The 106,848-nt window shown below is 45.3% G+C and overlaps 3 protein-coding genes and 1 long non-coding RNA gene across 6 annotated transcripts; 3 read left to right on the top strand and 1 right to left on the bottom strand.

Moving 5' to 3' along the window:
* Window positions 1–5,304: 5,304 nt before the first annotated feature.
* LOC140578744 (uncharacterized) lies at window positions 5,305–8,588 on the top strand. The gene is made up of 2 exons (XM_072700608.1): window positions 5,305–7,444; window positions 7,544–8,588. Exons 1-2 carry the CDS (start codon window positions 6,672–6,674, stop codon window positions 8,007–8,009), a joined length of 1,239 nt encoding a protein of 412 aa, XP_072556709.1. The 5' UTR covers window positions 5,305–6,671; the 3' UTR covers window positions 8,010–8,588.
* Window positions 8,589–31,667: 23,079 nt separating this feature from the next.
* LOC140578604 (uncharacterized) lies at window positions 31,668–33,313 on the top strand. The gene is made up of 3 exons (XR_011982854.1): window positions 31,668–31,778; window positions 31,883–32,009; window positions 33,117–33,313. It is a non-coding gene; the product is annotated as an uncharacterized lncRNA (long non-coding RNA).
* Window positions 33,314–33,452: 139 nt separating this feature from the next.
* LOC111833268 (uncharacterized) lies at window positions 33,453–35,082 on the top strand. The gene is made up of 6 exons (XM_072700091.1): window positions 33,453–33,602; window positions 33,893–34,066; window positions 34,153–34,287; window positions 34,373–34,477; window positions 34,637–34,728; window positions 35,004–35,082. Exons 2-6 carry the CDS (start codon window positions 33,908–33,910, stop codon window positions 35,080–35,082), a joined length of 570 nt encoding a protein of 189 aa, XP_072556192.1. The 5' UTR covers window positions 33,453–33,602; window positions 33,893–33,907.
* An 83-nt stretch (window positions 35,083–35,165) lies between these two features.
* LOC111833323 (A disintegrin and metalloproteinase with thrombospondin motifs 20-like) lies at window positions 35,166–100,164 on the bottom strand. 3 transcript variants are annotated; one of them, XM_072700538.1, is made up of 39 exons: window positions 99,739–100,164; window positions 99,086–99,444; window positions 96,038–96,203; window positions 88,502–88,755; window positions 87,258–87,341; window positions 86,920–87,044; window positions 86,517–86,557; window positions 85,880–85,985; window positions 80,738–80,884; window positions 77,087–77,231; window positions 76,506–76,610; window positions 70,351–70,496; window positions 69,787–69,968; window positions 69,041–69,177; window positions 68,389–68,506; window positions 66,632–66,727; window positions 66,071–66,237; window positions 65,851–65,980; window positions 65,090–65,216; window positions 64,777–64,987; window positions 63,187–63,351; window positions 62,933–63,097; window positions 62,027–62,146; window positions 60,750–60,857; window positions 60,411–60,575; window positions 60,039–60,311; window positions 59,798–59,959; window positions 58,180–58,356; window positions 47,069–47,236; window positions 43,412–43,585; window positions 42,344–42,514; window positions 41,610–41,810; window positions 41,307–41,436; window positions 40,684–40,778; window positions 40,492–40,586; window positions 40,033–40,166; window positions 38,655–38,746; window positions 38,248–38,352; window positions 35,166–37,797 (listed from the first exon to the last, which is right to left on the bottom strand). In XM_072700538.1, the coding sequence occupies exons 1-39, from the start codon at window positions 99,827–99,829 to the stop codon at window positions 37,708–37,710; spliced, it is 5,727 nt and encodes a 1,908-aa protein (XP_072556639.1). In that variant the 5' UTR covers window positions 99,830–100,164; the 3' UTR covers window positions 35,166–37,707. The 3 variants fall into 3 exon arrangements, with proteins under 3 accessions (XP_072556639.1, XP_072556655.1, XP_072556684.1); XM_072700554.1 differs by lacking the exons at window positions 96,038–96,203; window positions 99,086–99,444; window positions 99,739–100,164 and having other exon boundaries at window positions 86,920–87,000; window positions 88,502–88,564; XM_072700583.1 differs by lacking the exons at window positions 96,038–96,203; window positions 99,086–99,444; window positions 99,739–100,164 and having other exon boundaries at window positions 86,920–87,000; window positions 88,498–88,519.
* Between the last annotated feature and the right edge of the window lie 6,684 nt (window positions 100,165–106,848).

Genomic DNA, 106,848 nt, shown 5'->3' with positions numbered 1-106,848 from the left:
TCCCCATAAGGGAAAACTCTATTTTATAAAAATCGGTGACTGCTATGAAAAAACTAAAAATGCAAAAACTCTTATATTTTGTTAGGTTACTTATGGTTATGGTTAGAGCAGGGTAGGGGTTAAGGTTGTCATAGTTAGCGTTAGCATTTTTCCCATTGAAATGAATGAGCGGTCCCCATAAGGATATGTTTACCCTACATGCGCGCGCGTGTGTGTGTGTATGTGTGCGTGTGTGTATTTCCTTAGGCAGTTTCTTTGCTCATAGTTCCTGGTCACTGGCTTTGACCATCTATGGAAATCACTCTTCGACATTCTCCTGAAATTGCTGATGGCCAAACAGTGTGAAGCCCTTTATCCTCTCGGGCTGAGTCTCAGAGCCATGACAGCATAAAGGATTTATGACTGTGACGTTCACAGTCTCATACTTCACACATTCTGCTATTGCTTCTCCTGCTGGATGTACAGTAGGTGACATTTTTTGTTATTTTTGTCACCAAGACTTTCGCTCTTAGCCTGGGTGGTCTTCTGCCCCATATGACATGCTCTCTGTCTTTCAGAGAAACACCCTGTGCGTCTTGTTTGACAAATGCTCTTAATCTGTGTATCCTTTCAGTAAATATATATACCATTGTGCACAATCCCCGGTTTAGTCTTAGCTAAACAACTTCATACCAAAACCTGCTCACATCGGACTGCACATTGAACACAATCTGTCATCTCGGTATATGTATGGTGTTCTAATTTTGTTCTTTGACAAATCAGACTTCATTACCAATAAAGTTATCAAAAAATGGACCTCATTATTAATTATATGTTAAAATATTTAGATATGACAGTGTTCACTTGATGCTATTTCCATTTGTAATTAATTATCTTATGATGCTGGTGGTATGATGTTGCAGTGGTCAACACTGTCGCCTCACACCTCTGGGACCCGGGTTTGAGTCTCCGTCATGGCTCTGTGTGTGGAGTTTGCATGCTCTCCCCGTGTTTCCTCTGGGTACTTCGGTTTTCCCCTACAGTCGAAAAACATGCTAAACTGAATTGGCATTGCAAAAGTGAACAGTGTGTGTGCTCGATGATGGGCTGGTACCCCATCCTGGGTTGTTCCCTGCCTTGCACCCGTTGCTTCTGGGATAGGCTCTGGATGCCTGTGAGGCTGCATAGGATGGACAGTAGATGGATGGAGTTTAAGGTGGCAGAGTTAATGCACAGATACACCCATTGGTATTACGCAAAAAAGTATTAATTATATCAACCAAACATTATGCATCCAGACTTTTGACTCACTGAGCCATGGACATTATCCATTAAAATCTAACCTTAAAATCACCCCCTTACTTTAGCTAACAGAATAGCTGGAAGAATTACATCCATTCCCATCACGTAACATTTATTTCTGAAACATTTCAGTGCTCTAAAGCAGGGATGAGCAGTCTTTTCCACAAAGGGCCAGGGTGTTTGCTGGCTTTTGGGATGACCCAGGTGTGAGGACTCTTCAGCCAATCAGTTTACTAATTAGTAATGTAATTAGGGAACTGCAGGGGAAACCCGCAAACAGAAACCCGCACACAGAAACCCGCAAACAGAAACGCACAAACAGAAACCCGCACACAGAAATCCGCAAACAGAAACCCGCACACAGAAACCTGCATACCCAGCGGCCCTTTCTGGATAAGACTGGTCACTCCTGACCTAGATTAGTGTCATGCAAACGGTGTTTTCTTTTCCTCAGATTTTTGTTGTTATGTCTTGTGTTATTCAGGGTAATGTGAAAATCTTATTAAAAACCACAAAAAGGATTTTTGTTGATTCTTGCTTTTGGGTGGCTAAGCCTTAATTTCTGAGTTTGTGTTTTTTTAGGGAATTATATGAAAAATGAAAATGTCATGCGACAGAACAATGCATTCATCATCCAATTACACACGACATTAAGCAAAACTACTGTCCTGATGAATCTTTCTCTGTTGAATGCTCTGTCATTGAAATTTTGATTAATCATGTTTTTTCTCCAGAAATAAACAGTAAAACAGAGTCTTTTTTTTCTCAGACCTTGGTTGGCACATTTTGAGGTGAATCAAAATAAGTCAGTGTCTGTAAATATTCGTTTTTCTGGAAATGTGATTTACTGGATAAAGAGGAAGGAGAACATCCTTAATGCAGGAAGATGCTTGCTTCTGACGGGTTTGCCGCTTATATTTTGAGTGACGGCTGTTGAGCCTTGAATTGATTATAGAGATTACCTCTGTTCTATTGCGAGGTGTATGTTTAACCCAGTATGTCCAATAAGAAAGAAATAATAATAATAATAATAATTAGGACAAACAGGTATGGAAAATGGATGGATAATAATAGCCTAATAGATCATTTTCTTCTTGCATGAAAAAACAATAAAATTCTTCTAGTATCTGACCACGTAACCAGTCGTATCGCACACATAGACTAGTGGGATGCAGGTGCAGAGCCACAAAAGTTTATTCACAACAATAAAAGAAAAATATGGAAAAAACAGTCCCTGAACGCTTCAAACCAAAATAAAGGGAAGAGGAGAAGCGAACATGCAGGACGGAATGCGGCTTAGCTGGGGCGGCACCACAATGGCCACTTGCAGTACGGGTCTCTGCGGGCCGCAGTAGTGGGCATCTCGAAGCTTGCCGAAAGGTTTTGGGGCGTGTCAAAAGGTTAGGGGGTGTCTGGAAAGGTTAGTGGGTGTTTGGAAAGGTTTTGGGGCATGTCGAAAGGTTAGGGGGTGTGTCGAAAGGATTAGGGGCGTGTCAAAAAGTTAGGGGGTGCGTCAAATGGTTTTGAGACATGTCAAATGGTTAGTGGGCGTGTCAAAAGGTTAGTGGGTGTGTCAAAGGGTTTTGGGGCATGTCAGCAGGAAGAGAATATGGCAAAACTGAATGGAACCATGCACGCAGTTTTCATTTGCTCTTTCTGGAAGTATGGCAGTAAGTATAAAGAAGCGTAGGAAATGGTCTTGCACTTTATGAACAAATATGAATCAAAGAACCTCTGGTCACAAACGTTTCCGAAAATGTACAAATCGGGTTACGATCAAAAAGTTTGCCAAAATTTTGCCTCTGTTCACGACCACACGCTCTAGTGGTGAACAAAAACACTGGTGGCCAGTTTCCCTTCCAGCTAGTACACACCAATGACTTCCCATTCTCTGTTTCGCATTTTCTTTTGTTTGTGTATACATGGCCTAACAAAGGCGATGCACGTGTTCAGTCTCTCCCTGTACATCGTTCTCCTTCATCGTTAATTGACTATTACACTGTGCATTCAATGGTGTAATTAACTGTTTTTGCGCTTAAAAATCTTTAAAAAATATATTCACACAGTTTGTACGGTCTGGAACGGATTAATCGTATTTACATACAATCTTATGGGGAAATTACGTTCCGGTCGCGACCAAATTGGGTCGCGTCCAGACTTTTGGAACAAATTATGGTCGTGACCAGAGGTTCTACTGTATGTTAATCATAGTCATTGCCTGACATATTTTCCCAGGTAAATATCTGGTCTCTTTCTGAAATGACATTTTATGACATTTTTTGAGACACACCGAAAACTAAAACTAAACTAGATTTCAAATGAAGATAAACAATAATATAAAAACTATCGACATAAAAACATCCATGGTGTTTCAGTATAAACACATTTTATTTTAGCCTGTAGCCGTACAGGAGTTACTGACTAGTACTCCAGAGCGAGAGTGCAGGTGTGACACCAATAAAGGAGTTCAGCATGGAGAAAAAATACATTTCCATTTATATTACCCATTGTAGGCGGTTTAATCAACTATCTCTCAGAGCAGCATTAGGACTGTGGTACATTTACAGCCCACCAAGAGCGAGGAAACCTAAAATATGTGCATGGACCCGGGAGCTAAAACCTGATACGATTCACTGATTTTATATCCAGATTAATGTTGTAAGTATCCTTGTATAAAACTGTTAATTTTCTTGACTAATATTATGACAAAAATTATTTGGTCAACTACATATCCTGGAGTTTTTCTAAAAAAAACAAGAAAAATCAGATGATTGAAATATGACTGAAACTAAATTACTTTTTCATCAAAAGAATAAAATGAAACCTAAATCAAAATATGCTGTCAAAATTAACACTAGTATGAACACCCCTATTCGATTATCAGATATTTAGATTTCTAAATATTTTAAACGACCAATTGGGGGACAAATTAAATGAGGCAGGATATTTTACAGGCAAGGATAAATGTGACATTAAATGTGTTTAGCTTTTTAGTTATTTCTAATATCACTTAGACTGTGGCTGGGGGGGTGAAGGACTTCATAAATACAAATCAGATATCATTTTGGAAAATTCAGGCTTTTTAATGAAATAAGTGCTCTCCCCTAAGGGCACAGGGATTATGGGATTGTTTTTTTTTTATTTCAGCAGTACGAGTCCACATACTCGTACAGATCCAGCCGCTTAAAATTTCCCCACTTTCCATGACAGGTCCTTGACAGGACCTTGACTGGCTCTTGGCTGGTCCTTGACTGTAATGAGATCCCCCACGATGATGTAATGAAAAAGGGGGCCGGCATGATCCACCCCTCAACTCTCTGTGTGTAAAGTACTTGCAATGATCTATCCATCCACCAGGGAGAGCAGTAATCTGAAGTGACTTACCTGAAATCAGGTAAGATACCTGAATCAGGTATTGTAACTACACTGCAAAAAATGAAAATCTAAGCAAGTACAATTTTCCTATATTTAAACAAAATTCCAATTTCATTAATAAACTTACTACACTGCAATAAATGGCCTGTGAAATTTAGAAATAGTTTCTGTTGTGAGGCAAAGATGGCCTAAAACTGTCAAAATGTGTTTTTAGTCAGTTTATTGATGAAATTAGAATTTTATTTTACTTCCCTCTTTGGAGATGAGGCGGTCCCAAGATATGTCCAATACAATAATTACAGGTCTAAACAAAGTATTAAGACTGATATTGTCAAGCAATGAGAGGTATATGAAAATTAATCAGATTTGAAGCCCATTAAGCTTGTTTGGCACAAGATGAAAGATTTCATCCGCAAGGAGGCCAAGCCAGGTACAAAGCAGCAGCATGTCCAAGAGTTATTTTGGGAGAAGAGAGTGACCGAAGATGTTTGTGACAGACTAATTACAGGTCTAAACAAAGTAATAAGGTTTACTGTGGAGAATAAAGGTGTGTTCTTTCTTTCTGTCTGGCTAACAGCCGGATAGGCTGCTGGTGGCTGCGCATCCACTGGGGGGGGGGGGGGGGGGGGGGTGATGTGTGAATGTGTCATTAACTTCTCTGCTTGGCCACAATGAAACAATGAGACAGATGAGACAGATGTTTGAAGCGGTCAAGGTGAGGTTATTTTTTTAACATAAGAAACACTGCTTTCAGATCATAAGAACATAAGAACTATACAAACGAGAGGAGGCCATTCGGCCCATCAAGCTCGCTTAGGGAGAACTTAACTAATAGCTCAGAGTTGTTAAAATCTTATCTAGCTCTGATTTAAAGGAACTCAAGGATTCAGCTTGCACTATGTTATCAGGAAGACTATTCCATATTCTGACTATCAAGCCAGTCGGTTAAATAAACACTACTAAACAGTCATTACACACTACCAGTCAAAATTGTTGTTGGCATGTAAATTAGAAACCAGAAGACTATAGTGGAAAAAAAGTATGATCGTCTACCAAAAACATTTATACACTGTATAGTCATGACTGACATGCTGAGGCTGGGTTTGAACCAGTGATCCAGGGAACACAAGCACACAGGCTTAGCCCACTGAGCCACACAGGGACCCTGGAAGTGCATGAAAGTTCACCATAGCAAATACCCTGAGCAAGGAACTGCCCACAAGCACAAGAAAAGTGGTGGGGCTGGGGGCTGGGGGGTCAACTGAATGTGTGAAAGTCATTAACATCTCTTTTGACTGGTAGTATGTGTGTGTTTGTGTGTGGGTTTGCATAGATCACATTTGAGGACCAAATTGCCCCCAAAGTGTAGTAAAACCTGAAATTTTCCTACTTTTGGGGACATTTTTTGAGGTCCCTATTTGGATAAACACTTTTAAAGCCTCTGGTCACAAATTTTTCTGAACACATACAAATCGAATTTCAATGAAAAAGTTGGCCAAAATTTCACATCTGTTCACGACTATACGCTCGGGTGGTGAACAAAAGCACTGGCAAAGTCTTGCATTTCTGAAAAGTTTCAATACGCAGAAAAAGGCTAGTCACATTAGAGCGCTATTTCGTGAAGTCTGGTCCACCATCTAAACGGCTAAACACACCAGAAGCCCCTGAAATAGAAGAAATCACAAGACAGAAAACACTTTAACATCTCTCCATCACAGAGCCGGACTCGTCATCAAAACTGTAAGCTCCTCTAAACCCAGCTTATTGTACCTTGATACCTTGTACGTTGCTTTGGATAAGTCTGCTAAATGCTTTAAATGTAAATATAAATATTGTACAGTGTAAAGCCATGTAGCAGAAATGACTTGGGGTCAGTAATCCAGGAGACATGGAGGTGTACAGTAAATATCCATTGTCTTCCCAACATCAGTCACTGAATGGTATTAAAAAAGCACTGGAGAGTTCAAAGCATACAATTCTCACAGTCTATCAGCACCACCAACATTCAGATGTAAATGAGCTTCAGATGTAAATGCACGCTGGCCGACCAGATCACCCCCCCTGGAAAGAAAATATCCCTATTCCCTTTTATTGTCCTTGGTGATTTTAACAGAGTGAATCTACACCAGGAACTTCCTAAACACAGACAGCATATCGACTGCCCCACCAGGGACAACATCACACTGGACCACTGTTACACCATTTTAAAAGATGCCTATCGCTCTGTCCCCCGGGCAGCTTTAGGACATTCTGATCACTGTATGGTCCATCTTATTCCAATTTACAGGCAACAGCTTAAACGTGCCAAGCCTGTAGTCAAAACTGTGAAGAAGTGGACCAATGCAGCAAAGCAGGAACTGCAAGACTGTTTTGACTGCACTAATTGGACTGTCTTTGAAGCTGCATCTGATAATCTGGATGAGCTGACAGACACTGTGACATCATACATCAGTTTTTGTGAAGATGTGTGTGTCCCGACCAAGACCTTCTGCACATACAACAACAATAAACCATGGTTCACTCCCAAACTGCAACATCTTCACCAGGCCAAGGAGGATGCCTACAGAAGTGGTGACAGGGCCCTGTACAGGCAGGCCAGGAACACGCTGACCAGGGAGATCAAAGTGGCAAAAAGAAGCTACTCTGAGAAGCTGAAAGAACGGTTCTCAGCCAATGACCCTGCATCAGTGTGGAGAGGCCTGCGAGATATCACCAGCAACAGACGACCCCTACCCCCCGCTGAAGCAAACAAAGACCTGGCAGACGAGCTGAACAACTTCTACTGCAGGTTTGAGATAAACAGATTCACACCCCCCATCCACCCCACTCCAGAGACAATAACCCTCATCACACCTCTCACCCCCCTATCCTCCCCCCTGGAACTCAGAATACACGAAGCGGAAGTGAGCCGGCTGTTCCAGAAACAGAAAACCAAGAAGGCCCCGGGACCAAACGGTGTATCCCCCTCCTGCCTCAAAACCTGTGCTGATCAGCTGGCTCCCATCTTCACCCGCATCTTCAATAGATTTCTGGAGTTGTGTGTAGTTCCCTCCTGCTTCAAACGCTCCACCATTATCACGGTCCCCAAAAAACCCACCATTACAGGACTGAATGACTACAGACCTGTCGCCTTGACGTCTGTGGTCATGAAATCCTTTGAACGCCTGGTTTTAGCCCATCTAAAGGACATTACAGGACACCAGCTGTACCCCCTGCAGTTTGCCTATCGGGCAAACAGGTCGGTGGATGATGCAGTGAATATGGGGCTGCATTATATCCTGCAACATCTGGACCGTCCAGGAACTTATGCCAGGATCCTGTTTGTGGACTTTAGTTCGGCTAAACGAGCATAGATTTTAACGAGCAGTTAAAATCATTTCAGATCCGTCACATCCTGGACACAATCTTCTCCAGCTACCCCCCTCTGGCAGACGCTACAGATCTGTTTACAAAAACTGTTTACACTATACCTCGCACCTTAAAATTGCACAGTGTTACTCACCTGTGTATATTTATAATTTTTCACATTTGTATTGTATGTGTGTTGTATTGTACTGTATTTGTACAGTATTTCTTGTATAGGGTATTTTGTTTTTAAAGTGTCACTTATTGTAGAGCTGGGTGATATGGCCTAAAAATAAAATCTCCGATTTCCGATTTCAATCGATTCTCCCCTCCCCTACACAAAATCAAACTACTTTATTTAGCTTTTTTTACTTTAGACCACACCTTTAGGGGCAGTGTGTGGCTCAGTGGGCTAAGCTGTGTGCTTGTAATCAGAAGGTCACTGGTTCAAGCCTAGCCTCAGCATGTCTGCAGCTCCTTGAGCAAGGCCCCAACAGGTGGCCTTCACAGACAACTTATTCTTCAAAGATCAAGTTGAGGGAGGCATAAACACAATTTCCCCACGGGGATCAATAAAGTGTCAGTTATTATTGTGAACACTTTTAGAAAGGTTTCTCTATAGCTTATTTTAAAACTGGCAACAACACAATACACCCTCAAACTTATAAATAAAAGTAATAAGTAATATTGTAATAATAATAGAAAAAAAACACATAATTTTATCATGTCAGCTTAGTATTAAGTAAATACTTTATGCCATTGGGTTTGACATATTATATTACAATTCCATATTAAAGAAGTAGCAACACCTTTCTTTGGGCATGTGCCATCTTTTCCCCTGTCATTGCCATGTTGTTAGTGAATCTGCTACAGTGTTAATTTACCCATGAGGAATGGTGCATCGCATTAGTTCCGCATTTGGCGCTTGTGTGTAAAAAAAGTAATAAAATCGATTTCATGAAAACACATCGTCCTGAACTGTAAATTCGAATTAATCAATTAAATTGATTTATCGCCCAGCTCTAACTTATTGTTTGTGTATGAGAGAGTATCAAACTGTGGGAAACTAATTCCTTGTGTGCCCCAGCACACTTGGCGAATAAAAGCTGATTCTGATTCTGATTCTGATTGCTGCAGCAGGTGAGGATCATGAACTCCCAATCACCTACAAATTCTTTAATCAATCAACAGTTACAGTATCAACAATCAATGGCTGGACAGTTGATACAGGGACAATGATCACAACACACGTCAGAACAGCCTTCCCAAAGCCAACAAACTGAACCCTATTGAAAATTTGTGGACTATGCTTAAAATAAAGCACTTTAAAACAAATCAATATACTGTAGGACCAAAGTGCTGTACAAAGGATAAATAAGAATAGACAATAAACAAACCAATAAAGCATATTAAAATAAAATAAAATAAGTAAATAAAATAAATTAAAAAGAAAAATGAGCTTTTTTAAGTCATAGCAAAGACCATTCAATCATTTAACCCTGTAAAAAGAAAAGTAAAGTTTTTGTAAAGACAGCGCCATCTAATGGTATCACCCTGCAAGTGAATGAATGGGCGGGTTTATAGTCAAATATAGGCCCACCCCTAGAAGAAGGGGGGCTCTAGCTTCCGGCTGGTATTTGGAAGGAACTTGGCTGGGATTTGGCTGCCAGCCAGACTGGAGGGGAAATTTTAAGTGGCTGGATCTGTATACTCGTATACTCGTATACTCCTAGTTATATCTTTGCTGTGTGTGTGTTTTCGACCCACTCAAGGAAAAACATATAGTTGTCCCCCCAGTAAATTCAGTAATGTAAACTGAGTGAAGATAAATAGACTCCATCCACCCATCTCCCTTAGTGCCTATCCATTGCAGGGTCCAGGGTTGCCCTGGAGTCTATCCCAACAAGTACAGGGAACAAGACCCAGCTAAGTGCTGTCACTGCTGCTGATATCTCTGGAGGAACGCTGTTCTTCCAGTGTTAACCTGTATATGTATGATACGACAATACAGCCCACTTGACTATACAAATGTCCTTAAAAAGTAATCCTCCATTGTACAATCTAAATAGAAATGATTGTTACATTTATTTAGCTATTTTCAAGACAGCCAACACACTTTACAGAACCAATGAGGAGCCACTTCAACCCCCACCACTGTATAGCCCCCACCTGGATGATGCAACAGTAGCCATTCTGCACCAGTACGCTCACCACACAGTAGCTAAGGTGGTGAAGGGGAATTCACCAGTTAGATATAGGAGATGATTAGGTGGCCAGATTTGATAGGGCCACAGTGGGCAATTTTAGCCAGAGCATCAGGGTGCCACCCCTACTCTTTCGAAAGGTGCCCAAGAATCTTTTATGACGTCAGAGAGTCAGGACCTCAGTTTTATGTCTCATCCAACGGACAGCACCATTTTTACAGCACAGTGTCCCTGTCACTGCATTGGGTTATTGGGATCCACACAGACCACAGGATGGGCTCCCCCTGCTGGCCACACCAACACCTCTTCTAGCAGAAACACAGCTTTCCTAGTTGGTCTCCAATTCAAGTACTGGCCAGACCTGCTTAGCTTCAGAGGGGTTATCCAGTCTGAACTGCAAACAGACGATCGACTTAATAATGTAAAGGAGAAAAACCACAAAGCAGGCCGGTCTTGGAGAAACAACTAAATGAGATGTTTTCCTAATCCTGATAACCCTGATCGGAAGAAGCAGTCAGTTCCCAAGTGGAGCCTTAAGGACCACACCCTCCAACACCACTAAGAAAGCTTCAGCATCATGAATAAGATGGGTGACTCTTGACAGACGTGTGTAAAGACTGACTCACGGCCGTCACTTTTGCTAATAAAGTATTCAGCGGCGAAAGGCAAAGGAAGCACTCAGAGAGGCGTGTCCCTGGTAAATCACTTCGCCGGCGGCATTTAAGTGCCTTTTAGCGGAAACACCACAGCGAACCTGTTTCGCAACGAACGACCTCAGTTCACCAGAGTATTATAGATATTTTTACCATCTTTCGCAATCAAATTTGACTCATGTTGTATATCACGCCCCTCCCAGGACTTAGCTGGGATTAAACTGTGCCATCATAGAATTGACAATAACAAGTTTAATGTCAGTAGCACTGCACAGCAATAACAACATACAGTAATGCAAGTGGTATTATTCATTGTCATTGTTACTATTGTATTTATTTGCACTACAGTACAAAGGCACTCTATAGATATGACAATAGAAATGGGGCCAAAAAAATCTTGATACAAAGGCAGAGGAAACAGGAACTCCTATAAGGAACTATAGGATGAAGAAGACAGTGCCCCCCCCCCCCCCCCCCCCCACCCCAACATTTCTCCTGGTCGTGGTAACTTAGCACAAGACAGAAATAAATGCTGTCAGAAACAAACTTCAGGATGAAAATTCTCCCCTCTCCAGCCCCCTGTGAGAGTGGGGTGTCTCTGTGAGTTCAGGCCGCACTCCCTTTGATGTCTGATTATATCGAGCACAAGGTACCTGACAGTGACAGACAAACGAGGGTCAAGGTTTTACAATTACTTATAAGCGCGCCATTGACGGAAACCCCAATAAAGTTCACCTAATGTCAAGACAAACATCACTAAGCATGCCGACAAGGGAGCCGGGCTTAGGAGGTTTTTACCTGTTTCACATTTCACTTCCATTTACCACAAGCGTTTACTGTTGGCTTAACCTGAGAAGAATCTAATATGAAGACATTAGCTGTCATGATGTTGCTGTAACACCATGTCATGTGACATGTATTGTAGGACATATACTTATGATCAGAAACACGAAGGATGTCGTGAGCATATTGGAACAGGCCGTGACATTCTAAGAGGATTAACAAACCAAAACCTAATGATGTGTACATTTTGTGAGTAGGAGTGAACTGAAAAATAAAATGCCAATTGACTAACCAGGAAATACACAACTCTACTTTTCCTTAAATTATTATTTTTCTCCTGCTGAAAAAACAAGGTCCCCTCTCGACCTTTGTCTAATGTTTTTCGGTGTCAATCAAGATGGAACAAAAATTTATCTTTAGCTTGAATTTTGCTGAAAAGCAGAATCTGTCATTCCATCCCTTCAAGAAAGAGCTGAAATGTGGGAACATCATGCTCCCCGGCATGGGAACCACGGTTGTCTTGAGTTCATGAGGTCGTGGTTCAACCTGGAGCTGCTGATTGTTACTTAAGGTCTTGAATTTTGGTTTGGTGCTCGTTATTGCCCTGAGAAGATGGTCGATGTTGCCGTTGTTCCTCAGGTCACGGATTTTTCCGGGGATGTCCTGCAGGCGCTTAAACCTGATCTCCACCTTTCTGGAGGCAGGTGGCACTTTCTGTAAAATCCTATTATTCCTTTTAGCAAAGATCAAACGCTTTGGGCTTAGTGTAGAGACAGCATCATCGCACACAATTACCCATCAGATGTGAGCTCCGGTTGAGATCAGAGGGTCTCCTGAACACATTTTGAGTATTAGAGGAAGTGGGAGGGGGTCCATTTGCCCAGGAAAATAAAAGTCCTGACAGCATTGACCACAGGCTGAGACTTTCTCCTTGGCATGAGCAGCCACACAGGGCTGCCGGCTGTAGTCACTTCATTATTGCTGCCTGCTCACCCCTTGCTGTGATAATTGGCAGTTTGTTTTCAGCCACTCCAAACGGTTTAATTTTCTTTAATGCATTTGTGACTTTCAGAAGTGTCAGGTTTACGTTCCTCTCTATAAAAGCTTTTTTAATATCTGAGGAAAATGTGAGGATTCATTATTAAGTCTTTGCATTCAGGCTAGAGTATTATTTACACACATACATATGTGCATGCTCGCTTTACTCAGCTCAATGTTTGATGTAGCACAGAGCCAAATTCTTCTCACTGGGAGGATGTCTAAGCAAATTCCAGATGCTGACGGAGTTCACATGGCGTGTGAAAATAGACTGCTTTTGGCATTGCATCGGGGGACGAATCTCCGCCTCGGTGCTAATTTTCGCAAGATGATTGAAAGGGCCGGGAGTTAGGCAGGTCAGACGCCAGCTTCTCCATGATTTCTGATTTGATAGCAGCAATGCAGGAACAATGGATGAATCCAGAGCAGGCTGTGCGAGGCAGTGAGAGGTCAGGTGATCAGACTGACCATTGAAGAACTCATGGACAATTGAACCAAAGCACCTTAGAACTTAAAGGCATTTAAAATCAATACCCAACTATCTTACACTTGCAAATTAAAAATGGCTTTTTATCTGTTCAGCGAATAATAACCAATTGACAGAAAAAACTCTACTAGCGCAATCAGATTTGTCATATGAAACCAAAAATGAGTTTTTAGATTATATTTCAGCCTCGCGTAAAACGTGTTTGGAGTTTTCTCTCGTTTTTCAGGTGGTTTTACGAGGGAATTAATTTGCCGACAACGGCACGATATTCTGTTTCAGATGCTCTAATTTTCTATCCTCTGAGTTGATCTGATTGTGTATTTTAGGATTCTTCTCAGCTGGGTTATTACATTGAACAAAAATATAAACGCAGCACTTTCAGTTTTGCTCTCATTTTGCATGAGCTGAACTCAAAGATCTGAAACATTTTCTAGATACACAAAAGACCCATTACTCTCAAATATTGTTCACAAATCTGTCTAAATCTGTGTTAGTGAGCACTTCTCCTCTGCCGAGAGTATCCATCCCACCTCACAGGTGTGGCATATCAGGGTGCTGATTGGACAGCATGTCTATTGCACAGGTGTGCCTTAGACTGCCCACAATAAAAGGCCACTCTGAAATGTGCAGTTTGATCACACAGCACAATGCCACAAATGTTGCAACATTTGAGGGAGCGCACAATTGGCACGCTACTCCTTTACGGTGAATGCACATTTGCTTAGCATTCTCTATGAAAAAAAAAGTAAAAACAATTTAGACTATTTAGAAAGGAAAAATGAGCATAATAAAATCTTTAAAAAGAAGCATAGTGTATCGTGTGTGAAGGAGATGGAAACCAGATTCTGTTTGTTTTTCATGCTAAAGCCTGTCTAGGAAAATCAAGTTATTCCGCTATTCTGAAACACGCCGTGCCATCCAATTAAATCCACACCTCCCTCAGGATTGTCTGGACAACATTACGCGAGATTCGGTCTATGTTCTGCCACATATAAAGATCATTTAGAAATACTTTCACTGCATGAAAATGTCCCATTCCACTTTTCCCAAAAGAAACAGATTGAAAGTTATTTGATGTCTTTGCACAGAATTTGCGTATCATCTAACTAAATAAATCCATGTTTACTATGCTCTCGTCGCATTTATTTAATGTCAGACTTCAAACAGTGCTGAGTGACAGATACAAAGTGTTAACACTCATCAGGGGCATATCTGGAAATTTTGGGACCCCTGTCAAATATTCACATGCACCCCCTCCGTCTAATTTTAAGTAGAATTTTACATATTCAAGAGCCCCTCTAAAGTGCTGCCCCCTCTGAATCTGCCGGTGTATCCGTGCCCCTGCTGTGCCCCTGGGTAGGGCCCCTGTAAAGTGCTGGGCCCCCTGAATCTGCCGGGGTATCCGTGCCCCTACTGCGCCCCTGGGTAGGGCCCCTGTAACGTGCTGGGCCCCCTGAATTTGCCAGGGTATCCATGCCCCTACTGCGCCCCTGGGTGGGGCCCCTGTAAAGTGCTGGGCCCCCTGAATCTGCCAGGGTATCCGTGCCCCTACTGTACCCCTGGGTAGGGCCCCTGTAAAGTCCTGGGCCCCCCGAATCTGCCAGGGTATCTGTGCCCCTACTGCGCCCCCGATACTCATGACACATGGTATCAGTGCAGGAAAGACAGATGGAAGTGAAGTCTTCTACAGTGGTATTTCATTTCAAACCACATAATTTTAAACTATAGCACTATAATGATCTATAGCGCTATAATGATCAGAGCAGTATTGCATGTAAAATATTATACACCGAAATTCTTTCATTTACCAAGGCATTAACTTATTTTCACAGCTATTGTTAACATGCATTCTAATGAAGAGCTAGTACGCAATGTTTTTGTCTCATTTTGGCTGCTGCAGTCAGACCCAGGTAATTATGATATTATGTAATGTTCCTTAATGTCAGTTAGTTTGAGTTAATCTTCCTTGAGGCGAAGGGCTGGTGAGATTGGCATTAGTCACAGATGGAGGAACTGCAAACCAAGTGATACACAGAGACTTTGTAATGAAAACGTCAGCAGGGATTAGCTTAATAAGCTCCATGGTCTGGCTTCCAGGGGAATTTTGGGCAGCATTTGTCACCTGAAACTGGCACTCATGTGAAGATGAGCGCGATGCTGTACTTCTTCTCCTGTCTGGATAGGTAATTAATGTTAACAGGGCAAAATCTGTCTCCAGTTAGTATAAAGCGTCTGTATAATATTGTTATTTTATAATCAGCAGCACTGACTGTGGAACTGGGTGTCTCCTGGGTGAGTCCTGGTGACTATTGGAGTTAAACAAAACAACAACAGTAGCCCCCTTCAGTAACCATGGTTTCTGTTATCCATGGTTCACCACTGTCAGAAAAAAAATTGTAACAATAAGTTTTTTCATTGTTCCTTCATCCTTTGAGGGGAATAAAAATCATGATTTTAATTGCTGTCATCCCTTGATACATGATATTTTTTTTCGTCGCTCTGTCTTGAGAATTAGGCTAAAACGTCAGAATTCCGTTAATTCGAGAGAGAGTACAGTACTGTACAGCACTGTATAATTATGTATAATGTACTTTATTATTACCATATTTCATGTTAGTAATGTCTTTCTGTGGTTAATTTACCGTATGTATGTGCACTACAATCACAATGTATCTGATGTGGTCCACAGATGCTTTTATACATGGCTTCCGCCCTAGGCGGTAGGTCTTGGAACATGTGACCCGTGGATACAGGGGAACTACTGTACCCACAGATTAATTAATGGAAACCTGAGATGGGTTGGAGTTACCTGCCAGGCATGGGGGTTAGGGCTCTGAATCCCCTTGATTCTGCATAGATGGGGTGGGTGGAATTTAATGGAAACCTATAAAACTTTATTAATAAACGCCTGAATTATAACTGTTTTTTTTTTCAAAATAAAAGCTGATATCCAAGTTTTTCAAAAGCAAACAGACCTCTGGCTCTTGATGCTCTGCTGTCCATGAACAGAAGTATCTCATTTTCTGTGCTGAGGAATGGATGTTTCGTACTTTGGCCAATTTACTAATTAAGCTGCAGTTTATAATTGTATCCTGTTGATTAATTAATTAAATGTGTAATTGGCATGAGTGCGAAGGCATGAGTGCAAGGGGGTTTCTAGACTGTAATCAACCCCCTCCCCTCACATTTTTGAGACTCTTGACAGATCGGACCCCCAGGTTGCTTGCTTCTGTCCAGCGGGATCCAACGACGCAGTAAATACTCAGTGCCATTTGATTATTAACCTGCAGTTCCACTGACTTTCCCTCAGTGCTCTGTGATGTCAAGGAATGTCAAGAAGTGCTTTGTCCCTCCGCAGTCATGCACTTTACAATCGATCGATATAAAATTCACATTGTAACTGCTGTCCACTGGGAACATGGCTACAGACGTAGATCAGTATGGAATCTATACTGTGTATGATTGCTCAACAAAAAAACGCTTATTCAACAAGCTATAGTATTTTCATTATCCCCCCATAATATTAACACCAACATTCATCTTTGATAAGTCTGAAAAAGTACGTTATCCAAAAAATTGTAGCGGCAGCAAATGGAGAACAAGTCGGTTTATTTATTGCCTCATAACAAATTACATCCTGTAATTCAAATCACCCAGACAGACCTAACAGACAGGTCTTCTAGAACCTGTCTGGGATTAGAGGGGAATACTGCCCAAACAATGGCTGATATCACACTGACAAAACCCTTTCTGAACCGAACACCAGGGGGCGTCCATCAGTGAACTGCGGACATGGCTAACAATTCATCGGATCTGCAGCCCGCGTTTCACCAGCATTGAGAAGTTATTATTTGACTGGTAATCTCCCATTGCTTTACGTCGATTTCTTTGCAAATGGTCAGCGAGATGCGTGGATTCCTCAGCCACTGCCTAACGATGGTGCATGAAACGCAGCTGTTACAGCGTCTGCTATCCTGACTGATGTTAGCGTTGGGCGGCTATCAGCCTGAAGCTGGGGACCCCAGCACTGAGCATTGCTCGTTAGTGAGCGAGGCTGTGATCGCCTTAGGCAGGACTGCCCAGAAGCTACTAAAATGGCCTCTTCATTTGTGACTTCAGTAGGGACTCCAGTGTCACTCATACGCCGCCTTTCACTCAGCATGAGCTGCCTGGCCTGGGGCGGGACGCCTTTGCCCCCCCAGGCTGGCCCTCTGGGTGTCTTCACCGGCCCGCTGTCACACACGCAGGCCTGTGCAGACGACACTTTCATGCCAAACCGCTTTACAACCCAGTCTCCAAAACAATTGGGATGCTGTGTAAAATGTAAATAAAACCAGAATGCAATGATTTACAAATCATATTAACCTAAATTTTATTGAAAATAGAACAAAGACAACATATAAATTGTTGAAACTGAGAAATGTTATTGCTTTATGACAAATACATGCTCAATTTGAATTTGACGCCAGCAACACGTTTTTAAAAAGTTGAGACGGTTTTCCACTGTGTTGCATCACCTCTTTTGACAAAACTCTGTTTACGTTTGGGAACTGAGGAGATCAGCGGCTGGAGTTTTGAAAGTGAAACGTTGTCTCATTCATACCTGATAAAGGCTTTCAAATGCTCAGTTTGTGGTCTCTTTTGTTGTATTTATGAAGCCGTACTGTTCTAATATGCACAGAATATGGTTTGGCATTGTCCTGCTGAAATATATAAGACCTTCTCTCATAAAGACGTTGTCTGGATGGCAGCATCTGTTGCTCCAAAACTTGTATATATATATCATTCATTATTAATGGTGCCTTCCCAGATCTGCAGGCTGCCCAGGCCATGGGCACTAATACCCCCCCACACCAATACGGACACTGGCTTTTTAACTGTCCGCTGATAACACACTGGACGGTCCCTCTCCTCTTTAGCCCGGAGGATGCGGCATCCATGATTCCCAAAAAGACTTTTTGATTCATCAGACAACAGGACAGTTTTCCATTTTGCCTCAGTCCATCATGAATGAGCTCAGGCCCACAGAAGTCAGCGGTGTCTCTACATCATCTTTAGATCTGGTTTCTTCATTGCATGGCAGAGTTTCATTCTGCATTTGTGGAAGCAGCAACAAACTGTGTTCACAGACAATGTTTTTCAGAAGTGTTCCTGAACCCATGCAGTGATTTCCACTATAGAATCGTGTGTGTTTTTAATGAAGTGCGGCGTGAGCACCCGAAGATCACGACTCTCCAAAATTGGTTTTTGGCCTGGTCCCTTGCATACGGAGACTTCTTTCAATAATAATTTGTACCATAGATGATGAAATTCCCAATTTTTTCACAAAATTATGTTGAGGAACACGCGACCCAGAAGGATAAGCGGGTTGGAAAATGGATGGATGGATGTTGAAGAACATTATTCTTAAATTGCTGCACTATTTGCCCACACAGTCTTTCACAGAGGTGCTGAACCTCTCCCCATCTTCACTGCACAGAGGTGCTGAACCTCTCCCCATCTTCACTGCACAGAGGTGCTGAACCTCTCCCCATCTTCACTGCACAGAGTGCTGAACCTCTCCCCATCTTCACTGCACAGAGGTGCTGAACCTCTCCCCATCTTCACTGCACAGAGGCTTTGCTTCTCTGGGAGGCTCTTTTTATACCCAATCATCTTACTAACCTGTTGACAATTAACCTAATTAGTTGTGAGATATTCAACCAGATGTTACCCTTGTCCCAACTTTCTGGAAGCGTGTTGCTGACATCAACCTGAGCATATATTTGTTCATCCATCCATCCACCCATCCATCCATCCATCTTCTGTAACTGCTTATCCTATTCAGTGTTACAGGGGGTCCGGAGCCTCTCCCAGTGGCTACGAGTGCAAGGCAGGGATCATCCCAGGATGGGGCGCAATCCCATCAAAGGGCACACTCACACATCATAAACACACACACCAACAGGAAATTTGGTAACTCTGAATGTTTTTGGGCCAATATTTTCTGATATTTCTCACTATAAATATACACTCACCTAAAGGATTATTAGGAACACCTGTTCAATTTCTCATTAATGCAATTATCTAATCAACCAATCACATGGCAGTTCCTTCAACGCATTTAGGGGTGTGGTCCTGGTCAAGACAATCTCCTGAACTCCAAACTGAATGTCAGAATGGGAAAGAAAGGTGATTTAAGCAATTTTGAGTGTGGCATGGTTGTTGGTGCCAGACGGGCCGGTCTGAGTATTTCACAATCTGCTCAGTTACTGGGATTTTCACGCACAACCATTTCTAGGGTTTACAAAGAATGGTGTGCAAAGGGAAAAACATCCAGTATGCGGCAGTCCTGTGGGTGAAAATGCCTTGTTGATGCTAAAGGTCAGAGGAGAATGGGCCGACTGATTCAAGCTGATAGAAGAGCAACTTTGACTGAAATAACCATTCATTACAACCGAGGTATGCAGCAAAGCATTTGTGAAGCCACAACACGCACAACCTTGAGGCGCATGGGCTACAACAGCAGAAGACCCCACCGGGTACCACTCATCTCCACTACAAATAGGAAAAAGAGGCTACAATTTGCACGAGCTCACCAAAATTGGACAGTTGAAGACTGGAAAAATGTTGTCTGGTCTGATGAGTCTCGATTTCTGTTGAGACATTCAAATGGTAGAGTCAGAATTTGGCGTAAACAAAATGAGAACATGGATCCATCATGCCTTGTTACCTCTGTGCAGGCTGGTGGTGGTGGTGTAATGGTGTGGGGGATGTTTTCTTGGCACACTTTAGGCCCCTTAGTGCCAATTGGGCATCGTTTAAATGCCATGGCCTACCTGAGCATTGTTTCTGACCATGTCCATCCCTTTATGACCACCATGTACCCATCCTCTGATGGCTACTTCCAGCAGGATAATGCACCATGTCACAAAGCTCGAATCATTTCAAATTGGTTTCTTGAACATGACAATGAGTTCACTGTACTAAAATGCCCCCCACAGTCACCAGATCTCAACCCAATAGAGCATCTTTGGGATGTGGTGGAACGGGAGCTTCGTGCCCTGGATGTGCATCCCACAAATCTCCATCAACTGCAAGATGCTATCCTATCAATATGGGCCAACATTTCTAAAGAATGCTTTCAGCACCTTGTTGAATCAATGCCACGTAGAATTAAGGCAGTTCTGAAGGCGAAAGGGGGTCAAACACCGTAATAGTATGGTGTTCCTATAATCCTTTAGGTGAGTGTATATGTGCTGTGTTACAGTATTTAAATGGAGACAAACGGTGAAGGATAAGCCCATCACTTCCTTCTAATCTGGTTGCAAACTGAACCCAGCATTATGGTGAATAGTCATGGATTTATACACTGATATTTTGATATTTCATTTGGGGGGGGGGCGTCATTTCCTTAATTAAATTAAAAGTTAAATGTCATTCAATTTCAAGGTCCCTTTTTAGCTATTTAAATTAGCATGAATGATTCATGCACAAATATATTAGCATATTAACACAAACAAACAGCAACCCTTCACCCATCCATCCATCCATCCATCCATCTTCCAACCTCTTGTACTGGACAGCGGTGTGGGGGTTTCTCTTCTACAATTCTTCCTGAACTGTGAACAGATTTTAGGCATTGGTCTAAGCCTACGTGTTTAACATATGAAATGTTATGTTTAATTTCCCTAAACTCTTAATCCAGTTTAGTTGTTGTCGGTAGCTATGCATACAGACATTAGTCAGACTATTAATAACATTCATTAATGAAACACCAGCCCTCTCTCACTGAGGATCTGTGGGCAAAAGCAGAGCGTTAATCACCTCCAGACAGCTGACTCCTTCGTTAATGCGTTGTCATATGAAGAAGACTAACTAAACGCCTCTTAGAATCACCCTTTGACCTTTACAAATTGTACTGGAGTGTCGTCTGGAAATCAATCACCTCCATCACAGTCCATCTACACGACAAACCCATTAGGAGAGTTAACTGGCAAATTCCCACACCTCAGCGATGCCGCCGTTTGTTTGTTTGGATCACTCATCTCCATAAAGGGTTTTTAAAAATGTTTTTTTCCCCATTTTGGGAAAAGGTGAAAAGAAGCCAAGGGGAGAGAGTGAACAGTTGTGTTTTATTCTCATGGAGTGATTCATTTATGAGCTTCTGCTGTTGCGTTTATGGATTGGTGTTTATATAGTTGAGGTCTGGCTTACAGCAGCTTGGTCCCTATGCAGTGCATTACGCTCCTTATTTATGAGACAGCTGCCTGGTGCTGCTGTGCTTATCAGACTGGGAACTGCACTGCGATTCTGGGACACGTGTGATGATTCCGCTTTTATTCTGTCTGTCTTCTCTCATTTTTCAAATTCGGAACTGAATTAAACAGGTGTTTGTGTGTGCATGCAGTGCGTACCTGAATGAAAGGAATTCGCAGCAGCATTTCTTTGGGCTCATTTGGATATTTTCTCCCTGTTTTCTGGTGAATATTTTCTTCCCCAGTTCCTTTGCCCATTTCTTCGGCCGCCGCGTAAACAGCTTCTCGTGACCCGCTGACGCGTTAAGCTGGATTGCCCTGATACATTTAATGATGGTGTTAATGACCTGAAGGTGTTTTGGACGTGAGCTCCAGATCATCAAGCGTTTATCTGTCATTATTTTCAAGTGCCCAGGGCAGCAGTTTAGGGTGTGGACTTACAGCCTATTTTTATTGTATTATATTTACAGGAAGTCACTTAAACTGAATTAAACTTCACTGGAAAATTTGCGTGCATACATAAAACTGTGAATTGCTTTATATATAAGCTCAGAATACAAACTAAATAATAGTGTTACAGCTGTTCTTCTCTGCTGCATTTAGGTTCCACACAATCAGGCTCGTGTTTATAAAAATGGCACAGTGGCAGTCAAACCATGAGCCTTCACAGATGGAAAACCCCTTCTGTGGAAAGTAGGGACACTATTAACATTAATGTGGGTCTACTGGATGTTTCCTTTATGATGTAACAATGAATGTTTCTTTTATGATGTAACTTCAGTCTGGGTGTTTAGGTATGCATCAACATTTAGGAAGGTAATACACTGAAAATTTCATACCCCGTTCTGAATCTGATATAAAGCGGTCAGTTCCATTTTCTCTGTGACGAATCCCCTGCGATTTGCAGCTCAAAATATGCCAACCTAAGTCAGAGCTAAATACATACTCGCATATACGATGGTGTGTGACTTAATTAATGTATGCAGGAATATGCAATTATGAGCCATGTAGAAATATTGACTCTCCAGAAGGCTCATTTGATTGCTCTGGGAGAGTTATTAGAGATCTATTCATTTTCCATATCAATCATGAAAAGAAATAGAAAAAAAGCAACCAATATAATTTTAAATCTGATAAATAAACTTTACTCCCAAATGACAGTGACAAACTGAATAGTAAATGAACTTTTTGGAAATTATTTCATTTTCACATATTAGACACATCATGATGTTTTACAAGTCAATGTCCTCAAATGCAAAGCCTCAGCTTCCACTTTCCCATCCACATTTGGTACAAAATGATGCCACGTCTCACATCTAAACAACATCTGCCTAAATTAATTTCTCTCCCGAAAAACATATAAATATAGTTTGATGTATTATTTTCTTCTGTTTACCAGCTTTCACCAATATTGCTTGACGTTCGATGTCTGTATGTCATTCCAATGAAATACCATCACATACCAATAATGCCCTCTTGTGGTGCACAGTTCTGCATTTTTAATGGTTTTCAGGCCCTTGCAATTCATAAAAACAATTAATGAACTGTTGCAAGGGGCCCCATACACGTAGAGGGGCCCCATACACGTACAGGATAAAGAGATTTGTATCTGTCTTCATCACTTGTTTCCTCATTGACGGTCCGAGGTCTGTGTGTCTCCCCAGGCCTGTAACTGAAGCCCCTGGTCACCATGGTGACTGATCTAGTTGTTTCAGGTTTATATGTATAATTCAGATGCTGGACTTAATGGCTTTGAGGAGGTAAGATGCATGTCTCTTTCTCATATTTTAATTTGGCCTTTGGGGTACAAAGATTCTCTTTGATAAAACTGTACATATTTTACCAGCTTATTTTCTATGCATTTTTGTCGCTCAATAGGACTGTCTGTTTTCAGTTAGCTATTTTGTCCGCGATCCTAGTGACACCCGATTTCTCAGTACCGACATTTCCGGGTCATGGTTGTGTCTGTCGATATTGCATTCCAAAATATAGGTAAAATGTAATAATTTGTAATTAGCATGTATAATTTAGTAACAGTCCAACTGGGAAATACCAAAATTAATGCTTAATGCAGGGTTGTACCAATCAGTAATTTGAGAAAGAATATGATTATTAATCTTTTTGAAGAGGAGCTGCATGTTTGTAAGCCTTGAAGTGAATTTGCAAGCAAGATGAAATAATTTAGTTTTTATTTTAAGGTAGAAGAAGTAATCCTATCTGATAACGACTCCTATGTCTCATAGTATTAAGTTTTTGAACATATTTAATTAATTCCTACATAATGTTTTGTACTTTTTTGACCCGTGTCTGACTGTAATTTACTGGTTGTCTCTAGTAGACTGAATGAGGTTCCTTTTGACCCAGAGATATTTTATCGCTTAGCCGATGAAAATTGCATTTGTTTTAGCCATTTATTGAACTGGAGAAATTGTGTATCTTGTTCCTTGTATAAGGAACAGCCGAGTCCTTCCCCTGAGCTGAGCTGACAGCCTTCACTTCACGTGTATCCTTATCCACTACGCCTCCTACAGTCAGACTGCTGTCATTGCCAGTTCATGTTTTCATGTTGTCTGCACCCACACTGCCAAACTGCCTTTGACGTTTACCTTTCAATTCCCTCTCTCTGTCTATGGGGTACAGTTACAGAAAATGCCGGAAGCTACAGTTCCAGATGATATGTCAAAACTGATTTTTATCCATCACCCTCTGGGCGATGCAGCCTCGCAGCTTTCTCATCTGGGGATGGGGGGACAGATGGACCTTGCTACGTTGCATGATGCTCTGGGGGTGTCAGCAGAGGATAGGCTGTCTGTCAAGGGCATCCGCTCCTTGTGCCAGAATATCCTCCATGTTTCTGTGGACCCAGACGAAGTCCAGCGAGCCGTCCAGAAGGTATGGCGGCGGTTGGGGGGGGGTTAAAGCTCTTAGATTTTTCCTTTCATAAGAGGATATGAGACATCATTTTCTACCCTATTGCAGGTCACAGGAGACAATGTCGGCTTGTTTTGCCATGCCGGGAAAGTTCTAGACACTCTGCTTGAGATTGAGAGAGACCGCGTCGCCAGCGAAGACGTAATTATCTTCACGAGGTGTTAAATGGGAAAAAATGTACCTTGGAGACTAAGACCCAAAATGGCCTTGGATAGCTCTCAGTTATTAACTGAGATGCTGAGATGTTTTATATGAATGCAGAGTTTTGTGTGTGTGACGTACAAACTGGTTTATGTGTAGACGGGAGACGTGAGGCTAATTTTTCTGATCTGTACAAAACTTGTCTGTTCAAAATCTCATGCAGCTCTACTGGGACTTCCAGATGTTAAATGCAGGGCGACTTAATCTGTTGGAGTGTCCATATGTAGCAGAAACACAACTCACCCTCGGCGAAACCCAGCCCGCAGTGTTCTGTCCCTACCTTGGCTCACAGGGACAGGGACACGCAGAGCAAGGAATTCAGGTGCTGCTCCCTCCAGAGACTCAAGGGATCTGGGGTCTTACTGACTAATCGGTCATGAAGATACGCTTCAGTGGGAAGTATTGTCATTATTAATGTGCAAAGGGAAGAATAGGTCAGTCTATTTGTTTCCTGTCTATAGGATGTGGAGGAGCAGCGATTAAAGAGAAGATTGTATTTGTGGAGATTAAAGAAAGATGCCAGGAACGCCTGTAGGAGGTACATCACAGGAGGAACAGCATCACAGGAGGAACAGCATCACAGGAGGAACAGCATCACAGGAGGAACAGTGACGGGGCACTAGGATAGTTTGAGATGTAACTGTTTCCAGGAAATATTTAGTAGAAGCTTTGCTGCTCTTTAGTGCTAAAGTCCTTTTGAATTTTTAGCATTTTTATAGTTCAATGTCTCCTGTTATAAATCAGGAATTGTTCCATACTCATTTGCATTGAAGAAAGTGCTGGTCATGATTTTGGTCCGTGAGACATACTCCGCCTCCAAACTAACGATCTGTGTCATTGCTTGGTGCAGCTTAGCAAGAAAATCGATCTGACCTTATTTTTCAACACAGCAGACTGTGTCTGTCTATAGACAGCTTCCCACAGGCAGATCAATAGGAGTAGGTTGCTGTCTGAGAATCACGTTCCCCTGAGGTCCCTGTAATGCTGATACCAAACAGCACCCGCCAAAAGACATCCGGACACCTGCAAAATACCATGACACCCACAAGTCAAACAATGGGTTTAGGAGTCGTGTGGATTATGCAATTGTTCTGTCTGACTTAAGTGACCGATTAGGACATAAAACATCCATCCATCCATCTTGTAACCACTTATACAAGTTCATGGGGTTAATGTAGAGTACTAACACAGCACCAGGGTCAGGTTTTTGTACTCTGTGTACCAACATTCAACAAAGAGTACAGCCGTCATTGTACTGTGTGAATTTTACTAATTCTAAAGTGTGCAAATGTAACGGCATCTTTTCAGAACCCATTCAACTGCTTCCCTATCGACTTTATTTTATGTGTTTTTACAGGTAGGTTTTAGACTTTGACATCATGGAGGTGACTGTGGAAACATCTCTGGAGCTCCGTTTTCTGCACGGCAGGTTGTCAGGAGCCCGACTGCACACTGTCCTGCCCTCGCTGTGTAACGGCCGGGGGGGCGTCGGAGAAGCGGAGGGTGCCGGAACCAGGTGGATGACCCCTCCCAGCATGGACCCGCTGCAGGACATGGAGGAGAAGTACACCGTTGTCCGACGGAAGCTGCTCACGGAGATGCTGCAGGAACACTACGGTAGCGGAGACGCGCACGTTAGCCCAGCAGGAGGCGCTCTTTGCGGAGAAGGAGCGTGTTTGGTTTCCGGATAGTTCTGCTGCTGTATTTGCATGCCCTTTCTTCAGTGCAGTGTTCTTTGAGGGTTATGTGTTTGCTTGTACAGTATATGTTTCTCACTTTTGCCTGTTTAAAGCGCATGGAGCCAGGTAATCACATTACCTTTGTGTATAAATGCATATTTCACAGCCTGTAATTTAAATCGTCTGTGGTGGTTTATGGCTGGGAGTGACTGAACTGATTTTTCCAGGCTTTTATTCTGTGAATGGTCACAGGGGTGGCATCCTGGGAGGCCCTGTTGCCATGGCAGCAAGAGGAGAGGGAGGAGGAGCTGGAGGCCTTGGCAGAGGAGGTGCTGTGCACTGCAGACGAGCTGGCTCTCTGCGAGCTCCCTGGGGCTTTTCGTCGCTACCGGTACGAAGGCTCTGATGGAGGCCTTAACAGAGGAGGTGCTGTGTACTGCAGAGGAGGTGCAGTGTGTTGTAGAGGAGGTGTTGTGTACTGTGCGCTGCAGAGGAGGTGCTATGTGCTGCAGAGGAGGTGGCGCTCTCCGTGCTCCCTCCAAGACCCACAGTGTAACATTCATGACAGGACAGAGATTGCAGTGCTAAAGACAGAGTTATTGGAATAATATTTACCAAATACAAAAACATTCTGTACGATTGTACAGGGGTGGGGTGAAGGCTACTATCTCTCTACCGAGCATGACATAACATAACATGACATAACATAACATGACATAACATAACATGACATGACATGACATGACATGACAAATCATGACATAACATGGCAGCACAACACAACAACATAACCTGACATTCCATAAAATGACATGACATTCATAACATGACGTAGCATAACATGACATGACATGACATAAAGTGACATAGCATTAAATAACATGAAATGGCATAACAACATAATTGCCAATGTACAAGATGTAAACAGCATGTTTTTAAGAGCCATTGAAATAGAGACAAAAAATACTTTGTGTGTGCATGTGTGTTTGTGCGTGTGTGTATGTGTGAGCATGTATGTGTGTGTCTGTGTGTGGGTGTATGTGCGTGTGGTCCAGGTATACCTTACCTTGTGGGGACCAAATGTCCCCATGTGTGTGCATGAGTTTGTGCATGTGTATACAGTATGTGTCTTTGTGTGTGGGTGTGTATATGTGTCTGTGTGTGTGGGTGTATATGTGCGTGTGGTCCAGGTATACCTTACCTTGTGGGGACCAAATGTCCCCATGTGCGAGCATACTTGGGCAATAAATCCCCCCAGACGTCTCATTATGACTTTCATCATGCGCCCATCAGAATGCGCCGCAGCGTCTCGCTGTTGGTGAGGGTGGATTTCTGGCCCATCGATCTCCTCCCCTGACCTTACACTGGCCTCTGTGACCTGCAGGAGCTCAGATCAGGTGTTCCTGAGGAGGTGTGGGGAGGAGGCGCGGCGTGGGGGGGAGCTGGAGTGGACGGCAGCCTTCTCGCTCAGAGAGCTGCAGTGCAGCCGGCTGCGGGAGATCGGCGCCCTGGTGTTCCTCATGAGAAGGTGACCGGGTCCTGGGGGGGGTGGGGGGGGGGGGTTCCGACCGGCTTTCTTAGGGGCTGTCGCTCTATTCTAATAATAATAACAGCAGCAGCATCACTTTATGGATCCACGGGAAGATTCTCTTTTCATCTCCCCACCCTGCTCTCCATGATGCGTGTGTTACTGACAGTAAGCTTGGGCCTGCAGTGGCACCCATGGGGGGGGGGGGGGGGGTGTTAAGGGCCTCGGTCAAGGGCCCACAGACATGACTATTCTGCCAAGGCTGGACTCAAACCAGCAACCTTCCCATTACAGGCACAGAGGCTCAGCCCACTGAGCCACACGCTGCCCTCCTTCTGCTGACCTTTGACCTTCACGGAACCAGTGTAACCAGTACATGTACCAATAATGGATGGGAACAGGGTTCAGGACCTTGGCTGTACACTCCAGGTGTAAAGCATCACAGACACTGTATTAACTTATTTATGCTTTATTCATTTCCTACGCAAGTTGTAGCCTCATAAATGAATTCTTGTTACTTATTGTAAAAATATATGGAATTAAAATGGCTAGTTTGGCACATGCGTGAGATTGTTTACAGATTAATGTGTTTGATTTTTGTACAGAAACTACTCCTCTGCCTCAGAATGAAAGCACTCCCCATTTTAGCTTTCACTTAAACACAAATCACTGTAAAACGTGTAATACGTTTTGTTGTGTTACTGTTCTAAATCTGGTGAAAATGTTTGCGACTTTCCTTTGCTGCTGAGATTGAAATGCCCCGCTTCTCCTCAGGGTCTGGCTGTTCCTGTCAGTGGGCAGCATGTCGCTGAAGCCGCTGTCCTAATGAAACATTGAGCAGATTCTGTACCTTCGAGTTCGTTTGTTGGCTTTCATGACTAATTCAGGACTGGCGGAAGCTGGTTATCCACCAGCTCGGGGTGATGGGGATTTCGATGAAGCAGGATCTGCTTCATTATTGATGCCTTTCTCAAGGTTATGCCTCCGTATTCCCTCGTAGCTCAGACGTGACGGGCTTGCGGTCGCTGTCCCTCTTTCTGAGACTGGCTACGATGAGGGCAGAGAGAGAGAAGCACTCGCACACGGCTGCGCTGGCTTCTAGCTTGTCCTGGGATAAGTGGTGAGTTTAACCGCTCTCCTCTCTGACTGGTTTTCACGTTACATTTGTCACTTACGCAAAAGTACACTTTTCATGCATGTTAAACGCTTCCCCACCTGCTACATGTATTGCGGCCATAAAGAAATACGTAATACAAAGATAAGCTATACAAAAAGATACATAAAAATGTGATTAAAATAAAGAAGTAGCAATATAAATAACATGGTAAAATGACACTAAAAATAAAATGTGACTATATTTTAAAAAGTAACTATATTTGCATAAGGCAGTAATCAGGGAGATGTAAAATTAAAAATGAATAATTGTATAAAGATTTATTATCAAATAATTATTGTACCATACAAAGAATTCTGGTACCAATATGGTACCATATTTATCACTCACTGTGAGAGTCAGTGTCACTGTCTGCAGATGCCTATGGCCAAATAGGTAGTTTGTCCTACAATGAGGTTCTGCTGGTTTATTTTTAGGAAATGACCTAATGTAAATTGCAGTCAATTTATGAGCTATATGAACTGTCATAACAAGTTGATAGACTGTGATTGATATCAAAATCAGGGACACACTGGGTATTAATCAATCCTTAGAATTCATTTGGGCTACATTTTTTACCTGAATGTGACTCAGATCTGATTTTTCTGGGCTGTGTGGACACACAAATCTTATTAAATCAGATTTGAGTCACTTTCATATCTGCTCCCATCTATATCCAATTCATGGTCACATGACATGAATGAGCAGGATGAAGCTGTAATTCATGTGTGTTTCTGCCTGTATGCTTGTACTGGACACCGCCGTCAGGCAGCATGTTTGTTGTTGTTGGTGATGCAGATGACTCGTGCAAAAGTGTATAAGTGTGTGCATGCATGCCGTTTCGGAGGACAGACGTGTTCATATTACAGTAAGATACAGGTCACTTCAAATTATGACGTGAAACTGTCAAGATAGGAAAATCTGATCAGAGCAAAAAATCTGAATTGGAAAATGAGGCTTGTAATGTGAATGTTGCGTTGGCATCCTCGTGTGTTGGTCATTTTCATGATCCTCTCCCCAGGCCTGAGGTGGGCGTGTCTCACTGTGAAGATTTAGCCAGGTTCTGGCTGGCCGAGGAGAGTCCTTGGGCCATCTGTGGAGAATCTGTGACGGTCTCTCCCTGCTCGCAGCAGGTAACACATGCGGACAGGACGGCCACGGCGCCTGGCCTTTGCATGAGAAATGGATTTTGGCGCTTTTGGGAACAAGGAACAGCGAGGCACTTGGATTTATTGATCTATTTTGGGAAGTTCCTACATGTGCTGTTCTCTTCTAACATCTGTAAGGCTGAAATGGAGGGCTCTCAAGATGACAGAGCCGACCCGAGAGCAAAGGCATTTATTATGCGTGATGCAGCCAATTTCCCCCCGAAGCCGTTAGGGAAGAATGCTCATGAGTCCACCTAACTTTTGATCTTCGTGATCTGCCAGCAGGCCGTGCTGCAGCATGTGTTGTCCTGCCATGAGAGAGAGAGGTGGTTCCTCGTGGAACTGCTCCACACGGTGACCTTGGAGGAGCTGACAGGAGAGGAGGAACCGCATTCGTCTGACGCAGGTCTCTGCAAACCCTCAGCAATGCCATTAATTGCCACTGCTTCGGGCTTTAGCTTATAGTGGGCCAAAATGGTAGCATACTGTAGAAATTTACTCCAAAAACCTCTAATGAAGGCTAAATATCTGTAAGCTCCTAAAGAATACAAATTTAGAACAGTTTAGACACCCTAACTCTTACTACACCAGTTCTAACCCTTATTTGTTTACCCATTGAAGCTGAACTTTGCAATTTACTGTTGGTGAATCTGTTTAAGAGAATGTTCTGGAAGGGCTGGCCATCCTAAGATTGGCGTGCATTACATGGCTGAGGAAGACGAGGGCTGTGCTGAAGGCTGAGTCCTGGGGTGACTCTGCACTGTGCTTACTCACTCACCTAATGGAGCTGCAGGAGGTGGAGGTCAGGGCCGTGCTGTGGGGGCTGCTGCACACCGTGAGTCACCACGATGCTCTGAGAGGTTCCTGCGGCTGGGCGTGACTCACCTTCCATAAGGACTTCAGGAGTATAATAAGGCTTTCGTTTGGTATTGATCTTATCTCCAATGTAGCACACGAGTTTAGACAGTGAAGTTGTATTTTCCCCCACAGGTTTTGAATAATGACCAGGAGGTTGACAGTATTCAAAAAGAGTTTGCATTTTGAGTGCGGGAGCCTTGTAACTTCCTCAAGGTTGCTAACAGAATGTAGAACTGGGTACCACTTTACAATAAGGCTCCCTTTGCCATTTGTAAATGGTAGTAACTCATTAATAAAAAGAAAACTGTGTTATAACTTGTTAAAAATTGTCTATTAATAATTTACAAAGTGTTACAACATAATGAATAACCAGATTATAAACCATTCATAAACCCTTTATATGGGTAGCCTTATTGAAAAGTGGCACCTAGAATTGTTTAGGGCCAGAAAATAAAAATCAATAATCAAGAAATGGAACCAGGCAGGAGGAATCGTGACATTTTAAAACGGGAAAGGAAACAGCTGCACTTTTACAGCCCATATGTTTGCTCAGGTTTCTGTGTTTACTGTGTTTGTTCATTGTGTTTATTTGTGTATTTTCCTTTTACAGGGTCTTTAAAAGTTTTATTTTTAGTAGAGCCTATTGCTTTTAAAATTTTGCATGTCCAGCTGGCTTCTACCCCTACTGTACATCTCCACCCTCAGCATTTCTGGAAATTAACATTCTTCTCCACTGTCGTACCAGGACAAGGACATTTTTCAAAGTCTTCGAGAGAAATATAGAGTTGAATTACAGGACCGAAAACTGACAAATCTGCATCAACTTCTGCTCCCTGACTGCTGGACGCCTCTCAGCGGGTCACGCTCAGCATCCGGGGCAAGCCAGTCTCAGTATTGTTGATGGGTATCAGTTGATGGCTCTTCTGAATAAACATCATAGGTGTTTGCGCTGAATGCCACTTAAGTGTTTGCTCACGTTAGGTCACAGGAAGTACGGCTTTTCGACCTGAACTCCACAAAGGTGAAGACCAAGAGCATCTTCCAGGACGTGGAGAATGCAGACAGGGTGCCCCCCTTGCCAGCGCTGGGAGAGGCGACGTTTGTGACGGTGACGGGCTTCACTTAAGTTTTCTCCGCATTTTCTAGAGATGCAGTAATGTGCAAATGCCTTAGGCAGTCAAAGAAAATTAAGCTGCTGACAGAATGTCTAATGCTTACTGTACTTCTGTAAAAACATTGCAGATTTACTGGTTTCATCACAAAAGTCCATTGACAGTTTAACATATCAGCGCATATCTTCCAAACAGACAGTTTCTTTGCATTAAGTGTGATATTTTTTTGACTGACTCAATCAGTTCTATACTTGCCATTTTGCTATCAATTGCCACTGTAGTTACTGGCTTTCAAAAGGATTCTATTCACAAATGTTTGGTGTACTATAATTGGTGGACAATAATTTGGGTTTCAATTTATTAGTACTTGAAATTAATGTTTTACTTAAAACCACTGAGTGTTTATAATGTGAAACATATATTTTAAGTATTCTTATTAAGTATTAAGTATTGTATTATTATTTTGTATTAAGTAATTATTTTTGTTACTGAACTAATACATTTGCAATATTTTTTACAATTAAGCAAATTAAGCAAACATCTTAAGGTTTTCTGTGAGCACTCTATGTTTAAATCTTCCTAAATGATCTTTAAATGTATGTGTGTCAAAGCATGTCAGCTTAGCCATTTGAAAACATCGCCAAAAGCCACCCCAGTGTTTGCAGTAACCACCTAATGCAGCCATGTTTTCTTGAATTATCCACTAGCACACCATGTTTGGCTAATCAATACCTCATCCAGTTATATACCTAAATTAATGAATTAATTGAGCTGGCAGAGAAATCTAACAAATACATGGAATTACTGAGGTGCCCCTGAGGAGAGGTTTGGGAACTGAAACAGTGTTTTTCTAGCTGTCCAACAAGATATCAGTAACTTTTTGGAGAACAGCAGAAATTCCTGTTAGTTTTGCTGTTAATTTGCATATGTTGTAAAGTTAAATAGTATTTTTTCTGATCAAATATACAATTGCTACCCAGATAAATAGCTTTAATCATTTTCTTTCACTGCCTAAAACTTCTGCACAGTCCTGTATATTTTTAAAAGCACACCAGGCCTAACAGAAGCACTGTAACAGAGATTGTTTACCTTCTGCCCCATAGCATGTGGAAATACCCTAATTCCAGAAGAAGCTCCCTATCTGGAGGTACTATGTGCAACCAACACTAATTCAGGGTCAGCAGGAGGGACAGACAGCGATGACGTAATAGCCAGCAGATGCCCCATCACCACAGACTTGGAAAAACAGGGCTCTGTGATCGCAGTGGCCTGGAGCCGGCCTGCCGAGAAGACCTGCAAACCCGAGGCAGGCCCAGACTAAATTAATGGGGCGCGATGCGGCCATTTCACCGCCTCTTGCCTGTTTTCAGCTGGTAACGATGGTGTGACTTGTTTCACAGACACCTGACGAAGCAGCAGTGGAAAGCGAGACAGGGACTCATCTAAAAGATGAGGTTCGAAATGACCTCCCGACACATGAGGCACCTGAGGGCAGGCCTGGGGAAGAGACACCACACCCCACGCTCTTCCAGTACAGTCCACATGCCGGATGCCTTCAAAAGCAAACTGTAGAGGCTGATGGAGCCATAGTAAGCAAATGATAAACTCATAATAATGAGCTCTGCTGTACACATTGTTTTTAATGTTTTACTGTACATAGCTTTTAGCTATATCCATTTATATGTATGATTTATAACCCATTTAGCATTTAGTGCTAAACTGTGTACATAAAGGAATATATAAGACAGTAGATCTATGTAAATAAAAAGCTGTAATTCACCATCATCAATGACATTAATCGGGATTGGAAACAGAATCTTCTGCGTGTCAGTAGTTAACCATATCATGCATAAATAATGGGAATTCTCATACTCTACAGCCTGCAGAGACACTGATGTCTCATGAAAGTGAGATTACACACGACACTGATGACAACAACGATGATGATGGTCAAACTACCGAAGAAGGTTCCTGTTCATCTCGCACTCAGTCTGCTGCGGGCAGACATGCACAGCAGCCCAGCGCCCACCTGCAACAGGTTATCGATGACAGCGTGAGGGTCTGGCTAACATGCTGCTTTGACGGTCACCGGTAGAACGTCTCGCTTGTTCGTGACTGTCCCGTGTGGTTTACCTGCAGGACTGCATTCAGAGAGAGACGACAGTGGTGCACATCTCTGAGATGGAGAAAGAGACGACCATGAAAACCCTTGTAGACATCAAGCGGAAGGTTGAGAGCAAGTATCAGCAGGACAAGCAAAGACAGATTCTTAGGGTAAGTTTATCATTGGATGGTTGCACTCTTTGGACACTCTGCTCTTTGTCACTGATTACATGATGTCCCCTGCACCCCCTTTCAGTTTCAGGAACGCTTGTCCATAGTCCAGAACAGAAAGTCTGATGAAGACCTTCTGGGTCACAAACAAGGGGACGATCTCAGGCAGCTCACCGAGAAGCTCAAAAAGGCGAGTTCCACCCGTCCAGTCTTGCTCAGCAGTGCAGATATTGGCCTATAGAGGGCGTGAGCGAGCTGTGAAGGCCACAGCACTGTAGAGGTCTACAGAGACGTGGGGCGGATTTTTTTGGGGAGGGGTTGTGAACTGACGTAGGCCTCTGTGATTCAGGAGGATAGAAACCAGCAGAAAACGCTGGTTAAGGAAAAACTGGAAGAGCTGAGGCGAGAGCGGTCGTACATCATGCAGTCTAAGAGAGACAGGTAACGTGACATTTCTCACCATGGCAAAATGTCCACCAAATCCAAACTTTGACCCACCCACTTAATAAAATAAGCATCTTTTTAAATGCAGGTGGCCAAAGTTTTCATTTGGTCTAGGAATTAGTCCACAAAGAAAAGAACGCAGCTTCAGCTTGTGCAACGAGTCGTGGGAATGTTCCTATAACGTCGCAGAAGGCAACATTCAGCTCATGCATGTTTTTACGGCTACTTCATGAGATCGAAGTGTGAATGGGTGTCCACATCTGTCTCCCCAGAAACACAGCTGGATTTAAGGAACTCCTTGGGCCAGTGGGCATGAAAAGAGCAGAGCATGAAGAATCCTATCCTGTGTAACAAGAACGCCGCATTTAAAGATGATTAGGGCTTCTTGACGCACGATTAGTTACCATAATAAATTAAACACAAAACAACATCAGTCCCGTATATTTTTTTAATATTCACGTTTGGCACCGTAAATCTTTTCATACAGTTACATACTGCTGTGTTCTTTATTTAGTTGCACCTTTTCTTGGAAACATACAAAAACTTACAGCACCTGAGCTCAGACCAGCACTGGAAAATTAGTCTGAATGTCAAGAAGATCAAAGGAAATCAAAATAACATACTATAATTCAAATACATTTTAAAAACTGGCAATAATTTAATAACTGATTGTAAATATAATAATGGGGTTATTGATGCTACTGAAAAGACTGTCTGTCGTCAAACATAAAGGCAGGTTTGTACCTATTTATAGTGGGTTAAAAGCATAGCCAAATAACCATTGGTAATCCACGCTTTAATGTAATGTAATTACTCTTAGTACTCTTCTAACCAAACCTATAAAACTTGTAATGTCACCATAATCTTCAAAGTATTCCTGTAATCCTTAATTTTTTTACCAAAACCATATCACTACAGATATTAAGAAAAACAATTTCTTTGGATAATACATAGCAAAATAGCACCATGTTTTATACAATTATAATAACATTCACATTTCAAGTCAAGAATTTTTTACTTAAAAACACATTATGTTATATAAGTATGGTTCTACAAAAAAGACACACAGTGCATCAAGTACTTAAAAATATTCTGATACAGACCTCCAGTAGAATTACCCATCAGTTAATAATAATTGCTGGTTAAATTTAGCTGCTCAGATTTCACAGGTTGGTTTCTTAAAGGAGAATTCCACCAGACTTGATTTATCATTCTTCAGAATTAATATTATGATGTAATTATTTTCCCCCTGCTATGTGGATGTTTGGCCTCTAGGTGGCAGTTTTAGACAATCTCCAATTTATCCTCTTTTAATCTTCATTCCCATGAATCTTGGAACATTTTAAAATGTGACAATTTTACAAATAAAACTACAACTGCTTGAAATTTCTAGGAAAAAAAAAACAGGACTTTTTCCATTGAGTATTCCAAGTGTTCTGGTGAGCTTGCTATGTAAGCAGCGGAGGTGTTTATCACCACTCACACCAAGCATTTCTGTGGGGCCCCTGAAATTGGGGGCCTCTGTTGGTCACAAAAAGTCACTACAATGGTGGAGGATGGTGACTTATTGAGTGGGACCAAAAAACACAACCCAGCCCCTGTGTGCGTGACAGTGTACGGCCAGGCCAGGTTCTGAATAAAATTTAAAAACGAAAGATCCATTTTTGGGTGGAATTCTCCTTTAAATTAATATAGCTGCTTTACCTGTTAAGAACACTTAAAACCATAACAGACTTTGGTTCTAGCTAAAGGCTACCTGGATTTGTGAAAAGGATTATGCACATTAGAAGGCATGACGTTATCAGTACATGGAAGGGAACTGTTTAGAGACAGCGCAGCGGTACTGAAAAGGCTCAGATGGTTTCAGTAGTTAAAGAAAGGAGAGCTATTCTCTGTGGTTAGAGGTCACTGTGCTGACGGCTCTCGTTCTCTGCAGTAATGTAACAGCATCAACTCTGTACAGCTGCCTATGCTGAATGCATCTACAGTATAACATTACAGAATAAATATGGTCAAACATAAATATTTAAAAGTGTCATAAAGTACATTTTCTGTTCTATTTACATGCTTGTGAGTTAGAGGTAGGATTGGCGTGCACCTGCTGTCAAGCTACGCAGCTAGGACTACCCCGAGTTATCCTGACGGAAGAGTAAGTCATTCTCCATATCGGTGAACTCGCTTCAGTCTTTCCTGAAGAACTTGGTCAGTTCCTTCTTTCTGAGAATTCCTACTTGTCTCTCTTAAGCGGCTGTAAGGATTTTGATAGCCGAGGACAGGATTTCGCATTGATGGTCTATAGCTTTGCATTCTAAACTGTTTCAGCCTTTGAAACAAGGCCAAGTCCCATTTGCTGTTAGTCTGAAAACTAGCATAATACAGGCGACCGTGATCACGTGACACTTTCGGTTATGTTAACCTGGGCACATGATCTCCTACAGTCAAGGTGAGCATTTTGTTATTGGTAAATCAGAGAAAAACACACTGAGGCTTTTCTAAACTAATGCATACTATTCAGTGTCAATAAAAAGAAATTTAACAGAGCTCCAGTGTATAAGAGTTTTCAAAGCTTTGAATGACTAAAATTCTTATTTTTTGTTTTATCGAATGTCAAACATACACATGACCTCTGAAGCTGAAAGGTCACTCGACACAGTAAGACAGCTTTGCAACATGGCCTCAGTGTTTCCCTTTCGTCAAAGGAAAAGAAAGACACGAATATATAAGATACAATGAAACACACAGCGGCGTTAAAGGCCCCCGGTCTGCTTTCGATATTCTGATGCACGAATACATTTGGTACGCATCACACTTGTTGAAAGGCAGGTCGGTGATTCTGGCAGATAGCTGGGTCTGACCTGTGCTCTCCTGTCGGGCTTAGCTGCCAGAAATGGTCCCGCGGTCACGGGTACGAGAGCGAGCGGTGTTCCCGGAAGAGTCTCGCAGCCGTGTCTTGCTCGGGTGACGCTAGTCTGTCCCTTAGCGGACTTGCACGGGGAGGCCAGATTGCGACTGAGGGACGCATTTCCCGCAAAATCCTCCACAGCGTCCGTAAATCCTCACCCCGTCCTGCATGAGCGAGAAGGCAGGAGTTATGAGGGAGGGGGGGTGGAAATCTACATGTGAAGGAACCGACTGGTGCTGAAATCCTGCACTGGGAACCAGGTGATGTATAGAATGATCCCAGCAGGAATACAGCTGGCCACCAGAGGGCGCAGCTTCTCAGTGTTACACAGGTAGCATAGAGGTTCAAAATATGGCCCTGGAATCTGAATGAGTTCGGATCCTCTGAAGGACTCTGCTTAAGCAGAAACACCTATTCAGTAAAACATCTGGATGTTAAGAAAGGCACACATTTCTTGGGATAAAAGAATATGTATTGCTGCCCTAGAAAGTCAAACATGTTGGTGTCTGATCTACAGCTCAACACACTTTATCACTCTGAGAAATGATTCCTCACTCCGCAGTATAACGCAGCTCAGACTATATCTCATTACTGGGAGCGGCCAGCCTGCTCACCTCAGACCTGTGCACCTTGGCGGTGGCGTAATTACCCCTGGAGGCCCACTTGGCCTCCTCCGCAATCTTCAGGCCGGTACCCGTGAGGTTGATGCTGAACTGACCCTGAGATAACAGACTTCAGTTAACTCCGGACAACCGGAAACCACATCTCCACTTCCCATACAGAGGGCACTCTGAAATACAGCATTACTACACAATAAAATGTCACATTAACATTTGAAAGATTTTCTGGGACATGAAATTGGAGTTTTGTCTATTAAACAACTAAAATCCAGTATTATTATCACCAAGTATTGTTGATGAAGGATTTTAGTTTTAGAATTACATAATTTTCCAGTGAATATTTTTGTCCAGTTAATAATAAAAAAAAATTATTCAGAAATAAAAGGTAGTTGGTGTTCTACCTGTGGACACTTGGTGGCGCTGTAGCAGTCTCCTGCGGTGCCAAAAGGCACAGAGTGGCCTAGTGGGGTCTGGGAGAATCGCAGGTCCGTGGCTGCAACAGAGCGACAGACAGACGTGTGGAGGACCGCTCATAACGCAGAGGGTGCTGGAGATTATGGACATGATCTCACGACCAGGATTTCACATCCCATAAGGACCCTGCTCTTGTATTACTGAACAAGATACTTAACCTGAATTTCCCCAGGAAAATATCCACCTGCAAATGGCTATGGCTACACCCTTTACCTGTGCAACAAAACATGAGAGATTTTACTGTTGCTCAGGAAACGTAGCCCAAAACAAAACAGGATGGTAAATCTTTCACTTGGAATCACTCCAGCCTGTGCTGAGAAGCATCTTGAGCTGGTTACGCTCAGCTGTGCTGGCGGCGCAGGGCCCTCCATGTCTGGGGAGGCAGTTGACAGCAGCCCCCAGGGCCGGCCGCGTGAGTGAAGGGGCCAGCTGTTCCCAGGGACTGGGCTCTGCTGGCCTGGACGAGAGCCCCCACCCTGATCAGCATCTCCTTCCCGACTGGATGGGCACTGAAGATTTCCAGCACACATGCGGAATAATCTAAAGCATCCCGGGACAGAGAGGCTGGCTATCACGATCGGCCAGGGATAAAATGAGCCACCCTTTTCTGAAGATGGACACCTTTGCTCAATCTCTTTCTGAATAACGAGTCATCGGCAATTTACCTGGAGCTCCTGGTGCATTCTGGGAGATTAACACTACAACCGCCGTTTCCCATGCCAGCGATCGCCAAACTCCTTAAACCGCCAAGCAAGATATACTTCGCCGCACGCAGCCCTTTCTTTGTGCTAATGTGCCATTAGTGTTAATAACGCAGCGAATCTAACACCCTGAACCAAAACGCCGTAATGTTCCTAAGAGAGCAGCTGCTCTGTCACAGTAGCAAATGTAACACCGTGAACCAAAAAGCCACAATGTTTCTGAAAGAGTGGCTGCTCTGTGGTGAAATCATAAAGCTGGAAACTTTTCAAACACGATGAGCATTTTATAAAATGTTGGGTAAATTAACGCAGTTTATGGGTGATTTCATGTTTGTCAAAGTTTTCGCTTTTTAACAACTGTATGAAGTGATGCTTTTTATACAAATCAACATTTAATTAAAAGACATACCTGGTGATTCTCCAGGGGGGCCGTGCTCAGGGACCGAGTGAATATATGGCTATTCTGTGGAGGATGGGATTTGAAGCGGCGGGCTTCTTGTCAAAGGCACAGACGCCTAATCTGCGGAACCACACACCCTACCAATCCAAAGATAAACTGGACCACAGGGACGCACCGGAGGATGGACAGAAGGGAACGACTCACTGATTATCCGCATGGCGCTGAGGTCCAGCCGGACCTTGTGAAAAATGGTGTAGCCAGCGGCTGGATAGTCATTGCTGCAAACGCAGTCCCTCCTTCTGCTGCCATTGAATGGACATTCGAATGGGTTCTGTAACCTAGTGACAGAGAACCTATTAGGCATGTCACATGACAGGTCATGCGCTGCTTGAAAGACACGGCTTTTCATACGTGTTGGGTTACAGTTAACAATACAGCGTCAATATGGCCTAAATGCTAAATGTATTTATACTTTATTTAGCAGATGGGTTTTATCCAAAGCAACATATAATCGAGAAAGCAGGGTCAACCAGTCTGTGGAGTGACTGGGGGTGAATGACCTGGCTCACGGGCCCCAACCCTGGGATTTGAACCAGTGACCTTCTGATCACAGGCACAGCAACCTAACCAACAGAGTCACACACCCCAGAGGAAAACACATACCTGTACCCATAAACCTCTGAGAAGTTGTCCATCTGACCACTGCGCAAGGTGATGTACTCCTTGGGAACCTGGGACTGCATCTCTGCACAGTAGATCTGAAGGACGGACCGATACACAGTTGGCAAAGGACCAAATCGAATGTCAGATGGTGACAGGCGACACTTGGCTGTCTCACGGCTCAAACTCGCCTACCTGGAGAATCCTCGAGCTGACTCTGAGATAGTACTCGCCGTCGTTCTTCATGCTGGTTTTCTGCTGAACCTCTTTGCAGCTGGTAAGCACTTCACCTGGAATAAAGAAAACAACGTATCTTCCGACGGCTACAAGAATGCTGTCGTTCCTCGCCACCAGGGGGCAGAAGCAGCCGCACACTTCCTGCCAAGGAGCTAAAGGCCTTGTTACTGAAGCTGGACTGGCATTAACTGACGAGCCAGTAATCTGCTGCAAAAGCAGCATCATGGCGTGTGTGAACATGTGAGCACAAGCTGTTGGATCGTGAACAAGATCCCTGTTGAGTGTTGAATTCATCACAAACACCAAAAATCCCAAAAATATCTCATCAAAAGGATCAGGCTGAACCTGGATTTTAAATAATTCCTTTTGGAAAGAAGAAACATTTATTTCAAGATGCACAATTCACATTAAATCACATGACTTCATATTATTAAGTCCAACGATTTTCAGTGAAATTTAAGCTTTAATGGAACTTAACGATACATTTTTTAAGCACAGGCCTGCAGCATCAGTTAAGAGAGATATTTTCCAGCAGGGTTACTGCTTCACTTCAAAGGGGGTGGGGGGGATACGGGACGTACATTGTCTCTCATGACAAGGGGCCTTGGGTTTGGGCATCTCCGCTGGATTGCAGCTCCGGGCCGGGAGGGCATTCCCAGTGAGACACGCTACCCGCCTCTGCCTCACGCCGGCCCCACAGCTCTGGGAGCACTGGGAGAGCAGGAGAGGGACGGATAAAAGGCCCGGACCAACAACCACCAAGCTGGGAAACGTGGACACACACACACACACACACACACAACACAAACGCATGCCCGCATACACACACACACGCCACATACAGATGCACACACACACACACACACACACACACACACACACACCTCACTCCAAGGGCCAACTTCCCACGAGGCAAAAGCGGGGCACTCCGCCAATAGGCAGGGCTGTGTATCGCCAGGGTGGGGCCGAGGGCAGCTGGGGTGAAGTGGGGGCTGGACTGCATGCGAGGGGGGGTCCTCTGAAGAGTGCACCTTGGAGCAGATGACCATTCGCTGCTGGATGCCGGGGCCGCAGCTGGCTGAACACTACCAAAGACAAACACATGTTACTGGAAGAGTGCCCTCTGGTGGCCTGGAACTCAAGGTGCGCCTGACTGAAAGCTTCAAGAAACAGGAAACACAGCCAGTAGCTAAAGCAGCAAGTTCCCTTCCACGAGCAGGTCCAACGCATAGATGCTGCTCAGCAAGCCACTGCTGATCCATGAGGAATGAAGAAAAGCTTCAGTTACAGTAAATATCTGAAGTTATTGAACGCTGCAGAATATTGTCTGTATAATGGGGTTGCAGGCTCCAAGACCCCCCCCAGGGGAACTGGGGGCATAATGGAAGAATATGTTGTTTTTGTGTTTACTGTAGCTTGAGTCAGTAGCCGTAAAAGCCCATGTGACACCCAAGGTGAGATTCACCACTAGCGCCCCCTGTCTGTGACAAAGTGAAATTGGCTTGTTAAGTCAGCGCGCCCTGAGAAGATGGCACTGGAAGTGGCCGCCTATCTCGCCTAATGGCTTGACTGGCACAGTATAAATAGTCAAATCGCTCTGGGAAAGTGCAGGACCCACCTCAGACCAGTCTCCTGTCCTCCACGTGTACTGGCAAGGTTCCCGCTGGCAGAGCTGGTGCTGCACGGGTTTGGAACCCAGGTCACAGAGGCTGTAGTGAGCAGACCTCCCAGCCTGGTCTATACACAGCACCTCCCTGCTCGTTGAACCCAAGCCACAGGTGACATTGCACTGCAGGGACGAGAGAACAGGAGGCATTATCGTAGGGTTAAATCACCCACGTGCACAGAAATTCACCCTCCCCCACAGTGACACTGGAGGTCACATGGGTGCCTGATAAGACACACCCCCACCTACTAACTTACAACAAAATACCGAGATGCAACACCATTATACGTTTAAAAATGCAGAACCAGGAACCGGCTAGAGGGGGCAGTGTTGCACCACAGCCAGCCAATCCCTCATGTAGCTCTGCTACCTCCTGTTACACGCCTGAGAGCGATACTGCTGGATATCAGCAGAACTCAACACGCCCCGGACTCAGACCATGCAGGCAAACTCCCAAATACAGGATTCAAAGGGAAGTGAGTAGAAAAGAAATACTGTCTTCTTTTCATGTCTTGCATCAGTTCTGTGGAAACCGTTTCCACCCAGCATTTCAGGCACAAGATGAAAATCAAAAACTGACACCAGACCTCACCGTCGCACACTGATGACATCATAAAAACCTCAAGCACCTCAGCAAACCAAAACACCGTCAAACGTTCTAGTTAAATCCCCTGAACCTGTCATTAACAGCACACTCGCATGCGTCTGTTGGAGTTTAAAGGGCCTTTTTTGTTGTGGTTCGTTGGAAGGTAAAACACCTGCTAAGATGACAGCACTCGATGGCATGTTGAGTGCTTGGACCATATTAGGCTTTTTGTGCTTTGAAGGGCGGATTTTCCCCTACATTGGGTCACAGTGTATTTCAGGAATTCTGGGAGCATCTGCTTGGCAGAGTTTTGCAGGAAAGCATGGCTAAGCCCTGCAGATGGAGACCTACTCTCCTGAAGATCCGCTACCATTTGAAGCCAGGAGGGGGCAGAGTGAACAAAACAATCCACATGTGGGCCGGGCCCTACTCACCTCCTGCCACTCGTGGACCACCCAGGTGTGGTGAGGGCAGCCTGAGCTGAGGCACGGCTGGGTGCTGGGGGGCCTTGTTAGAGGGTCACACAGATCTTCCTGGACACGTCCTGTGCCCCTCAGCCTGCAGTAGACCTCCCGGGCCTGGAGCCCTGCTCCACAGCTCACAGAACACTGAGAACCGAACATAAGGAAATGGGTCAATTCTACCACTCAATACATGTAGGACGGAGCCTGGCTTCTGATTGGCTGAGATGGCCGTACATTTTCATTGGCTGAGATGACCACACTACGGACACTGGCATGAATTAGAAAGAAATCCTACTTTTGCCATATCACTAACTAATCTCATCTAGCTGGCCAGTTGGCTCCTGTTAATGTACCAAATGCTTTGATGCATTCACATACCAGGAACTTCTTAAGAGATAAAGTTCACTTAAGATCTAGACCACGGGGAGGGGAAAAAAAAATTATCAAGTGGTTCATCTTTTTGAACATCTTTCAATTTACCCATCATGATAAAGTAGTCACGTTTAAACCATGACAACAAAGGATTTCAGTGTGAAATTCGTGCCCGACGTGTGAAGAGTCTGTGAGGGAGACTGCGGCATCACGGCACACACTGTACATCTGCTACTTCACAGGTGGATTTTCTTCTTCTTCCCTTATTTTTTTTTTGTACTACTAAGAGAAGCGGATGTTATCTGACCTCGAGCCGAAACCTACACAAAAAGAGGAGACGAATGTGCAGAAACAGCTTGTCTTTTATCTTCATGCGGCACGCAGAGACTTGGCAGAATTTCTAGAATGGAGCGAACTGCAATATAAGCCCAGGAAGGTCTTGAAGTTCTTTTTTTTTTAATTGGGGCGTCAGATCTCTCTACCGCTCATCATACCGGCCACATATGCGTGAGCTGTGAAAGCAAGGAGCCCGATGCATGTGGTTTTATGCGAGAAGCTCTCAGCCCCGGGGTGTGGAGAAGCCGGGCGTGTGTGGCTGGCTAACTGGGAAGAGGCTTGCGAAACAGTCACTGACATGAGGCTCTCCCATGCTGGGTGGACAGTGACCTTAAGGAAAAGGCAACTTTGACTGTCACTGTACTTGTCAAGTCAAACTTTACTGCCATTCGATGAAACAAAACAGCGTTTGCCCGAGACTTTAAATCGTCCTCCACACTCTGCATATGCGTACACAGAAATGTGTTCTCTGCTCAAGCCGCATATTTGCTCATGCGCACGTGTTCTATTTATATATATTTTTTTTGTATTATTAATAATAAAATAATAATATATATTATTATTCTGATATTTCCTGTACACGTACCACAGCTGTGATGTTTGTGTCTGTTTCTCTGTGTTCAGAGAGGCAGCTCACCGGGTTGCCAAATTTGGTCAGCTGGCTGAAGTGAGACTTCCAATTCCAGTTAAGTCCGCACTCACATACACATGTATTTGCATGTATGTAATAGTTTTATTACCTTGCAAATAGTCTGTAGGGTTTGCAAACTGCCCCAGCGCTCGTCGAAAGCATCCATGCTGATGTTTAAAGAGGACGCTGGTGAATTGATCATGCCCAGTGTGACCATAGCTGCACGAACACAAATATGGAGTGTAGCAGGCGTTCATTTGCGGAGGTGCACAATTACTTCAAACATGTCATAGACATTTCAGCGTACACGTCCGGTAGTATGTGTGCGGAGAAGTATGAACCAGCCTTTACACATCAGACAACACAAAACACATGAGAGACAGACAGACAGACAGACAGACAGATAGTGGGTTTGACTGTAACCAGCTTACAGTGGAAGAGCAGTGGTTTAAAAAGCCTGTGCAAGGCAGTTATTCCATTTGTTATGTGCAGGTGATGCACAGAGCGATCGGTGCAGATGGAATTAAACCGTTATGAAAAGTCATTCACTGGAATTCCAAACAGGGCTGCATTGTTAGCGCAGTGCTCTTGTTGAACTACAGGATCACTCCAGCATCAGTAGCTGCAGCAGGTCTATCTGTGAGCACAGAACTGAAGGTACAGCATCAGTAGCTGCAGCAGGTCCATCTGTGAGCACAGAACTGAAGGTACAGCATCAGTAGCTGCAGCAGGTCCATCTGTGAGCACAGAACTGAAGGTACAGCATCAGTAGCTGCAGCAGGTCCATCTGTGAGCACAGAACTGAAGGTACAGCATCAGTAGCTGCAGCATGTTCATCTGTGAGCACAGAACTGAAGGTACGGCATCAGTAGCTGCAGCACGTTCATCTGTGATCACAGAACTGAAGGTACAGCATCAGTAGCTGCAGCAGGTCCATCTGTGAGCACAGAACTGAAGGTACGGCATCAGTAGCTGCAGCATGTTCATCTGTGAGCACAGAACTGAAGGTACAGCATCAGTAGCTGCAGCATGTTCATCTGTGAGCACAGAACTGAAGGTACGGCATCAGTAGCTGCAGCATGTTCATCTGTGAGCACAGAACTGAAGGTACAGCATCAGTAGCTGCAGCAGGTCCATCTGTGAGCATAGAACTCAAGATAGGATCCTTGTGACACTGAAAGGCCTACAAGCTGATCTGACCCCCCCACCCACGCATGTCCCTCTACCCTGTACGCCCCCCTTCCTGGGCGGACAGGGGAGGGGCTCCCAATTTGCTGAGACTCCAAGTTATGAGGTTCCTGCAGTTGTCAGGATGTTGGGATGTAAAACATGCCTTCACGCTCCAGTCATGGATTTCATGGATTATACTGGTATGCAGGGTGGGCCGATTGTTTCCAGACCCCGGCTGGGCCCCTCCCTGGACGTGCAAAGCCACAGTGGGCCAAGGGGAGAACCGAGATGGCAAGATTTCTGCATCCAGTGGAACTTCATATTAAACTCCGATATTCATTGCGGTTGCAGTTTTATGATGATAGTTAAAGCCATGTGTGTTGCCACAAGGGATTGGCTCTTACAGTATTATTGCAAATCAGTAGGACCTCCTGTCCAGGGACTGCAACGGTGAAGCACTTCATGATCTATGGCTATTTGAGCCCCACCGCTGCTGTTGGGTCAGTAGGGGGTGCTGTGTTGGCACAGTGACCTTTAACCCCCAATTGCACCCGGGACTGTCTGATCCTGCTTTCTAAAAAAAAACAAACATACAGGACTGTGCAAAAGCCTTAGTCAGTCAAACAAAATGTTTCAGGGTATTTATAGAGTATGCATTTGCTCAGAAAAAAACACAATTAACTCATTTAATTAGTTAAATAACCCAATGAGGTACTGTAAATGGTGTGTGTGCTCTGTGATGGGCTGGTGCCTCATCTTGGGTTGTTCCCTGCCTTGTGCCCGTAGCTTCGGTGATAGGCTCCACAGCTCCACAACAAGGCATAAAACAAGTGGTTACAAATGATGGATGGATGGAAGTCAATGAGGTACTGAGTGAGGTAGTGGTAGAGTCAAAAACACACGGGTGAATTGAGTGGCTGCTGCAAATACTGGAGTGACTTCAGGAGAGATTCTGCTCAGAGCCTAAGATCTTCAGGGGTCACCTCAACAACAAGCATGTGCTGGTCACGACGGCTTCTTCAAACAGCAAAACATGCCTGTCGTTCAGTTACCAAGCTATAAGGACATCAGTTAAAGGCGCTTCAGTTAGCATAAAGCACCAAACGGCTTCTACGTACCACAGCCCAGCGGTTGGCCTTCCAGCTGGGGCACCTCTGTGCCCGGCAGGCCTTCTGGGTGCGAGGGCGCGGCTGATGGGCGCACCGCTCTGCCGGCACCTCCGTCTGCCTCTCGTCCAGGCAGGCCACGTCACGCTGCTTGGTCCCTCTGCCGCAGCTCGCAGAGCACTGCGGGTGGCAGGGATCACAAAACCGGAACGTTCATTCCAATTCCCAGACCTCCCCAAGCAGCCTGTCCAAATTAAGCATGGCACAGAAATACGATGAATAAAAAATGTATCATTTTAATACTGCTGGCCATACTAGTAACTGCTTGTGATTTATGGGTTTGGAGATTTTCAACCAGCTCCCCAGAGGTGGGGGCCAACAGATCTGCCTTCTGAGATGGGAGGCTTTGTATATCTTCACCATGAATACAGTGATGACGAACGGGATGAATCAGGTTTTCTGATTCCTGTGATTCTAATTTCCCGTTTGTTTATATGATGTATGTTGTGTGTGAAGGTGGCACAAACATATTTGTGTTGTATCTGGATGTCATTACACTAATCCAGTGTAAGTACGCTTTGTTAGATTTGGCGCCGTGCAGTGGGGATGCCCTGCATGACACCTGCTGAATCACCGTCGGCCGTCCTGCAGCATGTGGTCATGAGTGTGGCTATTTGAAACTTGGAAGCACATATTGTCACTGGCCATCTTAAGAAGGCGTGCAGTTGTGTGTTCGGAGACCCAACTGGATTATTGTAACTGGATTGTTAATTTACAAATTCAATAACTCTTCATAAAATCTTTATAAGGCTTTTCTATTATTGTCCCCAGTCTTAATACATTTCACAAATAAATATATAACTTGGGCTTTCATTATTGCTATAACAATCACCAGCATATACACAAAAACAATCATCAGTATATAAACAGAAGGTGTAAAATACATGCAATCCTGTTAAGCGACGAGGAAGCAGTATTGTGTATGTTTAGCACAGAACAGCCCGTCTGCAGTAACCTATCGATCCCATTAAGAGACCCAGTGAGCAAGTTTAGGAAACCCCCTCTATGAAAGATGAAAAATACCTTCGCACAGAATCTGGTTTCAATAAATGCAAAAGCTTCTTCTGATTCCTTCACACGGGGTGCAGAGAGCATGTCAGACAACATATCGAGATTCCCACTCTCCTGGTCTCTCCAAAATCTACATACTAACTGCATCAGAACACAGTGTTATAAAACCCCAGCAATTTGTATGCTCAGAGCCCAATTTAGTTTCTGTATTTTTGAACCAAGATGATAAAAATAATATATCGTCGTTCCACCGAAATGCTGTCCAGATGTGGCAAGAACATGAAGAAATGCTTCTGCTCTCATTCCATACAGAACTGCTTTGACTGGATTGCCGACAGATTTTATTGCACGTAAACTATCATCTCTATGTAAAATCTCAGGCTAAAATGCAATATAAAAGGTCCGTGTAGAAGCAGCCCAGGTGAAACACTGATTTGGTTGAGCAACAGATGGTGTAGCCAACATTAAGATTTTTAATTTGAAATGTTTGTTTTCCTGTTTTGACAAGCGAATGGCTGAAAATGAGTGCCGATTAATAGCCCCCCCCCAGGGGCCCCAATCAGCTTCCCCGGGAAGGGCCCCCAGAGTTTCCTGCCACGCAGCCGCTGGTGCTTTGGGGGTCCGCTGTGTGTCTCGTGGAGGCAGTAATTATGCAGGCATCTTAAACACACCCCATAGTCGGCATGTTTTTAACATCAAAGCGACCCTGAGAGACTGATCCAGGACCAGATAAGCAGAGTATCCTTCAGTAAGGCTGACGATAAGGCTTCACTCCCGATGTGTCAGGCGGACAAGAAACACGAAGCCTCCGTACAGATGGTTTGGGGGGGGGGCAAACAAATTGTGGCCATATGACTGGCATGCGTTCCACAGGCTAAAATCAGCAAATCAGCAGGGGGCGGGGAGGGGTTCTCTAGGAAGGCCACCCTCCCCCCAGCCAGTCCACGATCTCCTCCTGTCAGATGTTCCTCAGCCAGGGCTGGGGATAGACGTCTAACAGGAGCTGGAGCGATCAGCCTCTCCCCGGCGGCACACAAGCTGGGAATCCTCGTTCACGGCCCTGGGGTCACCCTGATTCCCGCGCCTTGTGTCCTGAGCTCTGAGCTCAGCCTGCCGACCCCACACACGTCCCACGCCGGACCAGCTGCTGACCAGCATCCCAAAAGGTACCATTTGAAATTTCCTACACTGAGAAGTGCTGATGCGAGAGATATTTAAACATGCTACGAACTAAATGACGGCTGTGCTGTTTTTCCTATTCAGAATCAAGTGGTCAATCTTAATATTATTGTATGCATTTAAATGTGAACAGTGTCACGAATGCTGGAACTGCATCAAACCTAACTGCAGTAAAATAGAAAATAGATATCTGTCGTATTCACACTAATGCAGCACAACTGGCAAAATTATGCCCATGGACTTACTGATGTTTAAGGTAGGCTAGGCTATGATATTTGTTAGGTATACTGTATTAAAATTCATTTTTGCCTTACGAAAGGTTTATCGGAACGTAACCCCATCGTAATCTGTGGAGAGGATGTATTGTGTTACAGGGCTATAGCCAGAGTTACAACAATCGGACTTAAGTGTTTTAAATGCCATTCATGTTTACACACCTTAGTTCCCGTGTGAAATCAGCCACGCGTGTAAACAGCTGTGCCTCGCTATGCTAGCAACGCGGCAGAAAGGACACATTCATCATGGTCTCTTCTAGCAGAAGACCAGAATACTCCATGGAGTAAGTCTGCCAGACAGTCCTGCCTCAGGTAAACAGATACTCGCGGTATCTTTACACATACCTGTACCTGAAGTGGTGCTGTGTCAAACTTTAAAAAAACGTAGCAAAGACAGTGCAAGTACAAAGTCGATAATTTTAATATTCAGTGTAAAATACACATTTAGTCTCTTGATACCACGTTCACAGGAAGAGAAAAGCAAATCAGGGTTCTTCAGCACCCTGCGTGTGTGATCAGGAAACCCCTGGTAAGAGCGCGGTACTCCACCAGCGCCTTTCATTAATGTGCTGTTAAAGCATGACTGTCACATTCTGTCCCTTGGAACAGGCATTATATCTCTGACCCAAGACAGTTTTTACTCAGCTTTGACTACGAGGTAACAGGAAGTTTTCCCCAAGGGACATTTCTTAGAAACATCATTTCTAGGAAAGCCTAGTCCATATTCCCCTAGTTTGATTGCTTCCCTCCATCTTAAATCTCCATTTTCACCGTCAAAAATCTGGAGAACACATGCTAACTGAAAATCCCTGCAAAGACGAATGACCTCCATGTCTCTGTAAGCCCCCTTCTGCTGTGTCTGTGAGTGTGTGTCGGATCTCCATTTGCTGTGCAGATTCGCCACTGGAACTACAGTGTCCTTCCACGCTCAAAGACGTGCTGTTAAGATAACGGGTGCCATTGGATTACCCTGTGGTGTATAACTGTGTGTGTCCTGTGATGGACTGGCATCCCGCCCAGGATGTACCCCAGCTTTGTGTCCTGTGCTCCCTGGTACATGCCCCAAGCCCCAGGCTTCCAGACGGAAACATTAACCAGGAGGTTGGAAGATGATTGGAAAGATGGATAATCTGTATCAATGCTTGTTTCCCAGGCTACTCCAAATAATCTGGAAAATCTGGACATCTACTTTGCACTCAAACAGACATACTACCAGGTGATGCTTGTTTTAGGGTACTCACTCAAGGAGGCATTTTGTTCTACCAACACATGCAGAAAAATATTTATCTCAAGCCATTAATCAAGAGAGTATCCCTTACTGTACTCCAGGAACTCCACAAAAGCTGACAGGTAACTAAAGAAAGTCAGTAACTTGGCTCTCACCAGTGACAAAGTAAGTGCGCCTAGATCTCAGCTCTTGTAGTGCAACAAGCAGAGCATTGTGCTAACGCCACAGGCTGTGTTCGAATCCCAGGGAGCGTACATAAATTATGACCCTTCCCTCTAATGTAAGCTGCTTTAGATCAAAGCATAAACTAAATACATCAGAGAATAAGCAGTATAGCAAAGTGATTTTAGAATGAAGAACTTAGAGAGATGCACAAAAGTGTTGATAAACAGATGGGACACTTACACAGGCCTGCTAATTATTACAATGAAATGAATCTGTTCTTCATTATAAATATATTTACTTCCTAACCTCCAAATCCACACTCTGACACGTCCTGTTGTCCTTTTTCAAGGCTGGCAACAAATTTATCCAGACTGATGTATATTCAAAACTAATCATTGCTGTGTAAAATGTTATAAATGTCAAAATTCCCACTCGGTCTATATGATGATTTACTGCATTGTAGCATCTAAGATCCAGAGTCCATCTGTCCCTGATTAATGAGCTGAATAAATAAAGGATTTGCTCTCGCTCTCCTAAAATCCTGACAAAAAGCACATGTGTGGCCCCATTCACATCAGGGGAATTCTGGAGAACCTGCGGCTGCAGCGCAGCAGAAGTGGACGTCGTGACCCCTGTCTGACCCCCAGGTAAGCCCTACATGTCATGCAGAGTGAGCACATGGGTCCCATTTGAAGGGCCACATCATTTTACGACCGTTCCAGTCTTTTCCAGCACAAACCCCAAAATCTGCAGCATACAACAGGACAATTTACCCCAATTTAAGTGTAAAGAACAGTAAATCTTCAAACGCAATTTCCATCATAAACATGTACAGCGTGATACAAAGGAAACAGACCTGCACCTGGCTAATGATGAGATCAAAGGGGCTAAATGAGAAGCAGGAGGATGCGCACAGCAGACACACAAGGATTAGAGGCTCCAGCGCGGTAAGTCAGGGCCGGAGCGAATGGCCTCATCACTGCAGCAATGACGGCCTTTGATAGTTCTCCAGAAGTGAAGTGAGAGTAGGTAGAGTGAAGAATGAGGCTCCTGACAACCAGGATCAAACACACAGCAAGAACAGGAAGTGTGACACACTACAGGAAGCGGAGATGAATGCGTGGAGAGGACCGTCATTTTCAGCTGAGAGAGGCGACAGAGCGGGACAAATATCACGCCTGTATTTGGTCTTTGGGTGGTAAGTGGACAAGATCAAACAAGTCTAATGTAGCACAGGTGAGTTAAAAGCTAAATCATAAGAAAGACCTTTGGCTCTTTGATGTACATTTAGGTCATAATACATAAGTAATATGTGTAACTGTGCAAAATGCATAGGCATTCATAGAGAATGATGTTTAAAAGATCTTATTTTCGTGTATAATTCTGCCATTATGTCAGTCAAAGTGTGTCATCTTGACCTTTTCAAAGTCTCTCCCAAAGTCACTCCTGTATGTACAGCCACCGTCCAGCTCACACATGTATGTTTGTATCATCCAGTAGCGCACCCTGTATGGCTAATCTATACCTCATTTTTTTAATGATTTAATTTGATTAATTAATTGGGCCTTTGTTAAAATTGGTCAAATGCACGGAATGGCTGGGGTGCCCCCACCCCCGAGGAGAGGTTTGGGAACTGAAGCGGTGCTTAGAGATATCAGTCAGTATTTGAAGAAAAGAAGAAATTATGGTTAGGTTTTACTGTGTTACTTTTAATACACACACACAAACACACACACATATATATAAACACAGTTTAACATAAGAATATATATATATATTCTTATGTTAAACTGTGTTTTTTGCACAGTACTACACAATAATATTCACGTCATACTTTAAACAGAATAAGATACATACAAGGGTACAACAAATGACAAGAATTTGGTTCTCTGCTGCTATTAAATGGATTCCTAATATTAATTAGTGACTAATAAATAACAGCCTAGCATTTTATTAAATATTTTATGCGACAATATACTGATTAATTTTTACCTATATGAGCAACAGTGATTACGATAGTTAATTAATGCCTATAGTTGTTGTCAGGGATACATTTTTGGCTCTGCCGCTGTTTGGTAAGGTATTAAAGGGAGACATATCAATAAAATTTTGAACAGACAAAACAGACCAATCCAAATTCAGATACGGAAATCTGTTGTTACAGGAAATGGTAAAATAAAGTGTCGTTGGAGGCTCTACCACTGGTCGGGCTATTCAATTGGCAGCCAAGATTCAGGGGACCCCAGGGGCACCAGCCCCAGCTGAAAGCCGATTGGTCCCCGGAGCGCCCCCCTCCCCTGTCACTCACCAATTTAAAACATATCATTGGCTAATGATAAGGTTAGTCCCTCTATATAAATTTCGGCCCCACGTGTGCCCTCCAACCTTACAAGAATCACCCTGGGTACCAGAAAAACTTTAAACATCCTTTTCTGTCTAGTACCTTCTCATCCAGGGTCTAGGGCAGGGTTATTCAACTCACGGTCCTCGAGGTCCGAGCACTGCTGGTTTTCCAGCCTTCCTTTACCTGTCAGTCAGGTGTGAAACTTCTGACCAATCAGAATCAGTAATTATTAAACTAACTACCTGGGAGAACTGAAAACATGGCCTGGATTTGGAATCGAGGTCCAGAGTTGAACACATGCCCTAAGACAGGGTTCCCCAGTTCCTCTCCTGGAGGGCCTGAATCTAGCACAGTTTGTAGGTTTCCCTGCTCAAACACACATGCATACAGGCACACACACGCATGCACGCACACACATGCATGCACGCGCACACACACGCATGCATGCTTCTAATTTTCACTGGGGAACTGTCATCTTAATGTAGTACAAGATTCCTAACTCTACCCTGAACTGGGGAAAAAAAAACATGAAAAACCTTTTAACCACAAACTGAGGGGTGGGGGTTAGGGTCCAGGGCACATGCACACCCACAAACTACAGGCAACTTAGGGATGCTGATTAGCCTGAACACATGGCTCTGCATGGCAGGATGAAATCTGCACAACACAAGGAGAACATGCACAAAAACACAGAGGCAGGATTCGAACCTTGGAGATGTGAGGCCACAGTGCTGCCCAAAACATGAAGAGGAGGTGGAATTCAAACCCCCATCTTGGATATGTGAGGCCACATTGCTAGCCAAACACATAGAGGACGCGGGATTCGAACCCCCAATCCTGGAGATGTTTGGCCTCAGTGCTACCCAAACACACAGAGAAGGTGGGATTCGAACCTCCACCTTGGAGGTGTGAGGCCACAGTGCTAGCCAAACACACAGAGGAGGCGGGATTCGAACCCCCACCTTGGAGGTGTGAGGCCACAGTGCTAGCCAAACACACAGAGGGGGTGGGATTTGAACCCCCAAACCTGGAGATGTTTGGCCTCAGTGCTACCCAAACACACAGAGGAGGTGGGATTCGAACCTCCACCTTGGAGGTGTGAGGCCACAGTGCTAGCCAAACACACAGAGGAGGCGGGATTCGAACCCCCACCTTGGAGGTCTGAGGTCACAGTGCTAGCCAAACACACAGAGGAGGCGGGATTCGAACCCCCACCTTGGAGGTGTGAGGCCACAGTGCTAGCCAAACACACAGAGGAGGCGGGATTCGAACCCCCACCTTGGAGGTGTGAGGCCACAGTGCTAGCCAAACACACAGAGGAGGCGGGATTCGAACCCCCAAAGCTGAAGCCACAGTGCTAGCCAAAACAAACCAATCTTTCTTTCTAAGCCTAAATAATATTTAAGACGCGCATATCACCTCATCCCTTAGTTCTATTACCCACCATTTATTGTTCTTATGTAGACGAGTCATTTGAAAGCCCCCTGATTAAGGGCAATTTAGAGGCACAAAGTGAAGAGGTATAGATGCCTCATAATTTTATGAGCTATTTGCTTAATAACTATTTATACATTAAACAACTAATGATGATAGGTGATTCAACACAGTCAAAGTGGTTTAACTGTAAGTAGCTCTAACTGCAGGACTGGGGTGGTGAATTTCAGTCACCCAATGAGCACTGCCCATCACAAACTGGAATCCTCTTGCTATGTCGGTGCCCTCTCAGAAGGTGGCGCTCTAAGCAGCCGCCAACTTCGTTGGCCCGAAAGGTTCACTGTCACTGCCCCCCACCCCTCCAGACCCGCCTGCCCCCTCGATGGCCAAATTCCCTGCTTCAGATTTCCTCAGACAGTCTGATGGCTTCTCTCTCCACACGATTCAAAAAATATTTATTTCAGGCCCCCGCCGCCCAGATGTGGACCGCTGCCAAAGCGACGGTGGCCCCCACATCCCCCAGCATGCATCTCATCTCGAGACATCCGCCATAAAACCGGCCTCCTTAAATCCAACTTCCTGTCAACATTGATTAGCCGAATACACCCGGCTTGGTTTCAATTACATGATCGCTTTGGCTCACTGAGCTGAAATGTATTTATTTCCACATGCGAGCAATAAAGGCAGCGACACATGGGCTGCAGCATGGTTTGGATTTTGGATGTTTATGTAATCTTTTGAAACACACCATTATAATCCAGCGTAAATCGAAGGTCTCCAGTGAGTTTATGCAGAGCTGAAGTGTAAATATAATACAGTATATTTTTCAGGTTTGTTTTCCCCAACGACCCCTATTGCTCACGAATCCGGCTTTTCTATCGACAAATATCTGCAGATTTAGTTAAATCTTACAGAAAGTGATTTTACAGTAAAGCTTCAATTCAATTATTCAAATTAACCTGTCATATTTGGTTTGAATAAACGTACAGACCTTTTTTTCTGCTATGAATAAAAATTTTTAAAAGGCAGGAGACGTTTTGTAAACACAGAGCGCCATATTCGTTTCAGAGCGGGTCCTGTTCACTCAACCGCTTTCAAAACTCGAGGATAAAAGCTGCCCATTCTGAGGACTACTCCCCCATCCCCCCCCCCCTTCTCAGAGACACACTTTCAGGACCACCCCCCCCCCCCCGGTTTATTTCGCATTATCTTTTAATCTGCCACCAGCAAAGCTCAAATCACACAGTTATTCCAAACAGATGAAATATGCAGGTAATGGACAAATGTGATTCTTTAATTGTTTTCAATGGCAACAGCGGTTTCAACATATATGTGCACAAAATAAATATGCAGACACAGATTTTAAAATTAATTACATTCAACACTGTTATTTTTGAATGTTACACTGACGCTGAGGCATTATGGGTATAAATGCAGATTTGGAGGGGGGTGGGGGGGGGGGGGGCTGTTTGGGTCAGACACCACAGGAGACATAGATGAGCCTGGAGTGACAGCGGCCAGGTGAGACATATGAACCAGTAAGAGTGATCAAACTCACCAGTAGCTCTAGTTTCATAATATCTTAGGAGTTTAAATGTATATGTAATGTCACATAACACAAAACAGATCAATAAGGGAAATAAAAACATCACCAGGAGAACACAAATAAGGTGGCATTACTGTGCCAGAAAAGCACACGGAGTCTCACACTGACGAAGCAGATTTATCAATGGCAAAGGAATCAGACTTCCAAAAAAAACATTTGCCCATACTTGGGGATCCGCATTGTTTATGCTGGATTTTTGGTGGTATTTATTTCAATCGGAATGCTAGCTAACCAGGGCTGAGTGAAATTAATTACTCTTTGTACATTGTTATGTTTTAAAACGATCGGGTTTAAGCCTGGCTAACTCGAGCCTCCTCTCTCGCACTTTGCTCAGTGCTGCGTCTCGCTATAAACACAGAAGCTTTCCCGGATCTGGCTCCAGGGGACCTCGATGTTCTGCGATGTTCTGGGGTGGGTTTTTGTTTCTAGGGCCCCACAAAAAAAGTCACTGTGCATCAACCCCCCCCCCCCACCCACTTTGCCTAGTGTAGTGGCTGTTTATAGCCAACAGGGGGCCCTGCAGGTTTGAGTGGTGGTACGGTAAACACCACTGCTGGCACACTGCGCTGCTGGAGCCAAAGGCATTGCCCAGGTCACTGTAACCCCCCCCCCCCCCCCCCCGAACGATGAGCATGAAGCAGAATGTGTAGGAGCACCTCAAACAAAGACCTTCCAGCTAAGGCTGCCTTTGGGATATACCAGCAATAATTTAACGGAAAATGAGTTAACCTAAAAACCAAAATATTATTATTCTTGGGCATAAATTAATCTAATTTTCTGCATTTTTTTCTTTCAAGTTACTGGATAACTTAAAATTTGACTTAAAACTTGCACCTCTAGCAACCAAGAATATTGCGAAGTTAAACTGAAAGAAAGCACCTAATTGATGTATAACGAGGCCAATCTTCAGGCTTACAACACAACAGCTGTTTTGTGGACTGAAAACAGCTTTTAAAATTAAATCTGAGTCTTAGAAGTTCAGTACACGACCATCCCCATCATTCACATTTAAATGTCTTAAAAACAAATTAAGAACAACTTTGAAGAAAAACATCACCGCCTGTTGTTTTTTTCGTTATTTATGTGCCATCGTTCATTCTTTGTACTGGGTGTGACTGAACATGTCGGCATTCTGACGCAGCTCTAGCACACGGTCAATAAAACATCCTGAAGCTGAAGCCTTTGCAGCTGACTGTTAAAATCGTTTCCGCTGTACAAACTGACAGGAAGATGCAAAAGTGAACGACCATGGAGTACCAAAAGTGACAAGTGACACTCAAATGCGACAGTGTAAATGTCATGAGACTACGTCTAAAACGAAAAGGCTGTACAGGCACAAGATGTGAAACATGGAGCCAGACAGACAGCTGTCTGAGCACCAAATGACCTTTGAATGACCTTTGAATGACCTTCTTACAGACAAATGTACACTGTGTCCCATCATTACAGCTTGAGATCACAAACAGGATAGTTAATGTTCCATAAGTATCGTTAAAACCTCTCCTATGTGTAGCGATACAAAGTATTAAAAATAAAAATAAATACAAATACTTATAGTTTTGATTGAAATGAAAGACCTCTATCATAGGTTTACATTTGTCTGGAGGGTCTGGTTAAGTGCTGAGCCCCCCCAGGCCAGGCTGTCTGCGGGGGCTTCTGTGAGGTACGATCCCGGCCCTCAGCACGAGTCCGGACGCACCACAGCACCACGGACCGGTGTGGACGGTCCCGCCGTCGCCGTGACGACGACGTACCCAACATGCACCGAGAAACAAGTCGATGGCAGGTGGGTGCAGGAGTTGAACGGGAGGGCTACCGTACCGGTTTCCACGGGTGCCGGAGCCAGGATGCGGCCCCGGGGCAGGACTGCGTGTTGCACAGCTCCGCATCCAGGGGGCGCTGCTGCTCATCGCAGTTTCGCTCGTCCAGTCTCTGCCCGCTGGAGCCCTGGCAGACCACGAGGCGCGTCCTGCTCCCGCCACCACACGACTGCGTGCACTGCAGAAACAAGGCCCCATTTAAGCCATTTCCATTGGGTGCCCACTTCGGTTGCATTTCTTAACTCTCCGTTCTCATTGGCCAGTACAATCACCTGCATTTACATTTTTCAAAGTATTGTGGAACTAAAGCAGACAACAAAGCGATATGGCTGTCGAGGAGTCAACTAGGCATTAGGACAGCTGAGCTGAGCATCCAGTGAACGCCCAGGTACAAGCCAAAGCTATACATCTACCAAAGCAAGAACCTAATAAAACTTTTCCAATTAGAAAATGCAATATTAAGATCATTCTGTACTTTTGCACATATACTATCTACTGATTTATTAATATTACTATCTTTAAATACACTATATTGACAATAGTATTGGGACACCCCTCCAATGGGTTTTGGTGGTTGCCAGGAGACTGCATTGTGCAAAGTGTAAAGTTTGGTGGAGGGGGAATTATGGTGTGGGGTTGTTTTTCAGGGGTTGGGTTTGGCCCCTTAGTTCCAGTGAAAGGAACTCTTAATGCTGCAGCATTCGAAGCCATTTTGGACAATTTCATGCTCCCAACTTTGTGGGAACAGTTTGGGGATGGCCCCTTCCTGTTCCAACATGACTGTGCACCAGTACACAAAGCAAAGTTCATAAGGACATGGATGACCGAGTCTGGTGTGGAGGACCTTGACTGGTCTGCACAGAGCCCTGACCTCAACCCAACTGAACACCTTTGGGGTGAATTATAGCGGAGACTGCGAGCCAGGCCTTCTCCTCCAACATCAGTGCCTGACATCACAAATGCTTTCCTGGAAGAAAATTCCCATAAACACTCTCCTAAACCTTGTGGACAGTCTTCCCAGAAAAGTTGAAGCAGTTATAGCTGCAAAGGGTGGACCAACTCCATATTAAAGTCTATGTATTAAGAATGGGATGTCATTAAAGTTCATGTGTGTGTAAAGGCAGGTGTCCCAATACTTTGGGCAACATAGTGCATTTATTTCTGTAATAATACAATTTTTTGTTTTTCAGGCTATTCTACTTGTGTACCCCCCCCCCCCACCCCCCACCCAAACCCCATACAGCTGGTTTGGGATGTGTTAGGTAGTAAACTTGTGCCCAGTCAACTTGTGTAAACTCCTTTAGGACTGTTGGAGAAGCATTTCAGGTGACTACATCTGGAAGCTGGCTGAGAGAATGCCAAGAGTCGGCAGTCATCGAAGCAAAAGGGGGCTATTTTGAAGAGTCTAAAATTAAGAAAATTTTGACATGTTGAACACTTCTCTTAGTCGATGCAATATCTGATATGTATTACATTTACAGCATATTACCTCAAGCCCTTTTATTATAAGGTGACTAACCCAGCTAAAACAGAGACAGATGGATTAAAAGCAGGTGTTCCTGGAATAGATGGGTGTGGCCACATGGAATCATGTGACTGGCTGTTCATTGGACGCTCACCTCGCCCCAGACTCCGTAGTCCCACTGCGGACAGGGGCCCGGCGTGCAGCTCTTCGTCTCAGCTGGCTTCACTCTCTCCTCGCAGCTCCATGATGGCTGGCCCTCCAGATCCTGACAGACCACCACCCTCCGCTGGAAGCCCCCGGCGCACGTGCTGGAGCACTGCAGGCCGGGCGAGAGAGAGCGTCACAGACCGAAGGGGGTGCGGGGGCTCCACGGGACAGGAAAAGGGAATACTCACCCCCCCCCAGGGCCCCGTCCTCCATTGGTTGTTCGCAGATGGTACATTCCAACTGCTGTGCCCAGGGTGACTGCCTGGCTCGTAGGGGTAGTCCGTGTTGGGCAACTGGGGCTGGTTGCCGGGGCGATAGACAGACTGACAAGGCACCGTGACGCACTCCTGCTCTGCAGTTGGACGTTCGTCTGGGTCACAGACCTCTGCCCCCACCTGGTGGTGGTAGGTACTGCAGACCACTTGCCTGGTCGTCTGCCCAGCACCACAGGTTACTGAACACTAATGGGGGGGAAAAAAACAAATATATGCTGATTGAACTGAAAACCAGACACTGTGGATAAAGACTGAAACCCAAACCTGGCGACTTGGGTAACGTACCGGGGACCAGTCTCCTGCCCGCCACTGGCCGCACGGTTGGAAGCACGTAGAGGATTCTGGGGGACGGGGCAAATGTGCACAGTAGGCCTCATCTGCGACGCCACCGTGGGTGTCCCGACAGCTGACGTAGCGAGCCCTCGTACCCCTCCCACAGGACACCGAACACTGGGATGCACGCACACACAATGTCATGACGGGGGACTTCTATGCCCTCACTGGTGCAGATACAACATGGCTGCAGTTACTGGTCCTAGATCAGTCTGGTCATTTAATTATTATTACTAGATCAGGTTCAGAGGATGGGGAAGATGATCCCTGATCTGGTATAACAGGCCTCACCGTCGTCCAGGATCCGTATCTCCACTGGGTGGAGTGGGTGCCGTGGTCTGCAGGGTGATCGGTGCTGAGTGTCGGGGGGGCACGGGGGCAGGCCACCAGCTCACAGTCCTGGTACAACCAAGAGGGTCATAGATCAAAACATGCATAAACACTTTAAGTTAAAGGACCTCCGTCCTCCATTGGGACTATAAGACCTCCACCCTCCACTCTAGCTACAAGACCCCCATCTTCCAGTGGGGCTATAAGACCTTCACCCTCCACTCTAGCTACAAGACCCCCATCTTCCAGTGGGGCTATAAGACCTCCACCCTCCACTCTAGCTACAAGACCCCCATCTTCCAGTGGGGCTATAAGACCTCCACCCTCCACTCTAGCTACAAGACCCCCATCTTCCAGTGGGACTATAAGACCTCCACCCTCCACTCTAGCTACAAGACCCCCATCTTCCAGTGGGGCTATAAGACCTCCACCCTCCACCCTAGCTATAAGACCTCCATCTTCCAGTGGGGCTATAAGACCTCCACTCTCCACTCTAGCTATAAGACCTCCATCTTCCAGTGGGGCTATAAGACCTCCACCCTCCACTCTAGCTATAAGACCCCCATCTTCCAGTGCGGCTATAAGACCTCCACCCTCCACTGGAGTTATGAGACCTTAACCCTGCACTGGAGCTACTAGACTTCCACCCTCCACTCAAGCTATAAGATCTCCATCCTCCAGTGGGGCTATAAGACCTCCACCCTCCACCCTAGCTATAAGACCCCCATCTTCCAGTGGGGCTATAAGACCTCCACCCTCCACTCTAGCTATAAGACCCCCATCTTCCAGTGGGGCTATAAGACCTCCACCCTCCACTCTAGCTATAAGACCCCCATCTTCCAGTGGGGCTATAAGACCTCCACCCTCCACTCTAGCTATAAGACCCCCATCTTCCAGTGGGGCTATAAGACCTCCACCCTCCACTCTAGCTATAAGACCCCCATCTTCCAGTGGGGCTATAAGACCTCCACCCTCCACTCTAGCTATAAGACCCCCATCTTCCAGTGGGGCTATAAGACCTCCACCCTCCACTCTAGCTATAAGATCTCCATCCTCCATTGGAGCTATAAGATCTCCATCCTCCATTGGAGCTATAAGATCTCCGTCCTCATCTGGAGAGGTCAGACAACATGCTGCAGCTGTTAGACGTCCATAGTGCTGATCAGGGTCATCGGGGTAACAATATTACAGAGGTGCTATCCTGTCAGATGGGGTCGGGGTTTGGAACACATGATCACCTGATTGTCCCTGGGTCTGGAGGCGGCGTTGCACTCCCAGTCATCCAGTGTCTCTCCGTAGGTCCCCGACACGCAGCGCACCGCCCGCATCTGGTAGCCATGGCCACAGGTCACAGTGCACTGCAATGGGAGAGCGCCCCCATGAGGACATCAAGAAAGCGACAGCCAAAGATCAGTCATATATTACAGATGTGCATCACGGCACAGGGGCTCCTAAAAAGCGAACCCTAACCCCCATCTCATGGATTTGTAGATAAATAATAACAGGATAATGCATGACCTCAGATTTGTTTAAATAACACTGAATAACAAATTATAACTGCAAGCTGCCTTAGGAAATATTTTAAATTAGCATTTCACCACAGTAACAATAACAGGCTTGAATGGATAAGGCATGTTAACGCAGTTAATAAAGCCGCTATGAGGATTACCGTATTCCCTGGTATAAACTCTGCTTAAGTCCCCCACCTCATTCACAGTTTATCGCAGACCCTCCTCCTCCATGAATCCTCTACCTTTATCCATCCTACTGCAGACCAGAATCTTCCATAGGTTCATAGGCTGAAACCACCCGTCCCTAAACCACACTTTTCATGGGTTCTCTAGTTTATTCACCCTTTGCCAGATCATTTCCATGGATCCTCTATTGTTCTCTACCCTACTGCAGACCCAAAACTTCCACAGGTCTTCTGGTTGAACCCACTCTTCCCTAAACCCGGCTCGTCTATTGGTTCTGTGGCTAATCCACCCCAACCCAAACCTTACTATTCCAGGTGCTGCCCAGACCCATCCATCCTACTCTGAATCCCACACAACACGAAACAACAACAACAACAACAACAAATTTATTTTTGTATAGCGCATTATCACAACATGACATGACCCTAGCTATAAGGGCTGACTTACCATGCCCCAGGCTCCCACTTGCCAGGACGCGCATTCGGGGAGTTGGCAGACTCCCACTGCCGGGGGCTTGGTGTCTGGGTCACAGAGCTGCTCGTTGAGCGTCTCCTCACCCATGCGGCAGAAGACCTCTCGGTGCCTCGAGCCCTTTCCACAGGTCACCAGACACTGAGGTGGAGATGAGAGAACCGGGGTGAGCAAGGGAGGAGCAGCACACGTGGGGATGTGAGGAGGTCAAGGAGGGACGGTGGTCTCACTTCGGTCCACTCGCCGGACGCCCACTCGGGGCAGGCTGTGTCGGCACAGGTCTCGGCGCTGTGGCGGGGGAGGCTGGCACACTCACTGTCAGATAGCCGGCGGCCCAGGCTGCTCATGCAGTATGACTCTCGGGTTCTTGTGCCGCGGCCACAAGTTTTGGAGCACTGAGACGAAAATGCGAATTTCAGAGGCAGCAGCAGTCAGAGGCATAGCACTGAAGTATACCAAACCATAGTATACCAGAAAAGTATTATGTGGTGTGCCCCACCACAGTGCATATCACACTGAAGTATACCAAACCATAGTATACCAGAAAAGTATTATGTGGTGTGCTCCGCTACAGTGCATATCGCACTGAAGTATACCAAACCATAGTATACCAGAACAGTATTATGTGGTGTGCCCCACCACAGTGCATATCGCAGTGAAGTATACCAAACCATAGTATACCAGAAAAGTATTATGTGGTGTGCCCCACCACAGTGCATATCGCAGTGAAGTATACCAAACCATAGTATACCAGAACAGTATTATGTGGTGTGCCCCGCCACAGTGCAGTATTATGTGGTGTGCCCCACCACAGTGCATATCACAGTGAAGTATACCAAACCATAGTATACCAGAACAGTATTATGTGGTGTGCCCCGCCACAGTGCATATCACACTGAAGTATACCAAACCATAGTATACCAGAACAGTATTATGTGGTGTGTCCCGCCACAGTGCATATTGCAGTGAAATATACCAAACCATAGTATACCAGAACAGTGTTATGTGGTGTGCCCCGCCACAGTGCATATCTGAGTGAAGTATACCAAACCATAGTATACCAGAACAGTATTATGTGGTGTGTCCCGCCACAGTGCATATTGCAGTGAAGTATACTGTACCAAACCATAGTATAACAGAACAGTGTTATGTGGTGTGTCCCGCCACAGTGCATATTGCAGTGAAGTATACCAAACCATAGTATACCAGAACAGTATTATGTGGTGTGTCCCGCCACAGTGCATATTGCAGTGAAGTATACCAAACCATAGTATACCAGAACAGTATTATGTGGTGTGTCCCGCCACAGTGCATATTGCAGTGAAGTATACCAAACCATAGTATACAGTACCAGAACAGTGTTATGTGGTGTGCCCCGCCACAGTGCATATCACACTGAAGTATACCAAACCATAGTATACCAGAACAGTATTATGTGGTGTGTCCCGCCACAGTGCATATAGCAGTGAAGTATACCAAACCATAGTATACCAGAACAGTGTTATGTGGTGTGCCCCGCCACAGTGCATATCACACTGAAGTATACCAAACCATGAGCCATAACTAATCTCTCTTCGCGGTGAAGGAAGATGACAAATGACAACTATGGTAATCAAATTGTCCTTTGGGCCCCAATAAGCGTTGGGCTGGCCCTGGCTGGAAGGATGACAGATGGATGGATGGACAGATGCAAAGCTTGAAAGACGTGTAAATGTAGAATATATACCGGTGTCCTTGAATTTTTCTGTATGGGTTCTGCGGTTTGCTGCTGGGGGTGGAATAACAGGAGGGTATTTCTGTGTGAGCTGCCCCCACCTCACCTGGGACCAAGTGCTATAGTGCCAGCCCTGCAGCAAGCAGTCGCCGTGGCAGGGTTCCCGCGAGGGCGGCTTGGGCATCTCGCCACAGGCTACAGGCTCCGCCCACTCACTGCGCTCCGCCAGCCGGCTGTATTTTACGCACTGGACGTCCAGGGTGCGGTGACCCGGGCCGCACCTCACTGAGCACTCGCTTCTGCCTGCCACGTGCCACCTGCGGACAATCAACACGCTCTGACCTGACGGATGTAGCTGGACGCTGCGTCGGCTCAGTGTTCCTGGTAGACACAACTTTTGGCCACTAGGTGGCGCTCACCTGAGTTCACAGTGAGTGTTGCATGGCTCGCTGATGGGGTCAGGCTGGGGTAGCTGGTGACATCGCTGGTCTGATGCCACCTGGTGGTCGCTCTTCCGTATGCACATCACTTTGCGTCTCCTCTCACCTTTGGGCCAAAAGTTAAAGTTGGACAACATTTTGCTCATTAAAGTCTACAAAGCAGTCCTGTACACAAAAAAAAAACCTTCTAGTAATTTTAGGCTGATTACTAGGATATGTGATCTACATTGTTGTATTCATCTGGGCAGGATGTAAATTGTAACCAGCATGAGGTTTAAATTAAGCCCGTGTGAGCCTTGAATAAGGTCTACATAAACTTTGAATTACGAGCCCTGAAAAAAATTCTATGGGAACCATGAATGGATTCCCAGTGGGAAACGTGATAACGTGAACCTCGAATAAGACCTGTGGAACCCTTGAATGAGCTGAACATGAACCTTCAACAAGATGTGTGAAGCCCTTGAATGAGACTGCGTTCTCCCCATACAGTAAAGCTTTAGCCTCTGGTCTGACAGGCTCACACCTAAGCGGTACCACTGAGAGCACTCATGCACTGCAGTAACAGCTGCTCTGGGCTTTACCCCTCTGCTAGGTTCCACCGTTCCAGTTCTCCTCAGTCACAGGATGTGGCAAAATGGCCGACAGCATTAAGACAACATACCATCCATTCACAAAGGCAGATGAGGAACCTGCTTTATGAGCCAATGGATCAGCCATGAAAGTCAATGTGGCCACCATACCCTGACAAACCCGGCTGCAGTCCTGCCACGATCCAGAAGTGCTCCAGACAAACTTCTCCAGTCTCTCCTCGACGGGGATGTTGTAGGAGTATCGCACGTCTGGGTTGTACAGGTTCCCAACGCACAGCACCTGGGCCCAGAACAAACACAGCTATCTGGCTGTTTGGGTTTGAGGTTCCCCGCCTGAGGTTCCAGCCCCAGAACCCCATCCTGAGCCAACCTGAAGCACAAGCTCCTCCTCGATCCTATCGGTGCAGTTAATGCGCTCCACTACGGCGTCCGAGCCGCTGTACTCGATGACGGCCCCCTTGACCGTCACCTCCCGCTTAAACATGGCCACCACAAAATTCCCGTTCAGGATAAAGTTGGACTGGCTGTCAGATAAAGCTGTTTGGGGGGAGAAAAAAAGAAAACGAAACAGATTTAAGCATAACTGAAATATAAGAGGTATGCTTTAATGTATTATTTTAACTAATCAATCATAATTTTTTTTATCAAAGCAATGATATCAGCAATGTTGTTTGGATAAACAGACAATTTTTAAAACTGTAATTTAAAAATTAGAAAAATATTATGTATCAGGCACGTATCAGACACTCCCTAGTCGATCACGTTTTGTAACAGGTCCCCCACACACATAGGAACGCATAGGGGGCGGGACCACAGGGACATTGGCTCTGCTGAAAGCTGATTGGCCCCCCAAGCGCTCCATCCCCTGTCACTCAATGAGTCAAAACATTTCATTGGCCAAGATCACCCCCTTTGTATGAATTCTGCTTACCAAGGTAGTTGTCATCCTCTGGTTTTCCCGAGTAACTGACTTGCGTTATGTCGATGTTGGTGGCCCCGGCAGGGATTCGCACAACGATATTATAGCCTAGAAAAAAAAAAGCACCCAGAGCAGCACACCGAGAATTACAACAGCCATTCTTTCGGAATAATCCAGAGATCATTCATCTATCAAGACAGAGGGAAAAGCCTGAGATATCCAAAAAATCCAGTGTGACATATATTATATGATTCTCCATTATTCATATTTACCACCTAATAGGAAGGACAGGAGAAGTGGTAGTAAAATAGGAAGGGCCACTAGGGGGCAGACAGTGTAAATGTTACAGCTCATGTCTGTCACCTGTCAGTGACCCAAAGTTCTACCCTAAGAAACAGAGAAATCAGAGACATAATTCTTTTGACAGGGCATGAATCGATCACCACCTTCTACAAAGCTACAAGCTGTGTGATATTCACAGTGCAGTGTTTGCGAGCGGCCGCTAATATAACCTTCAAATTACAGGAGGTCAGGCTCTCGATGTGCCCGCCCCCCCCTACAGGGCCACACCTACAAGCTCAGAGATCAGGTACAAGCTTTCCAGCACGGCTGGACCAGCTGCTGTTCACAATCCAATCGATTCAAAGCTGACCACATATGGCTTCTTTTTAGACGCATAGAAATGAAATACCCCATTTTTATTTGGTACTTTCCTACTTTTTCACCCCGTTTTGAGTCTACAGTCTTTTGGACAAAGATCAAGGTGAATGAAGTGAATTTGAGAGAGCTGACTCTCACATCACAACATGGAGACTAATTATTGCATTTCAAGAGAGGTTAGATTTGAGAAACAATTATAAAAATAAATTGCCAAGCAGTGAGCACAGCGTGAGCCCAGAAGAACCCATATGAGTCTGAAATCTCCACGTTAATCTACGCAACTTAATGCAACTGCACACTTCAAACTACGCTTTCCCTCCAAAATCCCACAGAAAACATTTGCGGATCAGGCCTGTCCCAGTCAAGCAGCTTAACGTTAACCCGTACAGAAAACTTGCTACTACAGCTACCATCAACGTGACTGATTTCTGGAACCATTTAGCCTGCCTCTGATCCCTGCGCATCATCGTAATCAGAGATAATGTGGTTGTCAATTCACATCTAGCCATACAGTAACTGTACATGTCATTTCCGTCCTTTTCGGGTCCAAAAACGCAGCGGGTTGGATGAGGGGAGGATGATCTGCTCAGATCCTTAATTAGAAGACAGATTGCAGTTGACCGAGATGCCTCTCCGTAAGTCTTGTGTGACAGGGGAGTTAGCTCAGATGGTAGCAGAGCAAGACTCTCACAGCTAGGCCCCATTCACGGCACTGCTGTCCCAGACGAGGCTAAAGCTAACCATGCAAATGAAAGGCAAAAAACAAAGCATTCTGGGAAATTCGGAAAATATTTTCCAGTGCTTAAGCAGGGTAGTGTAGCAACAGGCTAACGCTAACCCTGTTACATGAAAGAGAAAAACTAAGCATCCTGGGTGAATGTTTGTTGGTACCTCTGACTGGTTTAACATGTGATTGTCGTGTGGATAGTTTGGGTCCGTGAGCATATTGTGAAATAGTTACAGAACTTCAGGCTTTCAGGGGATGTTCTTATCGCCTTGTACGCACCTTGTCTCTCAGCGTTAATCAAAAGCCTAAGGACGCTCTTGGCGTTCAGCACGAGCTCATTAATTCTGCGGCACGAACGCGGACGTGCTTCCCCGGCGCTCACCATACTGGGCGTCGTCGAAGGTCCCGCTCACGGCCCGGCAGGACGAGTTGTCTCCACCGCACACTCCACATCTGTCGTGCTTTGCTTTGGAGTTCAGCACGTGGTCACAGCCTGCTTGCTGAGGAAAAATAAAACTGAGGCATGAGATCCAAATAGCAGGCTGTCAGCGGAAGGCCGTGATCAGAGCGCGCATTCGGACTGGGGTTAGGGGGTAACATAAATAAAACACAATGCTGAGTGCATTACGGTATGTAATGCGAAGTACAGCGAACATAACTGCTTTCGGAGAAACTGTCTCTTCATATCAGTCTGATAGCATTAGGAACATTAGGAAAGCAATAAATGAAGAAGAAGAGACCCGTTTGGGCTGTATAACTGATAACGCCACTTTAGACCTAGAATGGTGGTTCTCAAACTGTGTACATGCACCACCCGTGGTACCCTTAGCGCCCCCTGTTGGTAACAATTCAAATTTGTTAGTGTTATTTTTTCCATGTGTGATATTTTGGCTACTTTGATTTAATTTGAATTGGTACCCAGTCCAAAAATCTTGAGAAGCACTGACCTTGAGCGTGAAACTAATCCGTAAAAGTTAATGCAGCTACAGTAGGCTTTACGCGGAAATGTGTGACGGCTGCTGGTCTCCAGTTACCCTGCACAGGCCCTGTACGCAGATGTCACTGGTGTCGGGGTCGCATGGCGTGCCGTCGATGACGCGGTCCCTCAGCTGGTAGTAGGCTGTCTTCCCCGCCACCCTGCAGAAGAGCTTACACCGGTCCTTAACGAGAACTGCGGAGGGAGTCAGACAGAGAGACGTCTCACGCTTAAACACCGCAGCAATTTCCCTGCGGTTCAGAAGTTTGGAGCACTTCTGGATCGTGGCAGGACTGCAGCCGGGTTTGTCAGGGTATAGTGGCCACATTGACCTTCTTGGCTGATCCATTGGCTTGACCATTGGCAGTTTTCAAAGGACTTACTACTAAATTATTAAAATACATGTAGCTTCCTGTTGGCTTGTATTCACTGTCAATTATGATGATTTAAGTCTTGTCATCTTCCTCATGCTTGTCCCTGCGGCCACCAGGCTGAGCTAATATCAACAGAGATGCGCATGGAATCCTCTTTCTCGTAATAAAGCCTGGAAAATATCCTCACTTATCACACACCGGGCAGCTTATCACACCCTGGACTTGAAAATGCTCACTTTGGGGAAAAAAAAAAAAAAAAATCCCTTACTCCCAGCTCCCAGCCAATCAGAAACACCAAATACTTGGTACAGGTATGTTGGGAGTGAGCGAACGTGTGGACTGTCTGGGACTTGCAGAGGACTAGGCTGAGAAACGCTGCCCCCATGGCTCCCTGTTCAGAGCGGAGGTAAACGACAGGTAGGCGACTCACTTCCGCTGTACTTGGGCAGCCAGCGGACGCTGGGCAGCAGGCCGTTGATGTTGAAATGGCGGCCATCAAACTGGGCACACTGCTCCTCGCGGAAGTCTCTGCGGTCGCGGGGGCAAGGATCTGTGCTACAGGAACGGAACTTCATCCTGCGGCCCACGCAGAAGCGACCCCCGTTCCTGGGCCTGAAAGGACAGGATTGGAAGCAACGTCTGGAACAACTGAAGAGCAAAAGTCCAAAGCTGATTTAGTCCATGGGACACGTTTACGAGACTGAGGGAGTTTAGGAAATTTAAGAAAAGTTCTTTGTTGGATTATATACAGTAAGACTATGTGAGTAACATATGACAAGGAAGCCTGACTTCAGGTCATTGGCTCATCTCAAAAATAATAAAAAAAAAAAAAAAGAGTTTTGGAAATTTGCATTGATGACCTGGTCCAATTCTGGAAAATTCTGAAGCATTAGGATGTTACCAATAACAGGGTTGTTCCCATAGACATTTCGTCCAGGACTGCAGTACCGATAAAGGTGCTGCGGGTGTGTGAGAGATGGGGGGGGGGGCTTACTCAGGGTTGCTGCAGTCTCTGACTGTGCTCTTGGTGCCCCCTCCGCAGGACCGTGAACAGGCGCTGTAGGGCCCCCAGGGGCCCCACATCCCATTCAGGGGCCGCAGATCTGCCTCCTTGCTCACACAGAGCCCGTGTCGGCAGTGCTGGGGAGGGAATGAGCACAACGGCAGGGCATTTACACCCGTGCTGGGGAGGGAGTGACCATATCGTCAGAGTACAGAGGAACACACACACACACACACACACACACACACACACACACAGGCATACCTATCTAAATGGGAACTCTCCATTCGTTTCTATGGGAAAACCCCTAATCCCAACAATGACACCCTTAACCCCTACCCAGGCCTAACCTTAACCATAAGTAACCAAACAAAACACAAGACTTTTGGTGTTTTTACTTTCTTGATTGTCATCAGATATGTTTATAAAACGGAGTTTCCCCTGGAGACCAAAAAAATGACATAATAACATAATAACATTTTTATCATAATGTAATGTAAACATGACCCTCCCCACACACACATACACACAAACAGAGTCTCTATCTCTCCCACCGTCCACCAGTGGTTGCAGAATGGGGCACGGAGCCCAGATTGCCGTTTCCCACAAGACTGTTTTTGGGGGTTACAGAGTGTATGGTTATAGAAAAATTCTGATCAAATTTGGGTCATGACTTAATAATCAAGGACAAATGTTGGTCCTGAGGCTAAACAAGTCTACCTGAAAACGTCTGTTTTCCATTATTTCAATTTTAAAATCTTCTCTGAATAAACAAATTAATATGCAATGTTTAAGCAGTGAAATGTGTGTGAGACTGTGCAGAAACCGCAGACGGCATATTACACGCTCGCACACGCGTGTTTGGGATGCACGCCGAGAGCACTGACCCTGCCGTCTGCCCAGCTTAGCACAGGCGTCTGTGATTTATGCGTGTATGAAATGACCCCAGGCTCTAGATGCACGCTCTCTCCTCCTATGTGAACGCCGAGCAGCCGCCGCCCCCCCCTCACGTTCCTGCACACCCCCCTGGGAGATTTTCACAATCAGCCGACAAAGTCTAAACGTTCTCCTTGGGGAATGTGGAGCCGGTAGATGGGGAGTGGAGGACTGGAGCGTGCCTGGAGATGTGGGGGGGGGGGGGTAGATCAGTTCTATGTGGGGTCCGTGGCGTGAGCTGGGGTGGGGGGGATCCACTCAGTGTTCCCCATGAGGATCCCCAGAACTTTCTGGAATGGAACAAAAGCCATTCACGTGGCTCACTCCTAAACAAACAACCAAAAGACCCGTTACATCGGCATGGGGGGGTGGGGGGGGTAAATGGAGCCCTGCTCTGGTTACACACTCCCGCCCACCCCCACCCCCCACTTCCCTTGTCAGCTGCACCGGTGGTCCTCAATGCTGCATGAATGAACAGTTGCATGGCTGGACCACCAGGGGGCAAGCATGAGCACGAGCTGTCAGCAACAAGGGGGTCAGCTGTCCGTCAGGGACGAGGCCCCCTTTCCCATCAGCTGGGGAATGCCAGGGTGGGGGTGCTGAGGGGGCAGACCGCAGTAAAAGGGACGTGAGGCCTTTTAGCACATTCCTCTCCTGGCCGGCGGGTCCTGCTTATGGTGCCTTTGTTCACTTTGAAAAGGTGAGGCGAAAAGAGCGCAGCAGTGAAAGACCTGCGCTGGCATCACGCCGAGGCTTTTGGTGCCCCTCTTCCTGGAATCTTGCGACGGCCCCCTGGCTGAGAATTCTGGGAGAAATCCCAGGGTACTTTATACATGTGATTCCAATTAGCGACTTTCAACGCAGGCACAAAATAGCTATCTTTTTTTTTATCCTAGCCTGCAATCGATATATGCTGCATAACTGAAAAATCCGGGGGTGACACTCGTTCACTGTCAGTTGGGGCACTGTGAGTGGACAGTGACCTCACCTCCATTAAATTAAAAACAAAAAAATAAAAATCGTTAGCCCCCACTATGCCCAGTCTAGCCTGCTCAGCCATTCCTGTAATTTCTAAGAAACGTATGTAGTGTCGATAATTTCTGAAAATCACACATTGCTGATAAATGAAAGGGGGGGGGGGGGGGGGAGGATCCACGCAGAAACCACTCAGCCTGTCATTTTAAAACTTTCCCACTCTCTGAGGTCCCCAGTAGGTGCCCCTTCCACTGCCCCTTCTGACCAGTGTACTTGATTCTTCTTAATCACAATATCGGATGAAAGTGTGGGACCCATTTTCCAAAAGGACTGGCCGTTAACCATCTGTCATCGTAAGGACGCGGGCGAGGACGTGATTTTCGCTCGAAGCGACTGTACGATCTGGGCGTAACCAGTGCAGCTACAGGCCCAGGATCTCTGAGCTAAGCCAGAATGCTGAAACGCTAATTGTTTTAAATAAAAGAGGGTCTTGCGCTGAGGTAATACTACGTTTGACTTGAGAGGGAGGCTTCGGGTAAAAGTGTCTCTCTGAAGCTCAGGTGCAACACAACACCTGGACATTCTACCTATTCATTTACCCTTAATGACCACTTTGCTCGGGGTACGACAAGCCCAAATGGACACATCAGGCCCGTAGCCAGAAATGATTTTCGAAGGGAGTCTGACAAATTTCAAACTTTATTTCATTATCTGGCTATGTACCTGGTCAGGAGCAAACAATTTTCGGGGGAGGGGTTCAAATCCATTATTTTTGTAGGTGGCTTATGTGCCGGGGATACATTGGATTATTTCCCCAAACTCTGTGCTGCCTGTTTGTCACACGGATGTACAGCATTGAAGGGTCAAAGCCCACAAGACTCTCTAGGCAAGATACACCACCTGCGAAATTGGCGTCATAGGTCGTCTACCCCGTCGCCTAATGGTTTGACCCGCAATGATGATAAAAACAATTTTCTTAAACTATTTTTGCCTGATGCTACTATATCAACTGACTCATACATTTGTTCTGTAATATTTCTATTTACACACCACATGTTAAGAGCTTTATGTATATATAAATGGAAAAAAACTGTTGGGTTGCTTAGACAACAAAGTCTGCATGGATTTACATGATGGAAATTAATAATGACATGGTTTCAGGAAACATCTAGAATCTAGAAGGCTCTCATACAATGCTAGTTTGCAAAAAGATTGTCCCAGTGGCATTTAGCTTTTACGTAACATTGAATGCGAACGGCAATTAATTACACATTTGAGGGAAATGGTGTAATGATTCAAAGCTTAAAATGAACTCAGATTTTTTTTGAGCATTACATGGGTCTCTCAGAGTAATTTACTGATCAAAAGACCCCATCAGTTTGGGGGGGGGGTGCAGTATTTAGGGCTACTCCACTTAGAATGAATAAATAAATAAACACAAGGCGATCACATCCTAGCCTCTACGACCCAGCCATGTGTAAGGATGCAGCCCCAGAGCATGTGACACATACAACACGGAACGCGCCATTAAGCCCCACATGTGGGGGTGCCCTTAAGACCAACTCGCTGCAGACTCTCCTTACCATCGCAGAGCAGATTTAGGTATGAGAACATGAACATAATTAAGAAGGAGGTTTACACTAAACAAAGCAGCAGCTTCAAAGGACATCCAGATCATTTTCTGTTCTTACAGCGATTCTTCATCCTTCCCATTTCTCCAAAACTTTTTTAAATTAGTCACCAGAGCATTTACTCAATTATGTTTGAGACGCATTCAGATCATGAAGCTGGTTTTCATAGTTTTTAAACATTTCGGACTTTCTGGAGCTCTTTGTCCCAAACTGGGTCAGGAACCTACAGAAAGGAGTTTGTTTATAGACAACAAGCAAGGGGATGCCCTCATTAGGGTATGGTCTCCTGAGTCACATGACAGACATGCCACTGGCGGTCACATGATCACCTCCAGCTACCCAGTCAGGCATTGTCATGCTACGATGGAGGGGGGGGAAACTGGTTCATTGCTGCACGTAGCTACAAGCCAAATTGAGGTAGTGTGTTAAATGAAAATATATCTCGCCTTGTACCCCGCACCTCCGTTCCAGTAAAATCGCCACCATTCCCATACACAAACCCGAGAGAAAACACAGGATCAAACAGCAATGGGACCAGTCCGGAATCCCCCTGGGTTTCCTGGAAGACACAAAAACCATCATTTCCTTTTATTGTTAAGAAATCATACTGTGTGTTGGACCAACTGATGTGTTCAACAGGAGCAATTAAAGCCCCCTGCCCCATTTAAACCCATAAATAATGGGTTTGAACCCCTCTCAAAATTTGATATTGGCAGATTTAAGTGGCCTGATCAACAGCATCACTGACAGTCACCAAAGGTTTGTGTCTCTGCCTTCCAGAATTGTTTGCCAAATAGCTAAAATTCATGCACAATTACTCAATGCAGTATTTACATGTTTATGCTTTATTTATTTAGTAGATGCTTTTATTCAAAGAGATACTTTTTTTTGAGAAAGCTGGTTCAGACAGTCCCTGGGTGTGGGGGGCCCCAAACTGAAACCACTCTGCCAATCCTGGGATTTGAACCAGCGACCTTCTGATCACAGGCAGTGTCATACTGCGGTTCTTTACACAGGTTTACTTGGCACGCCTGTTCGCATGCGTCTCTCACGTGGCACAGACACCCCCCCCGGGCTCGGCGAGGGACGCTTTGCAGACTCCGAAGTCTCCATGTGCCACATGAAAGGGCCCCCGCGGGGCAGGTGAGCTGAGAGTACATCAAAGAGCTCGGGGGCCCAGACAACATCATAACCCCTACCTTAAAGACAAAGGGGGCTGTTTTCCCAGCGCCGGGGCACAGAGCACAAACAGCTCGCTGATAACGTTATCTGCCCTCCGGCAAGGCTGCTCTGAGACGACTGCTACCCCATTCTGTCAGTCTGTGGTACTTCAGGAGGTAGAGGGTTAAGTGGAGTACCACCTTCCTTGGCTGGATCATTGACGCGGGTCCTTTGTGCAAAGTGCGCCTCTCATCCTTCTGCTCCATTAATGCCTGACCTTTGACCTCCGACCCTCTCAGCCACATTCTCCGAGAGGCCTAGGGTCACGGGTTCACCACAAGGTACCTCAACCGCAAAGCCGTGAATTTAACCACACACACACACCCCCCCACCTCGTCTCACCCGAAGAACGTCTCCTTGAAATCACACTTCTCTTTGCCCTTGGGCTCAAAGACAGTCAGGATTCTAACACTGTTTCCCCGAAACCCAAAGCCTTAAACTCCAAATCACCCCTATTGCCCCCTGCCCCAGGGTACGGAGTTAAAATAAATGTTTAAAACTGTCCCTGGACCATAGTGGCCAAATAAAGCAGTAACCAAGGCCAAGAATGTGAATGGGATGTTGAAAAAGGGACCATACATCTTCACTGAGAATACGATGAACAAATACATTTCCATAATTCATTTTTTTCCTTTACGCTGTTGAGGCAATGAGCAAGTTCTGGCCCGTCTCTGTTCTGTGTCGGACTTTCGGGCTGCGTTTTGAAGGTCGTGGGGGAGGAGACCGGAGCATGTTTACAGGAGATCAGTGTCTTTATTCATACCCCCTACCTCGACACCTACAAGCCGGCAGCCGGCTTCCCACACAAAGTCACAGAGGGAGCAAATAATACCTATTATTTGGTAATCAACGAGTCATTCATCTGCCGAGAAAAACAAAAGCTATTTGAGTCTGTAGTGGTGTAGGTTTGTTTCCCATCCCCGGCTCTCTGGTCATGTGGTCTCCTCCCACAGTCCAAAACTCACATGAATTTCTGTCTACAAATTTCCGATAATGTGCAACTTTCAAAAATCGAATTAAAGTTTATTAATCAAATGCACAACGGTACAGCGTACAGCAGAAGATGCAGCCAATGAAATGAGTATCCCTGAGAGCTCCCTATAAAAGAACTTTTAAAAATAAGACGATGAACTAGAACATAAAGGAATAGAAGTGTGTCCATACTAGTAACCTAATCACTTGTTGAGTAGCCTTACTGCCTGAGAGCGAATGTGTGTAAGTATGGACCCTGTGATGTACTGGTCCAGTGCTCAGAGTGTGAGGTACTTCCTGAGACATTGCGTCCCTGTACTAGATAAACCAACGACAAAACACCTCATTGTATCCTCCTGCTTCTAAGACAATAACACCAAAGAAGAATAAGATCCGGCGAGGCGGTCCTACCATTCCGTGGCCGCAGTCGGAGCCGTCGGCCAGGGGCATGTGCTGGGTGCGGCAGCCTTTGTGGTTACCCCCCGCGCTGGTGCACCACAGCCGTTTGCACTGTCTCTGTGGCGGGGGGGGGAGGGGCGTGGAGAGCGGGTGGGAGAAAGAGAGACACACACACGGTTTGAGGTAGAACAGCAACCCTTAGACACTGTTAGATGTCTGATCCTGAGCCAGGCTTCCAAGACACCATATGCAGAGATTCGATCCCGAGTTGGTGGCCACACGCCCCATGCCCAGCACCTCACTTACAGAACCTGGCAGAAGAAAAGCATTCGGGGGTCTCCCTAGTACTAGATTAAGAACATGATCCGTCAATCAGCTTGTTCCGTCCAATGAACATGAACGTCTGTTCAGGACCCATGTTCCAATCTGGTGATCATAAATCTCCCACATGACTGGGAATGAACCAGGCAAAGGCGAACAGGGTGAAAAAAAGAGGGAAAACAGACGAGAGAAACTCCCCCATTCTAGACCTTTCTAGAACCAGTTTCCTTGGCCGCCCCTGATAGCAGAAGTGACCCGACGGCGTTGCTCACCATGTATGGGCAGACCTGGGATCCTGGGCCGAACATGAGCTCGCACTGCTTGTTGGCGCTGTATAGCTGGCCTGGGAGCTGAGGTGGCAAGTGGTAGGATCTGGAAAGTTCCGGCTCATCCAGAAGGCACTCCCCATACCCAGTGCTGAGTGGCAAAACAAAACAAGGTATAAATGCACCTTTTTCAAAGTTACCACAACCTTCTTTCAAGGCCAATGAGCAGAAAAATGAACAAAACTTTTTTTCAACAGAAACCTTCATGTCGGATTGTCTTCTAAGAGCATGACAGATGAACTCAAGTCAAGAGACACAGCAGAGTGTCATCCTCTTACAGCAGTTAAGACTCGTAACTGTGTCCCGCTTGATTACGATCCATCAACTTCAGCTTGGTAGCAGAAGAAGAGAAGATGTTTTAATGTTAATTGTGGCAACGCATCATGCATGATAAGAGTGTTTGTCCTGCATGAGGGAGTTGGACACTTTTGGCTCCTTCAACATGTAGCACCTGTCATATCCCTGCAGTCTCCTCCCTGTCATGGCCCTAACAAGCCATGCCTGTCCCTCGTCGTGCCTCTCGTTCTTAACCCATGACTGGACATCACTCCCACCTGATTCTCATTAGTTCCCTTGTTAGTCCCATATTTATGTGCTTCCCAGGACTGTGTTCCCCAGTCATTGACGCTAAACCCTCTTGTTGCCTGTGCCTTCTTTGGTCCACTCCTCCCATTTTTGATCCCTTGCAATCCTATTTGTTTCCAGTCCCTGTTCATCAAACCTTTGTTTTGCTACCACGCCTGCCCTCGATTCCATCGTCATGACAGCATCTTCTTCTACATGGGTCCCATTTGCTCATCCTTTGAGCTCAGCCTTGACATCTAATAATAAATTGATATTCAGACAAACTAGGACAAAATGGCTAACACTGCCAGCCTGGGTGGTCCGCATTTTTTCCCTAACCGTGAGCCTGAATGGTTGGAGTTCAGGATCTCTGCAGGCATGAAATAAGAGTGAAAAGATGCGGGGGGGGGGGAGGGGAGGGGGAGCGTCAGACTGGCCTCGGAGCAGGAAGAAAGCAACCAGCGAGCAGGAGCCACGTAAAAAGGCAGGATTTGGGGCCTGAATCAATCTGCCAGAAAAAGCCGGTGTTTAATTATATCAATCAGTCTGCGCTGTCAGACCTTTTTGTCTGTGGAGATCGCGCTCACCACACCCATCCTCAAAGCCCAAGGCTCCAACAAAGGCGGGGGGTGGGGGGGGGATCTTCGAGCGGGACGTTTTTCTTATCGGGACAAACCCCAGGTCTGTGACTTTCTAAGAATGGCGTCAGAGGCCAAGAAGCAACGCCCCCCCCCCCCCAACACTACGTTTGCGGCTTTTGGAGTAGCTTTGGTGTGCAGAACAACGGGGAACAAAAAAAAACAGATAAATCAGGGCTTGATAAACGCTTACCCCATCTTGTTGGTGCTGTATTCACAATTTGTCCATTTATGAAGACAAGACACCTGCTTTCCAGCCTAGAGGTTGATAGCTGCAGCCAGGAATTACGGCGACTTGACTTTGGTTACAACAGCAACTTCATTTCAGTCAAAACCATAAGGGCTCCTTTGTTTCAAAGACTTTCAGCGAAATATTTCCATTGGGGGGGTCGGTTTTAAAAGATAAAACCTGGGGAACAGCCACTTGCACGGGACGTCTTTCACCGTTTTGTCAACCATTAATTAAAAGGGGCCAACTTCAACTCTCCATTATTAAAAACATGAGTACGATCGGCCGAAAAAGCAGTCATTTGATATTTTAGGTTCTGTCACTAAAAAATGATCTGAGACGCTCTGGACTTGGATGTGCATCAAAACAAGCGGGCGGCTTTTCCTAAGATGCCTCTTTGTATTGTCGTTTTTTTAAGGGCTCTGTATGAAAGCAATTTTGATAATTTCAATTTCAAGCGATTCTGTAATGGGTACCATACGCACCCTGAACCCTGACCAACTGCATGTCGGTCGGCCCTTCCCTCCGGACCGTATGCTCTCCCCATTAAGGAGGGCCACTGCCAGTTAATGCTTATTGTGTCGCTCAGCAGTAAAATAAAACTGAACCGCAGGTAATAAAAGCGGAGTTGCAATGTTAAAACATTCAAATAGATGATTCACTAAAAATATATGGCTCATAATTCAACAGAAGAAACAAATTTTTCAAAAAACAAAAAAGAAAAACACAGAAAAACAAGTTCTCAAAGTCTTTGCATTTTCACTTGTGTTTTCTTTGTTCTGTTTGGCACCCCAGGGCCACCGTAACTAACCTGTAGTGGTTCTATGAAATCAAAACAGTAACAATCAAAGATGCACACTCCAGTTTGTCTCCCTGTAAGGCCAGGTTATTTATGGGAAACTTTGTTAAAGTTGGCTAGAAATTCTCTTCAGGGGACCAGTGAAAACACTGATGTACTTGACCAAGTAACCTCTGCCAGGAGAGGAACTGACTTGGTGAATGTGCATCTTTGTCAAATAATCAGGCCCCACAAAGCCGTAGGCTGCAGGCCCAGTGCCACAGGGATCCTGCAAAAGGCCGCGTACCTTTGGTTTCTGGCATTTATTCCAGTCTCATTGTTAAACAAATCAGTTTTTTTTACCCGAAATACAGTGTGAAAAGTTGTCCTATCGCGACTGACATTTTGCTTCCCCCTCTCACAGCTGTGAATCAAATACCCCCCAAAAGGCGGATTATTATTGACTTACGGAGGAACAAGAGGAGTGTTTTAAGCCGACCACTCGAGCCCAAGCTGCCAGCGGAAAATATGTGCGCCGCTACGTCATCGTAAGGAGGCTTTGGAGAGGGCTGACAATGCGGAGGGCGAAGCCGTCAACAAGGCGGCCTTTTGTACAGTGGCACAATCAACAAAGCGGGAGGCAGAGATCAAAAGGGTCACGTCCAGGGGAAAGAAACCTAATTATAACTGACATTTCCCATCTTAAAGGGGAAGCCCTCCAGAGAGGCCTGTGGTCACCGTTCGGCTTTGGCCTGAGAGAAGTGTGGTTGCCCCAAGATACTGCCATCGCGGGGAAAGAATGCAGCGGCCGCGGACCGCTTGTCCAGCATCTCGAGAGGCAGCCTGCAAAGCTGGACACTCCTTGAGACAGGAAATGCTCTCTTAATGAGATCAACCGTGGGCCTCTTCAATTCACTTTTCTTTCATTTGTTGCGATGCTTTTAGATCAACACCCATCCATCCATCTTCTATACCGGCTTGTCCTATGCAGGGTCGCGGGGGGTCTGGAGCCTATCCTGGAATTTATGGGGGCAAGGCAGGGAAGAACCCAGGACGGGGGCACCAACCCATCGCTGGGCAACCTCACACACCATTCACTCACCCACACACACCTATGGGCAATTTGGCAACTCCAGTTACCCTCAATATGACTGTGCATGTTTCCCCATGTCATCATGGGTTCCCCACAAACTCCACACACATGGAGACTCGAACCCGGCTCCCAGAGCACCATCCTGCCACCTCACTAGGTCAATATATATTTTAGGCTAATAGAGCAGCTAGAGGACAAATCGAGTCACCACACTGTGGTAGCTTTAAGGAGCGAGGATACGGCAGGAGACCCAGGAGACGCGTCTCCTGTCCCTGCTCTCACACACGACACATACTCGAGGAAGTCGGTGATGTACTTCCGGCTGCACTTGGACCACGTCCAGGGGCTGGTCTCGTCGTTGAGCATGGGGGCCATGACGTGGTACTGCTGTTTCATCCCAGCATCCCTGCACTTCGGATTGTCGTCGTGGGGCATATTGAACCTACATCAAGGAGAAACTTCGGTTACATCAAGCTCAAAATTCGGAAGATCGACATGACATTATGTTTTTTTTATTATTATTATTTATCTAACTCAATGGTTCAGTTCTAACACCTGATGTGTGTTTACAAAGTCTACGGTTCAGAAAATCTAACAACAAGCAGGTCGACCCCACTGTCATCTTCCACAGCCCTGAGATTGATCCACTTTACATGCACGTATTTCCCACAATGCAGTGGGCCAGTGGCAGTGGTAAGTTAGCTGTTGCTATGGATACATGGAAGAGCTAGTAATATGACATGAGCCCCTAAACCGGTGTTTCTCAACACAGTCCACATGGTTGCTTTCTCCCAGCTCCCAGCCAATGGAGAACACAGAAAACCTTGTCTATGTGTACTGGAAGCTGGTCTTGGGGTCTACAAGGACTGGGTTGTTCAATGCTGCCCTAAACCAAGCGTTAAACGAGAAAAGGGAGGTTTAATTACAAACAGTGCCTTTCTAAATGTAATGCAGGAAAATAAGGCAAACTGTGCCTGGAAGATAATGACCGAGGAACACAAACCTTTACGATCTTGTGCATTTCATGTCAAATGGGGACAAATGAGTCCTGCTCACAAATGACTTGGCTGTGGTCCAGTAACAGGAACCAAAGTCAGCGGGCGGTGGGGCGCTTGTGAACTGAGGTGAACCAGCTGTTCGGGTCCTGCTCCTAAGTATGGCTCACGGCCCGAATCCCTACAAACATCCAGCAGTGGTCGGGATGTGAACCCATTAGCTCCGTGAGATGGGAATATTCACTGCAGTGACTGTTAGGGGGGGTCACATCAACTTATGGTCTTTTACTGCTTTATATATTTGCTGAAGAAAAAAAATTATATATGTTTTAAAGAAACAGACCTGAATGAATTAAATTAAACTCAAGTCCAGGCCACCCTGTGCAAACAGAGATCTCATTTTACATCTAAGCCAAAAACACATGGTCACTGGCCCAGGCGGAGAATGAGGATCATAAACACAGCTCCAAGCGAAGGGGTATGCTGGGGTGTAACGAGCCCTAGGGGAGGGGGGATGCTGCGGTGCCCTAGGGGAGGGGGCATGCTGGGGTGCCCTAGGGAAGGGGGTATGCTGGGGTGCCCTAGGGGAGGGGGGATGTTGGGGTGCCCTAGGGGAGGGGGGATGCTGCGGTGCCCTAGGGGAGGGGGGATGTTGGGGTGCCCTAGGGGAGGGGGGATGCTGGGGTGCCCTAGGGGAGGGGGGATGCTGGGGTGCCCTAGGGGAGGGGGGATGTTGGGGTGCCCTAGGGGAGGGGGGATGCTGGGGTGCCCTAGGGGAGGGGGGATGCTGCGGAGCCCTAGGGGAGGGGGCATGTTGCGGTGCCCTAGGGGAGGGGGGATGCTGCGGTGCCCTAGGGGAGGGGGGATGCTGCGGTGCCCTAGGGGAGGGGGCATGCTGCGGTGCCCTAGGGGAGGGGGCATGCTGGAGTGCCCTAGGGGAGGGGGGATGCTGCGTGCACTAGGGGAGGGGGGATGCTGCGGTGCCCTAGGGGAGGGGGGATGCTGCGGTGCCCTAGGGGAGGGGGGATGCTGGGGTGCCCTAGGGGAGGGGGGATGTTGGGGTGCCCTAGGGGAGGGGGGATGCTGCGATGCCCTAGGGGAGGGGGGATGCTGCGGTGCCCTAGGGGAGGGGGGATGCTGGGGTGTAACAAGCATTGCATCACAGCTTGCGGGATCCACTCCAAGTATTATATACACTGTTTATCGACCACCTAAGCCAAATAAGAATTTTTTAAATGACATTACTGCTCTTATTACTCATTTTTCGGTACTCTCTCCCAATATTATAATCCTTGGTGACTTCAACATTCATATGGACAATGACAATAACCTCCTCTCCAGAGATTTTACATCTTGTCTGGATAGCTTTGGACTTCAGCAACATATTAACTTCCCTACTCACTGCAAAGGCCATATCCTAGACCTGGTTTGCTGTTCTGGTGTCACACCCTCTGACTGCAAAGCCAATCTGTTCCCGCTCTCTGATCATCTGCTTATTGCCTTATAAATCTAACACTTCCCAAGATTTCAACTCTACGCAATATTGAATTTAGGAAAATTAGTAATATTAATCCTGACATCTTTTCATCTGCTGTAAATGACCTCCCTTGTACCCATAGCATATCTACCCCTGATGAACTGGTCTCATACTACAATTTCAATCTCCATAACCTACTTAATACATTTGCTCCAGTCAAACTTCGATCAGTCTCATTCACTCCCACCTTGCGCCATTTTAAAGCTAACTGGAACGCCTCTTCAAGAACACTGGACTCACCGTACACAAAGGACTGTACAATAATCATTTTCTGCTTTATAAGAACTGCATTGCCTCAGCCAAATCCACAAACTACTCTGGTTTAATCTTCTCTAGTGAATGTAACCCTAAGTCTCTCTTTTCTCTGTTTAATAATATTACTAGGCCTCCGGACTTTTTTCCCTCCCATATGTATTCGACTGATTTTTGTAATTCCCTCATGTCTTTTTTTACATCGAAAATTTCTGATATCCACCAGCAACTTAATTCTAATGGAGCTGCAGCTCCTGAAGCTGCTCCCTTCTCAGTTTCCCTCTCAGTGATTTACAAGCTTCTCTCTCCCTTCTATAAATGACATATCTGGAATTATTCAAAAATCTAAATCGTCCACCTGTCAGCTCGACCCTCTACCCACTGCTCTAGCCCCCTAACCCTCCCTGGCCCCCTCATTACCACCGTTATCCACTCTTCCCTTAACACTGGAATTGTCCCTCCATCACTCAAAACTACTTCCGTTACTCCAATTCTTAAAAAACCAGGTGCAGATCCCAATAACTTCGACAACCTTCATCGTATATCAAACCTCCCTTTTATTTAAAAAGTTCTTGAGAAAGTTGTTGCCTCCCAGCTTCACTCACACCTCAGTAACCATAACCTCTATGAACAATTCCAGTCTGGTTTCGCCCCCTCCATAGTACAGAAACAGCATTACTAAAAATCACCAATGACCTCCTAATGGCGGCTGATTCTGGCCTTCTCACCATTCTCATCCTCCTAGATCTGAGCGCAGCCTTTGACACTATTTCTCACAACACTCTTCTGAATAGATTATCATCCATTGGCATCAGTCATACTCCCCTTGCTTGGTTCACCTCATATCTCTCTGGACGCACTCAGTTTATCCAACTGAAATCTCACTCCTCAGGTTCATTCCCCATTTCAGCCGGTGTTCCCCAGGGTTCAGTACTGGGGCCACTTTTGTTCATTGTTTACATGCTACCACTCGGCCACATATTTAGGAAATTTTATATAAATTTTCACTGTTACACTGATCACACCCAACTCTATATCTCCTCTAAACCTACCTGCTCCTTTCCACGGTCTTCCCTCTCAGACTGTCTAATGGAGATTAAATCATGGTTCTCCTCTAACTTTCTCAAACTCAATAGCAATAAAACTGAAGTTCTACTCGTTGGTACAACTTCCACTCTAACTAAATCCCATAGTTTCTCCATCATTGAAAATTCCGCTATACACCCCTCCACCCAGGTTAAGAATCTGGGCGTCATCCTAGATAGTACTCTTTCATTTCAGTCACACATTAATCACATCACCCGGTCCGCATACTTCCATCTGCGCAACATAAATCGACTCTCGTCCCTTCCTCACTCCCCATGCTGCTGCCATCCTTGTTCATAGCCTCGTCACTTCTAGGATTGATTATTGTAACTCTCTTCTCTTTGGTCTCTCTAACAAGTCCCTCCGTAGACTCCAACTCCTTCAGAACGCTGCAGCTCGGGTAGTAACTCGTACCCCCTCCAGGGAACATATCACCCCAGTCCTTCAACAGCTTCACTGGTTGCCCATAGAAACTAGAATAGTATTCAAAATTCTAGTTCTCACTTTCAAATGCATTTGCAAGCTCGCCCCTCCCTATCTACAGTATCTGGCCTGCTTCACATTGCCACTCCATCCCGATCTCTCAGATCTTCATCTGCCACCCATTTTATTGTTCCCTCTGCCCGCCTCATCACCACGGGACACAGAGCTTTTAGTCGCTCTGCTCCCTGACTTTGGAACTCATTTCCGCCGGATATCAGAAATATCTTCACTTGTTTAAGTCAAAACTCAAAACCCATCTGTTTAAGTTAAGGCTTACTCGCTATAGACCTATTGTTGTCTGATTATGTAAGTAACTCTTTTTAATTATTTGTTTTTAGTGTTTGTCTTTTATGGACTATGTAAGGTGACCTTGGGTTTTAGAAAGGCGCCCACAAATAAAATGCATTATTATCATTATTATTATTATTATTATTATTATTATTATTAAACAGACGTTTACTCTTTGGACTTATTTTAAAACACTTATGAGGACATCATGTAATTTTCTGCTGTAAATATTTTGGCAGATTATGTATATCTAGAGAATAAAATCTATCTATTTATTTCATTTTCAAGTCCCTATGGAATTTTGTGGCAAAAAAGAAGAGAGAAGAAAAAATGTTTTTATTCTCTTTTTTTGATATTTGCAATGTGTATTTTCATTCTCATACTTAATAATTTGGTTGCGGTTTTCAAAGTCTTGATTAATACTTTTGGCACTAAATGAATTCCACAAGTCCCCACTGTCATATCTGCCCTCTAGTTAAGGGATGACACACAGTGGTGCCTGCAGAAAAATTTGATTGAGGTGGCCATTAGGGTACAGTATACAGTAATAGTTAAGGGGGTGGCAAGGGACGAGACTATCGTTTCTGGGGTCCCACATCCAAAAGAGAAACAAGACTGAATTAAAAACGATAAGCTTTCTGCCATGATGAGAAGCCCAAGTGTCTATGGATTTTTCCAGCTGTCTTTAACGTAATAAAGCCAAACAGGTAAACTCCTCACGGTGACATGACCTCATTATAGGTGCAGCAGTAACACTCAGCATGGCCTCCAGGGGGCAGTGCAGAGGCAGACTTACACGTGGCCCAGTTCGTGTGCGATGGTGAAGGAGGCGCTCAGGCCGTTTTCCTCGCTAATGGAGCAGCTCCGGTAGGGATCACACATGGTGCCCAGCTCTGCCAGGCCTGGCCAGCGGTGGGGGAGGGGGACAGGTGAGGGAAACCCAGTTAGCGGCTAGCGACTCAAGCTACCGCCCTCAGCGTCGGGATGGGCCCCGACGGCAGGGTCTTTTCAGGCCTTCAGATCGTACATGTCGTACGACACAAACACATGCAAATATAAAAATCACGGATTGTATAAACGTAAAACTCAGCTGCAAGCCCAGGCATGTACAGGCAGCTCTCAACTTACGCAAAACAAACGTAAGTAATCCGGCCTCAAAAAAAAAAATCCGAGATATGTACATAGAGATTACGAAGGCGCTAATGCAAAAAGGCAATACGTGCTTGTATATAAATTTATTCTTTAACTTGTCAGTTATTTAATACATGTTCTTTAGTATGGATTGCTGATTTTGGTTTATGTGTTTTTGTTATTAAGCATCTAGAATGGCAAGGGAAGGTAAATCCGACTTACGTAAAATTTGACGTAAAAGTTAGTGGATCAGGACGCTAAGTTAGGCCAGAAAGGGCAATGAAGATGTCGAGTCTCCTTACCCAACGTGTCGCATTTGTCTTTGGCTCTGCAGATGTCCTCCCTACCCAAAGAGAAACACACCAGCAGATTTACGTTTATCCCATGCATTCAGGAAGCCATGACAGAGCTGGTCAGTAATTAAGCAAACATCCACATGACCGAGAGCAGAGGGGCCACACACAGCGCCATGGAACGGGGGCGGGTCAGTGTCATGTGTTCCTCCCTCTCTGTTCATTTAAATTTAAATTAAACCAGGATTAGGAGGCGGCGGAACCCAGCAAGAACAGAAAGGAACCCGCCTCCGCACTCATCCTGATTTTTCTGTTTTAATTAGACCAACAAAGGCAGCTGATTCCCCTCAACTCTTCACTCACTCATGACTCTTGAAACATCACTACATTAATAACCCTAAGGTGCAAAGACCTGGTGATGAGCAGTGCGGTGTCGTGGTGCCACGGGTGGTTGTCGTCCGGAACGTTCTGGCCCTGCTGCCACACACAGAAGCTGTGGAGTGTAGAAGCGGCATTATAACTTATGGACGGTCCATCCTGTGGAGGGGAATCTCAGTTAAAAGTCCGTCTTGCGGCAGAGGATACTGATCAGTAGCAGTCACATGACCTTGTACTTAGGGGACGTAGCGTCCTGACCAGTCAACGCCACAAACATGTTTTATAGCCAGTGATGGTTGCTATAAGTAACAACATTTGTATCACAGTCTGGATTTTGGAATCACTGTCGATGGCAAAAAAAATAGCTCCCACCTGTTCATTATGGATAACGATCAGCTTAACAATGGTAATGTTGATGAGATTTCCCACACTGGGGTCTCTGTAGATTGCAGCGACCTGCAAATCGATAAACACAAGGAGGACGGTCGTAATCCTTAGAATGTGGACACACACACATTTGATAAACAGATCTCCATACTGACATGAGACGGTACATCTCCAGCGGAAACGCAACAAAAGTAAGTCACGACATGAGATGCCTCAAAGGCGATTATTTTGTGGAATCCTTCACCGCTTGTTCTAAAGAGGCGCAGTTTCCTCACTCTATTGTCCACCCCCACTCCCAAACTCCCATTCTGGGGGCATCCAACCATCTGTGACAGGAAACTCATTAACCCCCTACTCACACTGTGCTCATTAAGGGGGGGGGGGGGGGCAGGCTAAGGCAAAGTCACTGCAGGACACAGCCCTGGAGAACCCGACACCCACCACTATGCTGCCCGTTAGGGATTCCCACAGCTACCACTGCCCCCCATCAGCCTTGGCGGGGGGACACCAGCATGTTCCTCATGGTTACTCGGTACAGCTGCTGGCTCTGCTCAGACTCAGACTCAGACTCAGACGCAGACGCAGACAGAGCGCCTGAAGCTTCTCTGTGGGCTTATGGGTTACTAACGGAGCCTGACACACTGAGTATGATGCTGTTATCATTCTAAGGAACGATACCTAGAATCCTCAGGCATATCCATCCATCCACCCTCTTACATTTACAGTTTATTACATTATCAGATGCTTTTAGTGACATGCACTTATTGGCGAAGTCAGCCAGTTCCTGGCGTGATTGGGTGTTAAAGGCCTTCCTTACTCTGGGAACCTGAAAATGTCCCCAAAAGGAAGGAAGTTTCAGGTTTTACCACACTTTGGGGACATTTTGGATACCCTGTACTGGCAAATCATTACAAAGAGCAGCTTTTAAAGGGCATGGTCTTGGCACCCAGGATACCAGACGTCCAACTGTTTAGCCATCACAGCTCTGACTATGTATTAACTGGCTGGCAGGTAATAATTATCAGAATGAGCAACACCAGGACACAGAACAGGAGAACGCAGGACACACGGATCCCAGTGATACACAGGAGTCAGATAAGTATCGTGAAGTAACAACAAGCCCATGTTTTATAAGGTTTAAGAAGAACAGGTCACAGGATTAATCATCATCAAATCATGACAATAACCACTGAGTGTATGGTAACGCATAAAAAGGGAATCTTACTTACTACTGACATGATTGTCAGGATGTAGTTCTCCAGGTTGTGTCCGTGGTGCCTCGTCATTTTGGCATCAGCGGTCACCATCAACTCCACGTATCGGGGGTACGAGAGGAACCTCTTCTGTCGTGACTGGGAGTGGATACTCCGGGCGCTGGAGCCGGTTCCTGAGAGATGGGCATCCGGCACTCCGCCAGCGGCTTCCGCCTCCTCCCCGGCGCCTCTGCTGCTATGGAGAACGTTCTCGTTCCCCAAAACACCTTCTGTGAACACACCAAATAGAGAACTGACAGTCAGTAATACTGTACCGTAATAACAAGGAACCCATTTGGACGATGAGATACTGAATTACTTTCCCTCCAGAGCCGCTTTCAGGGCTGATGAGTTGTACACACCTCTCAGCTGTTATTCTTGCCCTTGTGACCTTCCTGTTAGCTTTAGCGAGTCTGGACATTCTCCTCTGACCTCTTTCATTAACAAGGTGTTTTCAGCCACAGAATTGCCTGAGTGTAACTCTTTTCATTAATCACACCGTTCTCTGTAAACTCCAGACACCAGCGTGTGATAATCACAAGAAGACGGCTGATCCCAAGATGCTGGAACCACAATGCATCAGGTATTAGCTGTTCTGGCGTTTGGTGGCCAGGAAGAGAACCTCATCAACACGTGAATGTGTTGCATGTATTTAGCTGATGATTGGCTGTTTGGGGGAGCAAAAAGTGACACGTAAGTGAGGACAGCTAGGGGCAGAGAGCAGGACAAGCCCGCATCCCTGAAGCATTTCAGGTTAAGGGTCTTGCTCAAGGATGATATGACCACTCTGTCGGGCATGGGATTTAAACCCACAACCTTCTGGAGACAGGCAAAGATTTGAAACTTACTGAGCTGCACACCTCCTCATTTAAGCAAAAGCTGGTCGTATTAAAGTCACTTCATGAAACGACTTACAAATAAAAGCAGTACAAATAACAGTAAAAATATTATAAATAAAAATCATTAGGAAAGAATGCTGGAATTTTGTCAGGCAAACAAATATCTGCACACTTTTAAAACTCTTCAAAAATATTTAAGAAGAATGATGTTGCATTGTGCAGCCCAGACCAGCTCCATGCATGGGTAGTGAAAACCTGAAACCTTACAGAACTCTTCTAGACACTAGGGTCTGTGCTTGGGGGGGGAGGGGGGGGGTCCCTTTAGTGGGCCGTTTCATCTGATCAGCGCTGGGACATAGGTAGAGAGTGGCAGACTTGTGCGGATAAAGTGAACCGTGGATGGTCACACCAAGCCCTGTGTAATCCCATTTGGGCTCAGGCAGCCGCCTGTCCTCCTGTCCTCGGGAGACAGCATTAAAGGGGCGGTCCGGAAGCCTGCTTGAAAAGGCCGGGAAAACGTTCATGGTGGATTAAGGACAAAGAAAATGGGCCCAAAGTGGAGGAAAATGAACTTGACAGTAGCTCCCCTAAGCCATCCTAACCACAGACAAAGTAAACATATGTAATAACTTCCTATACTCAACTCCACAGCCCGAGGGCCATTCCATGTTCTGAAGCACCTTGACGTTCACTAATCTTGTCACGAGGGAGGAATCCGTGCAGCAAAAGCACTTTTATTAGTGCAGAACAATGAAGGAATTATTATGACAGGGTTCAAAGACGGCAGGGGTTCATGACCTATGGTGTCTGAGGGCTTTCCCAAATCAGTCAGACCAGGTGTAAAGACAGGAACACGCGGTGAACCATGAAGGACCCTCAACAGAGTAAAACCCAGACCGGCATCAGAACGCAGCCCCTACGCGCTTCTCTGTCTGCTCCCCAAGGGGCCCATGGAGCAAATGCTGGTCTGGTTCTCACGTAAAACGGCCTGAGAACACGTCACAGAAATCACCAAGCAAGTCTACAGCAACGTGAAATGAAAGTAGGGAAGCGGAACCTCTTCTGAAGACTACAGTGAGGAAAAGCCTTAGTGTGAGCAGCTTTTCTGCACCCGGGAACTATGCGAGTAAAGAGTCAATGCTTTTTTCTTTTGCCAAAAAGTACTGGAAGCCAGAGAAAGTCTCCTACGGTGAGACACAATGATATTAATAACCCAGGAAGTACAGCTGGAAAACCGTCATTTTAGCAAGAACAGGATCAGAAATGCTTCTTGCTGGCAGGAATTCAGGTTAAAATCCTGTTATAAGAATTCCTCATGCGGTGTGAATCGGAATTCCTAAACCTACTAAAATCCACAAGCACTGCATACAAGCATCAAGTCTGCAATCTCAAATCATTTGAATTATTCTTTTTCAGGTTTGTAATACGCAACAGTCCAAATCAGGATCTGAAGAAATTTCACATAGAAAACTTTTTTTTAATGTGTTTTTATTTCTAGTGTGTGTGGGTTATGTATATATTACATTGTGGGGTCCAAATGTCCCCACAATGGGATAAGATCTTATTAGGTTATGGGCAGTGGTATAGTTAGAGATAAATGGATAGGGGGGCTGAGTCATAACTAGGGGGGCAATAACAAACTTATATAATATAAAAAGTTATTCATGATTTTTGTATGATATGCCAATAAATGCAAATTTATTAGGGGAGCTGAAGAACATTTTAGGAGACCCTGGTTATGAGGGCCATAAAACTCAATTGTATAAAAATCTGGGACTGCCAAAAAAAAAAAAAGAGTAAAAAAGCCAAATGTGTTGTGTTTAGTTCGGTTACTTATGGTTAAGGTTAGGGCAGGGTAGTGGTGAAGGTCGTCATGTTGGGATTAGAGTTTTCCCTCATAGAAATGAATGGAGAGTCCCCACAAAGATATAATTACAAACCTGTGTGTGTGTGTGTGTGTGTGTGTGTTTGTGTGTGTGAGTGTGTGTGAGAGAGAGAGAGAGAGAGAGAGAGAGAGACGCACACACAACCCTGTATACACAAACAGGCAGAACTCTACCTTCACAAGCATTTTCAGATGGTTTTCAGCCTGAGGTCACATGACCTTCACGCTGCTATAGCATGGCATGGTAATAGTGTTAGCACTGGCGTGATAACCCAGACACCTCTCAGTGGTGCACTAGGGCAATAGTTAAGACTTGGGGATGCAAAGTTTCTGGGTTTCTAAAACGTAAAAATACTGTAAAAACCCACCGAAATCTAAGTGCACACATCCTGCTCGTCCACACTGAGACCAGCATGAATAATTTGCAGGTGGTGACCAAAACACTGGCCCTCCACCAATGACTGTCTCACAAGCCTCTGGGCTGAGATGACAGATTCAGCCCCCCCCACCCCAACCCCGCCCGAAAGACTAAAAACAATGGACTCAATATTCAGTTGCAAAACAGCAGCTGGAATTCACGACTGGGGATTTAAATGCAGACAGAACAGTGGGTTCATAGAGTACAACTAATTCAAACAAATATGCTAATCAGCAAGAGAAAATAAACAGCAGCCAGAATAGAAACACGTCCTCCTACTTACGAGCCAAAAAAACGGGGCAGGGGCCGAACGGGGAAGGGGACCAGAGTAACCCGACGGTGCGAGTCGAAACTGCGAGACCATCAGCAAAGCTGTTCCTTTTTCACGGCACCGCTTGCAGCCAAAGAGCCAATAAAGGAATAAAGATCAGACATATCCACGATACCCACCCCTCGATAAACAGTTAAGCTGGATGGCAGGACCCCCTTTGACCCCCTAGATAACATTTCATGGCTTACGGTCCTTGAAATATTTCCAAGAGCAGAAATCCCTCTGCTACTTCAAGTATAGTGTGTGACCATCACTGTTGCTGGCTCATACAGCCCAGTATGAGGCACAAATCACTTCACAAGGCAGGAACTACAAGCATAAGCAATCCTCCTTTCCTCTTTGGGGCAACCAACCCAACAGGTTCCCATCAATTCTAAAAGAGACACGGGCAACGTATGGCTCAGTGGGCTACGCCTCAGTGCCTGTAATCAGTTCAAGCCCGGCCTCTGCAGAATAGTCACGTCTGTGGGCCCATAAGCGAGGCCCTTAAACCCCCCCCCCCCCCCCCCAGCTCCATGGGCACCGCTGCGGGCGGCTGCCCTTCACTGCCAAACTCGCTCTCACCTACATATGTGTCTGTGTGTCATGGAGTGCAAGATGGGCTAGGTGAAAAGACAATTCCCCCAAGGAGATTAATGAAGTATTCTCACCATTTCATACAAACACTGGGATCTCCAACATTGCAAGCCACAGTATTCATACCCAGTACTGCTCTGCTTCTTCAAGTAACCAAATTAATCATAGGGTTAATTGACCATTTAAAACTCTTGCAAGAGTTACTCAGTATTGGGAACATAACCAGACCCAGCAGTTAGCCTGAATACTGAGAGAGGTCAAAGTACTAAACGTGGACATGGGAGAGTGAGTAAGGCTCCTACTCACTTCATAATTAAGGTGCTGACCTGCTCACTGAAATGTTCCTTTAACCCAGTCAATATACAAAATCACTGGTTTGTGTACAGTACAAAAAAAACAAACATCCAGAATACATTTCATCATCAACTAAAGTCATGAAACAAGAGCATGACAGTCAAAAGCCAGAGAAAAACTTTGGTATTTCTGCTTTCTAAAACAGCTGTCTAGGAATCAGATATGCATTCAGAAACTCAGCGAACAGAGCAGAGGGCAATACAACCATAAGCCAAAGTTACTGCTTTGCCCATTTTAAATGAACTCACACCTTACATTTCATTGATGGGATATTGATGTTAAGAAGAACAAGGATTCTGGACTTAACTGCATTTCCAACAGAACTTCTAACAGGACAGCACAGGTCTTACAACCATTATATGCGACTGGCATCCCCACGAGGGTCACCCCCCAAAATAAGTCATTGTAACAAGCCAATGTAATTTATTGTCACCTTTCCCTGCCAAAATGACTAAATTACGGAGCCTGAGAGAGGCTGAGCTCTAAAGCGTGACATACTCTGAGCACGTGTCACATTAACATGGGTTAGACTCTTGACACAGTTTGCGCTCGTTTTCAGGCCCTGTGGCCCCTGATTTGGCACCGGGCTGGAGCCTTCACCGTGGTTCGAACGGTAACAGAAACACAAACCTACAGACTGACAATAAAAGAGGCTTAAAGATTTCTGCGTTACACATGGAGCCCAAGGATTTGCCTTCAGAATAATGACAATTATACCAATGAAGCAACACCCTATACCAATGAAGCAGCACCCTATACCAAAGGCTGCTGGAGCATTAGCAGACATCATCTAGACAAGGCTATAGAAATTAAAAAAAACTAGACACTACCATGTTGTCAGTCAATGCACTAGCACATGTATGAAGATGTCTGAAATCAGTTATCTATGCTAACACTGATAGCCAGCTACTTTCAATGACGGTTCAGGAGATGCATGCATAATCCCTGCGATCGTTACAAAACTGTATAGGAACTGCACATGTGCAGTATGATATTTCGCTTTAAAATAACGACAACGATGAACATGTGTGCTTTAAGAAGCACTCAAGTCCGCCTACTGGGCGATGTTTGCCGAAGAGCCCTTTGATGCAAAGTCCCGCCAAGCTGAGCCCCTCAGACTTTCACAATGGAACGTCAATTAGCCCGAGAGCCGCTCGGCCCCGTTTGTTCAGCACGGAGACGCCACAAAAGGCCGTGTTTATTTCTCCCGCGATAGTGGCGCTGTCACAAAGACAGTGGGGAGCTTCAAAAGAGGCCCTGCTATCACTGCATCTGGAAAGGGTTCTATCAGATGAGGTGTGGAAATGCTGACTGAGATACCAACATCCCCCGCTTTAATCCTCTGCATGGCAGACAGTTTGCGTCGATTGGCATCGATGCCCCCACCTCTTCCTCTCACTATCTCTTACCACAGAACATGTGGAACCCACCTCTGCACAATCAAAAAGGTACAGACATTCCCAATTCCGGAACTGTACATCAATGCCTCTATTAAAGTTACAAAGCCACAACTACAATGACAACTGGTACTTATCACATTCACAGAACACATTGACATACTTTTCCTGACATTCTTTGCACTGTCATTGTTTATTGCTGTCTATTATTTATTGCCTCTGTCTATTAAGGTCTCAATGTGTTTGTACTCTCTAAATGCATATATTGAGCTATAGCAAACCTGTAATTTCCTTTGGGACTAATAAAGCATCTGTCTATCCTCCTAAGAATGGAAGATCCATATTCTCTGTGTAAATTCATCTTCAAAGATGAAGGCTACAAAGTTGTCACACATAAATGGGAAAAATGCTTTTTTTTTTAAATTTGGATAAAGCCTACACAATACCCTTCCTTCCTAAGATCTATGAACAATTGACTGCAGAAATCTGTCTATTGCCCCCACGGACTCAAAGAGTGAAAAGGGGGGGGGGACTCTAGAGAGGACAGCAGTCTGAACCCACCAGTCATTCAAAGAACTCGAACCCTTATAACGAACCATTGATAGGGCTGGTTAACAATACACCATGACAACGTCGTGACAATAAGCCAATCAAACGCCCCAAAGATGAAAGGCTGATGATGTCAGCGCTTCTCTGCCCTGGGACCACCCTCCAAGATGCCTAGATCCCCATGTCATGGTGAACTCTGCAGGGTCGGGATTCTTTATACAAAGGATTAGGTTTTTTTGCAAAAATGTCCTTCTGAAGGTTTCTACCAAGGCTTATTGTCATAATGTGTGTTCATTTACTGCAGCAGCCAGTAGGAGAGACAGAAGACTCATCAGAAAAGCATCATGACAGAGGAGAACTTATCACCCTTAAGGTGGACTTTTTTTGCGTCAAGCCAACGCCGTGACCTACGCAAGAGGCCAACGCCGTCACGAGCATTTATACTTGTGCGCTGGTGTGTCTGTGTTACTCAGCATTTACACCGCCGAAACGCTAGATGATACATAGATTTGTTGCATTTATTGTCTTCCCATCCTACATGATTGTCAAATCACACAACTGAAACAGGAAAAAAACAAACATTTAGCAAGGTACCCATCTACCGAGTCCTGGTTACTGTGCTGCTCCAAACTTCCTGTAGACACATTTGAAAAAATGTCGAGCTTTGTATGCATTTTCCCTTCTAAAGTTGGGGTATAAACTACATTTTTCAGTCTTGTAAAGTACCAATAAACCCAATGGAGGTAAGTGACACTGGCGCTGGCACCCGGAGTGTTTTGTAGATCTGACGCCACGATGCTTATGGTCGGTTATTTAATGCCAGATATAAATATCACATCAGTGCCAAGCAGTGATATAAGCACACCTGGGATGTACGCCGTCTTCACTCACATAAATAAACCAATGCTACCAAGCCGACCAATCACAAACGAATGCTACCGAGCCGACCAATCACAAACGAATGCTAACGAGCCGACCAATCACAGCTCCAGCGGCCTGCGTTGCCGTGATGTGTAGTTACATTGCTGGGAAGGTATAGATCAGGGTCCACATCGACGCCGTCCTTACAGCACCGATTTGATGCAGAGGTATAATTCATGCTTAGGAAACCCCGTTGGTCAGCGCTGGGCTGAACACCATGGAACAAACGAGAAGCAGCTTACCATGGACTGCACATGCTTCAGAGGAGCCTGGCCCGGAACTCCGCCTCTTCCTCTCGTGCCTATATACCAGGTGCGGCTTGTTGTGCCCCTCGTCATATTCCTCACCCTCCGCCGCCATCAGAGGCTCCAGGAAGTACTCGCCGCTGCGGGTCGTGAAGGTCCCGACCTGAAAGGCCAAGGTACACAGGCATTGGTATGGAGCACAAGGGATCTACTGCGCTCAACTGAAGAATGTTGCGTCCGTGGCAACCGTAACCATCGCAGGTCTGGCTGATGAGTCACTAAATAACCAGTAGGAATCAACCTCTGCAAATATCACCTCTAGCATTCTAGATCTGAAGGAGAGCGTTACATTTAGTGTTCCTTTATTGTATGGCAGTAAATAATATTAAAATTGACATCACAGTTATCTACTCTTACACCAAATGTAAAGGTATCATTCCTCAGCCAATGTGAAGCTCAGACATCTTTGCAAACAACCTACAGAAATCCAGATGACAAACCCAGTTAGAATTTCCTTTTTCCCCCAGTTTACATACATGTCAGCAGAGTACATAATCAGTATTCAAAGTGCACGACTGAAAGTTGAACATTTCAGGGTCTTTATTAGGTGCATACAATGTATATATAATAAAGGCAATCGCTTGGCTTGTGATAGTCAGCTGTGTTGAGTCAATCAATAAATAACAATAAAACATTTTTACTCCGTCATAGTAAACAAAACACAATGGCTTCATCCATCGAAACTCACATCACCAGCCCTAAGCAGCAAATTCTGTCTGCAAACTGACAGTGCACTGCATAATAAACAAAACAATGTGATTTTTATTAACCTCTCTGTTTACAGTAACCATGAAAATATGAGTCATGGTGTATCTCCAGTACTGGACATCTGAATCCTGGTTTAGCAATATACTGTAATTTGGGCCAGTTATTGGGGGTCCAAGGTCCCTATTGTTTTATTTTACTTAAATTAATAAACAGAGTCACTGTCACATATAGCACTGCGTGGCTAAACACCAGCTGTATATGCTGCTATTACATTACGGTGATGACAGAATCTGTCGTCGAGTCAAAGAATGAAAATGTCACACAGCACTGAGACGCGATGTGGGTGAGTCCAGAGGAATTACAGTGCAAACTCCATCATGTAATATATAGCATAAGATCTGAAACACACAGTCATACCAAAAGTCATGGAACAGGTGTTGCTGCAAACACAATGTGTCTTTATGCCTAGAAATGAACGGCATGTCCCCTATAATGGAAAGCTGGTGAAATCACACTCCGTTCCTCCCAGAGCTGTTCGCTCTCACGACCAATTAGGAATGTCTTGGCCCTGCGATCCTGTTTTCCATGTTATCCCGAATATCTGCAGGCTTTTAACCGCAACACGCTTGGGCTATTCTCCATTCACACAGCTCGATAGTCCAGTTGGGTGCCCATTATAGACTTTTGGTAAAACAATGTCTTACAGCCTAAAGATGGCTAATGGCTGGATTCTCCTTTGACTACACAGGGTTTTAGACACCTAAATGCCAAATCTGTGACAAAGAATCAAACAGATACAATAAAAACAATGGATTTATCTAAATTCCCCTCCGGACCGGGGTGTACCTGGGAATTCTGAGCTCCCTGACAAAACATTATCTTGCATAATTTCCCATAGTTAGTGTTTGTCAGGTGCTGGGGTAACGTCTGACTGTACTCACATCCCGTAAGAGCCTTAAAGTAAATGTATCGAGAGACGTCGGAAGCAGACGTAGTGGATGTCCGCAGGTATATTTTACCACGTGTGCAGCATGAGGCAAGAACCAAAACAAACCACTACAGACGTTTAAATAAAAGTGTGAAATATTGCATCTTATGTTATAGAGTATATTTGACCTCTTCCCTATAATGACCGAGATACGTCCAGGTTGACTTACGTCCTCCCTTCTGGGACAAACCCTGGATGCATGGCGATAGATACATGTGTATATTATATTATATATACACACACACACACACAGACATCATTACCTTCTTTACTAAGACTTTAACACAAATCAGCTTCGATGAGTTACTTGGAATATCTTCTTGGGGTATCAGGGGTTATGTTCATTGGCTCTTGAGCCCTACAGAAGGAGCATTCCCAGGATGCAACACCCTTCGAGTCCCTTGTCCTCAGTCACCAAGCCACCTAAATATAAGGCTTACACCAGCGGGGGGGTCACACCCAGTCACAGGAGTGGGAATGTCGGCAGATGCCGACGCACTACCAAAGCACCGGCGCCAACCAGCCATGTCAGTTTTTCGTCTCTTGGATACTCGCGCTGAAATGGAGCCAAGATGGCTGCTGTTCAGGGACGGGTGCTGAAATGTACCTTGGACGCTGAAACTCGGGCTTCCCTTTGAGGTGACAATGGGGACGTGCCAGATTACTGCCTTATGAGTAATGAGTGATGTTACCCCAGTCACAAGTACGGAGGACTGACTCAACACAAGGTGGCTCGTCATGCGTTTGGTCACGCAGTGCTCTATTCTGAACACCATGATACACAGAGGCTGGACTCTGTGATCCCAGCGTATGGATCTGAAGTTAGTCATTACTGATGCTTCTAAATAAATACCCACCAATGTTGGCATAAACTCCTAGCTTCACTAGTTAAAGCAGAACCCGATCGCTCAGTAAGACTTTACAATATGAAATGTCTTGATATGACTATCCTTGTATTAGTGTTGACATTTTCAAAATAGATTAGACCAGATGATAAAACAGAATGCAGTAGATCCTAAATGAGGAATCAAGTCCAATTAAAGCAAAATTTCCAGCTGGTTGATTCATAAATATCTGTTTACACACATTTAACCTCGGAAACTGTTGCCACATCTACATAATGGTGAAACACACAGTTAAGCTCCATGAACTTTGAATGAAAAGTAAGACTTCCCGAACCAGGATGCAGAAAGGATGCCATCATGCCCTGACACACACGCAAGGACACACACTCCTGTCTCAGAGTCTTCCAGGCCAACCTGAGCTTTGCAAAGAAGACATATACTCACAAGGCCAGTACAGAGGCTGAAGATAGCCTTGAACTCCGTCTCGGCGTTGACGTGTCCACTGAAGAAGCAGTGCCTCATGTCACTGGCGACATCCTGGGGGAAGCTCTCATTGCTGTCCAGCTCTCCCACGTGTGTCACCGTGTATGATGGGGAAATAAATCCAGAATCGGCCGTTAGATTGAGATGGAAACGCTGTCCGAAAGCGTCGACTCGATAGTGAGCTCGCAAGCCGGGGAAAGTCGCGTCCAAACTCCTCCGTTTCCTCCTGTAGTGCAAGGCGTGCGGAAAAGTTTCTCCGAAATCATTCACTCGCAGCGGGGTGACGATTTCATAGGACGACAGCTGTTTAACAAATTTTTCTGAATGAGAGAAACAAAAACAAACAAAAACACAGGTGAGTGAGTGAGTGTGATGAAAGGGCACTCAAATGAAATTAAGCGATCAGCTACAATACACGGGTCACAAGGTTGCGTTTACAACTGGATGCATATGCAATTCGAGCTGAATACACCGGTTCTTGACATATGACTTATTGCAATTAAACCGTTTTGCACTTTACTCACTTAAGCTCCAAGATATCGCTGTACTTGATTGGTAAAATGCAATCATATCGCACACCGTATGACTACCGGCATCATACCAGAAGAAGTTACCTTGCTTTGGGTGCAGTCGGTACTCCGACGACATCCAGACGAGTGTTAGGAGGTGACACGTGAGTCCCACCAGCTGGGTAGCTAACCGCATGGTTTTCTCAGCAAAGGAACTGCAGCTTTCGTTCGCTGGGCAGTACCTTCCCAGTCCGCCGGGCCCCCCTTCCACCTTCTCTGTATTTTCTCCACCGGCTTGTCAGCAACAGGTCCCGGGACCTGATGAGGCTCTCAGCGCCGCAAGTCCGCCCCAGTGCGCCGGCTTCATGGCATCCGCAGGCGCGCGTCCGCTTCTGCGCTCCGCAAACTCACACATACACATGCAAACGATGCGTCCGGGCCGAGGGGTGGGGGGCCGGTGCCAGCACTGCTCCTGCTCCAGCCATCCATAGAAACACCCTCCTCCCCGCTCCTACATCAAACGGAGACGACGCCCCCGTCCCCTGTGCACCAATCACAAGTTTCCCCCTGTGTTTTTTTTAAACAAAATTTCAGGAAAATTCACCATCCGCACTGACGCTGCTGCGGCGCTCCGGAGATTAAAACCCAGTGTTGTTAAATCAGGTTTATTTTCACGCGTGTTTGTCTAATTATCACCTTAGTGCGGCAAGACCACCTCGCCTTTTATCACTTGCTATTGCCATTGCAGTTTTAAACCTGTTCATGTAAACTATGTTGCACAGATAAATGTGACGGCAAGAACTTTTTTTTTCTGGGATGTCAGCAGTGAAATTATACCTGTGTTCAATGCAGGAATTTATTTCAGGGAGCGATCTGTAGACATAATCCCGAGCAAAGCGTTTTAAATACGAACAAACCGTATATGAATGCGTATTCTTCTACTAAATAGCTTAAGAAATACGGCTGATTGACGGAAGGGAAGGTGTACTCTTAGACATTAACGTTCCTTTATAACCATTCATCAACGGGCTATTTGCATATAATCATTTACCAGAGACTGTATTTTAGAACCCGTAGTGGTCTTGGTGCTTGAATTAGAATATGAGCCCTGCTTATAATAAGGTTAAGTGCATTACTGTGTCCATTACTTCACCACTCCCACATCTTACAAATATGCTTCACAAATAGACTAGAATGGTGGAATCCCTATGATAACTAGCTTTAGCCATTAGCCCTTTGCCCTGTGAGAACTGGATACATCACTGATTCTTAAGAACACTGTCCAGCAGGTGGCAGACTGACAAGCCCCCGACTCCAACTGTCCCCGTTGGCTGGATGGGGCTGCTCTGCACATGTTCTGCCACCACCACAGTGACCTCCAGACCCCCCACATGCACTGGATCAGTTGGTACAGTGTTCGCACTGGCTGCCATCCCTCTGAGCATTACAGTGGAGTTTCTGGTGAGTAATCAGCAGAGCGAGCTTTTCCAGTCAGCAGGCCCAGACGCACAAAGCCAGTCCCTGAGTGATCCACCACATGAACTGGGTTTAAATCCAGAGTGCTGGGTTTTCACATGGCTCACGGAAGGTCTTTAAGGTAATGAATGAACTTCGGTCTTTCAAGCAAGTACATCTCCATCCATCAATCTTTCACTGCTTATCCAGTGCAAGGTTGAGGAAGCAAATATATCTTTTTATTAAATAACAAATAGCATGGCATGTTTGTCTTATATTCTGCAAGGAGAAAACATGTTGGGCTTTTCAATAGCTTCCAGAGTGTCAATGAACGTGACCAGTTAGGGTTGATTCAGATGTCTTAGAATCGCATTCCGCAGACTGCCCGAATTCAAAGACGACTCAGCTTTGGATGCATTTGTTTCGCTGTATTGCGACAATGTGGCCCACGTGCACGAAAACCTTTTCCGGCTTCCAGTCCGGCGAGGTCACTGCAGCTTTTGCTGCAAATTGTGGACAGATGTCTTCATAAACGCGCCCATCCTCCGTCGCTGCTTTGGCTGAAGCAGCATCTCACTGGTGAAGCGGATGAAACACTGTCGTGATGCATGCAGTGCCAGTCCCTTATGACCAGAGGCATCATGGGAAAAAGTAAAAAACGAGAGGAAACAACATGCCTCATGTTACGAACATGTGAATTGAATATTAATACTTAAATTCACTCATAAGTCTTTTTGAAACATTACATTTTAAATTTTTGAGCAAGATCAACAAAGTGGGAATTTCCACAATTTTATCTAGAAATGTCGAAGAAAACATCTGATAAGTTAACAATGATTCTGATGAGTGAGGTATCACAACAGCAAAGAATTTTTCTTTAGTGAAAACATCACATTTAGCTTTTCTGCTAAATAGCTTTTTTCTTATTTTCGGGTTTGATTGGGCACCGGCATCCATTCAGCAGTCACATAATATATCAGCATAAATGTATCTGACACAAGCTCCTCAATTCAGAAAACTCTGATGGTGAGAAAGTCCGTTTGAACAGGATTCCGTGGACATTCAGCAATACTTTAACTGTTGTTAAATAATCTAAATGTTTGCATGCAGCCCATGTTTTTTTGTCGAATGCAGCCGTCTGTGTTTGAGCGTAATACACAACGCAGACCACCTTGGTTAGCCGCAGCACACTGGCCTCACACAGCCCCTTCTGCTCTTTCCTGTTCTCTTAATCCAAGCAGAATCAATCCATTGAGTTCAGCTCTCGACGGACACACTCTCGAAAAGAAAAGCCTTATTAATTGCAGCTTATCCTCTGTAAATGCGTAACGTTACCCGGCTTCCCTTAGCACTACTTCCCCTGCTGATCATTTTCCTGATTACATCACTGCAAATGCCATGTGCAGTGTGAAGCATTCTCCATCAAGGGCAGCCGCACTGGAACCAGCTGAAGGCAAAGCCATTGTGATATTTAACAGGAGTGACCTAATTGCCTGGTTGTATACATTTATTATCGCATGTTGTTACAGACAGAATAGTGTCTAACTCCTGCATGTGTATTTAATAAGTGTCAAAATGACTGTAAGAATGCAGACAGGCTTGTCCCACTAATAAAAATAGATCTGCATTTTCTTCATGGCGTCATGATTAAAAGAAGGACACACCACGCGTTATGCACACACAGTGTGCAGCCAGAATGGATGGGAGATCCAGTCATGCATACCTTGGGGGTTGCAGTCCCAACTGGTGGGCCTGTACTGGAGCGAGGCGAGTGCCTCTATGCCATCTCGGGTTTCATGGCTAAATGGAAGGACCGGGGCAGGGCAGGAGTCGGACGGGTATCTTCGAGTTTGCCAAGGAAGTAAATGTCCTATGAGGGTACCTTCAGTCCACACATGGCCGGCCACGAGTCTGCTCACTCATCCAGCAGCTCTAGCATGTGCAGGTGGGTTTTAGTGGGGTCACTCCGGCCCCAGTTTGCCTGGAGAATGCTCTGGCTTGTTGATGTTTGGTTTGGCTAGGCCCTAAGGAGACAGACCCCTGACTATCTTTCCCCTCTTAATGAAGCATTCCATTCCTTCAGCTGAATTTTAGTCTGGCATGCATGAGCCAGTTTTATGAGCAGTTATATTTGAGTCGACTGGCAGCCCATTCGGGGTGTCCCCTGTCTCACGCCCAATGTATCCTGGGATATGCCATGATCCTGTGCTGGAGATTAACTGAAGGAATGGATGGACAAATGGAGAAATGTTAACAGTTCTTGTTCCTGAGCTATTTGAAACAAGAACCTTAATTTATGAAATCAGTTGAGCAGAGGTAGGAATTTACTCAGCTGGTCAAATGGTTTCAACAAAAGTGGATGTAGAGCTGACAAGGTTAGTAGGACTTGAAACTCATGCACATCACATAAACCTACGGGGAACCTGAACAGGAACAACACTTGATTCTACAGCAACAGACGAAACACACACAGAAATAAAGGAAAGAGGAGGAAGTGGATCTTTAATTTTGATGGCAGCTGGACTGAGATCTATGGTATTCTGTTCCAGTCAGAGAGAACATAAGATGGGAGGAAGCAGGAATGTTTGAAAATGTCCTTGGGCCCAGAGGAAGGACAACTGCAGCTGTATTTCTTGGCTGTGTCCTGTAAAATCCTCTGATGTCAGCATCTGTGGCTTGTCTTTGGCTGGTTGGACAATTACCTTGCCACGTCTGGCAACTTCTGAGAGATAATTAAATGCTGTATGTGTGATGTTAATTACAAACGTTTAGCAAAATGACTGAACTTTTCAAAATCATACAATGTAGTGAATTCCATGTGGGTAAATGGAGAACCTTTCTGCTGGAATACCTGAGACAGCATCATAATGAATGCAGATCTTCCTTTTGCTCCAGTTTGTTCCGCTATCTGTGGCATTTCATTGTTTGTGTTATCGGCGTATTCTCTAATGTGCAGGTGGTTTGCAGACTACACTAGACCAAACGATTTTTGGATTTTCGTCTTTGATAGCTGGAACTAGCTACAATATCTATCTTCTTATGTAACAATAACAGCATTTAGCAGCATGTTTGATTGTTTTTTCAGTGGCCAAGATGTCACCAACCAGAAATTACATTCTTCTGGAACATGTTCACCAATAAACAGTTGATTCTATTACCAGGTAGAAGAAATTGTTAATTTTAATAGACAATTTAATATAATTCAAAATGTCAATACTTTCTAGGAAAAAGTTCTGTCTCTTCAGTTTACACTGTAGACAGAGTTGGGTAATTGAGATCCACAGACCAGTTGAGCATAAAGAGTCACAGTCACAGAGTACTCAACTGGTTGGTTGAAACAAAATCCTGGTCTGGACTTACTCTCTGGACCTTAGTTACCCAACTCTGACTGTAGATATCTTAGTCATCTTACTTCTCAGTAAATCACAAGCCCAGATCCAGGCTTTGTGACACAGGAATCCTAAAATGCTATCCCCAGTTGTATGTTGCTTTGGACAAAAGTGACTGTTAAAAACATTTGATATACATTTAAAAGCATAAATACATAAACATACTTACTTTATCCTAACCAAATCTTTATCCTAACAACACAAACTTAATATGCAAATATTCAACTATTATGATCATTCTTTCAATTTTTTTTTTTATATACATTTTTGTAAGATTCTGGACCCAACCCAACAGACTTGGGAAGACTAAGAAAGGCATTAAAATCCAGTGTGCTCACAGGAAGTCTGAGGTTCCCAAACGCAATTTTCACCGGTTATTGTCTGGCTGACACTGCGTGATTGTTCCTTTGGCCGCGGCTGGCCCGTGCAGGACAGCCTGAGGCCGGGGGACCACCCGTTACTCTTACTGACGGGCTGCTCATTCAGACTTCAGGTCCATTCTGCGGACTGCCAGTCGGCGTTCTACACGGCGGAAAGGGCTTTTCTCTGCCGGAGTCGGCTTTCAGGCGAGGTCGGCCGGAGCGGCGGACTCCAGCGGCGATGCAGGGGAGTCAGGATGCCATGTCTCCCCGTTTCCCGTGTACCAGCACAATGTGGCGGGCATCACACAAAAGGCCCTTGAGGGACTCCAGCGGCGGGGGGGTCGCAACAGGACTGACATACCACAGGGACAAAGTGACAGCAGCCAGGTCACCGCACTGACCCGGTAGTCCGGAAACGTGGCTGGATTGGGACGAGTTGACGGGTGAAACAGTGGAACCCTGCAGGTCAGTTCTATATAACTTTGGCCCAATGTCAACAAACGTGGTTTGCATTAGGTCAGAGCTGAAGCGGAAACCAAATCGGGCAGGGGGCTCACCAATTATGGACGGCAGTCCCTCCCCTTACATCATGTATCTGAGCCTCTTAGGGCATTATGATGTCCTGTAGAAGGTTTTAGCAAAAGCTTTTGCGTTGGCTGCATTGCCCGAGAAAGAAAATGCACTCAGTCAAACTGTTCATGACAGTTACCCAAACAAAAAAGTAATACAATGGACCACAATGTAAATTAGCTAGTCAGTCTCATAATTCTACATGAGTATTAAGGATACCAATCTATAAAAATCTGTCAAAAATAGGCTCCGTGTTTATCCACCTTCATATTAGATAGCTACACATACCACATTCATCAAAGTCTGGGCCGGCTTTCCATCAGCTGACCTCTTTGTCATGTGACATGACACAATTGGTATTGTCATTAACACATTATAAAAGCACTGCATGGAAATAGAGGGTAAGTGACCGCCCTCCCCCACAGCAAAAAAAAGAAAACTGCTAATGTGGGTCTTTGGTTTGCCACGTCCAGAAGCGTGTTTTTGAATTAAGAAACCACCAGGACTTTGGGTTGGACGTGGAACACAGTTCCAGAGGTTGGTCGGTCGTTGGCCGAGAAGAGATCATTATGAAAAAAGAGAAAAAACATAAAGGTCAAGTGGAGGTGGAAGTGATGAGAGCCGGTGCAGAAGGAGGTGCCGGGGAGAGCAGGAACAGGGAGTCGAGGAGGTGGGAGTGATGGGAGCCGGTGCAGAAGGAGGTGCCGGGGAGAGCAGGAACAGGGAGTCGAGGAGGTGGGAGTGATGGGAGCCGGTGCAGAAGGAGGTGCCGGGGAGAGCAGGAACAGGGAGTCGAGGAGGTGGGAGTGATGGGAGCCGGTGCAGAAGGAGGTGCCGGGGAGAGCAGGAACAGGGAGTCGAGGAGGTGGGAGTGATGGGAGCCGGTGCAGAAGGAGGTGCCGGGGAGAGCAGGAACAGGGAGTCGAGGAGGTGGGAGTGATGGGAGCCGGTGCAGAAGGAGGTGCCGGGGAGAGCAGGAACAGGGAGTCGAGGAGGTGGGAGTGATGGGAGCCGGTGCAGAAGGAGGTGCCGGGGAGAGCAGGAACAGGGAGTCGAGGAGGTGGGAGTGATGGGAGCCGGTGCAGAAGGAGGTGCCGGGGAGAGCAGGAACAGGGAGACAAGGCAGAATTCAGAGTGGCTTCCAAAGTGAAGCATCCTGGGAGACACCAGTAGGTGTGTGACCTGGGGCAGAAGCTTCCGCATAACAGTAAGCTCAGCAATGATGTCACCAGCAGGAGTGACATCATCAACCTGCAGAGGCTGGGAGGCGGCAGCAGTGGGCAATGTGTCCGCGAGAGTAGAGAACATGCAGAGAATGAGAACTGCATGTGCAAGTGACGCGGGATCTGTGAGGCACACGTGTGAGTTATGAGCATTAAACAGCCCACCCCCCCTTCAGGATCACCCTTTAATGAATGTTCGCAGCAAAGATGACCTCA

Source organism: Paramormyrops kingsleyae, chromosome 1 (genome assembly GCF_048594095.1).
Source record: "Paramormyrops kingsleyae isolate MSU_618 chromosome 1, PKINGS_0.4, whole genome shotgun sequence".
NCBI lineage: Eukaryota > Metazoa > Chordata > Actinopteri > Osteoglossiformes > Mormyridae > Paramormyrops > Paramormyrops kingsleyae.
Note: the sequence above shows the minus strand (reverse complement) of the source record. Positions and strands in the feature narration are given on the sequence as shown.

Coding starts and splice junctions, on each gene's coding strand:
- LOC140578744 (XM_072700608.1), top strand. CDS start 6,672: ATGAGCTTCAGATGTAAATGCACGCTGGCCGACCAGATCACCCCCCCT. Junction 7,445..7,543: donor CTGAACAACTTCTACTGCAG/GTTTGAGATAAA, acceptor CCTGGAACTCAG/AATACACGAAGCGGAAGTGA.
- LOC111833268 (XM_072700091.1), top strand. CDS start 33,908: ATGTCTCATGAAAGTGAGATTACACACGACACTGATGACAACAACGAT. Junction 34,288..34,372: donor AGCAAAGACAGATTCTTAGG/GTAAGTTTATCA, acceptor ACCCCCTTTCAG/TTTCAGGAACGCTTGTCCAT. Junction 34,729..35,003: donor ATGCAGTCTAAGAGAGACAG/GTAACGTGACAT, acceptor CTGTCTCCCCAG/AAACACAGCTGGATTTAAGG.
- LOC111833323 (XM_072700538.1), bottom strand. CDS start 99,829: ATGCGGTTAGCTACCCAGCTGGTGGGACTCACGTGTCACCTCCTAACA. Junction 86,558..86,919: donor ACCGCACTGCTCATCACCAG/GTCTTTGCACCT, acceptor CTCTTTGGGTAG/GGAGGACATCTGCAGAGCCA. Junction 40,779..41,306: donor CCCTTGTCATGAGAGACAAT/GTACGTCCCGTA, acceptor TCTTTATTCCAG/GTGAAGTGCTTACCAGCTGC.